This window comes from Cucumis sativus, chromosome 2, assembly GCF_000004075.3.
Source record: "Cucumis sativus cultivar 9930 chromosome 2, Cucumber_9930_V3, whole genome shotgun sequence".
Taxonomy (NCBI): domain Eukaryota; kingdom Viridiplantae; phylum Streptophyta; class Magnoliopsida; order Cucurbitales; family Cucurbitaceae; genus Cucumis; species Cucumis sativus.
The window spans coordinates 22,326,380-22,446,931 of NC_026656.2; the positions used below are offsets into that span (position 1 = coordinate 22,326,380).

The window sequence follows — 120,552 nt, forward strand, 5'->3', positions numbered from 1 at the left end:
GATGAAATATTAATTCACTTCTAAGTATAATTCTTAGTCAAACCTAATATGAAAGAAGACACACACACACATATATATATATATATAATACTAATTGAAATTTTCAACTCCCTTAATGAAATGACCAATCTCATTACAATAAAATTATTGTCATTTGTTTGAATTTTGACTATATATATATATATATATATATATATATATATACTTTTTCTTTGATTAATTAGCATGTGTGTGCAAAATATATATATTAAATCAAAGTAAGTATCTTAACTATTTTTCTAATCCAACCAAATATGAGAGCATGGATTTCAACCTCTAAATTTTGATCAATTCTTACATGCTATGTTCACATTGACAATTATTAGTTTGATCAATTATTGGAAATTTTTTTTATCACTACTTACAAATGTTTAGTAACTTAAAAATAAAGTCTTTAAAAAAGGAATCATTATATATTTTCTATTTTTGGTATGTTAACTACTTTGTAATTTCATGGAACCTAACAAGAAAATCAAGTTTACCTACCAAGAACTAACTAGGAAATTTAAGTTCGTTTGTTCAACTGATCCAATAAATTCTGTCACCCTCTTAAAAAAGAGAAAACGAGAGAAAATTTTCTCATTTTATTTAATATTTTAATTGACTTTAAACTTCTACCGTGAATATGTATAAATATGTGTCACTTTATGGGACAAGTTGTATTTGAGAAGAAAACCATCAAGGGGTGAATTATTGAAGAAAAAAAAGAAAGAGAAAGCAAGATGTTGAAGCAAATGTTGGATTATGCTTTCCAAGTTTCATCATGCACTTCCTTGCAGCCTAAAACCAAGCTTCATATTCAAAGGTATCGTTCATTTCTAACATCAACACTTCTCCTTGTTTTACACATTCTCATGTTTTGCATCTTTCGTCCAATCAATTTTAACTTTAAACTCCGTGTTATTATATACATATGACGCCGTAAAAGACATTGATAAACTTGAATTTAGTATATGATAGTGATTTTTCATTGTAGATTCAAATGGTAAGGCAAAAATTGTATTTAGTAACGCTTTTATTTTTAGTTAAAGAGGGTAAGATAATGATTTTGACTTAATTTAATTGTTGATTTAATGCAGTTTGAAAAGCATGGAGGATAACAAAACTGGTAAGATAAGATATAACAAACCTTCTTCCTTTAAATTTCTCTCTTCTCTTTGTATTTCTTTTTTCCTTTTTGAGTTTAATATAACTACAATAATGGAGCATTGATCAACAACTAAATTGATACTTTAATTCTTATTGATCACTAAATTATGTGTTGGGTTCAACGAGGGTTTTGAATATTTGTAGAAGATTATAATAAAATTGAAAAAAAAATTAACAAAAGAAAAATGAATACATTTTCTTTAATAATTAAGATTGAAATAATTATGGTTTTTGTTTGATAGATTTGAAAATTGTAAAAAAGGTGAGAAAGTGAAATTAGTGATTGATGTGGAATGCCTTGTTGACACGTGTAGATCAATCGACAAAAGTCATACGAAGCGCCAATATGGACAACTTGAGGACTGGGTATTTATTCCCTGAGGTAGTCACCATTCTTATATATCCTACACCACACCATATCTCCTTTTTTCTTTTTTCTTTTTTACTTTTCTAATTTATTGTTTATCCAATCTTCAATTCATAAATTTCAATCTTTTAAATCTTATTAATTAATTGCAAATATTTTTTTTCAACTACAATAAAAGCACTTTAAATATTTGAATATTGAATGTTAATAATGTTTATAGTAAATGTAAAGCGAATTAGCATTATAATGTTTTTCACTCTATTTTCTAAATTCTAAAATTAGCAAATTTAAAAATAGATAATTTTCTGATATCTAATTACTAGTTATATTTGTCATAGTTCGAATATGAAAAAAAATGTTAAGAGCTGTATTTTTCTATATCTTTTTGTTATTTGATGCAATTTTTCTATAAATAAAATAGATATTATTTGATTTAGTGAGAGTTTTGATAATTATGTTATTTTTTGAAACAGATATCTAGACGGGAATACGAACACTTTGAGAAGTATCCAAATGCAAAGATAATTAAACTTGGAATAGGTGATACTACCGAGCCTATACCAGAGTGTATTGCATCCGCCATGGCAAAAGTAAATTTTCTTTTATATTTTTGTAAAAATATAAAAATGACGAGAAAAAAAAGATTGGATTGGTCATAGAAATATATTTAGATTATATATATTCTATCTTCTTCATGAAATGACTAAAATTTCACAATCATTCTAAAGTAAGGCTTCAATAATTATGGAGTTGCTAAAAAATTAAACTTTTGTAAAAAGATTTGCTTAGAAAAATTAAATTGAATTGCATCCATGTTTAAATATGAATAACGTGCTTAATTAAATCCCATTAGTCAATAATGGGATGCCAACACCAATAATAATTATAATTCTTTTCATTTCTTCTTTAGGTAAATTACACATGAAAATATGAAATTGAACCCTTTACCCTATTAACTATTATTATTCCACTTTACACCAACGTCACACTTTGGTTGACTTATAAATTAAATATATCATTTCAAGTCTTTCCTTATACTATTCTTTTTCTTTTTCAATTATATTCTCCTCTTCTCAATTTGTTCTTCAAATATTTATACGCTTTTATGTTAAAAAAAACAATAAATTCAAGTGTTAGCCGTGTATAGTAAAATTATAGATCTTTTCATCCAACCCGGACTCAATTTCATCGAGTGCGGAGACCTGTGTTTTTGGTAAACAGTCGCGTTGAAGTTGATTTGCTTTTGCTGCTTTAGTTCTTCCAGTAGTAGAAAGATCGGGAATGAGATCCTTATTCCTAAGGCGAGCCTTCTGAGAATAGCTATTACTTTGAAGAATAGATTTTTGATCTTTTTAACAATATTTATTGGTAGACACTAATAAATTTCTATCAGTTTTTTCTTTTAAAGATATATGTATAGATTAAAATTTGAATTAGAGAAAATTTCTGAAAATATTTACAAATATTATCAGTTATGGATAGACCACGATAGATCAAGATCATACTACTATAAATCTATATATATTATAATACAAATAAACGTAAATAGTAGTCTATCTTGATCTATGACGTTTATCGTTCATAGATTGTTATAGTTTTTATATTTAATAAATATTTTGAATCATAGCAAGTTAATTGTTTTAGAAAATAGAAAAGATGAAAACGTTAATCATTTGAATGCAGCAAGCAATGGCATTATCAACTGTTGAAGGCTACAGTGGGTATGGAGACGAGCAGGGTGAAAAGGTAAATTCAATAACTTATTTTCAATGACAAACTGCAAAAATCACCACGTACGGTAGGGTAATGGTTAGAATTAGAATTATACCCTTAAATTTGTTAGTCTTCAAACTTTTAACGAAGGTTACCATTGTACTTCGTACTTCAAATAACCTAACCATAGTACTTGGGCTAAATCGATTAAGAAAAAGAAATTAAACCTCAAGAATAATACAAATGTATGACTCTATTAAGTAACTATTTGAAGGCTTAATTTTTTACAATTAAAATTTTTCCATTTTTTTGAGCGAAAATTGGATTTTGGTTAGGCACTTAGGAAGAGAATTGCGGAGAAGTTTTACAAAAACATGGACGTAAAGTGGGAAGAAGTGTTTGTCTCTGATGGAGCTCAATGTGACATCTCTCGTGTTCAGGTATTTATAACATACGTGGTAAAGGAAAAATTCAATAATTAGAGATAGAGTGTGTTATATAATACAAAATGATTGTGGCTTTATATGTTATAAAATATATGTATATTTATTTAGGTTTGGTAAATTGAAATGCAGATGCTTTTTGGATCACATGTAACGGTGGCTGTACAAAATCCCTCTTTTCCCGTAAGGCATTTCTACTACATATTATTGAGAAAACAAATGAACTTATTTGATTGTGGATATGATACTCAAATAAGGGAAGACTTTGGTTGGACTTGGACAGGCATACATAGACTCAACCGTGATTTTGGGACGAGCGGGGAACCTTCAAGGCCAAAACGGTAAGTATGAAAGAATAGTGTACATGGAGTGTACACCCCAAAATGGTTTCTTTCCAGATTTATCCAACACTCCAAGAACCGATATTATCTTCTTCTGCTCTCCCAATAATCCCACCGGAACGGCCGCCTCCGCTGCTCAACTACGTCGTCTCGTCGATTTCGCCACCGCCAATGGTTCCATCATCGTCTACGATTCCTCCTACGCCGCTTACATCTCCGACGGCAGTCCTACCTCCATCTTCCAAATTCCTGGAGCCAAACAGGCACTATTCTTTTTTTTCTTTTCTTTTCTTTTCTTTTCATTGCATTTTCCTCTCAAATTCACGCTGATTATCGTCGATTTTTGTCTCTTGCAGGTCGCAATTGAGATTTCGTCATTCTCCAAATTCGCTGGCTTCACCGGCGTCCGTCTCGGCTGGACGGTTGTTCCGAAGGAGCTGTCGTATTCGAATGGATTTCCGATCATAAAGGATTATGATCGCATTGTCTGTACGTGTTTTAATGGCGCCTCCAATATCGTTCAAGCTGGTGGTCTTGCTTGCCTTTCCACTGAAGGTTTCCAGGTGAGTAAAACTTAAAGATTCAAATCTCGTCGGAACTGTGGCTCGTCCGCCACTTGTGGGAAATTGATGAAAATAGGTCATTTGAATTTAAAATTTATACTCTTTCCATCCTTTTACCTCTGTTAAAAAAAATTTCCCTCATCTTTCAAACACACTGTTGAGTCAATAAAGTAATTTTGAATGAGTTCAGGCGGTGAGCAAAGTGTTGAATCACTACAAGGAGAACGCGAAGATTCTAAGAGAGGCGTTCCGTGGTTTGGGAATGGAGGTGTACGGAGGCCAAAACGCACCATATCTATGGGTCCATTTTCCAGGTTCAAGCTCTTGGGAGGTATTCGCTGAGATTCTAGAGAAGACCCATATCTTAACCATTCCGGGGAGAGGATTCGGACCCGGAGGTGAGTCGTACATCCGAGTGAGTTCCTTCGGCCATAGACAAACCATTCTTGAAGCTTCTAAGAGGCTCACCAGTAGTCTTCGCAAATTTAACTTCAATTAGGTGAGATATTAATTTCTCTCCATTTTCTCCACCCTTTATATTAAATAAGTGGGAAATGTTTTTGTCCTTTCAAACAAACTCCCACAATATATTAATATATCAACTTTGGGTTTGTATTATTTCTATCCTAAACTAATAATTAAAATTTTATTAATTTTTATGAGTGTATCAATTTAAATCTTGAAATTACATCATTATATTAATTTAAACTCACGATTATGTTTTCTTTAAATACGTTAATTATGAAATTTAGTAGTTAAAGTTTAATTATGGTTTAAATTGATAGAATTATTAGTTCAAGGTCTAAATTATTACAAACACATAGTTAAGAGATATAGATCAATATAATCACATAATTTAGAGATATGAATTGATATTTGTCCATGTATTTGTTCAAAAGAGTTTATTGTATACCATAATATGATTTGTATTTTGTGGCTTTGGAAATTGCAATAATGAAAGAAATAATTCCATACTAATTATTTGATTGATTTAGGACAATGTAAGAACAAGAAGTGGATGTTTGAAATTTAAAACAAAAATGTAAAATTGAAATATATTGTACAACACTTACTTCGTCGGTGAAACAATTTTAAACAATGAACAAAAAATAGAAGAACTTAAAAATGTACATGAACAACTCGAAAGGAAACTATGACTACTGCTTAAAAAGAAATATTTAATATTATCATCAATTATAATAAAGTTTAATATTATCATTAATTTATAATAGTTTTGAAAGGTTGTTATATATTTAATTATTATTCGTTAACCAATTATAATTATTTTAAAAAGTATTTTTAATAGGATATAATAAAATATGAACTCTATTATGAACCCAACCATGAGTTTTGCTTGGCCGTGAAGGCCACTCTGACGTGCCATTGGACGGTGACGTGTGGACGAACAGTCACTCAAATGGTTCCATTTACCAAATGGGTTATGTATAATATATGTCTTTGTCTAATATGTATGTATGCACTCTTCACTTTGTTCACCTTTTTCTCTATATTCACAAATTCATTCTTATTATATTCAAAACAAAAACTTTAGGACTCTATTAGGCTCATCCTTCATTTTTATATAAAACAGATTGGTTGTTTTTCTGGAACCCTAAAATGTCAATAAAACAAATAAAATCTTGCTGTGTAAAAAAAAATATGATCAAACTCAACCCAATTTGGTTTACACTTTTCAATTGATTATGAATGATTAAAAATATTTAACTTGAGTTCAATCGAAGTTAGTATGATTACACTCGATGTAAATTATAAAGACTATAAAACTATAAACCAAAATGTTATCCAAAGTTTAATAAATTATTTAAAAAAATGTATTTCTAATCATAAATTTTGGATCTGTCCAAGTCTATTAGATCGTGTTACAAATATTGATCTATCATTAATAAATTATAAGAGTCTACACGTAATAGAGTGATAAGTTTTGCTATATTTGCAATTTAATAATAATTGTTGCTATATATAACTATTATTTCTAATTGTTATTCATTATAATTACCTTTTCTATCATGTCCTTGGTTATTTTTCCTTCTTCTCCTTTCTCCGATATGACTGTAACATTTTTCCGTGGTCAACCTCAACAAAAACCATGTGTAGGTAGCTTCGTCGAGTCAACACAAGCAACTTTCGTCGAGAAGATCTTCTTATTACCTCTTCCATTCATTTTGTGTTGTCGAATAAAAACTAAAAGCTCGACAAACAAGAGAGATGAGAGTGATCTATGTGCGGTTTGTTTTATTAATCTCACCTTAATTTAACGTTAACAAAAGGTAAAAAAACACCATTTAAAAAAAAAGCATCACGAACCTCATTGTTTTTACAAACTTATACCATCTATACAACGAACGCCAACAAAAAATTTTCTTTTAAATAGAAATAATAATGCATTAGCAAGAAGACAAAGGCTCATACATCTCTTTATTGTCCTTGATAAGTCTATTTAGCTAACAAGGACATTTACGAGTGCACATACAACAAGAATAAGAAGATAAGCAAAATTGTAGATGCTTTTTACATAATATTATCTCCATAATTCTTGATATCAAGAACGACATATCAAGAACGACGGGAGACGGGAGAGAATACTAAATAAAAAATGGTAATAGAATAGAGTAAATGTTTGATATTCTTTCTCAAACCAACGGTCATGGGTCCAAGAAATAGGCGCCAAGGCGGCTCTTGTGGTTGTGCAATTTTGCTTGGTGAGCAAGTCAGAAGAAAAAGCAGAAGTCAAAATTGTCACTCCACACTTGGCCTTCAAGATTTCAACAAACTACGAACCTCCCTTTCACCCATCTCCCTCTTCCTCTTCCTTTCTCCCTAATTTTACTTCCCTTCCAAGCAATTTCCATCAGTAACCAATCTCCTCTCTCTCTATAAATTCCCCCCAATTTCCTCTCAACCATTTCAAAATTATTTCCAAAACCCTCCTCTCTCGTCTCCATACACGCTATGATGAATAACTACTCTCTTGCCGAAGCCTACGTAATGGGGAAAATGAATCGCGAGAAGCTGAAGAAGGAAGAAGAACGAGAAAATACTAAGAAGAAGAGTACTGATTCGAGCCCTAACTACGATGCGAAGGAACAACGGTCCAGCTGGCTGTTGAGGAAAATGAAGATTCATCCAAGTAATAAACCCAATTCTAATAACTATGTTAAATGAATATTGTTCGTTAAAGCCGAGATATATGTTGTTCATCCTCAAATCAATGCTTCATCGATCATCCATCGTTTTGTTCTTCCTTCACTTCTTCTGTACTCTTGTTTTATTTTGTTCGTTATGTAAAGTTTAATTAATAGACCTAATCCAATTCAAGATTTCCTATGTATATGTATAATGGATATGTGTGGATTCTTTGTTTATGTGTAAAGCTAAGGGCTCTCGATTAGTAGCATATTGATGAACTTTTGAATCAAATATTCGAGTTTAGTACATTCCCATTTACTATTTACAACACTAATTCCTTTTCTATTCTAAAATGTGTAAGGATTTCATTATTCATTTAAAAATCTCTTCGTTAGATTTTAATAGCGTTACAATACTATCTAAATTGTACAAAAAAAAATCAATTGGACGGTCCAATTGCAACAAGTTCATGAATTTTTATGTAACAATACAACATCAAATTGAATTTTTAAAGAAATCATTAAAAAACAATTTTTTCTTCTACAAATTGAATCAACTATTGAAATAACTCTAGATAAATAAAATCGATTAATGCGCTTAATATTTGTAGACGGTTCGTTTTTTTAGGAAAGCTATTACTTTTAAACTAAAACATTTCTAGGGTACACCAAAAAAATATGGGATAGCTGCAAATTTAGCAATTAAATTCAAATTAATTAAGTATATAACACAATTTTAAAATATTTGCAAATATAACAAAATTTATAAATTCTATCAATGATATAAGTCTATCACTGATAGGTCATGTTGCAAATATTGGTCTATCACTGATATACCATATGAAGTCTATTAGCGATACAAATCTATTAGTGATTTTTTAAAAATGTTGCTTTATCCTTAATTATTATTGCTAAAATAGTCCTCCATTGCAATTTCCCAAAAAATATCAATTAAACAAACACAAATAGTTTTTTCTTTTTCATTTTTTTTTATGCAATGACAAGTAATTCTCGATCCCTAACCTCTCTGCCTAATTGTTGGTGAAATAAATGAGAAAATTTAAGAACCTTACAAAAACTTTAATCTTGGCAAAATAAATTCTATCTATAGTTACACGATAAGATCACTCTATTGTTGTTCTTAAAATATCTCATTGATAGTATTATAAATATGTAATTATTAAAAAATGTGCGTTAACTTATAGGAATGATTTTCCATAAAGTCAATACAATATATCCTTTAATGGAACTATATATTAATTGGATTCCATATTAAATAGTTGCATTTCAGGACTATACCATATAATGGCATAAAAGGTTTATACTTACACACTAATAAAAGGAGAAGAGAAAAACAATCCCAACAAGTAAAAGCATGTTTTAAGAAACTCAATATTGACACACCAAATTACATTCCCAATATATTTCTTCTCTCTCTCTCTATGTGATTCATTTATTGGCAATCTAAACATATTTAAACCAATTTTAAAGTTTGACCGATACGTTATATGTTCGACGTTTGAATCTCTCGTTCATGTTGATTAAACCACAAATTATTTAGAAAATGAAAAAAATAATGATACTAAAATACATGAAAACTTATTATTATTATTATTTATAATCCTATCATATAAGATAATTAGAAAACCATTCAAATTAAGACGTCGAGAGTTATTCAAGATGAACTCCAAATTCTACATGAGAGTCTGAGCCTGAAGGGTACTGGAAAACACCCAAAGTCCAAATCCACTCGTAAAAGAGAAAATACCAATCGAGGTTGGACTTTAGCTTAAGTGCATAAAATAAATTACCATTAGTTTTTCGAAAGTTCTTTTCTTTTTTAATTAAAAAGGTTAAGAATACGGGTAATGAATCCAAAAGCTATCTATTTCTTTCGTTTTTGCTGTAACTAGAATGTATTGTCTCACTTTGTTGCACATGAAGTTTAAGAACTAAGAATACTCTTTAGTTATTTTTATTGATTCATGTTGACTGCTATTTGATTCGTGCATTTCTTATCTATATCTATTCTATACTATATGGGAGAAACCTTCATTTTTCCATTCACACTTTTAAAGGTTGGTTTTACTGTTATTCTAAGTAATTTTACATTAAATATAATACAAAAAACACAAATTTCTTTTTATATTATTTAGCCTCATACAAAAAATGGATTTAAAAAAGAGAAAATTTTAAAACTAGTACATTTTACAAAATATTTACAACCTATAGCAAATTCTATCACTAATAGTTATTGATATGCTACAATGATAGAATCCAAAATTTTGCTATAGTTTGTAAATTTTTTAATTTATTTTGCTATTTTAAAAAATATCCCTTTAAAAAAGTTAATAGAAAATATTTACTAAAAAGAGACCTTTTAAAAAATATTTAGGAAGTCTTCAATTTAAAAACTTTACTGTAGATTATAAATATTTTTTAAAATTTGTTATTTTTAAAAAAATTTCTACTAAAAACAACTTTTTTTTATCTACTTTAACTTTAAAAATATGAAAAAAGAACAATCTTATTTAATCTCTAACTAATATCTACTTCGCAATTTTGTTTTATAAAAATGAAATATGATATCGATCTAACATTTTTGTATGAATAGTCGAGTTAAATCTTTGTTTTCATTTGATATCTCCTTGCATTTTTTTGTTTAATTCTAGTTTTGTTAACTTATCCTCGTAAATTTTAAGATTCTTTTTTTTTTGTTAAAAGTAGAAAAATTGTTTTTACTAAACACAAAATTCATGTAAATATGTGAAATGTTGTATTTTTTTTTTTTTTGACAACTTTCCTAATTTTTATGATTTTTTTGCAGCTTAATTTAAAATCATGGCAACATATTTGTGTTCTGTAAGGAGTAGTACACAATTCCATTGTTTAAAGTATTCTATCTCTTACAATTTTTCTTCTATAATTTAACACGAAATGTGTTTTCTAAACTCTATGTGATTGAATAGTTTCCACCACTGCTAATAAGACGTGCAAAGGCAGGAGGAACAATTGCATTCCATCTTAGTTTCAGTTTGAAGTCCAATACTTTTCCAATAATTAGATACCTGTGCTTTTTATATCCGATTAGAGGTTGAAATCTGGATGCGTATTGTTACTATTTACCTTGAGAAGATTCAGAATTGTCAAGCACAATAGGTTGAGGAAAGTAGGCGCGAGACAAAGACCTGTCGCACCCATATAGCGGCGCCAAATCCCGACCCGATTCATAATCACAGACCCAAAATCAGTTCCCCTTCCACTTACCACTTTCCAGTTCCCACACCCGTGCGGTGCAACCCAAACTGTAGCGACTTCTCCTTAACACCACACCGCCCATCTTATCTGCCCAAGCCACCCACCCCCTGATTCCAAAATCCCCGCTTCTCCTTCCTGGGTTTTCATCTTCTTCTTCATACACTCTCCCACTTCCCCCCCTTTCCCTTCTATTGTCCTTTTTCTTTCTGTTTTCCCAAACCCTTTTACCTTTTCCCTGTAATTCCCATGGAGAAAGGCCTCCCATGGCCTAAATTTGCCCCCTTTTAGTTGCTTTCTCTCTAACCCACATTCCCTTTTCCAGGTATCTTCTGTTTCTTCTCCTACTTTGTCTATGTTGTTCAGCTCTGCAATTGTAGTTCTATGAGGGATGAAATTTATATCGTGATCATTTTTACTTTGTTGCTTTCGAGTGTTTTGCAGTTTTTCCTGTTCTTTTAGCTATCTGCTTTCGAGTGCTTTGTTTTATTTTTGTAGATTATTTGCATTATTTTCTGTTTTTGTTTTTGTTTTTATCTTTCCCTCTGATGAGTGAAGGGCAGTTTCCAAAAGCAGATCTTGACTTGCGGCTACATTATTAGTTTTTTGAGGTCTGAATTTTCTGTTTTGTGTAGGAGAGAAGAACGATTATTTATTCTTAGAAGCGGGTGGAATTAGTTTAACTGCAGTGGATTGAAGTATGGATTCTAAAATTTAGTCATTTATGGTCAGGAGCTTGCTTAACTTTTGAGGAAATATAAGTTGACTCTGAACTTCCATAAGATATTCGCCTAAAAGCCGAAGTTTAGATAGCGCACACAATTGCTCTTACCTTCCCCCAATATTCCTTTGCATTTCCTTTTGGAGTTGATGCTTTGTTTCTTTTTAGAAAAAGGTGGCACTGACACTATGCACGCAGGGATCTTGATATAAATAATCCAGAAATTTATCTTATGCTTACATCAACAATTCCATTTTTGATAACTGAAGTTGTAAGTTGCACCAAAATAGCTTCAATCTTTCCGTCCCCTCCCTTTTACATCTTCGCTTGGAGTACACCGTTCATTGTAGGAAAAATTGGCGCTAAGCATTACCGGATACTGTTACGAAGAGTCCATTAGTTTATCTTACTTACATTATGGACTTTATTTTTAACAACTAAAACTATAAGTTGTACCAAAAATGTCCGAGCTGTGTTTTTATAATTTGAAATACACCAAGTAGTTGCTTATCAGTCAATATCACATTTGGGGTGATGTTTTATGTTTTAGTAATATGTTGAGATCACAATCTACTTGATTAGGAACTGCTGCTACAAAATACTAAAGCTATGCAAACAGCATACATTATATATATATATTTATTTATTTATTTATAAGAACATGCTTACATTATATACTTCATTTGTTCCCATTTCATTGAACATTTTTATCCTTACACAGATTGGCCTGCATATTCTACCTTATTTGTGCAAAAAGATTGTCCAAATCAATGGGTGGTACATTCAATCCACAAATTTTGGTAGACAAGCTAGCCAGGCTTAACAACTCACAGGCGAGCATTGAGAGTATCCTCTGTGAAATTTATAACAAAAGTTATTGTTATTGATTTTTTATTATTCTCTTCTTTTGGCCTTTAATTCTCTTGTTTTGTTGACAGAATTATGTATTAAGTTCTTTGAGGTATTTTTCACCTATTGTTTCTTTGGTAGTGTTTTTGTGGTGAAGTTGGTGTAATAATGAGCTTGCTTAATGTTGTTGTGTGTAACCCTGTGAATTTGTAATGAATTACTTTCATCGTTACACATTTGGAAATTAATTAGGTTCCATTAGTGTATTAGTCAGGCTGTCTGTATTTAATTTTATGCTTTAGGAGAAGTTCTACTTCTCTTCATTATTGGTGTCTTTGTTTAACTGTCCTGTTGATGTTCCTTTTTGTTTGCTTTTACAAGATGGGGTTTGGATGTACGTTCTCAGTTTGCCCTTTAGGACTTATTGTGGTTTTCTCTCTCTCTCAGTTCCACCTTCATTTCAATGTCTCTCTATGTATATATATTATATAGTATAATGGTATAGTACTGTGGACCTGTGGTACTGCTGTATTGGTATCTAACAGTCCATTTCTGGTATGCTTCTATGACATTATAAATATATGAAATGAGAAGATGAGAATAAGGTTAATGGCACTAGCCACTAGGTGAGGCACTAAAAGTGCATTAGAGAGTGCCAAATGCCTTGGTGTGTGTCTTATTACTTTGTCTGTTTGGTATATTAGTTCCATCCTTAATGTGATTAAGCTTTATCCCACTGGTGCATATTTCACATGAACAAAGCCAAACAAGTTGTAGAAACATGGGACAAGCAGTTTCATTGTTCTCCACGTGAGCAGAGGTTGGCATATCTGTATCTTGCTAATGACATTTTGCAGAACAGTAGGAGAAAAGGCTCAGAGTTTGTTGGTGAATTTTGGAAAGTCCTACCTGATGCACTGCGTGATGTAATTGGAAATGGAGACGAATTTGGAAGAAATGCTGCCCTACGACTGGTAAATCTATGCTTACTACGCATCCTTACCCTTTGTTAACTTTTTATTCTGTGCATAAAATTTCTTGAACCTCCATCTTCTATGTTTCTGTCCTTACTTCTTTGGTGAAAATCTAATTGGATACTTGGCATTCAAGTCTCTTGTACTATGTGGAACCTCGAAGTTTGTTTAGAGTTGCCTTCTTATTTCTTACATATTGTTAACACTGTTTCTTAGATGCTTAGATTTTCATATTAAGGACATTCCATCTTTTACTCTCCCCAGACACCCTGGCTAAGATCTTGTGGTGCACCTTTTTTTTTTGGATTCGAATTCTTAAGGAAAGATGAATGTTATTCCCTGCGTTAAAAAAGAATAGATTATTTGTCTTTGTGGATTTAATCCCTTTAATACAACCAATTTCCAATTTATGGAAGTACATAAGATTGTTCAAGAACAAGAAAATATTATTATCAATAACAAAACCTTTCTACCCTCTCCTTGAGCTGAGCGAAAATATTATTATAAAAGGACTACAAAATAGTCTATCTCATGTCAATGCATTCGTCCCTTATTTATGACTGTTGGTCATTAACTATTTTATTTGGTCTATTAGATAAAATATTCTCTGTGATTTTCCTTTTATTTTAGCCATTGGCCCATTTCCAACATCATCACCTGATCTCTCCATCTCTCTGAAAATCTTATTCCTCTTGATCCAAATATCTCACCGAACAACAATGATGACAACAAACATTGAGGAGATCCTTCTTCATCAAGCTTCCAAGTAGGGCAACTTTTGTTACTCAACTTTATTAATAGTTTGGCCCTCTGGGTTGGAGGGAGAACATACAATTTTGGAGGCGAGGATAGAATTTTGCTCGCCTTTCTTGCGATCAGGTTTAAGCTTAGTAATTCCTTTCATAACTCAATTTCTGTACTTTGGCTAGCTGGAACCTTCTCGTGGCTGAGGCTTCCCCCACTTTTTTACACGTTTTCTTCGTTACTTGTAGCTAACTTATACTCAATTTTCTCGTCCATTTAATTTGTTGGCCATTAATTGTTCCTTCCAATAAAAGTAGAATACTAGATTTCAAGTTTCCCATACATGTATTATTGTCCTTTACTTATTAAACTCAAATGTGTAACATAGTACTAAACTAACTATTGAATATGATTCTTCAATCTGGGAATAAGTTAGTTGTAAATGAAGATCAAATCTTCACATTTTTTGAAATTTTCCCAAATTTCCATGTCATTCTTTTTGTATTTAATGGTTCTTGATACGTTGAAATGGAAGGTTTTGATTGTTTTGTCTGGACTCTGATATCATGTATTTTATTTACACACCTATTTTAAATTTATGCATAGATTGGCATTTGGGAAGAAAGAAAAGTTTTTGGATCTCGAGGACAGAGTCTTAAAGAAGAGATAATGGGAAAACATTTGGAAACTGGTAATCGTAATGGGAAGCCATTCAACAGTAAACTGGTAGGATATTATTGCTCTTTCATCATGTTCGAGTTATGTTCATTAATAGTCTGACCATTAAATCATCTATTCTCATTTTTTCTTTTTCAACAGAAACAATCTGCAAGTGTGTCATTGGATAAAATAGTTTCTGGTTATCAAGTTGTTTATGGAAAGGAGATTGATGAAGATGCAGTATTGAGCAAATGCAGGAATTCTATTAGCTATCTTGAGAAATTGGACAAAGAAATTGGCAATGATGTCAATTCAGGTATTTATACATTGTGATGGGCTTATAATTATTTTTTCTGCATGGTTAGTATTATCAGCTCTCTTTGTGTAAAATTTTAAAGATTGGGGAACAAGCATTCTGGAATTAGGGAACTAACTAACTCTTGCTGCTACGTTTTTTTTTGCTCCCTCCACCTCCACCTGACGACTTCAGACTCAAACCACAAAAAGGGGTTGTTCCTTTTTGTTTTAATAAAAATGATATTTTCTTGGTTTCTGAGAACTCAAACATGTGAAGGTCTTTATCTTCAGTTTCAGCACTTTGTTTGGCTGGTTGGGTTGAAAGAATTTATTTATTTATATATATTACTTTCGCTCTCTCATTTTCTTCCGTGTTTCCTGTTTAAAAGAAAAACTTATTTTCTGTTAGTTACTTACATAACTTGTTACATTGTCATGCAATTTAAAATTGAAAAATAAATCATTTTAGTTGTTTATTCACTTGTTTTCTTGGAATCACAAACACTCGTTTTGCCAGTGCCTGTGTTAGACACATGACATGCAAGGATATGGCCAGACACACTTCAAACACGTCTCATACATGTGAATTTTTTTTTGTATTTTATTTTTAACCTTTCAAATTTTTAACACATCAAGGGCATGGATCAGACATGTCTAGACATGTAGCGTACACACACACTAACTTAGGAAAGTTTATTGAGAATTTGAAAAGGACATCAAAGCAACCTTACTATTACTTCATACCCATTGACCAAACAATCACTTATCTTTTTTATAAATATCCTTATCCCTAAAATTTAACCTGACAAATAAATTAGAGCATAATGCATCCTTGGTCTCTAAGGTATGTTTATTTGATTCTTGAGTTTTAAAAAAGAATGCTTTAGTCCTTGCGATTTTAAAATTAGTTCTAAACGGTTCCTCAATTATTTTGATAGTTAGGCGGCTAACAAAAATGTGACTTGGTATGTTGAAGTGCCGGTTTGAATAGTTGACATTTTTTACTTATTTTATATTATTTTCTATGGGTTGCATTGATTTTTCTTCCATCTATCCGTTCTTCTTTCTCTCCTTGGTCTCCCCTCTTTCCCATTGTCTTCTTTATCCTTCTGCTCATGGTCTTTCCCATTTTGTCATTTTTATCGAACTTGTTGTCCTTCTTTACTCTACCTCAGTTTCAATCTCCTCCTCCTTTCAGATTAAAAAATGGACCATAATTTCGAAACAATTCGAATAATCCCACAACCACAGGTTGGCCTAGTGGTAAAAAAGAGACATAGTCTCAATAAGTTGCCAAGAGGATAAGGGTTCAATCTATGGTAATCACCTACCTAGGAATTAGTTTCCTACGAGTTTTCTTGACACCCAAATGTTGTAGGACCAAGAGTTTTTTCTATGAGATAGTCGAGATGTACGTAAGTTGACCCATGCGTAAGATAGCTTGGACACTCATAGATATAAAAAAATGAAAAAGAAATCCAAAAATTCCATTTCAAGAATCACTTAGAACTATGAGCTGCTTGTCCTTATAAAGCCCCCAAAATCCCACCCATTAAGCTAGACCAATCACCACTAACCAATCCCCTAATTCCTTTTTGCTCTTTATTTCCTTGGTTAGTTCGTTTGTTCTCTATGAAAAATTGTTGGGTGGGGTCTATTTTTGGTTCACATTCTCCCTCTCATCTGGGTTCTGTTGCCCTCTATCTAAATGGGAACCACTAGACATGATTGATCTTCTATCTATGGTTGGAGAGTCTCGTGGCGGCCCAAAGAGAGAGGATACTCGTGTTTGGAACCTAGTCCTTTGGAAGGGTTCTCCTACTTTGCTTAACTAATCCCCTTCCTTTGAGTGATTTCATATCTGCCAATTTGTGAAATGTGAAAATTTCGTAAAATGAGACAGTCTCAATAACTAACGAAGAGATCGTGGGTTTAATCCATGGTGGCAACTTACCTAAGGATTAATTTCCTATGAGTTTCCTCGATACCCAAATGTTGTAGGGTCAGACGAATTGTCTTATGAGATTAGTTGAAGTGCGCGTAAGTTGGTCCGGACACTTGCGGATATAAAAAAATAAAAAAATAAAAAGGTGAAAATTTCCCAAAAAGTTAGGTTTTTTGGTTATCCATGGAAGAACTAACACCTGTAAAGGGTTTTGAGAAGGTTTCCCAATTTGATTTGTTGCATCTTGTGTAGGGTAGCAAAAAAGAAAATTGGTCACATTCTTTAAGAGTGTGACTTTGCTTTTTTAGTGTAGAGATGATTTTTGGAGGAGTTGATGTTAGCTTGGCTAGACTGAGACTGTGGACATAGGGTTGTGGAGTTCTTGCTCCATTTAGAGGATAGTTTTTTTATTTTTTTTTGCAAACTGGGGAGCGTGTTATTGTTGGGGGGCTTTGGAGAGACAATAGGATTTTTAGATGATTTGATTGAATCTCATGGACCAAATAAAAAAACTCCAACCCCACCAAAAGTGTATCTTGCCCAAATTAGATGCTGGGATCCATGCTTCTTATTGTTACAAGCACATTTAATTTTTTATGTTAAATTTATGTGCGTTCTCAAACTTTATAGTATATACACCTTTATTGTTTTTTCTTCTACAAAACATATTCTAGTATGTCCATGCCCTACATTTCTAGAAATAGATGTGTTGCCGTGTTGTATTCATGCCTGGTCTTCACAACTTCTTTTGTTTTTGTTAAACATTAAGATCGTTTGCATTTTGTTGTTATTCTTCCTCTTTATCTACCCAGGGCAATACCGTGGATCTTCAATTGCAGATGATTTGAGGGGACATCATTCAATTTTGAGGGACTGCATCGAACAATTAACAACAATTGAAACATCAAGGGCTAGCCTTGTGTCTCATTTGAGAGAGGCTCTTCAAGAACAGGTATGCTAGCATTCCTCTAGGAAAAAAAAAGTAGTGACATGGTCAAAGTAAATCTGGATTTTTTTTAATAATAATAAAAAAAATTATTTGCAGGAATTCAAGTTGGAGCAAGTCCGAAATCAACTTCAGGTTTGCATTTCTACTTCACCTTGTCTTGGTGTACGGGGCCAATGATTCTTTATTTTTCTAATTACTTGGTTCAGATTGACCAAATATGAAAACTCCTTTGGTTTTGTGGGACTGGTTTAATTTTTAACCTGAAACTAACCTCCTAGCCTTAAGTTGAAATTCATGCCTAGTTATTATTCTTCATTTTAAAGTTCATACTTAACCAAACCTTGATTGTTTTGTTTTTCTTTCTGTTTCTTGTTTTAAATTTAAATTTTGTTTTGTTTTGTTATGTTTTTAACGCAACCAAACCTTAACAATGCAAGAAACCTAATCCTATGGATAGGCTTTCCAGATTAGTGTCGTTTGAACCATACTTATTATATGTGAGTTGATATAAAGCAAGTCAGGGTTCCTTGTATCTACCTTCCCAAGTTGATGAATATTATGTGGGGAACTATTCTGTAAGTTTTACGGAAAGCTTTATGCTTGAAAGATAAGGCAGAGTTTTCTCCTTTGTTTGAGAAAACAGTGCATTAAATCAAGTATTTACGGCTAGTTTTTGGTGCAAACACATCTCTCCTTTTACTGGTTATAGAGTTCCTTTGTTGTCAAGGGAAACCAAAAAACTCAAGGCTGACTGAAACTGCTGTTGGAATCAATTTTTGGTTTGGGTTTTTATAAAGAAAGACCGATCATACTTGGTTGGTTTTGGGTTTGGCAAGGCTGGAACGAACATACTTTAGACTTATTATTTATTTAATTAAAAAATATATATATAATTGAATAATGTTACGAGTTCAATTGGCTATATATGCTCTCTTGTAACTTCCAGGTCTTGAGTCTGACACCTTTGGATGCTTCTTTTTTTCATGTGAATTAAAACAAATGGAGTTGGTTTTCTGCGGCCAACCCAGTGCTAGCACCCATTCATATTTCAAGGGCCCGAGGCCGGGGCCCAACAATATGAAGATAACATGTTTGGGTTTAGTGGAAATAGGGAACTGCCGAGCCGAGTCAACTGAACCGCCACCTTACGGTTTGGGGCCATTCGGCTTAATTTTAATTTTGGCAGTTTGGCACTCTTTTTTGTTTCCATTTTGGGCGCTGGGATACTTCTTCATCCCCTCTTTGTATATTCATTTTCATATTTTCAATTTCTTCTAGAAAAAGAACTTCCCCTCTTTGAATATGTGTCAAGCTAATCTTCTTTAAAATAACTCTAATTTTTTTTTGTTCCATTTTTCAATCACGAGATTATCAGGAGTAAAGAACATATATTAAAAATTGTCTGTTTGTTTTTTTAATTGTTTATTTTGTATTTGAACACGATCTTTGAAGAAATAACGTCTAAAGTAGAAAGTAGAAACACAAATCTTGGACTTTCATTGTCAAATCCAGTTTCTTGAATAGTTTCTAAGTTTTTACAGAGCTGCGGATACCTTTTATTAAGCATATTTAGGAAGGAAAATCGCTAAGAAAGGTGTTTTTGCTTTTTAGTCTCGGTGCAATGCATGCACAAATAGAATCCCCAACATTGACAGAAAAGCTCTAAAAGAAAAACCCAAGCTAGTTCAACTCTCAAATGCTTGTGATATGTGCTTTTAGTTCCTGCACTACCATTTTGCTGCTAAACGTTGGTTTCTCCTGCTGGAAATTCTTTGAGGGAAATGGATTTTACTTTAAGTCTCCATGACTATCTATCTGGGATTTAATATCAAATATTGTGACTTCTCTTGGCAACCAAATTTTGTACGCGTGCAAGTTTACTGAACAAAAATTCACACATGGCTGTCTGGTGTTTTTATGGGTTGTTGGCTAAAGATAGAGTGAACGCTGAAGTTCTTTGGATAGGTTAGATCTTCTTTAGGAGTCCTTGGATTGAGGAATTTTAGGATTTTTAGGACATGGTTTAAACCTTTTAAATCCTTTCACAGACATGTACTATATACGGCCTCCATGATTATGTTAGATTGTAATGGTATTTTCTTGGCCACTGGATCTTGAGGTACGCGTGTTTTGAGGAGCAAAATCTTTTGACATGCTGAAGATATCACATATCAGCATGTTTTGATAGAAGTGGTTGGACTCTAGACTATGGAGTGAACCAATTGCAAATCTACCTTTTGTGCTGTTGAAAGCTTGAGAACTAGAGTGGAATGTACCCTAACATTCCTACAAGTTTTCCTAATCATGTTAAATATTTTGCTTCGTTATTGAAATAAAGAAAAGAGACTTTAACACATTTTGTCATCTAAATTCTACCAATGTTTTAAAAAACCAACTTTTTAGAAGTATTGTTTAAAAACCTGTTTTTGGAATATGGAATTTGGCTATAAGAATTCAACTATTTTACTTGGAAAATTTGAAAATCATATAAAGAACAAAAGACCAAATGGGATGTTGGGGGTTGGGTGGGGGGGGACAATATTTCTGTTACCAGCTGAAACGTAATTAATGGCTTTGTGAGACATGTTTGAAACAATACTTCTCTTCTGACATGTTTGTATATTGACAGGCTTCTCATTCCCAGTCGGAACAAACTCAGAATCTCTGCCGCCAGTTTTTAAATGGTGAAAATGTGCAACCTATGACTGAAGAGGGATCAAAAGATGCTCAGACCTCAGTAGCACCTCACAGCCTTGTATCAAGGGAGAGAGAACAATCAGCGCCAGTAATGTATGCAGCCTCAGTACCTTTCCCTTCAAAACCTGGGCCTAATGAGGAAGATCCCCGCAAGTCTGCTGCTGCTGCAGTGGCAGCAAAGCTCACAGCATCGACATCCTCGGTACAAATGCTCTCTTATGTCCTATCTTCGCTGGCATCAGAGGGCGTAATCGGAAATCCAAATAAAGATTTACCTGGCGATTATCCGTCTGAAAAGAGGCCGAAACTTGAAAATGACCAGTTGCCTTACCCGCTGCCTCCCAATCCTCAGCGACCACCAGTCTCTTCCTTCCCTCACCCAGAGTCTCTCCAACATAACTCTTCATCCACCAGTCAACAATACACTCCTTCTGACCCTCCACCTCCTCCGTCATCATCTCCCCCGCCGATGCCTCCGTTACCTCCCGTCGCACAGTTCCCTCTGCCCCAGTTCACACAGAATGCAGGGTCAGTAAGTAGCATACCGATACCTTACAGTTACAGTATGACACAATCACTGCCACCATTGGCAATGCCTGGCTATCCAAATGCAGGTGCCCCAGTGACCGGGATGTCTCCTTTTACAATACCAACAAATTCTTACCAGAATTTTCAGGCTCCAGATGGTAGTTTCTATAGTCAGTCTTCATCGATGCCAATGGCACCAATTTCTAGGCAATAGAGCTGTGTAATACTAGTGCTATTTGATCTGTTGTGCTAACAAATCTTTCAGGAAGTGGTGCATCCCATTAAGGTCCATCGAGGAAATCTTGCATCGAGGAAATCTTGCATCCTTGTAATTCTCCACCTTAAGTTCTGACGACTTAACTACATGGATTTTGCACATAGTAATAGTTTGTAGTCTATCTTCACTTTCCAATGTATTGCTTGGAGTTTCTGACTATATTTGGCCTAGTTGAATGGAGTAGTATGATAATGAATTGTGTTGACTTCATAGATTTTTGCACATAGTAAGAGTTTGTAATTTAACTTCATTTATTAATGTAATACTCGGAGGCTAGAACAGAATTTTATCTTGTTGACTAAAGTCTGATTGTTTATTTTGCTTTCTGTCTGGAATCTGGATTAGTTTTAGCTCACAGTTGGAGAGTTGAAGTTAAGAGATGTTATATTAGACTGAATAAATATCTTGTCAACATCTAAAAGAGAATAATCATTGCGTTTTGATGACTATGAAGTCCTAGGCACTTGAATTAGCTCTTAATCCTACAAGTTTTGAAGAGAATCCATGTAATATATCGATAGAAATTCACATTTCATTTGGAAGATGAGGGACAATGCAGATCGATATTGTTAGTTAGTCCAAAATCCACACTAGTCATGTAGTACAGCTCTGACTTATTAGGAAATTGTTTGTGAGTTCTTTCTAGAAGTGTGCTGCTTTAATAACTTGAAAACTTTATTGGGTTATTTTGGACAATTTTTTTGTTAGGATTGTAGCCATGATTATAAGCTTTTGAGATGAGATGATTAACAAGATTTGTGCTATTTCGAAATGCTTAGCTGCCTTGAGTCAAGTGGGTTACATGGTTTGATTTTAATCTTTTCTTAGGTTACATGACCTCAATCTCACTTGGTTGACCTTCATACATCAAATACGTGGTTTCTCTTGTACACTTGTTTGGGCTATTCGCCACCCAAATAGATGCTTTTTTGGCTCACTCAAAATCGTTTCTTTTCACTTTTCAAAGTGTAAAATAATTTTTAATACTTCAAGTTTTTTACTTCGTGATCAAGTATTTAGATACAAATGTAATATATGAGATTGATATCTTCAACTTTTCTTATGCATGTTTTGAAAAAGGAAATTATTTAATAAAATTGTCAAAATACAAGATTTAAAATACTTTTACAATTTTACTTTCACGGTACAATGATACAAAATTGTTAGTCACATTATCGTGTCTTAACTTTCTTTCCATTTCTAGATTTCGAAATTGCAAGCGTAAGACTTATCTAGAAGGGTTCGATGTTACATCATCATCTTCTTCCTTTCTGTTTTCATTCCTTATCCCTTTCTAACATTCTTTATCTTACATCTCGTTTTCTCATTCTCATATTTCAGTTTTTTTAATGAAGATTTCATCTCATTTTCAACCTCAATTCTATCGCCCAAGCAGTACAACTTTGAAAAATGGCAGCATGATGAATTCATTGAATGTGATAAACACAAACAAATATTAGTCCCATTGTTTCCTTTATCAACTACAACTATTATATATATATACACACACTGTATCATCTTTGTTTATTTGATTTGCATGATATGACTATTGAATAATATGAACTGTGTCCTTTAATTTAGACGTACAGTTGTTTTCTATTTTTTTTTTTCCTTATTGCCAACTATCCATCTAGAGATTAGAGATTGATCAACCATAATTAGTTTGGTCAATAACTATTTGTGTATTTTGAACTTAAACTTATTCTTATTTTTTTCTCTCTTAATTTCTTACTATAGTTTTTATATTTTTTTTAAAAAAGTAAAAGGTGTTGAAAATCTGAGTTAAAATCACAAAGAAAAAACAAGTTTTAAAGTACTTTTTTTCTCTTTTCAAATTTTCGTTTTTCTTAAAATGTTGGTAAATGTTAGATAATAAGGCAATAATATTGTAGCTGAAAACTGTGTTTATGAGTTTGATTTTCAAAAGCTAATAATACTAAATGGATCTAATTAATCTTTATTATACTTTCTAATATCTTTATAACAATGCTTTCAAACAATCACAACCACCCTCGTAAAATTTCAAAAGCTAAAAATGAAACCAAAATTAAATTTTGTATATCGAAATAAGATTTAAAGTCAAGATGACTATAACTCAACCGATATAGTACTTGTACTATCAACCTCAAAATCAGAGATTCGATTCTCCCATTGTATATCTTTGATTCCTTATTACAAAACAAATTCATTCAATTACATATTAAAATTCTTTTTCCTTTAGAAAAATGTTGAACTAGGTAGTGTGGAATGGAACAAATAATTTGGTTGTTTAAATAAGTAAATCAATCACCTTTACACTTTTCATTTCACACTTCAAATCTATTTATTTATATATACATCTAAAATGCAATTACTTCCTTAAGCAGGACTCTAATTTGTTTTTCAAAAATAAAATTTGAACTCTTCAAAACCCATTAGTATGATATATATATATAAATATATATTGAATCACAATTGGTCACCATCTCTTCTTTTCCAAAAGCAATCAACGCCTTTGTTTATTATATATTAGACTTAATTACTATAAACTTACCTCTCTACCCTTATGAAATTCCTATTTTAACCTTTCATTTTGCCTACAATTTATACTTTTCTATTTCTAATCTTAGTTTCTTCATGCCATATCTATCGATTGATGCTCGTAGACGACGACTATCAATGTCTATCAGTGTCTATCATTGATAAAATCTAAAATTTTATTATATCTATAGATATCTTTAGTAATTTGATGCTAATTTTTCATAAGAAAAGAAAAAGAAGCTCGTATTCATAACAAAAAGAGATTTCAATATTTAACAAGTTTAAGAAATTTGCTCTATACAATATTAAATTTTCATCAACATGTCATATTTTCATGTTTTCATAAATTTGATATCGGTATGACGTGTTAATCAATATTTTAATTAAAAAATTCACTGATTGAAATATAATACAAAATTATAAAATATACTAAAATTCAAATTTATTTGTTTGAATGACTTATTTTTAATAGAAAAACATATCAATTATGTAATTGATATTTCTATAAATGATTAAACATAAAACTTGATTTAATTGAAAGTTGTGGGGAAGTTGAATTTATAGCAAAGAGACGTTGCAACCAATTGTTCTAAAAGGTTAACAAATTGGGAATACAAAATTAGGGTTTTGGACATATTGGAAATTCCTAAGTATGTTCACATTTACATTTAATTTAGGACTTATTTACTTAATTCACCAATTTAATTTGAAATTAATAATTAATTAAGTTATATATATATATATATATATATATATATATATATATATAATTGAATAAAAAAAATGGTTACAATTATTTATTTGAATAGGTTGAATGAAAATGAAAGGCACCTTAATATATATCACATCACATGGCTGCATTTTCTTAATGGGTTTTGTGGGTGCATGAGACGACTTTGACTTTTCAACAAATCCTTTTCATATCTTTTATATTGCTTCTTTTTATTTTTCTTCTCATTTTAATATTGTCTCCGGGTGTACTTACTCGTAACAAAATTCTATCGATGAATTATCAAATGTAATAAACGTTCATCATAAATATAATTGGATGGTTTTGGTTTCTGTTTACTGAGAGTTAAAAGTCTACGAGATTGATCCTAATAACAAATTCATATTTTTAATAACGTAAAAGTAACGATAATATTGATGGTGAATTTAATGTAATTTTTAAACCTAATTAAATTAATAATTATATGCTCTAACTTTTCAATTTATCATTGATTTATATTTCTTTTCTCATGGACTTAATTAATTTTTTTTTTCAAAGTTTTTATTAAGTCTCAAACTTTAAATTTATTTTCACAAGTCTTTAACAAAATTTAAAATTTTAAGAAATTAATTAAGTACTTGAATTTAAATTTAATAATTTTAAGAAATTACTAGTTTTATTTGTATGGACGTTTTTAAGAGTAGCAGAATAAATTAAAATATTTACAAGCTATAACAATTTTTTGAATTTTATTTCGGATAGTTTTCTATCACTATAGCACATCAATGACTATAAGTGATATAATTTGCTATAGAGTGTAAATATTTTATAAAAGTTCCTTTACTTGTAACGTTCAAGAACTAATTTATAATTCAACTGTTATTTTATAAACAAAACGATAATACTTTTCAATTTAAAAGAGAAAATTTTCATTTTATAAAATTCAATAACTAATTTGATAGAATATTCAATAATTTTCTTCCCAATTAAAAAAGTTTAATAAAATAGTCAAGATTAGCGTGAAAAAGTCATTTGTCTATTTCCATACTAAATATCAAGTCTTCCATCCTGATCATACTAATTATCATGGAGCTAAACTCGATTTGATATTATTTCTCTATTTTTAGTCGTATTAAAATTTGATCATTTTTATTTTATAAAGTTTAGGCTTTTATTAGAATATAAAATTTTGTTATATTGTGTATATTTATTTTTTTATATTTAAAAAATTATGGAAAAGAAAATTTGAAAAAGGAAAAAAATATATTGGAAAATTTTTTCTCTTTCTTTCTTTTAACTTCATGCCATCAACGCATCATCTCCACATTCCATGCATATTTAGTCAACTAAAGACCCACCACAAGAAAATTTGTAATTTCCTTTTCTTGGGGAGGAAAAGTTTTAGTTCAATATGTATATTTATTAATTATCTATCTCAAAATAAATAAAGCTTAGTTTATACGAGTTTATCTCCAAAAATTGAATTCTTAACCTCACATATTGTTCGAAAGAAAAATTAAATTATATTCCAACACCAAACACATTTCATAATACTCGATTAAAATGTGATATAATATATTGATTAAACAGAAATATTTGTAAAAGAAACACAATTAACTAATATAATAGACCCTTAGGCTCGTGAATTGATTCAAGGAAAAAAGTGGAAATGAGCCAAGGCTCACTCCAAGCTGACCAAGAGGTCGAGCTAGCAAGTGCCCTCGAGAAACATTTAACCATGTTGAGTTGTTTGGTTCAATGAAATCGGAAAAATATCTTAAATGAAGTTTGAATTTTTTGAAGAAATTAAAGGTTTTTTATTACGGACTTTTGACTATTTTTTTTTTTTTTAAATATCAATCATTTCGATTATTTTATTTATTTCGTTTTAACAAAGTAATGATACAATCAAAATTAATATGAGCATAATTCCAAGTAATATAAATTAGAGATTTGAATACTAGATGGAAAGATATATAAAATATAACGATAAGAGTTTGGAGATTAAAATATACATTTGAGTTTAAGCATCTACAGAATGGATAGAAAAAATATAAGAATCATATGATTTTCTTTTTGTAGTCAAGATAATAAAAAATAGTTGATGCTTGGAGTTGTAAATGTACAAAATAACGTCATTTGAGAATATTAAGTTAGTGGTATATTTGAGAATAGTAATGTATCACTGCATAGATTACTATTTGTGTTTATCGAATTCTATCGTTGGTAGATAATAATTTTTTAAATAAGAAACAACCCTTATTTTAAATAAGAGATACGTACAAATTAAATAAAGAAGACTAGTTGGCAAATAAGAAAAAAAACGTGCAAAAAGTTATACTAAAAAAGATGTCATTTACACGAAAATCTATAAAAGCTCTAAACATCTAATACTGGGAAGAAACAAACATGGTGATCATCCATATGTCAATCTTCTGGTACAAAATAAACAACTCAAATTCAACCGTAAGAAAGAACGAAGTAAAGAAAGAAAATTTAATTAAAAACAACTCAAATGTTATACAAAATTTAAAAATGTCAATAAATTGAAAAAAAATATTTACATTGTATAGAATAATTTTGAAAAAGACAAAAGTGCATAGACCTACCATGAAAAATACAAAATATGCCTAAGTTAACACGTGATTAATCAATCACGTGAATGCATGTAATTCTTCTTCTAAATGATCATGATACTCGATCGTTTAGGAAATGATACACGATCGTGTAAGAAATAATATACGATTATGTAGGTACACGATAATGTATGAAATGATACACAATCGTGTCAATAGTATCAACACCGACCATATGTGCTCATGTAGTTATACTTTTAAACGATCGTGTAGAAAATGATACACAATCGTGTAAATGATGATATACAATGATTTTGAAACGATGAGAAACGATGATTTTGAAAAGTCCTATAGTAAATGATCATCTAGTTCATCCACAACACATTACAAAAAATAATACAAGATTGATGATTGATTGAAAATAAAGGTAATAATAGCACAAGTATAATGAATAAGAATAATAATAATTATAAAGCAATGATAATGATTTAGAAAAAATGCAAAAAGAAAAATGCAGAAGAAGAAGAGAAAGGAAGAAATCAAAGTTGTGTGAAATTTAGAAACAACGACAAGTAAACCTGGAATATTTTAAAAAATGCCGTTTTATGGACTTTTTAATTTTGTTGAACAGATAGTGAATATTTGGGTAGTTCAATATTTATAAAAATTAATCTTATTTTCAAAAAAATTTCAAAAAATTGATAAACTATTTACATTAAAATAAAAACTATAAAAACAAAATTCATTTGCAAATAAAGTTTATTGTATTTAGAAATATATACTTTTTTGGAAGTTAGTTTTTTTAAAATAATTTACCTTGAAAACATATTTAATTAATTAGAGTTTTAAGCACTTTGTTTCATTCTCATCCTCATCTCTTTTTATTCTTTCCCACTTGAAACGATGAGTCAAATTGGCAACGTCAACTTGAATTTCACTATTCAAGAAAAAGGATTATTATTCTCCAAATTTCAAAATCAATTTCCACAGAATCGCTGGTTTTGCGTCCGTGTTCATACTGGGAATCAAAAATCAAACGCCAATCCAATCCCGGTCATTCTTTTTCACTTCACACCATATGATTCAGATTCACGGACCACTTCTCATTTCCACTGCGTAAATCAAGGATATGGCTGCTGAATCTTCTTAAATATCCACAGCCGTGCCCAGATCCATAATCTCTCATTCATCTTCTCTCACTCTCAGATGGATCGAAACGGAAGAGATCAGAGGAATATGGGGGAGGAGGAGGAGGAGGACAAGCGCGACGAGTTGGATCCGAATCAGAAGAGCAAAAGAGCGAGAGAAGATAATCAGCAAGGACTTGTAATGGCGGAGGAATCGATGTCGGTTGAGAGGATTTTCGAAGCGCAAGAAGTGCCGTCGTGGCAGAATCAGTTGACGGTGAGAGCTTTTGTGGTGAGCTTTGGACTGAGCGTCTTGTTCACTTTCATCGTGATGAAGCTAAATTTGACGACCGGTATTATTCCTTCGCTCAATGTCTCTGCCGGACTTCTTGGCTTCTTCTTCGTGAAGTCGTGGACGAAACTTCTGGAGAAATCTGGTTGGCTGAAACAGCCTTTCACTCGCCAAGAGAACACCGTGATTCAGACTTGCGTTGTTGCTTCTTCCGGCATCGCCTTCAGCGGTACGTATCTTTGATTTTTTACTTTCGATTTTCTTTTTCACTGCTTCTTATTTAGGGTTTCGATTTCGTAAGATACAACAGAGATTGCTCTGCCTCTACTAATTCTCATTGCTCAAAACTTAAACACCTAATTAAATGTTTAATCAATTATTTTTTTCTTCATCATCGAAGATTAGAATCGATTTCTATGATCTTTTCAGAAAAAAAAAAAAAAGTAGAAACAAAACTATAGAAAGCCTATTTCAATATGATCATGCTGATACTTCTTAATTGAATTTCAGCCTTCTATAGTTCTATTCTCCATTTTTCTTAGATAGAGATAACGATATTATCTTCTTTTTCTTTTCTTTTTTGAAAAATGGATATTATCATAGTTATGTTTGGTAAGTTGTTGGTTTCAATTTAGTACTAATTTCATAGTTGATGATAATTTTCTTACGTAATATTACTTCTTATTTGGAAAGTTCCAAGAGTACTGTTGAATTTGGTGCGTTTAGTTTAATTTCATAAACATTTTCAAATATAGTATTAATCAATCAACATGATTATAAAATATAACAAAATTCAAAATCTTAAATGACTTATCGATCCAAAATTTTGTTTAAAAAATGTTTCAAACAATAATCAATCCAAACAAATTCTAAGTTAAAAAATAATTTAAAATAAAATAGTATTAGTCTATAACGGAAAGAAACTTATTAAACATTTATTAAAAAACTTATTGTAAATTAAAAAAACCTATTTACCAAAATATAACAGTTTAATTTAACTTTTTGATATATATTTTTTTTATAAATATTTGGATTAATTTTGCTATATTTAAAAATAATTTTATGATTTTTTATAAAAAAATATTTAATAAAAAATGATAAAATTGTTTTAAAAGTGTTTGGCGGAATAGTTGGGTAGTGGTACCCAATAATTCAATATTCAACTTCTTAAAAGATCATTAATTTTATGTTTTATGTTTTATTTTAAATTTCAACTTCTTCAACTTTACACCTTTCATCACTCTACTCTATGCTTATGCTCTCTTTAAGAATAATCTTAGAATTTCCTTTTAAATTTTGTACCGTGCAGATAAAACCATTGAATAAAATAGTAGCCATTTGATTTTGATTGTAATTAAAAAAACACCAAAACAGTTATAAATCCTGGATATTGACCACCATTTTAGTAGCACTCTACACAACTAACAAAAAGAAGTTAAAAATATAAACTTATTAAATCAAAAGAAAATGACATAATCTTTCGTGTCAATTTAGAAGTTTGTGATTTGATGACAAAGTGGGTCCAATTATTAATAATAAAAAGATTATCATAAATTAATTAGTTTTCAAAACAGTAAGCTTCTTCTTCTTCTTTTTTTAATCATAGAAAAGAAAGTTGAACAAACAAATTTTAAAATATTGTTTACAAAATTTAAAAAGAAGACAACAAAAATAGTACTTTTCTGATTTCCGTAACTTTCTTAAATATAACCTTATTTGAAGGTGTTGCATATTCATTACATAGGCCAGTGGAAGAATGGGTGGAGATATACCTTTTTTATAGGTTAGAAAAATGAAAATAAAAAATAAAATAAAAAATCATTTAAAAATATTTTAAAAAATGATTTTAATTATAAAAAATAATAACATCAGAAATTAATTTGGAAAAAAATTTGAAAGAAGAAATAAATGTCATAATAATAATAATAATGAGAAGAAGAAGAAATAACATAAAAAATTCATTTGGAGCACAGTTTTTAGAAGATAAAAATGAAAAAAAATGAGAAGAATAAATTTAATGTTTTTGTACTTTATTTATGATAAAGAGAAAAAAAGAACAAAAAGAACAATAAAGTTAAAAGTTATTTGCAAAGTTGAAAGTTCGAAAGCAAATAAAACAATATAGAAATTACTTTACGTTAAAGAAAAATTCTCTGAATAAACAAAGATGATGTTATTTTAGCCCCATTTTTATATTTTATATTTTATTCTCAAGGAATCTTTAATGCGGGGGATAGCCATGGTGAGTAAAAGCATTGACTATGAAGTCGCAAAAAAAGACTTTTAGAAAAATAAGTTTTTCATTTACCTTTTACTTTAAAAAGGAAAAAAATGTCAACTTGCCAAATAATAGGTACCTCCTCTTCAGGTCGAAACACATTTTCTTTTGACTACTTCACCTGTGACAAAACAACAAACCTCAAGGAGAAAAGTAATAAAAATGATAAAAATTGAATATTTAAACTATTTGAATTTAAGACCTTGAGAAGGATGAAATGTATGAATTTTTTTTTAGTAATGGTTGTTCTGTATTTGATATTATGAGTAATATAGATTTGTAATTGATGTACTTGGAACTCAAACAGGAGGTTTTGGGAGCTATCTATTTGGACTGAGTCAGCGTATTAGTCAGTTATCATCAGACGATATCAATGAATTCAAGAACCCTTCATTAGGATGGATAATTGGTTTTCTTTTCATCGTCAGCTTTCTCGGCCTCTTCTCGGTTGTTCCTTTACGGAAGGTATTTTCAAATTTAAAATAGAAGTTACATAATTTAGATAGAACCGACTTGCCGTGCTTTGATTTTTGAAATTTCTTATTGTTTGCTTTCAGATAATGATCATAGATTTCAAGTTGACTTACCCAAGTGGTACTGCCACAGCACATCTTATCAACAGTTTCCACACTCCTCGAGGAGCAAAATTAGCCAAGTGAGTCAGACTCTTTACACACTGCTAATATTTTGTTTTCTTTTGAGAACTTTTGACCCACTGGATGGAGTCCATAGGTAAAGTGTGTATGTAGACTTGTAAGATGAAGTTCATTGTTAATTCTTGAAAAGAATTTTAAGAGGAAAAAGATGAAATTACTCCATAAATGTGAGAAATAGAAATGGATTAGAAGATGAAATTTCTCTATATAAATGTAAAAAATATGAAAAGATGAAAAAAATGATGTGTGTAAACTTTAGTGGTGTTTAAACTTCTATAGTATTTACTAATGAAGTTGGGTTGGTTATACAACCTTAAGAAGTTGGGTTGGTTATACAACCTTAAGAAGTTGGTAGGTCATACAACAGATCTTTTTTTTTTTATTACATTTCATTTTAGGCAAGCCCTTCTAATATTTTTGAACCACTTAAATTAATGAATCTTTTCAGTCACACTTTATGAATGGTTTATAATTTTGGTGCATTTCCTACGTTACAGGAAGCAAGTGAGAACGCTTGGAAAGTTTTTCTCATTCAGCTTCTTGTGGGGTTTCTTCCAATGGTTCTTCACTGCCGGAGATGACTGTGGATTTGTCAGTTTCCCTACATTTGGCCTCGAAGCTTACAAAAACAAGTACTTTTTATGCCTTCTTTCTTATCAATTAAATACAGTTTTCCACAGCGTTAATTTATAAAGAAAACAAACACTCATTTCTTGCTGCAGGTTTTATTTTGATTTCTCAGCAACATATGTTGGGGTGGGAATGATTTGTCCATACATCATTAATATATCTGTGTTGCTTGGAGGAATTCTTTCATGGGGTTTAATGTGGCCTCTCATTGAGAAAAAAAGAGGAGATTGGTTCAGTGCTGAGCTTCCCCTCTCCAGCTTTCATGGCCTTCAAGGCTACAAGGTTGAAACAATGTCTCTAACCGGTTTAAATCTTCATTCTACAAGCTCTTAACATTCCAATATTTAATTACTTGCTCCTTTGCAATTCTGTTTGTGGCTTTAGGTGTTTATCTCCATTGCCTTAATTCTAGGCGATGGGATTTACAACTTTGTAAAGGTGCTGGCAACAACTCTCATTGGTCTACACCGTCAGCTGAAGAAGAGAGACGTTATACCAGTCTCAGACGGTTCCCCTTCTTCATTGTCCGATTTATCTTTTGACGACAAGCGGAGGACTCAACGCTTCCTCAAAGATCAGATTCCCTCGTGGTTTGCCGTCGGAGGTTATGTTGCGATTGCAGCTGTATCCATAGCCACATTGCCGCATATATTTTCGCAGCTGAAATGGTATTACATAATTGTCATCTACGTGATTGCACCAGTACTAGCTTTCTGCAATGCTTATGGTAGTGGGTTGACCGATTGGTCCCTTGCGTCTACCTATGGAAAGCTTGCCATCTTCACGATCGGGGCATGGGCTGGTGCTGCACATGGTGGTGTCATTGCAGGCCTAGCAGCTTGTGGAGTAATGATGAACATTGTCTCAACCGCATCTGATCTAATGCAGGATTTCAAGACTGGATACTTGACCTTATCTTCACCGAGGTCGATGTTCGTGAGCCAAGTGGTAGGCACTGCGATGGGATGCGTCATATCTCCCTGTGTATTTTGGCTGTTCTACAAGGCATTCGATGACCTTGGACAGCTTGGAAGTGCTTATCCAGCGCCTTACGCAACAGTCTACCGTAACATGGCACTTCTTGCTGTCGAGGGCTTCTCGAGTTTACCAAAGAATTGTCTCTCCTTATGTTATGGGTTCTTTGCAGCAGCCATTGTGATAAATTTGATAAGAGACTTATCAGGGAAGAAGGTAAGTCAGTATATTCCAATACCTATGGCAATGGCGATTCCGTTCTATATCGGCTCATATTTTGCCATTGACATGTGCCTTGGAAGTTTGATATTGTTTGTGTGGGAAAAGATCAACAAGGCCAAAGCTGACGCTTTTGCACCTGCCGTCGCTTCCGGTCTGATATGTGGAGATGGAATATGGACATTGCCCAGCTCCATCCTTGCTTTGTTTGGAGTTAAGCCTCCAATTTGCATGAAGTTTCTATCAAGGACTACAAATGTTAAGGTTGACAAATTCTTAACACCATGAAGCTTTGTTCACAGCCACAATAGAAGAAGGTAGTGTTCTAAATATATTTAATGTTTATAGCTTTATTATTGCATGAGTGCAAAAGGTACTCAAACACAGCTTCTTGATGTTTAGATAAATAGTTGTGATTCATCTGTATATCAACTCTCTCACATGTATTGTCAAAAATATTTATAAATAGTTGTTTTCTGGGAAAATGAACTTGATTTTGATCAATAATTAAAGGATTGTTGTTATTAAACTTATCCTAACTATATATCACCAAGGATTGATGAGTATGATTTGTCATATGATATTAGAGTGATAAAAGTTAAATGTACCATAACCAAATAACCAATTAATTCATGTGATACCAAAATTTTGGTAACAAAAATGACTGATGTCTAAGTCAAAATAGTATGACTTTTCACAATACTTATAGGATAAAGAAATGGTTTTTCCTAATTTCAAGCAAGTTAGATTAAAGTTTATCTTATCTCATTTTATTTTGATTTATCTTACAATGATTCTGCTTGATCTTTATCTTGATTTTGGGTTTTATTGGCCCACAGTATAAGTTATAAAACTAAATTTATCATAACCAATTAATTTAAGCTTTCAAGTTGATCGGTGATCATACAACGAAAAAGGAAAAAAAAATTCTTTGACAATGGTGGACTCTTATTCTCTATCTATAGCTCGTTGTTGGTCGTTTTGCTAAAAATGAAAACCTTGAAAATAAAATACGATAATAAGAAAACAAAGGGTTCAATCATGTATTGCTTAGGTTGCAATTCTTTCCATCTTTGCCTCGAACTAAAACATGGAGAATTCAATTCAAAAGCCTATTGGACTTTGTATAAAATGTATCATGAAGATAAAATCAACACTTGGGAAGAGGATCACAAGATGACCCTTGCAATCAGTAAATTCCACAAGCTACAAAAGCACAGAAACACCATTGACACAAAACAAAACACAATATGCTTACAATACTCCCAAATTTTGCTATAGTCTTATATTTTTGTATGAATATGTGTAGTATATATATGGGTAGGAACAATCTATATTATAAAGACTGTTCCTTTGATGGATGTCTTCTCTCAAATATGGGAACTTGAGATCCATTTTAGATGGTTGTAGTTTTTAGGTCTCTAGAACTTTAGCACCGTTGATTCGATTTAAGATTTTAAGCCCAATTAGATCTTTAGTCAAATTCATAGATTGTGATCCAAGTTTAACCAAGTTCAATTTGATAAGAGACTTATCAGGGAAGAAGGTAAGTCGGTATATTCCAATACCTATGGCAATGGCGATTCCGTTCTATATCCGCTCATATTTTGCCATTGACATGTGCCTTGGAAGCTTGATATTGTTCGTGTGGGAAAAGATCAACAAAGCCAAAGCATCAATGAGTGATTTGTCACGATGATATTAAAGGGATAAAGTTAAATGTATCACAGCCAATTTACTTGTGATAATAGAGTTGTGATGCCAAACTTTAACTTCACTTGAGTTAAGAGAAAACACATTTGAACTTCATGTAAAAGAAAACCTCCAAAACAAACAAAAATCACTCTAAATACCTACGTGAGGAAGAAAATTGTAGAATATAGAAAAAGTCAAAACAAAATTATTTTTCCTAATCCTATATTATTTTGTTATTTGATAATAATTGTTATATAGTTGTGAATGATATATGGTTGTTTGATTTTTTAATATTGGTTATTAATGATAATCTAATTATTGTTTGATTACTATTAATTACTATTTGATACTAATTGTTAGGCGATATCCATTGCTCTACAATTTTAAAAAACACACAAACAATTCACAAGAGCGACCAACTACAAGGATCTAAAAAAATTGGTTGTGATTGATTGATGAAATAGAAAGAAAGGAAGTTAGGAATTAGGGTTTTGTGAGGGAAGAGACGAAGAACCTCTCAAACTAAAGCCAAACAGAGATCATATATACCATGTTTTAGGATGCTTTAATTTCCCATCATATAATTAGGCTCTTTCTTATAAGGATAACAAGTCTAATCTTATTAAAAAGATTTTGATTTGGTAGCGTGTAGGAGTGAGCTTTTATTATGTGATTTTGAATTTCATAAAGCTATTGTCGAATTTGATTTACAACGTTACTATTGTTCTTCGATGTAACTATTTCAAGAAAAGTAAATGTCATATGTCAAGACAATCTTAAAGCATATAATAATCTCTTCTTCTTTTTCTCTAAAAGTCGGAGATTTGAACATATATAAGAAAGGAAAACAATACAAGAGCATATTATGAATACAAAACTAAACGAAAACTTATAATTAATAATTTTTTTTTTCTATACTTACTAAATGAGGAAGAGAAAAGATACTAATCTAAAATTAACAACAATTAGAAAAGTAAAAACAAACAATAGTATAGAGAAAGTAAAATTATGTAAGTAAAGTGTTATTTTGTGATATGATTTATGAGGATTGTTTGTGAGAATTTAGCTCTCAACTCGGCCAAGGGGTTTTGTTTAAACAAAAGAGAAACTCCTTTTAGACCGAATCAAAAAGAAAATGAATAGATAAAGTGAACATTTAGACCACAAGCGATGTTTCAATGTCACTATCCCCTTCAACTTTCACATATTCAGACTTGATCGGAAAATATCCTTGAAGGTGATCGGAAAGAGTCGATTCCTCGATGCGCTCACCCTTAAACAATCTGCAGACCAAATACAACACAGTACCACTCAACAAGAACATCATAAACGAATAAATCCAAACACTCCCCATAATTCCCACTCTCACCAACGCCGATTCAACAACAATCCCATAATGAACCACAAACACAACCACTCCGACAGGGAAGCAAATCAGAATCAGAAGAATCAAACCCATCATCATTTTCCCCTTAATCACTTCCTTACTTCTAGCAATCGCCTCAAATCCATACGAATCCGCTTCGAAAACAGAGACAACGCTCGAGATCTGCCAAATTAGGCCAAAATAGAACATCATCTCAATGCAAAGCAACAGAATCAGGAATTGAGTGAGGAATTCCATCGGTTCGTAGTTGAGAAGAAGAGGAATCATGATGGCGATCGGTGTAGTTGCGGAAAGAGCGATGAAATTGAAGGCTAAGAAATCGATGATTAAACAGAGGAATGTGACGAGAAGTTGAATTGAGATCTTGGGGGCGACGAGAATCAAGTGGTGGAAGGTAATCCGGCAGTCGGTGAAAGTGCAGGCGGCGGAGAAGACGGCGGCGGAAGTGGAGAGGAAGAAAAAGACGGCGGAGAAGAAGAAGAGAGTGAAATTGAAAGAGAAAGAATGGAAAGTCCATGGATTAGAAGAAGATTGAGAGAGGGTGAAGATTAGGAGAGAAAGAGGGAGAATGAAAGCGAGAGTGATTTGAGAGAAGATTACTCTTGCTGTGAAGATTAATCTGAAGGTTTCTATGAAAATTCCATAGATTCCGAGGAATTGAAGCTTTTTCTGATATAGAAACATAGTTGTTGATTTGATTTTGGTGTGGAGGAAGAAGAGGAATAGAAATGATATGGAGGAAAGTCGAGTGTATGAAGTTGAATTTGTAAAACTGTGAATTGATTTTATCAATTACCCAAAGTTTCACAAACCATCGCGTTACCTATTAGCCCTCACTTTCTCTATCACAACTAGAGATGTCCATTTAATCCGCCTTCCTCCCCACAAAAAATCCCTAAATACACGCCAACCAAGTGGAAAAATATTTCTCCACTAAAAATATCATTAATTATATATATCATACTTAAATAGTGATGTTTTTGTTATTATTTATAGATATTTTTATACATTAAATACGTGTTTTAGCATTTATATAATAATAATTTGGCTTTCATTCCTATCCTAAAATTTAATGAAGTCAAGTCAATACTCCTTTTTTTTCTATTCCTACTTGTTTTGTTTGAGTCAAATATGAAGTTCCACCACTTGTGGAAAGGAAAAAAGGGACATGCATTAACTTCGTATGTATCTGTATCACAAATTAAATATGATTATGAAATTCATTGACATTGATGGAGATAAATGATATGATATAGTAAATAATGGGTAAGGAGTGTGGTAGAAAGCAGGTGAGAGAGATAGGTAACTTGAAAAGTTGCATTCAAAAATATAGCAAAAGTTGGAAAATCTAATGCAGTGTTGTTATGGCATTGACATGCATATATAAGCAAGCAGTAAGAGTATATATATATATTTTTTCTTTTCCCGTTCTGGGACCCCTTTTGCATACAATTTGAATTAAGGACGCGGGAGGGGATGAGACCTAGCCTGATCGTCGCGGTCGTCGCAATGCATGTGGACCGCAAGTTAGTTGGTGATTATTGTTTAAATATAAATGTAACGACATACCACAGCTGCTAGCTAGCTGCAGGCATATAGGGATTATATATTGATGGCTGAGGAATCATCGTCGGTGGAGAAGAGTTACGAATCGGAAGAGTTGCTTCCATGGAGGAAGCAACTGACGGCGAGAGCGTTTGTGGTGAGCTTGTTTCTGAGCGCTTTGTTCACTTTCATCGTGATGAACATAAACTTGACCACCGGTCTTATTCCTCCGCTCAATGTCTCTGCCGCTCTTCTCGGCTACGTCTTCCTGAAGATATGGACCAAATTTCACCACAAATCTCTCCCCTTCACTCGCCAGGAGAACACTGTGATTCAAACTTGCGTTGTCGCTTCCGTCAGCGTGGCCTTCACCGGTACACTTTCTTCTCTCTCTTTTTCCAAATATATATACTTTCAAACATATACAAAAATGTATTATTAGTATCTAAGTTTTCTAGAAATTTAATTATTCTATCTTTGCCTCATAGTTTCTTACTAATTGTATACAAAACTCTGTTATATATTCTTCCAAATATACTTTCACTTCTTGTTTTTTGGTGACCTTAATCTACCACATATTTCAAATTTCATACTTAATACTTTTTGGTGATCTTACCTACTATATATTTCAAATTTAATCATATGACTCTCACATCCGTAATTAGGTGTGAGATGGTATGTAAGCATGATTAGAGAAAAATTATAGACCAATCCAAAAATTGTAGACTTAAATCAAAAAATTTGAGTCGGAGCAAGTTGGGTTGGCATATTGATTTTTTTTTCTTTTCCTCTCTCCATAATTTAGAAAAAAATTTATATTATTTTTCAACATGTAAGGGGTGATTGTCGGGTGCAATATGATATATATATATATGTTATACAACATTCAAATTTCAAGTTTATAATGTTGATCCAAGAGAAGGTTTGCTTTTAGATTTATATATATATAATCGGGTTGTACAGGGTCAACCCAACCACCTTACTTGCACAATCGACTCAATTTTTTTCCTCCAATTTTCTAACCCAATCTAAAATTTAACCTAATCCAACCTTTAGGTTGGATAATTCGAGTTAGTTGGATTATCGATCTTTTTCGACAGCAAGAAATATTGAGTTTGAGTCAAAGGTACTTATGTAATTTAATTCTCATCCCTACCCACCATACGAAATTAATGATATTTTTTCTTTTGGTATGGTTGGGAAATGAACACAGGAGGTTTTGGTTCCTATCTATTGGCAATGAGTCAGCGAATTAATGAACTATCAGAGGCTAAAGATAATGACTTCAAGAACCCTTCATTAGGATGGATAATTGGTTTTCTTTTCATTGTTAGCTTTCTTGGCCCCTTCTTGGTCTTGCTTTTTCGTAAGGTATACTCAATTTTACTTTACATTACTAAGCTTAGTTGAACTTGTTTCGTTTCATAATCGTTCGTTGGGTTTTTCTAAAATTTAGCTTATGATTGGTTGTCAGAGAATGATAATGGATTTCAAGTTGACGTACCCAAGTGGTACTGCCACAGCACATCTTATCAACAGTTTCCACACTTCTCGGGGAGCCAAGTTAGCCAAGTCAGACTCTTAACTCCCTACTCATTTTGCATTCCTTTGGTGTTCCTTTCTACTTTTTAATTAAATTTCATGTAATATTGAACTAATTCATCATTGATTGATAATTAAGAGATTGAAGTTTTCTCCAATCATATATTTGTTATAGTTAGTTTTGGTGCATTCCTTATGTTACAGGAAGCAAGTGAGAACGCTTGGAAAGTTTTTCTCATTCAGCTTCTTGTGGGGTTTCTTCCAATGGTTCTTCACTGCTGGAAAAGATTGTGGATTTAACAGTTTCCCTACATTTGGCCTCAAAGCTTACCAAAATGAGTACTTTTTTATCCCCCCCTTCCTATCAATGAATACAGTTGTTTGAAGTCGAGTTCCACAGCTTTAATTAATATTATACAATAAGTAAATGAAAACACTCATTTTCTTGCTGCAGATTTTATTTTGATTTCTCTGCAACATATGTGGGGGTAGGAATGATTTGTCCATACACCATTAACATTTCTTTGTTGCTTGGAGCAATTCTTTCATGGGGTTTAATGTGGCCTCTCATTGAGAAAAAAAAAGGAGATTGGTTTAGTGCTGAGCTTCACGCCTCCAGCTTTCATGGCTTACAAAGCTACAAGGTTAAAAAAAAAAGCTTAAATTGCTCATACGTACCATTCCAATATTTACTTTCTGCTTTGCAATTATGTTTGTGCCTGGCTGTACTACAGGTGTTTTTCTTCATTGCCTTGACTCTGGGAGATGGGATTTACAACTTTGTAAAGGTTTTGGCAACCACTATCTTACATTTGTTTAGTGAGCTGAAGAAAGATGTAAACGCTGTCTCAAATCCTTCCCTCCGTTCGACCTCTGGCGTATCTTTCGATGACAACCTGAGGACTCAACACTTCCTCAAAGAACTGCAGATTCCCTCGCGGTTTGCCATTGGAGGTTATGTTATACTTGCTGTCATATCTATAACCACTTTGCCACGGTTCCTTCCGTTGTTAAAGTTGTATTACATGCTTGGAGATACCTTGCCACACATCTTTCCGCAGCTGAAATGGTATTACATACTTGTCCTCTACGTTATTGCCCCAGTACTAGCTTTCTGCAATGCCTATGGTACTGGATTGACTGATTGGTCACTTGCATCCGCCTATGGAAAGCTTGCAATCTTCATAATCGGGGCATGGGCTGGTGCCACACACGGTGGTGCCGTTGCAGGCCTAGCGGCTTGTGGAGTAATGATAAACATTGTTGCAACCGCATCTGATCTAATGCAGGATTTCAAAACTGGATACATGACACTATCTTCGCCACGTTCAATGTTCGTGAGCCAAGTGGTAGGCACTGCAATGGGATGTGTCATATCTCCCTGTGTGTTTTGGTTGTTCTATAAGGCATTTGATGACATTGGACAGCCTGAAAGTGCTTATCCAGCGCCGTATGCAACGGTCTATCGTAACATGGCTCTTCTCGCAGTTGAGGGCGTCTCTAGTCTCCCAAAAAACTGTCTCTATCTATCCTATTTGTTCTTTGCAGCAGCCATTGTGTTAAATTTGATAAGAGATTTATTAGAGAAGAAGGTAAGTCAGTATATTCCAATACCCACGGCAATGGCAATTCCATTCTATATCGGCCCATATTTTGCCATTGACATGTGCCTTGGAAGCTTGATATTGTTTGTGTGGGAAAAGATCAACAAGGCCAAAGCCGACGCTTTCGCACCTGCCGTTGCGTCCGGTCTGATATGTGGAGATGGAATATGGACATTGCCCAGGTCCATCCTTGCTTTGGCTGGAGTTAAGCCTCCCATTTGCATGAAGTTTCTATCAAGGACGGCAAATGTTAAGGTTACTACCTTCTTAGCAACATGATGCTCTAGTTGACAAGCCAGGTAATATTTTAATTATATCCCAATGTTCGAAATATATTTTTAAATGTTTAAGTTTTTTTTTTATAGAAAAAAGTAACTTTTAAAATGTATTTCAAACAAATTTTATCATAATAGTTTTAATAAAAATAAGATTACGTGTACTATCAAACACCCAAAATATTTCAAATGAATTTGTGTTTAGTCAATATTCACAGATAAAATTAATCATGTATTAGGAACAATACAATACGTTGCTTGGAACTTACATTAGATGTGCTTGGATGCCTAGAATTGCTTTGACCATGATGCAATACAAACTCATATACTTATCCAAGACTTCATTTTGATAATAATTTCTTTTTTTGTTTTGTTTTTAAAAATTAAATCTATTTTCTCCTCTCCATCATTGTTTTAGAATGATTTGTGTTTTTCTTAAATACAAATGTAGAATTATTATCCAAATTAAAAAAAATAAAACAAAAGCAATTTTTTAAAATGCTATTTCTTTTAGTTTTCAAATCTTGACATTGTTTTTTAAACAAGATAACAAATGAAGTTGGAAATAGGGTCTATAAAATTAATTTTTTAAAAAATGGTTACCAAATAAGGGCCTTAGTCATAGGTACTTCAATGGTTGTCTAATCAAAATTTAAAGATAATTCCACGTTTGCAAGTGTAACCAATAATTAAATTTGGAAGGTTTATAGTTCAAAATAATAATAATAACAATGATAGTAATAATAATGAAAAGGGAATAAAGAATATGAGAGTACAATTTTGTACAAAATATATGTAAAATTGAAGGCTGGAAGTGAGGATGGTTAGAACAAAAAGAGGCTTTTCTCCAAACTCCGAAGTATAAAAGCTTGGGGATAGACGCAGCCACCCAACAAAGAACTCGAGCAATTTAAAGATTCAATACTCACATTTTAAACCTGAACCTGATCATGAAATTGAAGCTTAGATTTGAATGATCTTCTATGAATTTTGCAATTAACTTCTGAAACAGTAATTATATAGCCTTTGCTTCAAGAAAAAAGAAAAAAGAAAAAAGAAATAAATATATCTATTTTAAATATGTTATACAGTTTGTAGGACAAGAAGACCGAGATATTTTAATGCTTTTTTTTAAAAAAAAATCACAATTAAACGAGAGGAAATCTAAAGGTTGGAGATCTGCATGTACCTTAAGATAGAATGACAAGACCAAGATATATTGAAGCACATAAGAAGATAAATGATATCATTCCCCTGCAAAAGTGATCGTTCAAATTATTAAATGGATGAGTGGTGAGTGGAGAATTGATGCAAAATCATGAACATCTTGACATATCAACCTTCTATAATGAATAATGATCCTATTAAAACAAGAACTTTTGGATTATATTTCATTTCATTTTAATGCGGTAGTGCATGATTAGATTATTTGTGGCTATGTTATCCCAAAGATTGAGATGTTAATTACCAAATGACTCCCCAACCAATTCCATTACAAGGGCATGGACACAGTTCCGCAAACTTCTCAGCATCGCTCGAATTGACTCTTCGTGAAATCAAATCATCATATATATCTGCATGAGTTAGGAAGGATAAACCATATGAATTTCATATACTAACATTCTAGATTACTACTACTACTAGTATTAGGGACGACCCATTCTTAGCCACTTAAATGATTATTGACCTTATCTCACAAAAAAAAATGAAATCTAACTTTATGTTTACATCAAAACACACTCTGCTTTTCATGTATCACGTTAGGAATACTATGACTATCGTGGTCTTAATGTAATGGTCACTATCACGTTTTTCACATTTCTCCACTCCAATGCAATATTCATGGCAAAAACACAACAAAATGAGGAAAATAAAGATTGCAATAGACATGGTCATCGTGTTAGGGATATGATAGATATGGTCATTCCTAACACAACAGTGTACAAAAGTGGTAGTGCACTTAGACGTAAGTAGAATGTTAGATTTCATTTGTTTGTGATGGTTAGGTCATTAATCATTTAGGGAGTTGAGAATGAGACATCTATACAAAATTCTCATATATTGTAGAGAAGATTTATGATATTATACCGTAAACTGAAAACAAACTGTTCATGACACCTGCAAAACATCAACATAAAAGTAAGCAGCCCTTCTTTATCCAGTGAGGAAAATAATATCCATTAAAAGAAGACAGTTATTATTGCAGGCTATAATGTATACCAATGAAAAGAATGACATAACGAAGTATGCGAACTGTAGTCGTTTCTTGTAGAACCCAAACCACCGCAAGGAAAATAATGAATCCTGAGGTATTCAGTTAGTGAATGTCAATGTTAAGAGCAATAAAAGTAGTGTTCTATAAACTTCAGTTCCTAGGAAAAAGATCATGAGAACGCTTACCAACACAAAGTCCTCTAAGCGTCCACTGTGTAAAAAGTTTAACAGAGAGGTAAGAAATTGATAGTAATTAATAATGTATAATGAAATCATTTCTTGCTCATTTTTTTCCTTACATTTTTAGCAATGAAGAGGACAACAAGAAGAGCTAAACCCAAGCAACCCGCTGCAATTCTAGCGGTGAGAAGATTGGTTGATGCGAGAATCATAGCCATTCCCCAAAATGATGATCCAAGATCTAGGTTGAAGTGAACGAATGAATAATATAAATGGCAGTTCCACAAAAAGAGAGAAAAAGGTTGTAAATGTTTTTCCAAATTATGATTGTAAAGAAGCAGTTGTCTAAGAAAAACTAAAATAATCTTCTAAGTACGAACTTGAAACCTCATTCATCTTCTGGAAGATAGTAGGGGCGGGTGGCATGGTGAATAACTTGTACTGACTTTCGTTACTTTTAAAATTAATTTAGATTGTCAGCATATGTACGTTTTTCTCTATAATGCAGAATGGAGGAATGCATGCACACTCAATTTCAAAACATGATCGGCTGCAAATCTTACTGCTTATCAGCGAATATAAAAAGAAGTGGAATAGGAAAATTACATCCTGCAGGCAAAATCAACCAATATGCACCACCACGTGTTTGAGTTACTCCTCCCTCGTTTGCATGAACCTGGATTCCTTCCACCTGCAAATAAACTGGGTATATCAACTTCCTCTAGGTGCATTAATCACAAACCAAGGATATCTATAAAGAGATAGCATATTGACTTCAAACATACTTAACAAATGATCACTATTTAAGGGTTTCCTGAACTAAAAAGATACCCACACGAGGGTAATTGATGAAATTGATAACTGTATCATAGCAGTGAAGATGCCTTGTATTTAAGGAAACAAGTTGGCATGAATGAATGCTAAATGGAAATTTCTAAAAATTCGGGCAAGTTAACTTGAATAGGAGATGATGGAAAAGAATCTGGAAAATAGGATGATAGGAGACCCCCACCGGCACCTCGAAGAACCTTAAACCAATATTGGAATGGACGGATATCTCAGTGGTCCTTATAGCCAATTCATATTCTACATCTAGTGGCGGCAGAAGAATCTTACTGGAAAAAAACATCCGCTACCTATCTTTTTGAGCTTAAACTTCAGCCTCCCATATAATGAAACTAAATACAATTCATTAAACAAGTTGGGATCACAAACACAGTAGGCACTTGTAATGTAACAAAAGAGAGTACTATAAGTTCAAAAACTACTTTTAGCAGATTGATTGATAAAGCCAACTCTCATGGATATCTTGATTATGGATCTTTTATCATTAACATACCTAGTCTTACTACCAAAAAAAAAAAAAAAAGGAAGAAAGGTTCAAGATGCCTCTAGACATCTCAAATATTTCTTTCTCAATGTGGCTCCAACAGGGTTTGCAGAGCTCCTATTATGATTCTCTATTATTCTTATAATTGTTTGGTTCTACTCTGATAATTTTCATTTGAGATTAATGGTAAGAAATATAACCAATTGAATGTAGGACTGGGTTTTGAAATGGTCCATAAAGGTAGCCTTCTACCCTAATATCTGCATCCTTTGTTAGAAAGCTAAGAAAACAATTGCCACCTTTCAGAATGAAATTTTTATCAAGTTCAATTGACCCTACAACCTTCACAGCAGAACAAAGGATTGAATAGTTTATCAACCTCCCACATTGGCAAATCCTTCAACAAACAGCGTCATGCTATTTATTTGGGGGACAAACCTCAAGAGGATCCTTTGGTCAATTAGGAAATAAAGAAACTTCAGGGTGTGAAGAAACAAGAAAGTTCGGGAGATCATGGGGATTTCATAGACCTTTTACTTCTTAAATCCATGATTTTTCTAGAAAGAAGTTTCAAGGCAAGTTACCTCAGAACTTCAGAAATAAACTACATCAATAGCTAACTCAAAACACAATAAGAAATACGCAGAGAACATCATGTTTCCTTCACTATGCCCTTTGAGCATTATGGTAAAGGCGTAGCCAGCTAAAAAAAATATATAGTTAGAGTAGAAATATGATATCTCTTGTTATATAAGAAAATAAAACAATGCCAACGCAATATGTTCCATTTCAATCACCACAGCAAATAGAAGTGAAGATAAAATATATACCTCACCACAGGTAAGCTTACAAGCTATTGCATGACTTGCTTCGTGCAGGAAAACAGTAATGAGCTTAAAAGGAGTGATTATAAACGTCCTCCATAGCTGTCACATTCAGAGGGAGAAAATCAATATCCATCGAGCAAATAATGAAGGCAAGAAAAAAGCTTGCTCGGTTGGGATGCACAATAAGGATTCCACTTCAAGAATACTCAAGGAAACATCTGTACCTTTTTGTAAAAAAAATTAGAATCCAAAAGCTACTAGTAAGTTCCATCAAGTTCTCAAGCTCTCTAACTACGTCAGATATCTAATTTCATTTTCTAGGGGGGAAAATTTTGTTTGGGTGGTTGGAAACCATGTCATACAAGGACAATGATAAAACATGAAGGAAATTGAGTTCTTCAGAATTTGAATATCCCCACTCAGTTCAAGCCTAGTATTTCGATCTGTATCTGTCTGCGGTCAGCTAAGAAGGCTGAGAATACAGGCAGAAATATAATGTTAATTAACCTAAAATCTCTCTCTCTCTCTCTCTCTCTCTCTCTCCAATCTTAATTTGAATTCTTCAAATACTTAGGCACCTACATAACTCAAACACGGTGTTTAAGAGGATTAACAAGAAATACCCAAGTTCAAGTAGATTTTTGGTCAGAGAAGAACGCAACCTTAAATGGAGACTAGATAACAGGGAAGAACCACGACCTAAGTCGGATTAAACAGTTAACTTCTCAGCATCAAACACAAACTTAAAAATCAATCAAAATTCACAGAATCATACAAATCCACAACTGAAAACGAGCTTAAAAAAACAAATAAAATAAACGGAAATAGAAATACTGCAGCGAAGCTTACCGCGAGGATTACAAGAGTGAACACCCCAATGGTTACTAAGAAGAGAACCTGATCACGGTGACAGCAATTCCTAAGCTCCCAATTCGGCATTCTCCTTCAATCTAGGAGCCTTAAACAGAAAGTCGCCGGAGGTACAGAGGGAAAGAGACGATTCAAAAGTGTAGAAGGAAGGAAGGAAAGTTTTGGTTGAAATGTAAGAAAGGCAATAGGCGTTGAGAGAAGAAAAAAACTGATGAAAATGATGAATATTGGAGGAGAAGAAGAGTATGTGATTGGTCAAAAATGAGCATTGGAGAAGTCTTCTTTGTCTTTTTCTACTCTTTTATAATTCAAAGCAGTTTAACCACCAAGACAAGACGCGGCCAATTCAAATTCTCATTTTTTCAATTTGCGCATTACATTCAAATTGTCACAATTTTGATAGACCCTAAAGTTAATACTCTTCTCCTTTCAGCTTACAGTTTTCTTAGCTTCTTTTTAAAACAACTCTTTTTCAAAAATATATCAATTAGTGATTTTCTTGATCCCACACACGTACAACATATTTTGATTTCTTGATCTAAAGGTTTTCTCAACATCTTTGACCAAAATCTTTAAAAAGCAATCTTCAAATCGCTTTTAAATTTTTTGTTTGAAGTTCATCGAACTCTACCTATAAATAGGAGTTTTCACTCTCTTATGAAATTATCGAAGGACGCGTTCAAGAAGAAACTAAACAAATACTTTGATGATTAAACAAATACCTTGGGAAAACTTCAATTATCTTAAGCAAGAAAATCTAATATCTTCAAAATATTCAAATGTAGAAGTCAGGAAAACATGATATTTAGTAATAACAATACTATTACTGAATAGTACCAGTCTAGGGGGTGTCATCTAAACTAATGTAAAATATTTAGCATTCTTACAATATTATACTCATTTGAATCTTGATAAATAAATCTGTTTATTTGAGTACAAAAGCACTTCAGAAGTAGATGATATCCACCGAACTTGATTATTAATGTTATAGTGTTCAATTTTCTCGTGGCTTTCCTTAGCTAACAACCTAGTCTTTAACTAAAATAACGACTTAAAAGTAAAATAATTTATTTTACTTTTTTTTTATCAAAATTATATAGATCTTAAGTTTAAATAATTTCTCTATTTAACTTTTTTATATATATATAAAAAAAAAACTCTTTTTGATTACATTTAAAATATTAATTGATAGTGGGCTTATAAATCAAAACTAAAAGGTTAAACGTCAAGTTGTTTGAATGTGACCCATATTTCCATATTTCCTCTTCCTTTTATTTTCACAAAGTTCATTTGTTTGGATTATATGTTTATTTATTTGGAGAGAATAAGTGTATGATCCAATTATGAGTTATGTAATAGATTTCTATCACTGTTTATTAATATCACTGGTAAAAGTATATCGGTGTGTATCAATATTTATTATTAATAGAATCTGAATTTTTACTAATATTTTAGATATTTTGTCAAATTTACTAATTTTTATAATTGTCCTACTCGACAATACTTTAGGTTTGATAGATTTGGGCCTTTTCGTTTCAATTTCCTTTGGTGACTGTTAGGGTTCATCTTTTCGAGTCACATACACAACTTTGTTCTTAGATTTTGACAATTTTTTTTTTTTTTGTATTAACCTTTATATTTTAAGTATTTTTTATTGTAATAGACTTACTTAAAATGCAGAGAGAGCATTCACTTTTCGAATAAGTGCTAAAAATAAATTAATTTTAACATTTATAACAGGACTATATCTATTAAGAGATTAGAGAAATGTACATCTTTAACGATGACATTTATTTTATTAAATATAAAATTATAACATATTTAGAATGCATTATATTTTTTTTCAAAAAACCTATCATACTCGTATTTTATAGAGGAGTAGTTGCAAATATAGTAATTAGATTCAAAATAATTAACTATATAACAACGTTTTTAAAAAATTTGCAAACTTAGCAAAATCTGTCAAAAGCTATCACTAATAAACCATAAGAGTCTATCAGCAATAGAAAACTATCATTGATATATTTTACTATATTTGTAATTTTTTAAAATGTGGTTATATACTTACTTATTATTCTTAAAATTGTCAAACATTATAATTACCTTTTTATAAATCTATACAAAAATTTATTAGACATTTTTTGAAGTTTAGTTACCCCGTAAACATATATATATATAAAAGTTCATCGGCTAAAATTTATAATCTTTTGTTCACTTTGTTCCCCACACATAAAGCTTTTGGTTCCATTATTAGCCCTAGATTCGCCATTCATTTATCATAGTAATATAGATTTACTAAATTACATAATCGTGATTAGAACGTGAGTAAATGAACAACCAGAAGGTGAGAGATTGAACCTTCGATCTCTAAAAACGAAAACTATATCGATACTCGTGATACAAACTAATTAGATTCATTATTCAAAAGAGTATAAAAGTGATTAGACAAACTAAACAGTTGAGATAACTACTTATTTATCTAATACAAAAACAAATTAGACAAGTAGACACAAGTAGATTGGAGAGTGGCATATATTCATTGAATTTGTTGGAAACCTAAAAGGTGAAAAAAGGAATGATAGAAGAAGGGACGCATCCAAGTTGTTGTTTCAACTTGAAGCATCCTATACTATTATTTATTATCTATTTTCCCTATATGGGCCATCAATTTTGCCTTTAATTTTTAAACATAGGCTTTTTAAATTTATGTCTTTGGCCTTCATATCTTATCAACATGTGTTGTTCAATCTTTACCCTCAAACCCTCATGGCTTACTTCTAAACTGCCCCCACCTATCTAAATCTTACCTTTTCTTTCTCAATTATAATTAATTCTCTCTATCTTCCTTAATTATTTCAAATACACATCCAAATTAATAATATTAAAGTTAACGTGAAATGAAGAATTCAACGTCAATTTTAAGATTTACAGTATAAAGTATAGATTATGTCGTTTGAGTTATGATTAGTTATATATTTGCATTCCAAAGTAGAATAATTCATCCTAATTTAAATCTTCGATTAATAAAATTTTGACCCTTAAATTTTATATATAATGAATAATGAATAGATTTGAGATGAAAAGTATATAAAATTATTTACATGTTAATTATATGATTATTTTATTTAGTTATTTATGTGTTATTGATTTTCTTTGAAAGAAAACAAAACTTTTTTTTTTTTTGAGGAAGGAAAAATTGTATCCCCGATATCTAATACTATTAAGAACTTTGGTTGAATTATTATATTGTCGTCTAGAGCTTTACATAATTTGTACCATATCACATGATCATGATGTACTAATTCGAATATTTCAAGGGAATACAAAATGATGAATTAGTACCATGGTAAATTATTGTTTGTTTCTTTTCAAAAAGAAAAAAAAGTATGATGAAAAATAAGTTTGTTGTTATTATTAGTAATAGGTAGAAATTATCTATTTTTTCTTTCTAAAATTCACATCAACTCTAATATGAAAATGGTGGTAAATCACAAAAATGTTTAAAAATATTTATAAAATATAGTAAAATTAATAATCGAAGTTTATCTATGTTATCTAAAGTGGTCGCTAACTTATCGGTCCCGAACGAGGGAGAAAATGGAAAAAAAGAAAAAAAGGAATCACTACTTTTTGACATATTATTAGTAATAATGCCACAATAATTGTGGTTTAGAATTGAACTTTTTATTTTATTTTATTTTTGGTGTCAATGTCAAACAAAGAAAAGCTTAAGGATCAACAAAATAATATTAAATTGTTAAATTTTAGTTTAAGAAAAGCTTGAAATTTTTTTGTTTAAAAGTTATATGATATTTATTTATTTTAAAACCAAAATTTTTATCATAGTAATTTTTGTCAAATATTGTATTTTGATAATTTTTTAGAGACTATAGGATCGTTTACCTTTTAATTTCATTAATTACTTCTTCGCTATAGTAGTTTTTTACTTTTAATTTGATACTTTTTTTAATTTAAATATAATAATCGATATTTCAATTAATTTTGTAATTTGTTAAAATTGTAATTAGGGGTAATAATCAACATTAATTAAAACCTTCTTATGATCAACTAGTGCATGCAAATTTATAAAATTAGTGTAATTTGGTAACATTAATATTGATTTATAAAGTATAAGTAACACTTCTGAAGGTAAGTAAAATACATTTGATGAGAAAATAGTGAAACTAGAAAGGAGTTCATAATGATATATCAACTAACTTTGGTACAAATTGAGGGGTTTTTATGATTAAATGACATGATGGGTTGTGATAAGGACTTAAAAAAGATAGAGAAATAATTCGTTTAGAATGAAAAAAGAATATATTTGGTGTGAAATTAAAGGTGTTGTTTTTTAGGGACAAAAAGTGGTGAGATAAAAAGCCATTTGTGTGTGTGTGTGTTTCAAGGCCCCATTCTTGAATATAACCTCTCTTATTCCATTGCCATTCCCACTATCATATCAAGTAAATCAAAATAATTGATGCTAAACTTTATATTCTTTCTTTACAGATTAATTCCCATCAATTATTTCATTTTTCTCTTACATTTTGTTTGTTCGTTTTATCGTTAAAATTTAAGAAATAGACTATTAGAAAACGAACACTTAATTTTCTCGTGAATTTAATCAAAGGATGTAACAATTTCTAGGAATAATTAAAAACAATTAAATAAATATTGTTCGTTCTAAATTCAAATGTATATATATATAGGATATTCAAAATGTTAATCATATTGCTACAAGTTAATTAACCAACCAATCAAAGATAGGTCCCATAGCTACTTTTAGTAATAAAGGAGGTTGAAAGACTCAAAAAGAATATTAACTCATAAAGTTTATCACATGAATACAAAACAAGTAAGGGAGCCACTTGATTATGTTGTATCAATGTAATATTAATTTATGTTAGTTTGATTTACGATGTTTGACTACGTACACGTTTATTTTGTACTATAAATCAATGTTGTGTATACATTTCACACATGAGATCAATACTTAACTTGTATTTCTTCTTCTTTAGATTATATATTTTTTATTATAAGAAGTCAAAACATTTTAGTAGCATTCACACATATATTCCACCTAACCTATGCTTGGTGAGTAGAGACTTATGATTGACTATAAATATAATTGAATAGAGCATAATCCAACTCACTAGGTATAGATCTACAATATTGATACGAAATATTCCATCATATATTATCTTCCCAATATTTAATTTCAATATTAGTCAAATGCATATTTGCCAATTTCAGTCTAATTTGGTACATAAAATACAAATTATTATCTTCAAAAAAGTTTGGTTCGATCTTCTAGGAAAGTAGTAGTAGTAATAATCTACGTAAAATAAATAGGAAAATTGCAAAGATAAGATGGGAGATTTAAAGCAAAAGTTACAAATTCCTTGATTGTTAGCTATATTACATGATAAAAAGCTAATAGAATTTCAATCTATTTATTTATGCACTGTAGCGTATGAAACGGAAGAATAAAAAATTAGCCTTCAACTAGTATAATATTAATATCATCAACGAGGATGTAAGAATAACTCGACAACTAAGATGGTCCAATCCATATTATATGAGTTGGATTAAGTTAGTTTAAAATGTGAGTTGAAAATTTTGGTTGGGTTGAAAAATTCGGATTAACTTAACCCAACCCATATTTTAAGGATTGAATTATGTTGGGTCCGTAGATAAAATACAACCGTTAAAATATGGGTTAGATTTGAAATACAATTCAAATCAGTTAGTTGCAACCCACAACCGTATAAGCTAAACAGTTTACATTCCTACCATCGACTTTAATACAAAGCAAGTAGTTGTGTTTGTGCCGAATATATTTAATTTTATAATTGACTTGTTAATTCTTGAAATATTAAGTTAAGTTCATAATTAAATACATGTACTAAGTTAAAATTATACTTATTTTAGCAAAAATTAGGAGTTTTTTAACCCAAAAAAATTGCGATTGCCATTTAAAATAATATTGTAAATTGTTTTTGTTTAAATTTTCCCGTGAGAACAAATAATTGGTTTAAGAAATTCGTCCATGGCCGGTTCTTATTAAACTCTCTGAGAACCTCTTCACCCAACCATTGCTCGTTACCAAAATTTGGAATCTCTTATTTCGGCCGCTCAGTCTCTTCTCAATTCTCTCCTTCATCTTCTTCATCTTCTTCTTCTTCCTTTCATTTTACAATTAATTTCTGTTCTTCGTTTTTATGCTCATCATTACAATCTCCAATTCCTGCTCTTCATTTCCATTGCAATGGCCATCGAAACCGCCGTTTCTTCTGACATTCCCGTTCCCGCAATGAGCCCTAGAATTTCATTCTCTCACGATTTCTCCCACACCGAACCTATCCCCGTCGAACAACGCCCTAATTCCCGATCCAAATCCTCCGGTTTCGGTTCCAGCTTCGATTTCGATTTCTGCATTCCTGAATGTTCCGATCACGAATCCTCCTCCGCCGATGAAATTTTCTCTCAAGGAAAAATCCTTCCACTCGAAATCAAGAAGAAACCCGAAGACCAGCGACTCGAACACTCTTCTTTAAATCATCATTCTCCTCCATTGACGCGGACGAAATCGCTCGATCTCAATCCGGAGAAATGCTTGAAGAAAAATCCATCGTTGAAGGAAATCAAGGGTACGGGGAGTGATTCTGAAGAGAAACAAAATACTAATTCTAATTCCAAATCCTTTTGGCGTTTCAAAAGAAGCAGTAGTTGTGGGTCTGGTTATACTCGTAGCTTATGTCCTTTACCGCTTCTCTCACGAAGCAATTCCACTGGCTCTGCTTCCAATAATATGAAGCGATCGCCATTGTCCAAAGACGGTGTAAATCAAAAGCAAAGCTCTCATAGAAATGGGTTGAAAAATTCGCAGCAGTGTTCGTCTTCTTCATCAACGGGATTTCAGAAACCTCCATTGAACAAGGTACATGGTTCGTACGGAAATGGAATTAAAGTAAACCCTATTTTAAATGTTCATTCTGCGAATCTTTTTGGTTTAGGTTCAATATTCTCTTCTGCCATTGATAGAAGCAAGAAAAAGTGATTGGGTTGCTTTTATATATTATTTTTCATTCTCCTCTGAATAGTAATCCGATTGTTGCAAAAAGATTGTGGAATTAATGCAATCTGTAATTTCTTTTTCTTCTCTCTCTTTTCCCCTTTACGATCTTTGAATATGATTCTTACAACTCCAAATAAAAGCTAGCAGTTGCTTTTCCCATCCCCGTTAGATAACATCAAAAATTATCTCAACTAGAGATTTTTAAATTTTTAAATTTTTAAATTTTTTTAATAATCATGAGTGTCGGATTAGCCATCTTATCCCACAACTCTAACCTTACATATTCGGTTGTTAAGAAAATTTGGGGGAAATCAATTCTTACAAGGGTGACCATTTTATGATCATACAATTTGTAAATTATTTTATTCCGATAAAACAACCAGTAAATACGGTGTTAGATATAGTTATTATAGTTCTAGATAATCTTCATGATAGTGTTCATTAACAAATTCTAGTACCATATTAGATAATAGAAAATGTGAAGTTGGGTGTAGGAATTGAATTTGGATAGTGAGATGAAAGATGAAGATGAAGATGGATATAATGTATGGTAGGAGGTGAGAGAGTGATGGCATAATATAGAATGCACATGCAGTCCTTTTGGAGGAAAAAAGGACAGGTTTAGGCATTGCTCTTTTCATTTCTTTGTCCATTGCTCATCTTTTCTTTTCTTCTTCCTTTTTTTTCCTTCTGCTTTTGTTATTTTCTAACACTCAAAAACATAAAATCTTAGTTTTGGTTTTCATTTTTCTTCACAGAAACAGTGTACTATTTGTGTGTTTGGTTTTGCATGTCTCAAGTCTTTGTATTTTGGGTTTGAGGGAATCATGTTATTGGGATCTTTTCATTCAGGTAAAGATCGTAAGCCTTATCTTTATCAATTACGATAACTCTCAACGAACAACGAACAACAAATCTCTTTTCTCTCAACTTTTTATACTAATAGTTTGCTCTTTATGAAAAGTTGAATTTCTAGTCAAATTTTATAAATTATTCTTTGTTTTAATTTTCAAATATTAACTAAAAAGTAGGGAAAATGTATTTATAGATTTGATTTTTTTTATATATAAAAAAGAAATCAAAGGATTGCCAAATTGGGTTTTAATAATTCAGAATTGATCTTTGAAATAAAAATCCAACTACCATGTAACATGTCAAGTTCTAAAATAGATATAGTTTTATGCTAAATGATTAATAAAAATAATTTATTTTCTATCTTATCTCAATTATAATTCATATAGTTATCTAAGTCATAACTTTAATCATTTTACCCACCATATATTGTTAATTAAAAACAATATTAAGAAGTTGAATGAATTTACAAAACAAAATAGTCTGTATGGTTTCTTTTAATTTCTTACCATAATTTGCATTTTTTTTATTGAATTTTGTTGGCCAACTTGCAAAAAAAACAATTTTTCAAGGATAATTTTTTTTTCAATTCTCAAATATTGAATTTACATTTAGAAAAAAAAAGATGTAAAAAAAGTGTGTATAGTTTAAATTACTGAAAAAGAAAAAGAATGATGGAAGAAGCCAAAATAAAAATGGATGGATGGAAATAAAATCCAAACCAAGGTGGCGGGGAAGCAGCATTTCTTTCTTTCTTCTCTATGTTATCTAAACACTCATTATTCCTTCTTCTAAATAAAGTCTTTTTCGTAAAAATATAATTATAATGGACGGAATAACAATTACTGATAAATGTTCTCGTTATCAATCATAGACTTATATCATTGAATAATTTTATTATATTTACAATTTTATAACAAATCGACAAAATATTTATAAAACAATTTTGGAAACGAAAAAAGCCTACATGTCAACAATGTAAGACACAAACATTATTCCAGTCAACACACAATAAATCGACCACATGCACTCGGCTCGGTATTTGATCAGGTTGATTTTGATATACGATCTCAGATATATCTGAACTGCCTCGAGATGAAAGAATTTTTTTCTTCAATAACTGAAGCATACATTGTCTCGAGATATCAGAGACAGAAAGACGTCTTTAATTATTTGATCCTGAACTTAATTGCTCTCCTCATAATTAATAAATAATAATAAAATATATAAATCACAACTTTTCTTATAATTTTTGTAAATTAGTCAAAGTTCCAATAATAATAATATACACAGTGGGCTTTATATAGAAAAGCCCAACTCAAGTCTTACCAGGCCCAAGACTAAGCTGTAAATCAAGGCCCAAACTCCTACGGGAAACATCTTCATCTCCTACTCCTGCCTGGGAAAACGCGGGCCGTGACGTAGCGTAAAGCCCCGCAACAGGCGGTAGAGGAGCATCCACCACCATTGGGGGAGGCGGCGGCGCGAAGGACGACGACAGCCAGCTCTGCACGCGCAGAGATGTGGAAGTAATTACGTCGAAAATATTTGATTTGAGGCGTCTTCAAAAGCTGTCTCTCTTCTTTATGGGCGTTTTGATGACCACCCAAAGCTTGCGAATTCGAAAATTGTCTGCAGCAATATCGACACTCGAACTTTGGAGGAAAGGAATTTTCTGATTCCGGTGACTCCACCGTCAGCGGTGGCTCTTTAAAATTAGAAACCCTTTTATTCTCTTTTGAGATGCTGAAACCAAAAAGCTTAAGATGAGAGTTGGACACTGTAGAGAGAAAGAGAGACAGAGGAGGAGAAGAGTGATTAAATTAGAAACTAAGAAAAAGGAATTAAGAGGAAATTATTGACCAATTATCAATTAAATTGTTAGAAAATATTTATTAATTATATATTTATTAATTAATTTATTTATTTATTTATTTTGAGTCTATCATAAATAGAAGGTAGTTTTCTTATATATTTGTAAATAAATTAACTTATTGTTGTGCTATATTTAAAAATAATTGCATCTATTATTGTGAAACTTATAATTAAGTAAAATAAAATCTTAAATCTTTTATATATTAACTAATTTAAACTTCTCATCATTTATGTACGAATTATTAAATGGTTGACTCCTTCAAATATCAATTACACAGAATGGATCATCATTTAGATAAATGCATGATCAATTTTGTAAAGAGTCTGAATACGAAGTTTTCAAAACATAATATAATATAATGGAGGAGGTTAAGTAATTGATACAATCCTAATCCTCTAAAATTAGAGTATCAATTTGGTATAATTTTAAATTGATTTCGAAAGTGACAAATTATCAAACTTGATTGGCAAAAATGGAGAGTTTCTTAGAGAAGAGTTTGATGTTGTCAATCTTCTAACTTCTGTAAGGTCATTTATAGAATTAGAAATTTTAAAATTCTAATTCTACTCTATTTTATATAATATATTTTAGTTTATATGAAATTTTACTATATCTTACATATATTGACGATCTCGAGTGTGCTTCTAACTTCTACTAAGTTACTAGGGTAACTTAAGTGTGCTTCTAATTTTTACTGGGGTAACTTCTATGGATGCGTATCACTTATTTACTAATTTTGTATATATTTTATATATATTTTAATTTATTATGTTATATTTAAAAATGTCGATCTCAAACTCTTCCATTAGGAAGATATCACCGTTGCAAAATATGTCAATCAAACCTAAAATATCAAAATTTACAATGATAGGGTTTATCAAAAATATATCTTACTTTATTTTTAAAAGTATCCCTATATACTTAATTATTAAATTTTAATCTTATTATATATACATAAAAATTAAATCAACATAATTTCAAATTTTAAAACATAACTCTTCCAAATATATAAACAATAACTTAAAAACAATTTTCACCCACCTACAAAAGTTATTAATTTAAAAGTATTATAATACGATAAAAACTTGTGATGTCAACCATTAGGATTAGATGGTAATAATAAGTTTATAACTTTAATTAACATGAATACAAAAACAATTGGGTTTGGTTTTGTGCGTAATACAACCAATGGGAAATTTGTCGAAGGTTTCTTTGTTAGTTTAAACCCTAAAATCTAACACAAATCTTAACAACTCAATTTCATTTTATCATACTTTCATTCTTTTTCAATGGACCATCTGGAATCTGGATGTGCTAAAACTAAGATAGCGTTTATCCATAAGTAATCAAAGGTAATGGAATGGATCTCAGGTGCAATAGGTTAAAAAAATGGTTAAAGAATATTGCATCAAAGAAAAGAAAATGTGCTATTTTAGTTCATCTTTAACTACCAGTTACTCACTTTCTTTTGTCATTTATCTATCACGTTATGCCAAATAACCAATATTTGTCAATTAAACATGTCATGCCGATGATTTTGTTAACAGTTTTAAAAGCAAAAGCAACATAAAATCACACTCCCTAATCATTAAACTTGAAGGGTAAACTTATAATACGACCTTGTAAAAAATTGGTTCTCTAAGTAGTGTTAAATCATCTTGAAATGTAATAGTTTTATGCCAACACAGAAGGCAAAGACATCATACCTAGAGGCAATTCCCAAGAATTTGCAACAGCTTCTCTATCTTTAATCCATTCTTCACCGTGTAAGTTTCCACATAATTCAGGTCTGTAAGATCAATATGAGCAGATAATAAGTATAAAACTGAGTCAATTAGTGGCTATTCAACACACTATTCGATCCACCACCCATAATACAAACCTTTCGAGTCGTATCATTCAATTTCCAAATCCCAATCCCATGCTACAGCATTTGGCAGCTGCATTTCACCTATATATATATATTTATATATTATATATATATTTACATGTTTGCCTTCCTTTCCCATGGTTCCTTGGTGTCAAGCCTGACATATAAATAAGACCATTGACAAATTTATAGAAGATATATGAGACAACAGATGAGGTTATCTCTAATTTGTATTTTCCCATCCGAAATCTCCAATTTTTTGTTCTCTTTTAGTAAGAAAAAGTAACTAAAACTTCATCAACAGCCAGAGAGGACACAAACAGCCAGGCAGATAAAGAAAAAATCCCTCAAGTTAAGTAAATACAAAAGAGCTCATGGTGAAAAAACTCTTATGGTATAGTTCTCTTTTTTGGGAGGTGCCCTCTACCCTGGCTCTTCAGTTGTTCTTGTTCTTTTTTATCTCCTTTATCCGCAATAATTAAGTGTTATCGATTGGGTATTTCCCAGTCACAACACATAATTACCTGGCTTATTGGACAAATGAGTGGCTCAAAAATTACAATCCAAATAACGAATCTTATGTTGAAATTTTTACTTTGATCAGAGATAGGAATGGTCCATTATTGCTTACAGTCTTTATAAATATTTCCATGTTTACAATGTTTTCCAAAACTGGAAATACAGCATATTAAAAGATGACTGACCGACCCCTTGGAAACAAAATAAACTTGGAGCAGAATACTACTGGAATCCTTGAATACTACAACTAATACCACTCTTGATTCTTGACCAATAGGTTTAGTCCATTCTTGTAACTCTTTCGAGATCTACCTAAATAAATCCACCCACATTAAGATTAATTGTTATAAGTTGATAGTGTTTCACAGATATGCTCTTTGAAACTAGCCATGGCTCTGGTTTCCCATTGGTTTGGAGTGTCTTAAATACTACAGACAAGTGTGTGTATGTTATATAGAATGTACTATAATATCTCATACCCCCAATGTAATTTGTGTAGCTTTTTGGATGGAAGCGTAGTTTTCGTCTTGTCATGCTGAACAAGGGAGCTCTTTTCCCCAAAATCAACATCAGAATTGGAAAGTCTCGAGTGTTCAGCTTCATTAACTTCATTACTGGTATTCAGATGGTTGAGTTGAGATTTTCCAGTCGCATCTATTTTTCCAGTAAAAACTTCAAAATTAAACACAACCTTTTCACAAGAAACTACACCCCAATTCAAAGAACTGGAAAAACCTTTTGTATTCTTTCTTATCTTTGACCTTGATTTAATCTGAAGTCGTCTCCTTTGAAGCTCCTGTCATAAGTTGATGGTATAAAGAAAAATGATAACGATAGAGAGAAAGTATATTGAGGGACAAACATATAAAATTAACCAAACAATAAGTAATCAGAAAAATTGGCTAAGCTTATGCTGCAGGCAACCAAAGAAAGTAGCCATTCAACCAGTGCTAAGAAAGTAAAAGCTACCGTTTCTATTCAACAATAGACTTGGATTCCATTTGAAAACTCTTTTATTTTCTGTTTTTTGTTTTAGAAACTGGTGCCTATTTCCTCTAAATTTTCCACAGGTAAAAATGTCAAATTCTTAGCCAAATTTAGAAAACAAAAACCTCCTTTTTAATATCGGTCAGTGGTTCAGCCAGCTTAATTGCACCTTACCTACAACCTTTGGATGCGAAAGAAACTAGTAAGATATTAAATCTTTGTAGGTGATCACTGTGAAGAACCTTGTCTTTTATCAAGGTCTATGATGTTTAAACAAAAACAAAATTTTAAGAATATTTTTAAAACTTAACATGGTTTTTGAAAAGAGAGTAGATAACTAAACAAAAAGTTCTCAAGGTGGAAAGATTGTTTATGAGTTCAAGTTTCAAAAACCAAAAACTATAAACCACAAAGTTACCAATCAGGGTGTTAGCCACTACATTGATTTGATATAGAAACACCCTTCACAATCTCACAACCAAGAAGTTACTTGCTTTTCCTTGCCGTCTTGATGTTAGATAAGAAGCATTATTGAACTAAACCCTAAACCCTAAATCGAATGTAAATCAAGGAAAAAGAGTACCTGAAATTTTGAGAACTGCTCCTTAGTGACTCTATTAGGTTTGGAATTGGGTTGCAGAGATGAGGATGATGCGTTTTCCAAGCCTCTGGACTCATCTTCTTCACCATCCTCCATTTTCGCCACAGTTGAATCAACTCACCTTCTTCGGATTTCAAATTCAAATTAAATACTGTGGTTAAAGAAATTTAGTTTCCACTTCCAGAAGGATATTGATTAGGGTGTACAAAGTAGAAAAGGGCGAGTTTTCCGTAATTAAATCGGGAAAATTTCTTTATACATACGGCTGAGTGTGTGCGTGAAGAAGATTCCGACGCCACCTGCAGCTACCAACGAATGCCACACAGTACCGGCGGTGTTTTCAAGGGAGAGGGTTCAGAAATTTTGAGAAATAGCTTTGCTTTGAGAAATTTTGAGAAATATCATAAATCTTTTTGCTATTTTTTTTTGTAAAGGCTATTTTGCGGCATCTTCTTTTTATCTCAACTAATAAATTAAGAGAGAGAAAGAAAAAGGCTGAAGCTACGTGGCGAGCAATGGCGGCATCTGACCGGATGACAGAGAAGTGATCGGCAGCCGCATCTTCTCCTCCAAAATAGAAGGGAGCACAGTGACATTCCATTAACTGATTACTCCATCCTACTCTGTTATGGAAATACTACGCCATTGATACACCTCAACAAACTATGCTTCCCACAACTTCCTTCTCCTCATCTCTTCCAAGGAGTCTTATTCCCCCATCCTTTCGATCACACTCTCCTCTCTTACACCTCTCCACCCACAACCCCATTTCCGCCACTTCTACACCGTCACAATCCTCTGTTCTACCCGAGCCGCCTTCCATTTCCAATGCCGCCGTTAACCTCCGTACAGCGCCATGGATGAAGGCTCCTCTCCACCTTCAACCCCAACAACAAGAAGAAGAAGGCGTGGATCCCGCAAACCCCAAAAGAAGAAATGGGTCCGATGGAAGTGGGCGCGATAAGTGTTCTAGGGCTTTAGGTGATAGTGGAATTGATAAAACTGGGAAATACGCGATGCGACGAATTGCTAAAAGCATTGGAAAGCTTCGGAGGAATGGGGATTTGGGAGAAACCCGAATGAAATTGGAGGAGGTTGAATTTGGGGGTTTTGATTTGGAGGGTTTTGAGGAGTCTGGAACTCGCCGGAGAATGCCATGGGAGAAAGATGATGATGGGATTGTTTTGCGGAGGATGAAGAAGAAAACAGTGACTTCAGCGGAGTTGAATCTTGATAGAGTGTTGCTTGAAAGGTTGAAGGGCGAGGCTTCAAAAATGGAGAAATGGGTGAAGGTCAATAAAGTTGGAGTTACTCAAGATGTTGTGAATCAGATACAATTCATGTGGGAGAGAAATGAGCTTGCTATGCTGAAATTCGATGTGCCCTTGAGCCGCAACATGGACAGAGCACGAGAAATTGTTGAGGTAAGGTTGGTTTTGTTTAACTTTCTCTTTTGTATTTCAAGTATTTTGTTATTTGAAGTCCTTTATATTTTGTAATTCCTATTGCGAGTACGAATCCCTTTGCAATATACCATTGAGAAGTGTTTTGTTAAAAACAACACAAGTAAATAGATATGCTCTAATGTTGCTTACTTTATTTGGAAAATTACTGCTTTATGTTGCTCCTCATTTTTGGACTGTCAGATTGATAGTAATCATATTATGCGTAGGATGTCTTTTTATGGCTATGGTTTGTCTTTCTTAATCTTTTCTATTGTACAGATGAAAACCGGAGGTATGGTAGTCTGGAGTAAGAAGAATGCTCTTGTTGTTTACCGGGGTTGCAATTATCCACTGAATTTGAAACATAGTACGAAAAAGCAAGTACATATCTCGCCACAGAATCCAGTAAAGGTGGAAACGGACACTCATTTTTCGCTCAGCGGACATTATGAAAGTGGTTTAAATCGAAGTATAAATGACAATGATGGTGAATGGGAAGAAGCTTCTAGTTTTTTCTTGATCCGTCATGAAAATCTCCAACCATTGAGTGGATCACTCTATGAGAGGGAAACTGACAGGCTATTGGATGATTTGGGACCCCGCTTTATTGACTGGTGGATGCACAAACCTCTACCAGTTGATGCTGACATGCTTCCAGAGGTGGTTCCTGGATATATGCCTCCATTTAGGCGTTGTCCACCCTATACTAAACAAAATCTTACAGATGCTGGACTACAACATCTGAGGAAGCTTGCACATTCCTTACCTACTCATTTTGTCCTCGGTATAAATTTTGTTTTTTTCTTCGTTCAGTAAAACTTTTCTTGAGCTCTTCAGTTGAAATGTTAGTCAGAGATAGGGTGAAGTATAATCAGGGTAGAAGGTTTTGAATAGCTGTTTTTCTTTGCTTACATTTTATGGGAAGTCACGTCAAAACTGAAGCAATTTAACTGAAGGTCTCAAGCAAGCAACACAATAACATGAACACCTTAACCTGTTTGTTTCTTCTTTTTTTTTTCCTTAATTATTTGGTCTAGTACAATTTCTTCTAATCTAACAGTGTAGAAATGTCTTGATATAATTTTAAAAGGGCGGTTAATGATCAAATGAGCTGAAACAAATCTGATATTTACTCTCTATTCGCCTTCATAAACTATTCTGTAGGGTCCACGGTTTAAACTTCACCCCCAATCAACATGCATTTTCATTTGTGGATAAACAATATTTTGTGCTCTGCTTATGATGTTGTGTGTGCATGTTCTTAGCTAGCTACATACAGACTCTGCTATATTATGGCTGGATTAAATATTATCCACGTAGTTTATTTTGTATTTAATCTTCTTCTGCATGTACTTGTATGTTCCACTAATTTTTTAATTTCCAAATATTTGAAGGGAGAAACAGAAAACTTCAAGGGTTGGCTGCGTCCATCTTAAAGTTGTGGGAGAAAAGTATGATAGCTAAGATTGCTTTGAAGTGGGGGGTTCCAAATACAGACAATGAGCAGATGGCATTGGAACTTAAGGCAAGTTTTCTAGAAATAATATTTGTTATACAACTGTATAAGCTGTGAGACCTTGAACCTGGAATATTAAAGACATTGTCCTTAAATGAACGTCAATCTGGCTAAAGTGGCAAATTATTGTCTGTATCTTATGTCTTTGAACATCCAAATTGCGTGAAAGTTGCTAATGAGATTTTATTGTTAATCCCTTTTTTGATAGATAATAACATTTTCATGAAAGGCAAAGAAAATTTAAAGCAGGAAAAAGGAAGTAACCCCTCCCAATAAATGAGAGAGCTAAGCAAAACACTCTAATGCGAGCATCTCTAAAAGCTTACAGAAATTCTTTCTTTGGAGATCCACTCAACAAATTCAGTTGATGGTAGAGCACATATGTATCTGAAGTGTGGATGTTTTAACTTATTTTTTGTACGGACTGGAGACATCTGGTTATTGCCCTAAACTATGCTTATGGTGTTTGTGTCCTCTGCTACAATTTAGTGTGTTATGCACGCAAGCATAATTTGTTATTCCATTAAATAACTATTACTAGTTCAGAATCTCACAGGAGGAACATTGCTGTTGCGCAATAAATTTGTCATTATCCTTTATCGAGGCAACGACTTCCTACCTGTTGGAGTTGCTGATTCAATAATTCAAAGAGAAGTAGAGCTCCAAAGATGGCAACTTCACGAGGAAAATTCACGGCTGAAAGCCAGTGAATTTTTCTGTTTTGACACTGAGAACATGGAAGAGAGAGGGAAGGCTGGAACTCTATCAGATTTTAAGGATATCACAGTGGGGTATGAAGATTTGTCAACTGGAAGCACAGAATCAAGACTTCAAGCAGAAGCTGAAAAGGGAAAAATAATTAGGGGCCTAAGGATGCAAGAGCGAAGACTTAAAATTGTAAGGTTTACTTTTGTGTGCTAATATCTGAATCGACCATCCTTGTTAAGCTGTTATCACGCACCAGTGCACCACCTGCTGATGTTTTTATCTTATTGGTATTTTGCAGCTTAACTTTAAGGTAGAGAAGTCAACAAAGGAGTTGACGAAGTTGAATGCATCATGGAGGCGTGTTGAGCCAGATGCAGACCAGGAACTTATTACAAATGAGGAGAGAATATGTTTTAGGAAGATGGGTTTGAAGATGGATAGCTGCTTAACACTCGGTATTAGTTCAACTCCCATCCCTTCCATTTAAATTGGACTTTTGTTAGGATGCATTGTCTGGTACCCGAGCTCCTTTAGAATTCTATTGCAAACATAAATTTGCTCTAATTTATTTCGATGAAAACATAAGATTTCCTATTGTTTTGCACTCATGTACATAACTCGGATTAACCTTGGGAAATGAAAAAAATTCAATAGAAGGGTTAAATTGTGGAAAGCTATGTAATAAAAGGTAACCAGTATAGCATCACTTTTTTGCCCAGGTTTTATTCTTGAGTTTTGATTTTTTGGCGACTTCAGGTAGGCGGGGTGTATTTGATGGTGTCATTGAAGGCTTGCATCAACATTGGAAACATAGAGAGGTAGTAAAGGTGATTACCATGCAGAGAGCTTTTAATCAGGTTAATTACACCGCAAAATTGCTTGAAGCAGAAAGTGGTGGGATTTTAGTATCAGTGGACAAACTAAAAGAAGGCTATGCCATAATTATTTTCCGTGGAAAGAACTATAAACGACCTCTACATTCAGTGTCAAAGAATCTCTTGACTAAAAGAAAAGCATTAAGTAGGTCCTTGGAGATGCAAAGAATTGGAGTAAGTGAAGCCTTTTTGTTTTAAACTGCTGTTCTTTGTTCTGTTAATATAATGCTCAAGTTTTGTGTCAATCTGCCTGCTTCGATTCTGCTAATTTTCATGTTTTCATTCCAGTCACTGAAGTTCTTTGCTAATCAGAGACAGCAAAAAATTTATGAATTACAACACGAACTGGTGAGCATTCAGTCCTCTTTATATTCGAAATGTCTTAATGAGAGGTGTCACATATAAATCTTTTAACATTATTGCAATTTGTATTATATGATATTTCTCTTTGATAATAAAACTGTTCTCTTTTGCCCACGGACGTAGCTAACATTCTATCAATGAACCACATAACATGTGTCAATTTTTATTGTTTATGCTTTTTCGTTTTTTTTATTTGTCGATTTCTTAACACAGGAGAATGTGCGAGATAGTGAGGAGTAAATTAATCAGAACTAGAGTACAAAGCTTGTCGATAAAAGCACACTTCTTCACTTCTACATTTGAAATGTGGGCGAATTGGGTATGCTAAAGTGATTTAAATATCTAGTTGCGCCTCCTCGATCTACTGTTTTTTTTTTATTATTATTATACATTTGTTTACTTTTATTGGTACCTTAGGTCTTTGAAGAACGTATCAGATATCCATGTGAATAAAGTTTGTTAGGCAGAGGCCCCATATTCAATAATGGATGCTTTAAAACTGTGAAAATAACAAAGAAGCTAAGATGAAGAGGAAGAAATTCTTTAGATATTGTGGAGCATAAGTGGATATGTCTACTTCGATTCTGGAATAGATACTGTAAGTGAAAAAGAGAGAAAAAAAAAATTGTTTTCCATTTATAAATTGTATTAGAATTAATTATTTTGTATATTGATCAACTATGTTATTCTTTTATATCTAATGTAACATGTACATAAATCAGTGAACTCTAAATCCTATAAAAATGTTTCAACTGTTTGTTGGTTCTTGTTCTTTTTTCTTTTTACTTACATGGGAGTCTCCATATCATTTGTTATTAAAGCATATACTTTCTTTTTATGGAAAATGAAAATCCACCCCCTCCCCTCCCTGACTTGACTTTTTTTCTTTTTTCTTTTTCTTCTTTTTTTCTTGGGGATATTTTCTTGTTCATTTATTTTGATTTACTCTTCTATTTCTGAGTTTCAGAGATTTTCAGAGTTAACCCAAATTGTTTTAAATTGTGAGAATGGTATTGTCATCTTCAAACAATGGTGAAAATTATCCATAGGCCGTGGGCTTCTTCATTCATCTGACTAAGTTCAGTTCTTTTGCCTGCATTATGCTGTTGACACGTAAACTTAGTTTTGCATAATTGGTATTTGGGTCTAGCATTCCCAGGAAACGTTCTAGTATTAGAATATTCTAGAGACATCTCCTTAAGATATTTTAGAATAGGTAGAAGATTTCTTTAAAATTTGAGAGAAAAATTGTATTTCTAAAGAATATTTTAGAGGGTTATTTGTAATTGGTGGAACTAGAAATTCAAATCTAAGGAGAGGGATTTGAATTTAGGTTTAGAGGAGCTGAAAGCCAAATTTACCTTTGGAATTGTGTCTGTAACTTTACTACTAGACATAGTTGAGGGGCTCAAGTCCCCGCTAGGCCTAGTAAATCCATCATTGATCACTACATACGAGTTGACAAAATCTAACCTAAGTTTTTGGTATCTTAGAGTTTGTATCAAACCAAAAAACTAAAGCTAATCAATAATACAAATATAAGTAGTTTGTTCCTAAAGAAAAACTCACTTTCAAGCACTCTCTCCAATCTCTGTAAGTTTCTTTTCAACGAATTGGTATTAGAGCTTAAGATCCTTTTTTAAGAAAATAGACAAGTGATGACATGGTCCCATTCCATGTCTTATTGCACTACAAAAGCAACTTTGATAACTGTTGCATCAAGATAAAGACTTTCATTGGCTCACAGTATATGAAAGATAGTAGAGAAAGGAAATGTCGAGCCAAAAAATGATGGTAGTCTTTCTCAAACACTAAAGGACCATTTGAGAGACAAAAAATGAGAGGAGTCTTCTTATCTTTCTTTCTTGACTCTCTGATGCCCTTTCCAGAGTTTTCATAGAAAGCTTGGAAGGGTGAAATTGTCCATCTAGTTCAATGTCATCTTTAGAGTGAGTTTTCTATACAGATGGTTAGCTTAATAGCTAGTTGAAAAAAGTTTCTCTTTCATAGTCTGGTCCCAAATCTCAGAAAGTAAACTGGTACAATTGATGATTCTTTCTTTGATAGGACAAGTTCCTGTTCAGTAACCTTAAACTTGATGTAGTCACTGATTGGTTTTGTTACTAAGGATAAACCCATCAAGGTTAAAGACAAGATCAATCAAAGATCTTGGCAAACATGAATACAAAACCTTTCAACTTCCTTTAAAAACATAAATTTAAATATATGCACTTAACTTGAAGGACTTAGTCAGCTGTTTGAAAAGTTGTGACCATCTTGGAGGGGTCTGAAAGCGATCAAGCAGGAATGACGAGGTCGTCCAATCTGCCTTTTAGAGGTTCAATTTGGCTCGTTGGAGGTCATCAGTATATTTTATTAATGGGGTTAATTTCTGCCTCTCTAATGTTCATCATGAAGAGAACAAAATTGTTTATGTGTTTGTAGGATCTAAAAAAATGTTTTAATTTTCTAGATAGTATTCTCTCTGTCATTCTTGCTAAAGCGACTAGGCTGTAGTCATTTTCCTTTTTGCTTTAGTTGGCTTCAACAAAACTTGGAGAAGATTTCAAGAGCAGCTACTCTAGTAGCTAAGTGTGAAAAGTATCCTGGTTTACTTAAACAAAAGGTTTTGAAAGTTGTCCAAAGCTGAAAAAGCAAGTTTGTTTGTTTTCTATTCTTTTTTCTCTCTCTCTCTCTCTCACTAAAATGTGGGAGAAGGGATTTAAGGAACTCTCATTTCTTAGGCAATCTTGTCCTACACAACAAGTGATATTGTGGTGATTTATCTTCAACTGAGAGGTCATAGAGAGTGAAAATTTTATGATCAATTTATCAACACAGATACACTCAAACATTCATTTGTCTCTTTGCAGCTCTATGATCACAATGCTTATGCTATGATCACTATAAGAAAAAAGGAAGCTTCTCATAAGAAAGCCAATCGCATCGGGAGATATACATTTTCTTTTTGGTCTCATTGAGTAGTGGTAAAATAAAATGGAATAATTCAATTTTAACCTTGGAAATCTTGAAAGGAAGAAGATGCCAAGCAAAATGTAGGCATTCCCCAAAGCTTGTCCAAGAAAGGAAAAGGAAGATGCCTCTAATGTGACTGTATGACAACAAAGGAGAATACAACAGTAAAGACAACCTATGTTAATTGTTGCTTTGCACTATTCATCTTGAAGAAGCTCCAAGAATAATAGTGCAATAATATGTGAAAAATCATCAACCCCTCAAAAATGTTCATTTCATTAAATCTTTTATAACAATGTTTGACCATTTTTTCTAACCCCTCCCCCTTTTAGAAATGAGTAGAATGTCTATAAGTAAAATAAAGTTGATTATTTAATTTCAAATGAATAATGTTGAGAGTTCTCCAAGACAAGGTTCAAAGTTCACAGGTGGATCCAAGTCTCGAACTAAGATGAGACACAGGGAAATGCACTTCTCTAAATAAAAAAGTTAAGAGTCTTGAGGTTTGGATTGACTAGACGAACCTCTCTATATATATATGCTAATTGAGAAATAATTGAGCTTCAGTTCGATTTGGTACCTTACAACCTCGAGTGTTAGAAACAACTCTAACATCAAACATGTAATCACAAATGATTGTTAAAGGAAAAGCATGGTAAATAACTGAATTCGATTATAAAGTGAGATTAGACCAAAAAAGCGAGTCGAAGACCAAGCGTATAAGGGGCCAAAACAATCAGAAACACGTTTTAGATTTGATCGCAACCAAGGATAGATAATAGAAAGTTTATATATATAATGAGATTCCTATACATACACTTGGTTCCAAAATGAAAAAATGTTGGTGCAAATTCCATTCCATATAGTAAAAAAATGTGAGAATTAATTAAGAGGTGAGCTGGCAGTGTTACATTTTAGTGGTAAGAAAAGCATATAAATGGGGTGTGACCAAAACATTGTGAGAATTATATTATTCCACTTTGTGTGGGGGAAAGAATATTTCATCTGCTTCCTTCCAAAGTTTTCTCCATACAAATTGTTTTTCTTTCTATCTTTTTTTCTACCCAACTTGCCCTTTTGCCCACGTGGACCAATCATTTTTTAAAAATTTCCCTAATCTTATCTTCCCTTTTAAAAAATTACACTACACGAAAACATTCTTATCCATACGATAGTTTCATTTTTCACCTTCCATACCCATTTTGCGTCTATAATACTGTTTTCACGTTCACCTTTCTTACTTTCTTATTTACATTCTACCAATGGTTTAAAAACTAATCCATTTTTTAAAAAACTAAAAAAAAAATAACTTTTAAAATGTTGGTTTTGTTTTTAGATTTTGGTTAATTGTATTTAAGAAATATTAATTCAAATTATTGTAAAACTTAAAATAACTAAAAAAATAGGAAATGATTACCAAATAGGAAAGTTTTCATTTTATAGTAAAAAGCCTTGAGCAATTTTTATTGAAATGTTTAGCTAAAGTTAACCTTTTTACTTGTATAGACTTTAGATAACCTAAATTAAACAAAATTTCCTCAAGGTAACAATTAATTTTACCTTTTACTTTAAAATTTTGCATTCTACCTTCAATATTTATTTTTAAAGTATGAATAGAATTTTTTTTTTTTTTAAAAAAAAGATTTTAAATAGCATTATAAAAGTAAATAAGGACGTGTTAAAAAAAATGAAAGGCAAATTAAATCAATTATCAACCAAGTACTCAATCAATTTTTTTTTTTTTTTTTGATAATTAAAAGATTAAGAATTGATACTAAACAACTTTTTAAAAAGAAATTGAAAAGAGAATACTATTTATTTAATTGGTTGCGTAGTATTCAATCTCTAGTGATCCTAAACAAGTTTGCTAATTAATTAATTACATCACCCACTTGAACATATTCTTACCAACTTGGCTAATTTCAAAACTAATATTTTTTTTTAATGTTTAGTTACATAATTATCTTCAAAACAAGTTATATTAGTTTGATTGTATTTATTTTTTCTATAAAAGTGATTCTTTTGTTGTTCAATTCCTACAAAATCGTTAAGAAAGTTAATACAAACACACCCACAGTTAATGCCTTGAATTAGTTTCATTAATATTAATTTCTCTTTAGTTCAAGAAATTAGAGTACCATCCATTAATACACTTTTTTTCAATCAAGGAAGAATTATTTCCACTAATTGATGAGTTGTACCTATTTTTCTTTTTCAAAAAGAAGATTTTCCATTTAAAGAAAATTCCAATAACACAAAATAAAGAAAAGATGGTACATGTTAACTTTTAGATTCACTATTTTTATTTTCAATTAATTAAGAAGAATCCATAGCTTAATTTGTAAATGAAAAGATGGAATATGAAAAAGGTATAAGGGGGTGTCAAATGGGGTAGCATAATATATAGCATATTTTGGTAACAAAAGAAAGAAGAAGAAAAAAAAGGATAAAAGAGGACAAAAATTTGAGAACTTTAGGAAGAAAAGCATCTTTTAGTGGGATGCATATTCTTATTTTTAAATTACCTTAGGACTTCTCATATGTTAATGCTTTTGGTGGGGAATGAAATGCCTAATCAAAATAATTCATCAACAGGAGTTACAAATCAAATTATAAGATTCCAAAAGAGATAAAGATTAATTTCAATTATACAAAATTAAATTTTGAATTATGCTAAGTACTTCCAAACATGTTTTTAAGTCAAACATACAATTAACTTTGAATTCTTTTTAAATACTAGCTACTAGTCTTTTAAAACATTTTAAATTATACTCTCACACGGTATGCCGGCACACCTTCAAGATTTTGTTCATTAAGAGGCGATCTCACTCCATTCATTGTACCCTCTTCAACTCTAGGCTCTAGTATTACATGAATGATCCTAATAATATATATATTTCGACAATTTATATTCACCATTTGAGAAATAGACTCTTACAAAATAGTTAAAGTAAGCATAACTCAACCATAGTTCATAGTTTATACATATTATATGATGCGGAATTGACATTTGTCGTTTACTAGAGTAAAAAGAGTTGAACCAAAATATAGGAAGGAAAAGCAAAAAGCCAAAACTCCCTCATGTTGTCTCTTTCGTAAAGACCTCAAGGGACCCCCAGTGTCCTACCCATTTGCATTTCATCACCCTTCTACTCTCTCTTATGCTATAGTTTTTTAATACAACATTATGAGTATTTCTTACATCAAAATATATATAGATATAATTTATGTTCGGAAACAAAACATCTCTCTATTATCCCATAACTAAAAAGCTGCAAAACAGTATTATTTTTCTTTTGGTTTTTGAAGTGAATTTGAAAAATAATCAAATTCAAATAACTCTTCAAAAAATGGTTTCCAAAACCCACGTTTAATTATACAAAATGAATTTAATACCTAATTTTGTACTTTTAAATTGAGATAACCCAATTAATTCAAAGGGATTGATGAAAAGAAAAACTAGATGAAGTGGAATTATAAGGTTAATAATGACTTTGATCTGGTGCTCCACATTCTTCCACATCATGATTTACATTTTCCTAAAATCGTGCTACTCTAAAGTACACACACATAATGACCCATGTGACCTTTTTTTTTTTTTTTTTCTTTTCTTCTTCTTTTTAAACATTAAGTATTAAATTAATTTACATATACACACACCTCTCCTCCCCCATCACACTTCTAAACAAACACACGTGGAGACATTAATTAAATTCAAAATCTCTAAATTACCATTTAATTAACCGCTAAGTTACAATTTCTTTCTTCCCTCACTCCCAAAACAGATCTTTTTCATTAATTCATATTCACTAACGCTAACCGTTTTCTTTTGTTTTTAAAATCGATGAAAATATTCATTTTCCGTTAACGGATTGGTCACCTGTCAACGTCGCGTGGCCGTTACGTCCTTTCGCAACTACGGCGCACATTAGCAAAAATACGGCGCCAATTTTTAATTACTTTTTTTTTTTCAGTAATAATGATAATAACTCTTTTTTAAAAATTTTTTTAATTATAATTAACATTGGTAATTATTTTTGTATTTACATTGGTCACTTTTTTTCTTCTCCCCACCGCTAGACGACTCGTCGGAATTTATTAGGGAAAAAATGTTATGAAAATTTTAAAAAATAATAATAATGATAATTATTAAGGCAAAAATTATGGAATTTCTTCGTACAGATTTTACCGGAGAGGAGAATCTTCTACTCGGGGATGGCAACGAGCACTGGCCGCCAAGCTCGCCTGAGAAATCTGTACCGGAATGTCGCCGATACAGGTCTAAGAGAGCGGCGAGTGGTAGATGGAGAACTGATTCCAGCGGCGTTAGTGTTGGTCGATGTTAGGAATGCTTCCTGTTCTTCGATTCTTCTATCGGAGAGCCTATCCTCAAGCGGCGGCGGCGAGGAGACGAACAAATCCTTGAGTTTTCGTCTGGCTCGAACCTCCTTCTCGTTTTTCTCCGGAATCAAATTGTGGTTGTCGTCGTGGTCGTGGTCGTGGTCGTCGAGATCTTGAGAGTCGGCGGAGTTATCTTGGAAGGGAAATCGGCGGCGATCGGTGCGATTGAGGAGCATTCTTAGGGTTTTACGGCGGCGACGACGGAGATGGATGAGGGGACTAGCGTTGGGGCTTCGAGTAGGGCTACCAGCGACGGCACATTGAGAGGCTAAGAGCTTGAATTTATGCAAAGTAGCCATGGAGATTTGAGAGATTCGTTGGTGTGTATTTGTGTTGTGTGAAACAGAAAATTGGAATAAGAAATTGAGGAAACTGTATGAGAGAGAGAGAGAGAGAGAGAGAGAGAGAGATCTGAAGAATCTGAATAATGAATTAGGGATGAGAAGTGAGAAGAAGTGAGAAGTAAGAAGAAGTGTGTGATGTGAATTTTGGATCCTTTGAAGGGTTCTTCTTTACTCTTTGGAGTTGGAGAGAGAGAAGAGGAGAGCAGCAGCGAACAAAAATATTTATATTTATTTATTTGTTATCTTCTTTGGAGGTTTATACCGTAGGGTTAGCCATTGTTTACACGTGGCGGGTCCTAGGAACTTGGATTCACATCCTTCCAAATTTTATATTTACATTTCTACTCACAAAACCTCGTTCCCTTTGCCCTTTCAATATACGTCTAAACATATTCGACTCGAATATATCTTACATTTTCAATCCAATTCATATTTTTTAATATGTTCGATTGACATATCTTACATTTTCAATCCAATTCATATTTTTTAATATGTTCGATTGGTTTGTCGAGTTTGAAAAAAAAAATGAGACAGTTGGAAACGATAAACACTCGGAAGGAGAGGTGTGAGATGAGAAGTTGAGACAAGAGAGATATGAGGCGCGACGTGAAGTATGTTAATGAAGTAAGGTTGCGTGACCTAAATTTACTTTTACTAATTAGTAATAAATAAAATATAAATATATAAACACACACACATATATATATATAATTCGGGTTAGGTTGGGTTGAAGCAATATTTTCAACCCCAACCCAACTCAAAAAAAGACCAAAATTTTGAATTCAATCCAACTTAACTCTTATAACACGAGTTAGGTAGTTCGGGTTATTCAAATTGTCGGTTATTCTTTCACCTCTATCATCTAATAGTAAGATAATCAAAATTAATTGAATCGAAGGCGTTTGATTTATGTTCCATTTGAGAAAATCTAAACCAACAATATTACAAAAAAAAAAAAAATTGAAGGCTTAAACTGACCTAAATCACTGATCGACAATAGATTTATACTCCTTTAAGGTTGGAGTTGATTTACACATTTACTAAACTGATTATAGTATATTCGATGATACAGTTATTGTCAGAAAACTAATTCTGATCAATCGATGCATACCCCTATCCAGTAAAAAGAAAAAAAAAAGCTTTGATACATCGAAATAGATATACATGATATGAATATAGATAAAAGAATTAGTATACGTGTGAAACATTCTAAATGTAATCCACTTGAAAAATACAAACTATGAAGTTAAGAGTAGTGGTATAGTGAAACTTGTTTTTGTTGAATGGTTGAAATTATTCGAACGGGTTATGTATGTTTTTGTGACTTTATGAGACTCCGGGGTGAAAATGAATATAAGATAATTTGAAGGTTTGATGTTTCTTCTTCGTATTAGTTTTGGGCTACGGTAGTGGGCTTTTTGTATTTTTGGTTAGTCATAAGTTTTATTCGTATTTTAAAAGTATCCGTATTAATACGTATTCAATGTCACTTTTCTACCTCACATAAAATATTTATGCTTCATATAAAAAAGAATATATTATATATATATACTTCTAACAAAGTCGAGGATACTTAAGTCATCATTAATCAATTTCTTAAGTTCTATTTAAAATTATTATAATTGCAATTTTGAAACATGGAAAAAAGTTTGGGTAATATTGTAACTTTTGAGTGTCCGTGAATATTTTTTAAAAAATAAATAATAAACAAATGGAAGGTAATTATGCAAATTTACTTTTCACTCTTAAAAGTTAAAACATTTGTGTTTATTGTGTTGAGTAGCTATCTCAAATTTATTTCCAAATAAATTTATGGACTTAGGTTTGTCATAAGTTATTAAGTCTTTTTTATTTTAGTGTAAATTAAAATTTATGGACTTGTGTTATCCTAAGTTTTTATAAGTGCAAATTGAAATTTATGGGCTTATTAAATCTAAAATTTAAAGTTTTAAAAATGTTGGTAGACACAAAAATAATAAAAATAAAATAGCATATAAGACTTTTAAAACTTATGGACTTATTTTAAAATTTATAATTTTGTCCATATTTAAATATTTGTTTTAATCTTTCATATAATGTTTGTTATTTCATATAATGAAATTTTGATTTTTTTTTTTAATAAATAAGAGTAGGAAAAAAAATATGGACGAGAGTGGAATCGTAAAATCGTGAACCTAACACACAATTTATTCTAAATTCAAACGTTTCTCTAATTCTCAAACGTTTTCTTTAATCTTCCATCTAGCACCTTCACACCTCTTTCCTTTTAATTTATTCGGTTGACCACTATATCCAACGAGTTCTCCTATCACCTGTTGTCGTCCACTGCTCGGTCATGGATGCTACCTCTTTTTCACTCTATCACTTTTTTTAGAATTCTAATCTATTTTTGCCAAAAATTTAGTACTAAACTCTAAACTCTAAATTTGTTTTTTTAATTAACAACAACATTTTCAGATTTTTTTTTTTTTTTGTTACTATCCTATTTTGCCATTTTTTTAAAAAATTAATTACTATTAGAATTACCCTAAAATTTTATTTGAAAAGGTTTAATTAAGATAATTGAAGTTGTATTATTAATCTATTAAATAATAATTATGATGATTAAAGTAAAGAATTACGAGAAAATGTATTTTAACTAAAGGAAATTTACATAAAATATTATTCACATAGGACAAAATAAGAGTGACAAAATTGAAATGACATCAACCGTAGAAATTCATAATAATAATAATAATAATAATAATAGAATTGAATATTGAATATTTCAATAATTAATTTCTTTGGACTTTATATTTTAGAATTCCGCTTAATCTTTGAAAATTTAAAATTAGTTCAATCTTCCGTTAGTTAGTTAATGAAAAATGACATATAGTTTTAAAATTAATTTTAGGATATTTTAATGTTAATGTCACGATTATAATTTATAATCACTTTTATAAAATCATTTAAGGTAACAAAAGTTTCAATAAAAAAGACTCAAGATTTCATTGCAACGAACCAATCAAGAAATTGTAGTTTTACATTTATTTATTTTAGTAAAATAAAGAAAGAGTGGAAGCAATACATTTATGAGCTCTACCTTGTGATTTAGAGCTTTTAGTCCAATGTTCATACTCCAAAATGTAAAGAAAATAGAAAGATTGGATCAAACATATTAATTGAAAGAAAGAATTCAAATGCCATGGTCATGACTTTACGACTAGAAAGACTAGAAAGTATGATGGAGTAAATCATGGGCCAAAAACCAAGAAACACAATACACTATCCCAATCAATCAATAAATAAAGGTCGATAGAAATTTTCCATTTTTATTTCGTACTTTTCTTTAGAAAAAAAAAAAATCCACATTTACTAAACATGTCGTGTATTATATATTTAAATAGAAAATTTCTAACATTCCAAATACCTAAACTATTCCAAATTCAAAAACCACACCTAGAAGATAAGAAAATCCTAAACCCATAAAAAGGGATTGATTTAGGGAGTTTATTAGGGTTGTTTGACCCAACTTCAAGAAAGCTTCGTGGTTGAAAGTTTAGTTATAATAGTCGGTGTTTTTAATCAATACAACGTATAATTAACTTTAACATTGCTAATGTGAAATCATTCATTTGCTAAAGTACTTGAAAAGCATTTTTTCTTTTATTTCTAACTTTTGAGGTGTTGTTAGGCTTCCTTTTCTTTTACTATGTGTAATTGTTAGTTTCTAGTAAGAGAGTAGACATCCGAAAGAATGTTGAGGATGAAAAAGGAAAAGATGAAAAGTATGAAATGTGGAAGAAGTGGAGAGTGAAGTTTGATGTGTTGCAGAAAAGTGGAAAGAGTATGAAAATGAAGAAGGAATACCAAAAGTATGAAGTCAACTGCGCGTCTACCAACTTCCGCCTTCCATTTCTACATGACATTGCTTCAACTTTTGTTTCTAAATCATTCCTATATCATGTTTTCATCTCTCTTTTCCAAAAATCCATATCATCCTTAATCAAATCTCTTCAATGGAGATCAATCCCCTCTTTTCCCCTTTATTCCTCTTCATTACTCTCCTCCTCACCTCCCCTGCTTCCTCCTCCTCTGTATATGACCAATGGTTCTTCAACTGCCAATATCCGTTTAATTGCGGCAGTATTCTTCACAACAGATATCCTCTTCTCTGGAGATATAATGGAACAGAATTTTGTGGTGGTTATCCCGAGCCAATGAAGCTCAATTGCGATCGAAGCCCAGTGACCATAGAAATTGTGGGAGCAAATTACGAAATCCTGGGTTTTAGTATGAATGATCAAATTCTTATAATAGCTGAAATCGGATATTCATATCGATTTTGTTCGCTAGGAAATAATAGTTTGTCAACTTCAATCTATGCGATAATTCCTGTATCTTATGACTGCCCGAATCCCCAATCAGAAAGACCTACTTGCTCTCGAAATGAATTTAGGTACATGCCATTTAATCCTGACGTAAATTATTGTTGGTTAAGTTTGGTAGTGCCATGGTCGGTAGAAGAAGTTCGTGGTGATTTGCAAAAGGTAGCGCACGATATATCAGAGTTTAAAAAGCCAGGCCGGAAGGTAGATGGTCAAGTATGTAGCCATTGCAAAGAACGTGGTGGTCTTTATTTTTATGACTTGCAATTGGGTCAAACAAGGTGCTGCTGTCAATTTTCATCTATTGGGATTGCTTCCTGCTCTTCCTCATCTGTTACTCAATCGCCAAATTATGCAGATGAGCCAAAGACAGCGCTGCCCTCCGGTATGTACACAAACTTTGTCCTCAACTGTCCTTGTTTTCCCTTTAAAAGTTATGCAATATAACTTCTGTTCTGATAGGTTTCCTTCTGGGTAGTACTCATTGATTAGTTAGCTCGCACCATGTTTGTAATAGTTAGTGTCTCTTACCATTATAACCTATAATTTAACTATAGTCTTACTCTTTTCAAATCCCTCCTTGTTAAGCAGCACAGTGTTTTACTATTTCATATTCATCCTTGTTTTTCCTCTTTGTTACGGTGTTTCTATTTTCTATTCAAACTAAAATATTCGACACCTCAAACACAAATTATTAAAACTATGTAACACACAAATTATTAAAACTACTTAACACACAAATTATTAAAACTACGTAACACACAAATTACAATAATCAACAGTGTCCAAAAGCTGTCTATAGTTTTGAAAATGGTTCCAACAAGCCCCTAGATTCTCCTAGAAAAGAATGGGTTTTTTTTCTAATATCTAAATCCTTAGACAGTCAGACGTGATGGTTATTCTGTCTAGCTTTTCACAGAGGATCCCACGTTCTTAGCAACAATTTCTCTTGGTAATGATCACACTCAAGAACGATGAAAATCTCAACAGCATATGTATTTACAAGAAATCGACTACATACCTCAAAGTACGCCTGGAGACATCATATTTGTTGGAAGTTAACATATACAGACACTGATTAAGCTTCATTATAAGAATAAATGGCCATGTCTGCTCAGTTATGATGATGGTTCCTCCTAGCTTTCCATTGGTACTTTTTCCTAGTCACTTTTTCAGCCGAAAACATGAAAATCACAAAAAGCTGTCAACGATTATAATATATAAGAAACAAAAACTTATCCCGAGTTTTAAAAATAACATTTTAATCATAAACATTAAATTAAGTTTTATTCAGAAGATGAAGCCATCACAATCAGAGTATCAGTCACTGAACTTGATCAACAGAAGTTCTTTTAGGTTAATGGCCGGTCCTCATCTATCTATAGTAGGCATATATGTAGAAAAAAAAAACTGTATAGTGGAACCTCAGAATATTCACTTTAAACCTCGTTATTGACAAATAAAATGATTATAAAGTCTTAGGAAGTCAATAACCGTATTTACCCCTCAAATGGTGATTACAAAAACTGAAAGTTAATATTCAAAGTCTTAGTGTGTCTGGGTGGTATAGAATGTAGATGTGTGTACACATTCTTTTCAAATACTGAAGGATCTGTTTGAGTCTTCGATCACCATCCAAATGTTTAGGAGCTAGTAGTCAAATATCAGTTTATGTTTTCATAGTTGATCCACAATTCAAAAATATTTGTAGGGATGGCGAAAAAGTCAAATATAGTCAACAGCTATTGACATGTACCTCATCCCTCGACGTGGAAAGTTCAAAATTTCATATCCCAGTTATTGTACTTGAGAAAAAAACAAAGAAATTTGCCCCAATATTTAAGTAATATAAAGAAACAAACAATATTGTAATCAACTGCATTCGTATAGTAGTGTACACGTGTGTGTATATATATTTATTCAATAATTTTGTCACCTAATGTCTTTGATGGCTGGCCTGCATCTTCTACTCCCTGTCGAAATTATTCAGTAGAAAATCTCCTAGAATGTCTTATTTTCTCTGCCACGGCGGACTCCAACTTCTATCCTACAATACTAAAAAATCAATAGTTCAGTTGCCACATGGTTGGTATCCATTAACCCTATTCTGTAGCAATAATTGCACCACAGTCTACATACAAATACAGGGTTTAAGTAAGTGATCGATGAGGTTGGGCCACCATTTGAAGCGTTCACTTGGATGGGTTGAAGAGTTCAAAGTGAAATGGAATTTCTAGGTGTTGCATGGGGAAATTTTTTACATTTTAACTTGTATCTATAATCTTTCCACTTCAGAAGTCTGAGAGATTAAAGTAAAACGGACTTTACAATTTCATCAACTTGTTTAGATAATTTTTTTGATCTAGGACGACTATTAGGCAGGCAGACTTTTTTCTTCGTTTGAGCCCCCCTGCCTAGGTAGAGAAAGAGATAGATGTGCTGTGACAAATAGGATGTGGATTATTTGGACCCAGTTAGTTGAGCTAAACGTTGATTGACTGGCATTGGAAGAGTATCACTTACGGAAGCTTCTCTTTGACGAAACTTCACATCCCAGTTCGTTAAAGTCCTTCAATGAAATCATCATTCCTGATGAGAGACTAAACCATTTCATCCATTCTTCTCCATTTGATAGCTCTAAATTTACATACCCCTGTAAAAAAAAGATGCCTACCAGTCCCTCCAAAACCTTGCTTCTAGTTTTGACATTCATAGCAACAGTTCTAATCCAACCACTGATTATTTCATGTGATGATGATGATGATGATGAGGATAAATATTTGAACTGCTACTCATCATTGAACTGCTTCAGATATTCAAATCTCGGTTATCCTTTTTGGGGTCCGAATCGGCCTGATTACTGCGGCCATCCAAGTTTTAAGTTGACCTGCGAAGATGAAGCTGTAAAAATCGAAATCGAGTCCACCACCTATCGAGTTCTCGAGATTGACACCAACACACAGGCTTTGACGGTAGCTAGAATAGAGAACAATACTTGTCCACGGTACTTGAAAAACAGCACGTTTGACTCGAACATCTTCTACTACAGCTCAAACACTCAACCCCTAAAGCTACTGTATGACTGTTCATCCTTGCCGCCTAAGCTTCCTGGAAGGTTTAGTTGCAATATAAACAGTACATATTATGTTAACCTCATCGTAACACAGGATACCGATAGTGATACCTTAAACAACGTGAGATGCAACCATGGTGTTGATGTTGCAATCTCTCAATCAGAGATGCAAACTCTAAAGAGCAAGCCAAGTGCGGATAATCTAATAAAAGCTCTCGAAACTGGATTTGAGTTGCAATGGAGGATAGACAATAGCTTGTGTTACCAGTGTCAAAACTCGGGTGGCCAGTGTGGTTCGAAACCAAGTTTGGGTGAATTCGCTTGCTATTGTTTGGATGGAGCCTTTAAAACCACTTGTGGATCAACACCTTCAGGTATGTACCATCGAATTCCCACTCTAACCCACAATCCTTTTCAGTGTTTTTCTTTGGAAAACATAGATTCTTCTTCATATAGAATTGGTTCATTCAGAAGCTAAGTTGATTCAATCAAGGCTCAAGTTTTCTCTTTACCCTACTAGATGTTCAATTCATTTCTCCCAAAAGAGCTTCCGGGGTTTCCGCCTCCCAGTAATTCTCCTATGATCTTTGATTATTATTTTCCCTTGAACAAAATCCTGATTTTTGTCATGAATAAAGAACAAAACTGTCGGAACGCCGGTTTGAGATAACCATTTTAAGCTCCATTTGGTTTTAGTTTTTAAGGTTTAGAAACACTTTCTTCATTTTGTTATTTCCAAGAGTTGTTTTGAAAATTTAAGCCAACATTTTCTATAATTTGGCTATTATTTCAAATGCTTCATTGAAAAGATAAATACTAAAGTGACGTGAAAACAAGTATAGTTTCAAAAACCAAATGATTATCAAATAGGTATTACCTTTTTTTTGTATATTTGAAAAGTAAGCGTATATACACCACAACCCATCTATAAAAAAAAACCCATCTATCCTTATTTGGTTATCCAGTTTTGAGAAAACCAAAAAAATAAAAATAAAATTTATAAAAAAACTTGTTTTTGTTTTTAGAATTTTAATAAAAAATTACAGCAAACAAGCATAAACGAAAAAAATAAATTATCAAACAAACCTTGAATTCTTCTTTATTTTCAATATTTTGAAGGGCCATTTTTCCCACCAAACCTAAAGACGAAGTCAGTCGTAGATAGCCTAGAGCCAACCCTGAAGCTCCAGTAGAAGGAAGTAGGTGCGGACTTTGAATTCCACCAAACCACTGAACTCAAATCAGCAAATGCCATGTTGTTCTTTCCAGTCTCTACAATATAATATTCTTCAAACTTAATATTCGTAAAAGAAAGTAAATTGAAATTACATCACTTATGTTTCGAGTGTTTTACCTTGTCTCATCATCCTGATTTGCTAAACGACGTCGCGTCTGACTTAAAACCGAAACTTGGACACTGAGATCTTTCCCATTTTCGCTTGAGTCGCTCACCCCATGTTTCTCTTTGTGTTACTCGTCGGCTTCAGTTCGAGTCTGAACAGATTTAGATTTTTCATTTCTTATGCTTTTCTTTTCTTTTGTAGGAGAGAATTAGGTTTTATATGTTAGGTACAGGTTGAATTACCTGTTTAAGGACTAAATTTTCAACTTTGTGTGTGGGCCTTTCTGGCTATTGACTACAAAAGTTCTAAGATCCTTTTTCTTTTCTTAGAAAAATCTAAGGTTTAAAAGTATTCTTTATATTAGAATATTAGATTCATCCATTTTTAATTTTAATTCTTTGAGTTGTGTTTCCATGAAAATTTGAGATTTACGCGTTTATTTTTTTTTTATTTATTAAATTATCACTTCTGTTTGTATATTAGTTAATTTTAAATAATTAAAATAATCATAACTATTTAAGTTTCATAATTAATAAGATTAATAGAATTTATTTCATAATTATTTTTAATTAATAAATAGATGTATTGTAAAGGGTTAAAAGTGAGAATTTGGTAAAAAAATTAAGCTGAAAAAATGTTAAACTCAAAATTTTGGAAACTTATTCAAACAAAACTAAAATCTCAAAGAGACATTTTGAAATCTATTGATTAAATTGAAAAGAAATTCAATATTTGTTGACTAAAAACGTAATTTTTAAAAATCTAGGACTAAATTAAAAAAAAAAAAAAAAATGCTTAACAATTCTTCCCATCACAAACCCTTCTTTTATGAGAAAAAAAAAACAACTTACCAAAAATTCACTTATGGATGCATTATGCATAAGCTTGAATATATTGAATATTAATTACTTTGATAACAGTAAATAGGTTATTATTGGCTTTCTGAACACATCAAGAATAAATGTATAATGTCTCAACGTCATACTATGCTTAATTAATTAGAAGAGAGATAAATTCCTGTTTTCGTTTCCCAACTCTCTAACGTATTATCTTTCTTATGTGTTAATTCTTTCTAGATTTGAGTTCGAACTGATGTGTCCTTGATCTTGTAAAAATTTGCAGACGACTCAAAGAAGTCCAAGAAGGAAAAAGTGAAACCCCTTATCATTGGTAAGTTAAAAGGGAATATATTTATATATGTTTATATCTCATACTTTGATCCCTCAACCTGTAACCTTATAGTCTATAGACTTGCCGTAAAATAGTTACTTTAGACCTGATAAAGTTCATTGTTAGTTTTTCGAATAATATATTTAAAAGAAAATTAATATATAGATACATCTTTTATTCATTTATCTGTTAACTAAATGTCTACTGTGATAACATTAGGAGCCATATATATCGGAAACTTGAGATGCTAATAAAGCATAATTATTGTAGAGTTGGAAGAGCTATAAATGAAATTACTATGAAAGTTTAACGATTAAAAGGCAAGAAAAACATAGCTTTGCAGTTTTTTGTTTTAGGGAAAACATTATTGTTTATTTCTTTTATATGGTTAGGTGTTTCAATTGGAGGAGCATGTTTGGCTGCAACAATTATAGGATGCTGCATCTTTCTTTGTTTTCGGAAAAAGAAGAAGCAATATCCAATTGGATCTGTAAGCAAAGAAGCTGGGCCTTCTCCTCGTGTTTCTGATTCTACTTCAAACAAAGATTTGCCTCCTGCTCCTCTTTTGAATTCCTTTCAGAGTCAGAGCATTCCTTCTTATCCCTCTTCCAAATCTGATATCGAAACACCTACCACCACCAACCATGCCATTCGAGTATTCAATTATGCTGAACTTGAAACAGCTACCAATAAGTTTGACCGTTCTCGAGAGCTTGGCGATGGAGGATTTGGCACTGTTTACTATGGTATGAAACTTTTATCATCTTTGTTATGATATTGTTATTTGTTAAAGATATTGCAAGTGAGGTTACATTTCCCTTATAATATTGGGTAACATGTTAATTTTTAGTCATATCTTTGTTTAGAAAACTCGAACACCTAATGTGGTTTAATTTTGTCTCCTAGCTTACTTTTACTTTTAGGGGTATGCCTATTAAGTAGTTGAACTTTACAAATCTTCATGTACATCCGAACTTGAATTTCAAGTGGTGTGTATATAGTCTTTGACTCTTAAAAATGTTTTAATAAACTTTTTAACTTTCAATCATGAGTCTAGGTCTGATGTTGATGCCATATAACTTTAAACTAACGGATTAATAGTAGGTATAGGAGACTGATCAGTCACAAAACCAAATGTTCAAAACCTTTTAAAATAATAAAATAACTAAATAGACATCACTTGAAAGTATAAAAATTTGCGTAGTTTGAACATTTTGTTACATTGAGGAAAATTTCACATCGGAAAAAAAGTTCGAACAAACTCTACATGCATTTATGTTTCCCTATCTTCAAACATTTGATTGAATGTGCTTTGCGTGTAATCAGGGAAGCTTGTTGATGGGCGTGAAGTTGCTGTGAAGCGTCTATATGAACATAATTGCAAACGAGTGGAACAGTTCATGAATGAGGTGGACATCCTTGCTCATTTACAACACGATAACCTTGTGAAACTCTATGGCTGCACGTCCAGATATAGCCAAGGCCTTCTCCTTGTATATGAATACATTCCCAATGGAACCGTAGCCGACCATCTCCACGGATCACGGATGAAATTGGGTTTGCTTAGTTGGCCAATTCGGTTGCGGATCGCCATTGAAACAGCAAATGCACTCATGTACCTCCACCATTCAGAAATCATCCATCGCGATGTCAAAACCACTAACATTCTCCTTGACAACAACTTCACTGTCAAAGTGGCTGATTTTGGCCTCTCAAGGCTGTTCCCTACGGATGTAACTCATGTGTCCACTGCCCCACAAGGCACACCAGGCTATGTTGATCCCGAATACTATCAATGTTATCAACTAACAACTAAGAGCGATGTATATAGCTTTGGAGTTGTTTTGATTGAGCTTATATCTTCGCTAAGAGCAGTCGACACAGATAGGACGCGACATGATATCAACTTAAGCAATATGGCAATCAGTAAAATACGAAGCCAAGCATTGGATGAATTGGTCGATCCAAAGCTCGGTTTCAACGAGAATCATGAAGTTAGGAGTGCAACAACATCAGTTGCAGAGTTGGCTTTTCTCTGCCTTCAACAGGAAAGGGACTTGAGGCCTACAATGGACGAAGTGGTGGAGGTACTAAGAAAGATTGAGAATGAAAAATCCAATTCTGAGATGGCTAAAGTTATCGATATAGGAGTGGTTGGAGACGATATCGAGCTCATAAAGAAAGCACCACCCTCATTTTCGCCAAATTCGGTCATAGCTAACAACTGGGTTAGCAGCTCAACCACCACAGGTTCCTTGTGAATTGAGATCTATACTTCTTTTTGTATCTTCATAGGGTCTCATATTTTGATAGCATATTGTGTATGATTATTGAGTAGTTTGTTTATAGTAGAAACTGTAATTTGCCTTCTTTTATATATGCATTGCCTTCATTTTGGATTAAGATTTGATTGTGATGTAATTATGTTTGTCAACAAAACTACACATTTAATATTCCAACCTATTTAATCTCTAGACTCTAAACATGTCTATGAGTCTCTAAGCTTTAAAGAAAAGCTTCATTACAAGTCTCTAAGCTTTAAAGAAAATCTTCATTATGTTTTTCCATACTAATTATCTACTCACAAAAATTAGATAGAGAAGTGAATGTTTGAGGTCTTTATAAAGACATAATTGAATATCCATGCTGTGGATGAATTTGGATCTAAGGAAATAGGTCATAAGTTAGAAAAAGATAAAAAAGATAAATACAAGAAAAAAGTGGAATTATTTAGTTAGATTTTGTGTAAGAGTCTAGTACCTAAAAATTAAGTTAAGAAGTGAAAGTTTTGACTAAGGGTTAGAGTTGGCGTTTTGTATGATCTTCACGATTAGAATCAAGTATTTTGCGGAGAAGGATTTCGTGAGGAAAATAGGAAATTTAAGATTGTGAGCTAAGAGGTTGTTTTAACAAGACTACGAGGAGACTTTTGAAGAGGTTAATTAGACGATGAAAAGGTTGTGTTTAAAGTGGTTCGCAAGGTGAACTTTTAAATTGTAAGTGTAACCACACGATAAGGTTGCTTGCAAGAAAGGTTGAACTTTTAAATTGTAAGTGTAACCACACGATAAGGTTGCTTGCAAGAAAGGTTGGACAAGTAAGGTTTTTCGCATAACGGAGTTTGGCGAGAAGAAGTAAGGAAAGTTAGAGGAATTTTTTAAGTATGATTAATGGGTCACATGTGGAGTTCAAGCTAAGCATGATAAAGGATACATCTTAACTTTACACGTGCTTCATTAAGAAGTGGGAGTTTGCGATCTGAGAAGAGTTTAAACATGACTAAGTTGGTTTAAGAACTATATAAATAGAGGACCTCAATCATTTGTTTTGGTAATTTATTTTAAAGAGAAACTTAAAATTGTTGAAGTGCTACTAGTTTAACTACATGAGAAGAGGCTTGCGAGAAGAAAAAGGACTTCTTTAGTAAATTTTGTGAGTGTTTTCTTCTTAAATTTTTTGTAAATAATTATCTTTAAAGCTTTCATGTTAAAATCTTTATTATGATTTCTCTTCACTTATTTGGAAGATGATTTCAAATAAGAAAGTATTTCAAAAGAGTGTTCTTTCGGTATGATTTATAATGTTCAAAACTTGATTTGACAATAATAATTTTAATGCTATGAAATAGTTTTCAAATCATTAGTTGTTTCCTTGAGATATGTTAACTTTTATGTGCACATAAAGAGTCAAGGTCATCATGGGGCGTACGAGACTACATGATGATAAGAGAGTTATGTGACTTAGCGTAACAGAATGATTCAGGATCCTTGGCGAAGGGAATGTTTGTTAACTAATGTGTGTTTATTTGAGATAATTCATTTATGCGAAATGGTGTTTATGCCAAGTGATTTATTTATATGATTTGATATATTATCTTGATTTGTTAAATTAAAATGATTTCATAAAACTTTCCTAACTCTTTTAGACTTATTCTTTAAAATTTATCTTCCATGACTTACACGTTGAGGCAAAAAAAAAGAGAAGAATTTGAGTTTACCAGAGGTTTAGTTTTAAGCTTTGTGTTTATTTTCATACTTCCATTTACAATATTACAAATCATATGTTATTCCATAATTTTTAATTTCTCGATATTTTATACAAAATGATACAAAATGTTGTTGTGCTTTATATATAAATATATAAAAGTGACATTTTTAAAAATAGTAAAATAAATTAAAATATTTAAAAGTTATAACCAAATTTTGGATTCTATTACTATAGTATATCAAAGACTATCAACGATAAAATTTGCTATAAGTTGTAAATATTTTGTAAAATCTATCATTTTTAAAAATTTCCCAATATAAAAATGATTTAATATTATAAAACCACTTACAAAAAAATGATTAGTTTCAGATTTTGTTTGATTGATACATCATATCTACGATAATTGGAGTGGATAACATTTTTAAAAAAAAGTAGACAATAAAGTTGATAAACTTAATCTAAAATTTACATCATATATGCATTTCTCGTAAAGAAATTTTAATATAAAAATGTAGATAAAATTATTTACAAGTTATAACAAAATTTTATATATTGTTTTATAGTCTTTCTCAACGATAAAAATTGATACACGTCTATAATTAATATCCATCGAAGTAAATAAATAGAAGTTTATTTTTTTTTGGCTATTTTTTAAAAGTAGTTTTATATTTTTTGTATTTGTGAAAATTTTTCAATTCTTTATTTGGGAACAATTTTTTTTTTAAATATCAATGATAAATTATAATATTAATTTGTTGAAATTTTATATTTTATGTTTGAGAAGCCCTAATTACTAAAAAATTGGACACTCTCTCACACAAAATTTCGATATCTTCCCCTCTCCCTTTGTAGCGGCTAACACTTTCGTCTCCCTCCCTCCCAGCTTCTTCTTCCCCGGCGACGCCTGGCAGCAACTTCCGGCGAACTAGCCACTCGAAACCCTTGCTTCGACGACGACGACCATAATTTACCAGCTCACTCTTCCCTTCTCCCAACGTTGCCCTCTACTTGTCCTGCTTGAAATTCATCTCTAGTTTTCTTTTCCTTTGCCTTCTCCTCAAGATCTCCCTCTGCCCTCTCTTCTCTTTCTAAACAGGTAGACACTTCATTTCTCTCTAGATTTTTCATTCTTATTCCCGATTCAAAGTTTGTAAATCATGTTGTCATTTTAATAAAACCCTTCTGGTCTGTGTTGTTTTTCACAGTTGATTGAACAGATAAGGATTTGTTTTTGGCTTTTTTGAAAGGTGTATTAGGGTTTGTTTTTTTTTTTTTCCCATTTGGATCCATGACGGGTTTAGTGATTTTGTATTTTTTTCCCATTTCTTTCTTCTTAATTATCCCTTCCTCTGATTATCTCTTTCCGAGGAAATGATGAAAAATTAAAGTTCTGTTGATTATGATCTAGTTTTCTTATTAGTAGGTTTTAGTTTCTTCAGCAATGAAGCTTAGTAATTTTTATAAATGAGCTTCAGTTTTGATTTAATAAGAGAGATGTTAGATTAGGAACATGTCTTGCCTCTTTTGCTACTTCCTCTGCTACTATAGCTGCCACTGAATGTGACGTGAAATTACAGAGTATTGTTTACATATTTACAATTAACAGTCCCGTAAGTAGTTTCCTTGAATATTAGAGAATCAATTTACATATTTATACTTGTTTGTTTTGTTTGTGGTTATGGTTGAAATGGTTGAAGGGAAAATTAAAGGGAAAGCTTAAGGAAGCTGAAAGGCGGAGCCTAAGAAGCACATACACTTTAGTTTAGCCAGCTTGTCTTTGTCGTATACAGCACAAGTCAGATACTGGACATTTTAACACTTATAGTGCAACAGATGTGTTAGAAACTAGTTGTCGTACAAAGTCAAAGTAGGCACATTATTGTGGTAGATATTTGTTAGATTTTACATTTACCCTTTGGTGTAGTAATATTTTAAATGTAATTTTGATATTTGTTGCTTGGGTTTTCACCTAACTAATGATACATTGATTTTTTCTGTCTTTAGTATTAATATTAGTATTTGAACAGACATCGGGGTTAATATCATCCATTCTTTTGTGAACTATAATGGCATTGCTCTGAATCTTTAATTTTGCAGATAACAATAGGTTGCAGAAAGTTTATATCTTGCTAGTATGAGGCGGTGTTACCATTGAAATATTTTCTGTTTGTCTTCAAGTCTTATTTTATTGTGGAGAAAATGCTTGGCTCATTTGGACCAATCTTGACTCTTCCAGCTCCTTCTGAGGATTCAAAACCTACGGTTCAGGATGTGCAGGATGAAATTATTAATAACAATGAAGTGGATAAAGACAACACCAACTCTGCACCTACATCAGTTGCAACTCATACTAAAACTATTGGTATCATACATCCTCCTCCAGACATCAGAAGCATTGTTGATAAAACTTCACAATTTGTTGCAAAAAATGGACCAGAATTTGAGAAAAGGATTATTGCAAATAATGCTGGTAATGTCAAGTTCAATTTCTTGAACCCTTCAGATCCCTACCATGGTTACTATCAGCATAGGTTGTCTGAGTTTCGTGCCCAGAATCAATCATCTGCACAGCAGCCTTCACAAGGTGCAGATTCCGTTGCACCAGCATCAGCCCCATCTGGTCCAACTGCTGACAACAATGAAACAATAGCAGCAAAACCTGATGTTTCTGCTTTGTTCAAACCCGTGCGCAAAGTACTTGAGCCCCCAGAGGCTGAGCAGTACACTGTTCGTCTTCCTGAAGGGATTACAGGGGAAGAATTGGATATTATCAAGCTCACAGCCCAATTTGTTGCTCGAAATGGGAAATCATTCTTGACAGGATTGACGAGTAGAGAGATTAACAATCCTCAATTTCATTTTCTGAAACCTACGCATAGTATGTTCATGTTTTTTACCTCCCTAGCGGATGCATATTCTAAAGTGTTGATGCCCCCCAAGGGGTTGACTGAGAAGTTGAAGAAGAATGTTACTGACATGACAACAGTGCTTGAGAGATGTGTGCATAGACTTGAATGGGAACGTTCACAAGAGCAGGCAAGGCAAAAAGCCGAAGATGAGATTGAGCAGGAAAGGATACAAATGGCTATGATTGATTGGCATGATTTTGTTGTAGTTGAGGCAATAGACTTTGCAGATGACGAGGATGAAGATTTGCCTCCACCAATGACTCTTGAGGAGGTAATTAGAAGAAGCAAGATTTCTGTCGCTGAGGAAGAGATTGTTGAGCCTGGGAAGGAGATGGAAATGGATATGGATGAAGAAGAGATGCAACTTGTTGAAGAGGGTATGCGGGCTGCTAGGTTAGGAGAAAACGACAATGACAAGAATGATATGAAGGTAGATGAGGAGCCAGAGCCACCAATGAGGATCGTTAAGAACTGGAAGAGACCTGAAGAGAGAGTTCCTGCAGAAAGAGATCATACAAAATTTGTTGTTTCTCCAATCACAGGTGAACTAATTCCAATTAATGAGATGTCTGAACATATGAGGATTTCACTTATTGATCCGAAGTACAAAGAGCAAAAGGAAAGAATGTTTGCCAAGATACGGGAGACTACTCTTGCTCAGGATGATGAGATCTCACGAAATATAGTTGGACTGGCACGACTTCGTCCTGATATATTTGGTACCACTGAGGAGGAAGTATCAAATGCTGTCAAGGCAGAGATTGAAAAGAAGAAAGAAGATCAACCGAAGCAGGTCATATGGGATGGCCATACTGGAAGCATTGGCCGTACAGCAAATCAAGCTATGTCACAGAATCTTGAGGATCAGAATGATGCTACTAACAATGATGCAAGGAACCTCCCAGGCCCTGCAGCCTTGCCACCGAAACCTGGAGTGCCTTCAGTTCGTCCTCTCCCGCCTCCACCTGGACTAGCCCTGAATCTTCCTTCCCTACCTATGAATGCACACTATTCTACCCCAATTAGTGGTGGGCTTCCTATACCCCCACCACAACCGCCTGTCATCTCAATGATTCCTTCTGTTCAGCCACCACCTCCTGCAATGCCTGGACAACAATCATTTTTCATGAATCGGCCTCCTTCTATGCCTCCACAAATGTCTATGAATGCACCAAATATGAGTGTCCCACCCCCACCGGGATCTCAGTTTACTCACATGCAAGTTCCACGGCCTTTTGTTCCTCTCCCTGCCCCCCCACCTATGAATACTATGATACCTCCTCCACCTATGCCACAAGGAGTTCCTCCACCACCTATGCCCCAAGGATTGATGCCTCCCTTACCACCTGACGAAGCTCCTCCTCCGCTTCCAGATGAACCAGAACCAAAGAGACAGAAGCTTGATGATTCTTTGCTTATGCCGGAAGACCAGTTTTTGGCACAACATCCTGTATGCATTCTTTGTTCTTTGTGTACTTATTTCTTAGTATCTTAGTGCTGATTGCATAGATAATAACTTTTACTATTTTACTGAAGAGATTATTTTTGGTGGCAGGGACCTGTCCGTATCACTGTATCTGTTCCCAATCTTGATGATGGAAATCTCAAAGGTCAAGTCCTGGAGATTACTGTCCAGTCCCTCACTGAAACGGTTGGAAGTTTAAAAGAGAAGATTGCCGGTGAGATCCAGCTTCCAGCAAACAAACAGAAGTTGAGTGGAAAACCCGGCTTCCTCAAGGACAATATGTCGCTTGCTTATTACAACGTTGGAGCAGGTGAAGGACTTTCCCTCTCTTTAAGGGAACGTGGTGGTAGAAAGAGATGAACAAATCCTTGTTGCATACTAGTTGAGGTTTAAATTTAGACTTTCCTTGTAATGTTGAGGCATACTGTTATATGTTCAAATTGATGTCATATTCATCTGGATTCAACTTCCCTCACTCCTTCTCACAACGAGACTGTAAAATTGCTTTCTAACTGTATTCTTATTAGGAAATGAGATTATGAAATTTATGTCAGAATTTTGAGGATTTGATTGTGTCCATTTAGGTTGTTAATCACAGCCCTAAGAGTGGAGGTAAACTCAAACGTTAATTCACTCGTCTGTTAATTAGTGATGAATATTTGTTTGTTACTTATTCATTAGCCTTTAGTGTGTTGGTTTTACTTTTACCTGATGAGTTCTAATAATGTAGAACATAATTTTTGAGGTTTTTGGTATAAAGAATCTCATGCTATCATCCATTTACCAACAAAGTCAAAGCTCTGGCCTTCTGCTTATGTTTCCTTCAAATTTCGCCATGTTCTGCATTTCCTTTTGCTATTTTGTATTGCTTCAATTTCATTACCACCTCATTTCCCCTATTATTTAGAGAAGTTATGTGATCGATACAAGTTTGCCATTTTGTGCAATGATCCTAAATCTCCTGTTTCAAGACTTATATTGTACTCTTACTCTAGTGTTGCTTATCTTTATGTTACCCTTCCAGTTGATAGACAGAAAAAGAACAATTTTTTCATTTCCTCATAAATGGGTCGTTAAATAATTATTAGAGAGAGATGGGTTAATTTCCTTTTGTGATGGTTTTGAATGGACTCTGTTATTTTGATCACAAGAGAAAGGACAAATAATCTTGGCTTCTTTCATTTCTTTGTTCTTCTATCATTGATCCTTTTTTCTCTATTAAAAGGTTCTGTTTATTCTTATCAATACATATAAGTAAGCCATTTCTTTTCCTATTCTTAATTATTTCATCCAAACTTTCTTCTTGCGTCTTTATTGGTTCAGCAGCCATACTTTGACTTCTCATCTTTATTGGTTCCGCAGCCCCATGTTGAACTTTGGCTTGTGGTTTTACTACCATTTTTTCACTTTTCGTTATCGGAATACCAATAGTGACGTGAGGACTAAATGAGTGTAAGAAATGGGTCAGGAGGAAGAAACTAGGAGGAAGGAAGCAAATTGGGCTGATCGACTCTGTATGCTCGCCGACCTCGGCCATGGAGGTTAAGCGGCCCGATATGCCCATCTCTGCTTTGGAGGTTGAGAGCAATCTTTCCCCTCTATGGATGCACATTTCTTGTGAGTCATAATCTTAGCCTTCATGCTGGGGCCGAACTGGCAATATCTCTGAGTCAATTTGAAAGCAAAATTATTGTTGGTTATTTGGTCATTGGTTGCAATTTGGATCTAAAAGACCAATGACCAACCGTAACAACTCGTATTTTTCAATACAACTACTATAGCGAATATGCATAAAGGCTTAACTAAGGAAAAGGAACCACGCTAAACAACTCAACTTAAACCACAAGCCAAAATGCAGCATCGAAACATAAAGTACTTGACCAATATCTAAAGAAGAATTAGTTAATAATCAACAAAACTAGCAACTATGAACATCTACACTTGTCAAAGATTCAACAGAAACTTATACTACTAATTCATATATAAATTTATTGTTTTATGCCAGAACGTTAATCCTTCAATTAGTGTTAGAACTATTGCTTGCACTCTTATTTGAGAAGCATTTAAAAAACGAAGATAAGTACAAAAAATACTCGATAAACAACTTCCATAACAAGCTAGGTAGTACATTTTTAAAAACAAAACGTATTGAAACCTAGAAGATTGATTAATAAGCAAAAAAATTAATTTTGTTTTTCAGTTTTTTAGTCAAAGTCTATCAACAGTTTTAAATGCAAGTTTTCAGATCAACTAACAATTATAGATCCAAGAGATTCAACCAAATCTACCAACAACCTTGCTAAAGAGAGTTACTATAAGGAGAAAATGTAAAAATTTAACCCAAATAGTCGAAAATCATGTAAGTGGGAACATCAAAATGAGGAAAATTAAGGTGACAAAGAAGAAAGCTAGAGATTATAAAGACAACCCATCACCTTAACGCTAGAGGTCAAGGACGAGGCCCCCGATTCACTAATGATTAAAATGAGAATCTATCTTTTCTCATTGGGCCAATTTGAGGCCAAGCACAACTAAGATCAAGTCGAAGTCGAGGCAAACTCAGGCCAAGTCAGAGTCCAACTGATTGAGATCAATCATTCTATATTAGACGAAGATAAGGTGAACCATCCCTTAATCAAAGTTGACTAGAAGGGACAACGGGTAGAAGAATGTTGAAGTTCATCCTTCTCATATCCAAGAAAAATAGAGCAATATTGGGACCAAACACCTTGAGGGTGGAATAGAGAGCAAAGCTGCTTAAATTCCTTAAGAAATGTAGTTGTGTTTGCTTGGTCTCATACAGATACTTACCCTGAGTAGCTCTTTAGCGTGGTATTAATCAAGAGGACAAATGGAAAGTGAACAAATGCATATTAATTTTATTGATTGAAAAATGCTTGTCCTAAAGATAGTTTTTTCCTTTTAATGATCGATCAGTTTGCGAATGCCATAACATGATAAGAGGTGCTAAGTGTCATGGACGTCTCTTCAGACTATAATCAGATCAAGCATGCATGTAGGGAATGAGGAGAAAACTTATTTTATCATAAGTAGGTGATGATTGTGTTGGCACAAAGTCATGTCATTTGGCCTTAATTTTCTAATGAAATTTGATCATGTGCATGTTCTAAGATTAGATGGCTTAAGCTTATGCTAATACATCATGTTGCTTTACTCTTTGCATTTCCTTTATTGAGTTTGTGCTTATCCTTGCTTAGTTGAATTGACATTCGTTTTGTGAGGTTGATTCGAATAGGTATCTTTGAATCTCTTTCTGTCACAAAAAGTAAGTTGTTTTTCTTAATTTAGAATAATTTTCCTACTTTTAGCTTGCTTTGACTTTTTTCTGAATTATAACTTAAAATGCACATTTATCATCATGAGATTCATGACAAATGACGTGGGAGCCTTCTTGTTCAAATTTTGCAATCAAAATATAATATTTGGATTGAGATAGAAGTTTATCACTATGATATTATACTACTATATTGTTGATGGCAAAATTCAACTAAGTGAATTCAATAACTTAAATTTATATATTGGAAAAAATGTTACCTACCAAAAACAAAAAAACAAAATAATAATAATAACATATCAGGTGCTTGCCATAAACACTATGATGCTTAAGTCAGTATTTTGCTGTATGCATAGTTAATTAAAGTATTCTAGAATAGTGGGTCGATATGAATAGACCATTCACAAGGATTATTGGTCTAAGGCTTTGAGGCCAAACATGGCTCTTTGGTCATGAAAGTCCAATTGATCTTGGCCACTAAGGTCGAGGAGGGAAAAATCTAATTTTCACTTAACTTCCTTTTCCCCCTGTTTGTTAGAAACTCTCTCACATTTGTCCTTGTCGATCTTGGATTCGATAGTTTGTATAAAAGACGAATATCATGGTTGTCTAAAGTATATTAAACTTAAAATTATTAACTAAAAGTTTAAAACTTGATTTAGGTAGTATTTGTCCTTTAACATCATTCTCCAAACAATTTATAATTTAAGAAAACAATTAAAACAAAACTATCTTAAACACTAATAAAAGCCACGTGGATTACATTAGTTGATTGGCTCAAGTATGCATGCATGTGTTTGTTTAACATAAAATAGCTTCTTCCACCGTCCATGAGGATTACATAAAGAATATGAACAACACAACCAATAATAAACTAATCAAACAAACTAATTAGGTCATGACACCGTAACCCAAACTCGTTTTGACATGCTCATTAGTATTATCATGATATAGCTTATTATTTTACATAATTTATGTTCCTTTACATTTAGACTAATAGAAAGTAAAACATGATTTCCCCAACTTTACAATTCCAATTCCAATTCAATCAACATCATGATTTCCAACCCAACAAATAGGGGGAGAGAAAGGCAATACATAAATTTTCATCCTCAATACCAATTTGACCACTCACCCTTTTTAAGAGAGAAAAATAAATAAATAAATAAACAGATACACATATTTGTTGGGTGTTCCCGATGAGATTCATGTGTGGCTCCAACAACAAAAGATAGCAAAGAAAATGACACACAAAGGGACATTTGGATGGAAGGGCAAAATGAGTACATATCTTACTTTTTTTTTTTTTTCAGTGTCGCTGCCTTTGCTTTTATTTGACGATGTCATTCAACTTTCTCTCCAAAACATCTGAGCAAATTTGACCCATCATGTGATAGAAAGACAAGAGATCAGATAATTGGTCTATTGTCATCTTCCCCATCACATTCTTTGCTGTTCTTTCTCTTGCTTCATTTAGCTTCAATTTTTCTATGTAAGAACTGCCGTTTCTCACTGTTGCACCCATTTGCTTTAGTCTGTTCTCTTGTTGTACACTTAAAGCCGTGTTTGACTGAAAAAACAAGCAAATGTTTTTAATTATCAAATACAAGGTTGTGCATTTGAGTTTTGATTTGATTTGATTTATCAATAATGGTACCTCTAGAAATTCTGCTCCGATTTCGAGCTCGGGTTCTTTCTCTGGCTGTGCATCGCGGCCGGTTGTGTATAAGTTTTTGGCGAGGGAGAAGCTTCTGACTATGATCTTCCTTTTTTTCTCCATTTCATTGTCCAGCTTTAATGTCTTTTTGGGTGCTGATAATTTGCTGCTGTTTAACTTCTTTTGATATGCAACTACTGCCTTGACAAATTGCTGCACCAAAATCCCATTTGCAAACTTTCAGATCAATGCACCAAATCCCATTTCAATACAATTTAATACGATCACAGTCTATGGTTCTTGGTTTCAAAATGGAAAAACAAAATTTGTATTGATGGAAATAGTACCTGATAAGCGGCAGGGCATCCGGGATAATCAAATTCATCAGAATCAGGGTGTCTCATCCTCTCAGGATGAAATTGAAGTCCCATAATGAACTTACCTTCTTCAGGATTATAAGCATCTGGATCATAAAACCCTTCAATCAATCCATCAGGAGCAAAAGCCATTGGCACAAATCTTTGAGACAAAACCTTTACTCCTTGATGATGATAACTATTCACCATAATCTCCATATCTTCTTCATCTAAAGAATCTCCAAACCAATTATGCAATGGAGTGTTCTCTACCACCTTAACCCTATGTCTATGCCCATCGTAATTATCGTAATCAATATGAACAACTTTTTCCCCTCCCGGACTCTTCTTCCTAATTTCCCTCTCAATATCCTGATAAAGCGTACCCCCACACGCAACATTGAGTACCTGCGATCCTCTGCAAATCCCTAGATATGGAATGTTTCTCTCCAAGCAGAGTTTTGCCAATCGAAACTCGATTGTATCTTTCTCTTTATCAATGGCGGTATCGCTTGTATGTAAGCGCCTGATTTCCTCAAGCTCCTCTTGGGATAAACCGGATGTATCGGTTTCGTAAAGAGAGGGATCAATATCCTCGCCTTCGCAGAGGAGAACTCCATGGATCGGTTCGAAACTGTCTAAAAGCATATGAACACCGGAAACTCTTGGAACTATAACCGGTACTGCACCATAGCCAACGATGAGATCAAGATGATACTCCCCTGGTGAGAAAAAAAAAAAAAAAAGCAAAAAAAGAAAAAAAGAAAAATCAAGATGAAGAAATGGATACGATGGATTGATTGATGAATGCATGAAAATGAATGAAAAAAAGATACCAACGAAATCGACGAATTTGTTCTTGCGAACGCAACGGCGAGAGACAACGAGAACGCGAGGGAGAATAACGGAGAGATCAGAGGCGGCCATGAAAACGGAAAACTGAGTGAGTAATTTTGTGTGTTTATTACTAATAGTATTTATAATAATAGTAATAATAATAATAATAATAATAATAATAACAATAACAATAATAATAGTAAGGTTTTCGGTTGAGAGAAAATGGTGGTGAGGGAAAGTGGGTTTATATAGAGGAAGGTTTTGAAGGGTTTGAAGGCTTTTTTGGATTATAGTTTAGGAGAAGAGGAAGAAGAAGAGAAATTAGATTGGGATCCCCATTAAAGGATTAGGATTAGGAGGAATTAATTAGTTTAATTACAGATAGGAAAATATAATAATAATAATAAGAAGAAGAAATCTAAAAAGGGAAAAAAGAGATAGGTTTGGAAAGCTCCCCCCAGGGTTTGTGGTTTGGTTGGCACGCACGGCTGCCGCTGCCCTCCTTCCTCTTTTTCTATTTTAATACCTTTTTCTTTTCTTTCTTTTCTTTCTTTTCTACTTCCCCTCCTTTTCCTTTTCTTATTCTTATTATACATTTACATTTTCTACTCCATAAAATATGTTAATTGTTTTATCTTCGACATTAAGACCAAATAAGTTATTACACATCAAAATTGATTTTTAATAACTATTTAATTTCGAGAAGAAATAACTCCAATAATTTATGAAAGTGGTATCTAACACATTGTATTTTAATTAAATATGAAGATATTTGAAATACAAATCTATTATTTCGTTTTGGAGTCTTCTTTTTTGACTAATTGTGGGTATATAGTTATGAATTTGTTGAATCTTTGGAAAGAGAGAGATCCTTGGAGTAAATGGTGGGTGGTGCTAATTGTTTTTTACTATATTAATTTGAAAGATATATTAAATTAAAAGAATAGCTACCCATGTGAGTTTTTTTTTTTTTTTTTTCTCTAAAGAAAAGATTCATAATTAAATTTGAAATTTTCCACTACAAATATTTTGAAATTAATAAAAGAGAAAGTGAAGGCATAATAATGAGTTATTAAAAGGGAAGAAGTGAGGGAGGTGAAGAGTAAGGAAGGGAATAGGTGTATGTGTGGATGCATGCATGTGTGTTTCAAGTGTAAGCTAAGTATGTAATTTAGTTCTTACTTTTTCTCCACCGGCACCGTCTACTGAACTTAATTCTTATCTCTTCACTCATTTTTTAAACCAAAATTATGCTTCCTAATCCTCCTCTAAACCCTAATTCAACCAATTACTTTCTTATTTCTTATTTCAAAATTAATAAATATGTTAGTGTTAATAAGATCATTTAATATAGAATTTTTCTATGCTAACCACGTTTAAGTTTTACTTAACACGTGTGTGATTTATTATTATTTAAAAAAAAAGTCAAGGTGATGATTTGGAATAGGTACGAAACACCATCAAAGTCTTTTTTAAAGTCATTTACAAGTAGTTGGGATGATGATGACTATTGCAAAATACATAACACGTTGATATATATTTTAGATGGGCAATCGTATCTATAACTTATAAAATAATTTGCTTCCTTCCAAACGAGAGTTTGTTGAAGATTTGATTTCTAACTTAATTAGTGTAGACTTGGACTAATTAGAGATTTATTATTATTTTTATTTAAACTCTTCCTTATTAAATTCATTTCTTTTCATTTTAATTTGATTATTTCCTTATCAACACATTTATTTGTTCTTTTTTTCTTTATATATTTATTAATTAAGTATCTCAATCTCTAATTTTAAATTTTTTAATAAATTTTAATTTAATTATATTTTTATTAGCAAACTTTTTTTTTTTTTTTTATATATATTAAATATCTCATGTTTTCTTATTAAATTGACATACAATTTTAATTCGATTATTTCTTTATTAACATTTAGTTTTCAATTTCAATGCTTTCATCTTCAATTTTTTTTTTTGCATGAATATAATTTTTTTTTAAAGGAAGTCATGTGTCCCAAATACACCACTTTTCCTATTTAATTTTTTTCACCCATTTCTAAATTTTTTTTCATACTACTCTACTTTTGTCATTATTAAAAAAGTATACTCCTAATTTCTTTTTTTTTTATAAATTGTGAAAAATATATTAATACAGTACTATTCTTATAGGAAATTTATTATTATTATTATTTAATTTTAATAGAAATTTAGGATTTACCCCATTTTATAAATGAAACTAAACAATATTAATGTTTTATAGATAATTATTGGATCTTTAACTTTTAATTTTTAAAAATTAAGTTTATAATTAAACACATGGTAAATTACTTTGCTTTACTGTCTATTTTCTTTGTACCAATGTCATAAAAAATCAAGTTCATTTTTGGAGGAAAAAAACTAGTGTTTGTCAAATTAAGAATTATTTTAAAATATTACACAATGAATCAAAATATGTACGTGGATAGCAAAATATTACAATCTATTTGTTTTTAGCTATTATGACACAAATAATTATAGATAATAATCTATAATGATCTATCATGATACATTTCATAAATACATATAGTAGTCTATCGTAATACACAAATAGTAGCTTATCGTGGTCTATTATAAGTAAAATACATGCATGCATGTGATTATGGTATATGCAAAAAAGGGACAACGGGTACATATAATAAAATCAATTGGAAGATTAAAGAATATAATTAGTTCATTAGGTGGACTCTACTCATTACTAAAGTCCCTATCTCTAATCCAAATTTTGGTCAACCCATGCATTGTGTCTCATAATCTCTTCATCTCTATATTTATTCTATCTTATCCACCTAATTTTTATTTTTTTAAAACCCATTAACATGAAGTCTTTAATTTCTTTCTTTCTTCTCTTATAACATTAAAAAAAAGAAAAAAAAAGTCATATCTCTAAAAAGGAATTGCATTTCATCTCATCTCATTTACCAACCAAACAAACTTGAGTAAAATAACTCATCTTCGGTCTATCATGTTACCAACAAACATATTCTATCTTGATATCTAGCATGGTGAAATTTTATTTATTTTTGTGTATTTGAAATAGTCGTATATAAACGGTAAAAAAAGAATAGAAATTAAATAAGGGAGTTTGAAATATAAAATGAATTTATGGACATGCATGCGACTTAGTTGTAATTTTAGAATAAATAGATTGAATAATGTAATTATTAATATTATCCAAGAAAGGAAGATCTAAAATTATGAAATGCACAATAACGTTAGAAAAATAAATGTATGACATATAGTATTTGACTTCATTTTGTGGAATATCTCTATCCCCATTTGGAATATATTCTCATTATTCCTTTATCCATAATATATACATATATAGTATAGTCATCTTATCTCTACAATAAATAAACAAATATTATGTAATTGAATAGTTTCCTTTTTTGTGTATTAATGCCATATAGATCTAATGTAGAACAATTCGAAATGTTGAGTAATATAATGTTGCCCAATTATAGTAATGTTGAATACTTATATACATGTGTGTGCCTAATTAAGTAGTATTTTTAGTTAACTAATTCATTATCACATGCACAGGCACGTGAGCAACAAGTAAGCTGTATAATTAACTAAATTATTATCCATGCATACTTATATATTTACTTTTACAATAATGATAATGAATTGCAAATATAGTCAAGTTAACTCGTGATTATATAAATGTTTACAACATGGTCCATCATTATATATTTGTAATTTTTTTTAATGTTGCTATGTGTACCAATAATTTGAAATTTTAACTACTTATATCGATGAAGCCGACCAAATATGAATACATGTAATAAAAATGTAATAATCACTTTCATATGTTATTTATAACAAATATATAATTAATATCATACATTATTGTCTAATTTATAGAATATAGTTTGAATATTATTTGATGTCAATTCTGAATGCCTATGATTTTTTTTGTAGAGTACTTCTGGTCTCTGAGTTAATAAGAAGAGTTTCAAAATTAGAAAGAGATAAGACTTCTTAACCAAACAAGATAACAATAAATTGAATTTTTCCCACGTGAATGAAGGAATTTGATTCATATCTTCTAACATTATAATATACATCACAAAGTTTCTAATATTTTATCCAATTTCCATTGCATTGGAATTGATAGCTTAAAAAGGTTTATGTTCATATAATTACAACAAAGTTTGTCCTCTCCTCTACTCCTTCAAGAGTTGGCAATTTGCAAAGAGTGAGATTGCATCATCAATTAATTGTATGGAGAATTGGAGAAAACCATATAAGAGCTGCTGACAAAGAGTAATTGCTTGATTCAAGGTAACCCACCAGCATCTGCCATAATATCAGCCATATAATTAGTAAACAGTTCCAAACAAAGTTTGATTCTTATCATAAAATCATTTATAAGAATTCACATGACACCAAAAAATCCTATCACCAAATTAGTTGTAAAGTCATCTAGTCAGCTACACAGCTTCAGAATATTTAGAAATTGACCTACCACTTTTTTTCACTGTCACCACTTGGACGGACTAGACAAAAACTAAATCTCGAGGGTCAAAATGTAATTCACACTCGTAAAAGTTTATACTTAATTGACACCTATAATTTTTTTTTTATATATTTTTGTAAGCTAAACCATTTGAATAGTGCTTTTATGACGATTGACGACCTCTCGTCCTTTACAAACAGTATAAAATCTAGCTGATTTTCTGCTTACGTCAAAGCACATTTTATAACATATTACGGTAGGGATAACTATGTCTATTGTAACCCTAGCGTAGTGATCATCTGTATCATGATCTTCATTTTCCTCACATCGAATTAGGGATGACCATGCTTGTTGAGAAGTTAGAGCACATTTTTCTCTTCAAGTTGCTTGTTGAGAAGTAGTCACACAAAATTGTATTTCCTTTATAACAAGGTGTTAGCAGAGGAGAATGGTAGATGTTTATTTTAGGTAAACCAACCAGCATATCCATGGTTTGTTCATTTAAACCTCACAAATCATTCCTCATGGTTATATTAACATTTTGGTTAAATTATTAGTTGATTGTAATCCAGTTTAGAACTAAGTAAAATATAGAAGAAAATAAATGGGATCTTCAAGTAGGTAAGAGACAATTTAGAGATGCTTTTTGAGGTTTAATCAAATCATAAGGGTTAATACAAAACTTTAAAAGTCAAATGAATTAAATTGAAAAGAAATCCAAATCTTAAGGACTAAATTGATTTAAAACATACAAAACTATGCTTAAACTATGGAGACCCATTTGGTAATTTAATCTTATTTAGAAATGATATCAAACGAGAATACTAATATAAAGAAGAAAAGCATCATTTTTCAACAGAAATGTATTAATAAGGTATTAGGCATTAGGTATTAGGTTTATACAAGTTTCAAAAGGGGAAAGTACATTGTATGTCACTACTTGGCAAAAAAGCCCTTTCTTTCCAATATCTCAATCTACTTTTCCTCTTAAATGAATCACAACTAATTAAGGTGGCTGTGTGTTTTATGAAGAACCTCATGACAATTTATGTGGGAGAGTCTAATTTGGAAGAGGTTTTCCATTTGATCCAATTGGATAAAGTCCCTTTCTTGCTTGGGTTTAGGGGATATAAGAGGAATGCAGATGAAGCTCTTCTAAGCCAAGGAATATAGATAGAAGTAAATATGGTGCACAGCCTTTGGTTGGTTTACTAAGGTCTCGTTGGGTAACAATTTGGCCTTGTTTGATAACTATTTGATTTTTTAAAATTAAACATACGAATCTCACTTCCATTCATTTGTTTTATTTAATAATCATTTGTCGGCTATATTTGTTGGCTATATCATAAGAGTGTTTTTAAAACTAAACAAAAATTTGAAATAAACAAAAATAGTTTTTTAAAACTTGTTTTTGTTTTTAGAATTTAGCCAAGGTTTCAACTCTTGTTCTTAAAAATAATACATGCTATGAGATAAAATAGGCTTAATTTCTAAAAATTAAAAACAAAAAATGAAATGGTACAAATGGGGCTTTAGTTTTTTGTTTTTATTTTTTAAAATAAGTAATTCCTCTCAATTTCTTGTAATAGTTTGCATTTTTTTTAAGCAAAAGAGTCGAATTCTTAACCAAATTCTTAAAATAAAAACAAGTTTTAAAAACGGTATTTTTTAGTTTTCAAAATTTGGTTTGATCTTCTTTAAAAATTAGTAACAAGTAAATAACAAACTATTTAGAGGTGGAATTAGTGTTTCTAGGCTTAACTACGTAAGATCGAATAGTCACCAAAGGGGGTCTAAGAAGAAAGCAAACTTAGCTTTAAGATCGAATAGTCACCAAAGGGGTCTAAGAAGAAAGCAAACTTAGCTGAACAATCTACCATATTCAAGTGGATTTAAACAAGGCAGTGACTGCCAATAAGACTGAAATAGATGATATAGAAAGAAAACATTGCAACATATTATCTCACCAGGAAGAAGATTCCAATTCAAGAAGCCTCCTTGTCCTCTAGCATTATTGAACTTGTAAACAGCACCAGATGCTAGTTGAGGACAAAACAACATCACAAAATTGAGATTAGACTTAGGGAGCCATTGATGTAAACAAGAGAGTTCATTTCGGTTATCAAAGATTTTATAATGTTTACCTTCATAACCTCCAACAACAGGGTCTTCTGCTAATAAAAGTGGTGTATCAAGAACAATGTACCTGCAATTTGGTTAAGAAACTTCATTGAAACCATGAAATACTAAACGTTGCTACTCTTTGAAGTGACCTAAACAAAATAATGACGAAAAAAGTCATGAAAAAGTACTTGAAGCAACCAACTCCAGCAGCCAAATGGCCTGCAAACCCGGTTGCGAGTCTCGTCTCAGCCATGCTGTCAACCATAAGAATCAAGCCTGATTTTCTTGCAAGATTTATTATTTCAAGAGCTCCGAGGACTCCAAACTTGGGCAACTTAATGTTTATGGCATCCACAAGATTTTTGTCAATTATCTTCCAAACATCGGTTAAGCTCCGACAACTCTCATCCACAGCAACAGGTATCCCATACGTTCTAGCGACGTTACTGACTTCGTGAAGACCTTTCCAGTCATCTCTGTCTACAGGTTGCTCAAAAACAAGAGGCACTATCCCCACATCTGCCATTAGAATAGCCATTTAAGACAATTTTTACATACTGTTAGATCATTTTGTATCTTGGCAAATTATTACCCTTCAATTTCTCAAGAAATTTTATTGCTTCGTCAGGTGTGTATCCTTCATTTGCATCAAACATGAATGAGCAGCAGGGCTGAGCCGCATGAATGGCCTCAATAGCTGCAATTTCTGCAGCAAAGTTTTTCCCAACAACAAGCTTAAGAGTTTCAAATCCTTGATTGTAATACTTTGAAGCCAAGATTGAGGCCTCCTCTGGGGAAAGAATAGGGACCTGCAGAATAAAATTTTAGGAAGAAGAGTGAAATATGAAATTTCTAATTAAAGAATCAAGCAAAAACACTATGTTATAGCACAGAAGTTTATTGAACTCAACTGTTATTACGGTTGTTAATGTACTTGTCACGCCACCAAATAACCTCCAGAGTGGAACACTGATGCTATTCGCAACTGCATCAATCAATGCCATCTCTACCCCAGCCCTGATCTTTAAAATACATAAACCGTCAAAGAGTTGCTCTTAATACTATAGTAACCTGAGTCAATATTTAAAGCTAAGGGCAATTTATCACCAAACTAAAAGCAAAGTCTAGTACTGACTGTGTTAGCACTTGAAGTTGAAACATTGCAAGGAATCTTGATTTCCAGATGCTTTTGTCCGCATTGAAGACAAGATCAATATAACGTTTAAGGAGTCCTTGAAGCAAATGCACATGTAGTGATATCCAAGTGACAAACAATGGAATGATACTTTTCACTTCAAACTCAAGTGAGTATAACTTTGCTCTTGTTTCTATCAAAGATCACATTTTATTGAAGATATCCTTGCTTATGTCCTAGCATGTTTCGTATTTCTAAGGAAAATTGGATATTTTAGTTCCTGGGGCTGCTCCATGGTAACAATTTCACATTTTCAATTATTACCTATTGGTGAATGTTTAAATTGGTCAATGATAAAGCATACATGTCATCGTACATTTTAAGTTGTAGACGTTTATAAGATGAATCAAGTAATAGGAGGGGAAAAGCCAAAATATTCTGTATGAATTAGTGGACCTAATACTTCTTTTAAATTTCTACCAAATAACTTAGAATCATATCTTGAAAGTTTATTACCAAAAAAATTTAACATTGATGATTGGAAAGGGCATAATTGAAAATCGTTAATGCATGATAAAATGAAAAAACACTAAAAATTTGAAGAATAATGAAACACATAATTGGCCAATTTCTAACTAATATGAGCTACATTCATATTATCTCATTAACAAAAAGACTCATTGGTACAAAGAACCCATCAAAGTTCAAAGCATTGTCAAAAGGGTCAAATTTTGAACTACCATGGCCATGGGTTGGCCTACTAGTTGAAGATAAAATGTAACTATAGGACACTTGGGGTTGGGATCCAGATTTTAACTTCGCCACATACAGTTAGTTTGCTAGCATGTTCGTATCAGACACTTAGACATTTTGACACTTGTTGGTCACATATCAAACATTTGTTAGTGCAACATAAATGTGTTTGACATCTATAGAACATTTGTTAAGTAGACTAAAAAGACATTTATATGACATTAATAAAAAAAAATTGAGTGTGAAACATATCAAATTAAGCTTTTCTTTAGCAGAATTCATTTTACTTTGAATTTTCGTTTGGTATAAAAATGATATCTATTTTCTAAAATGTACATTTTAATTAACATTTACTTGTAGTTGCCTCCATGTAGTGTCGTACCTATGTCTTGTATAGGTATTTGTGATCTTGAACCAACCATGTTATAATCATAATCTTTAGAAGTGTTGTATAGTTAGTTTCAAGAGAAAGAAAATGAAATGTGTTAACTTAGCTCAAAAGTAAAATAGGATCTACAAATAAGTAAATGCAATTAATCAAAAGTAAAATAGGATCTACAAATAAGTAAATTAATCCACAAGGGAAAGGTTTTGAGTAAAACTTTGACTCACCGGAGCAAACTCCCGAGGGGAAAGAAGGGCAGTAACATCATCAAACACGGAAGTCAGAGTGGCGGGCGGAGTACGAAGGAGGAAGTTGCAAACCTCCTGAGCCTTAGCAAGAGCCATTTCAAGAGTAACGTCAGTAACAGAAGGAAGCACTTGAACTTCCCCCCAACCAACACAACCATTACTAAGTTCAACTCTAATAGCAACATTGTTTAGAGTTTCAAGCTTGGAGTTCCCAAAATGCAATGGGGAATTAAGCCCAATACTCAATGGCCTACCCTCAGCTCGCTGTACATTGACCCAAAAAGTATCGGCCACATTTTGGAAGCCAAAACTTAGCCTTTGGGAAGAAGGGGTGGGTGGATCTGCAATTAACTCGACATTGGTGGCATGGGTGGAAAGGATTCGGAGCTTGGAAGAAGTGGTTGTGGGAATGCGGAGGTGGAGAAGAAAGGAAGAAGAAGAAGAAGAAGAAGAAGAAAGAAGAAGAAGAAGAAAAAGGGAGAAGAGCGGGTGATGAGAGAAGTGAAGAAGCCATGGACTGTGAGAATGGCTAACGATTGGAGGGAGCAGATTTAGTGACATTTTTAGTATGGAATTTGCAAACCAACCAATGATGTGATGAGAGGATCCCACTGTCGCTTTCGCCTAACATTTGAAACGTGAATCTAAATCATAAACGATTCCTTCATATCTTTCTTCCTATTTCCTTGTCCGTTGCCACCACAAATTTCCCTACCAAACTCTTCTTTTTTTCCTCTTTTGCTTTTCTTCTTTTCTTCCAATCATTCCTTGTCCTCCCAACTTCACTATCAGTTTCACAATCATAATCCCAAATCCATACCCATAAACACACAACCAACACAAACCATACATTATATCTCTATCAACTTTTTAAATTGTTATACTCCTAAAACTCCTACTTTCTACTTTTCATAAACAGATCAATTTAGATTTTTAGCATTTGTTATAATATTCTTTGCCTAAAACTAACATTTTTAAAAATAAAAAAATAAATTAAAATATTTTCATGTGCTATGATAAAATTTTGAATTCTACCCATTATGAAAATCATAGAATTGATTATAAAACTTTGGTGTATATTGTAAATATTTTATTAAATTTATTATTTTATATTTTGTAAAATGATGTTTCTACAAGTTCAATTACTTTTTTATTTGGGAGGTAGTTGTAAGAAAAGGTTCAATTGATTGATTTGTAAAAACTTGGTAGTTTAATTGACAGAAGTTATAAGTTCTACCTAATATTTGTGGAGTAAAATTTTGAGAAGAGTGTGAATTGATATAAGTTAATCTCATTAACATTAGGTTAAAAAATAATTTTAAATGTCTATTTCAATTCAATTGCTATTACTTTAAAACTATTTATTATCTCATTTAAACAAATAATCTACTTAATTTCAAAACGTAAAGTAAATATGTTTTTCACGTATTTCACTTTAATTTCAAAACTTGAAGTAAAGATGTTTTCCACCTTAATTTCAAAGTTTTTCACTTACTCATTTTAGAATAACTTTGGGACGGTTTTAAAATCTGAAATTTAATCAAATTGCTAGAAATCTAAAGAGTATTGGAATATATGAAAAATCGAAACGAGGATTAAATCTTGAAGCGTACAAACTAAAGAAAAAAATGTTGAATTGAAAACTAACGAAACGAATCAATATGAGTTCAGTATAGCAAATTGAACTCAAAACACTCAATTTAAATATAGATTTAGAATTAAATAACATTACAAACACATTTCATTACAACCCACTAAACAAATATTTGAATTGCCAAATGACGATATTGATTCTCATTTTTATTATTTTGATGGATGAGAATTTTAAGATATCCTATTGGTATATTCCTTTTATAAAATCACCAGTAAACTAAAAAAATGTAAACACAAACAATCATGGATCATTTTTTCTTGAGAAAAGCTTGATGATGTTCAAAACAATTAAATTTGGAAGGAAAATAATTATTTATTTTTACCTTTAAAATACAAAAAGCTTGTTTTCTAATATGTAGAGAAATAGCAAATTAGTCCTAACAATAATGATTGTCCTACAAGTGGCAGTTGGACTAAACTCTCGATAACTATAAACGAGAGGATTTAATTTGCAACCAAGTCTAAATGGGCAAAATCAAGAACATACCCATGGCCATGTTACCAAGTCAATTTAATTACCAAATAGAAAAAAAATAGGAGCTATAATAGACATCAATTTAATTAAGTGTACAACAACGTTTTTAAAAAAATACAAATATAACAAAGTCTACAACTGATGATAGACTTTTGTGGTCTACCAACGATAAACTTCTATCATCAATAAATTATTGACAAATTTTGTTATAGTTGCAATTTTTTTAAATGTTGTTATATATGTTAATAATTTGAATCTAACAGTGATGTTTTCATCTATTACAAACGAAAAAAAATTAAAAAGAATAGAAGAAAGAAAGAAGAGGAGGGTTAAAATATTGAAACCTTATAAATAATTTGTCAGCATTAAGGTAAGAAAAGTGTAGCAAGTTGATATATGAAGGGAAAAGAGATGATTACAAGACAATAAAGAGAACCAAAATTATACAAAGAGTATTTTCGTTTTACAAATACGCAATGTAATGAAACATTAGCTCTTAGGATATTATAGTTCCTTCTCTTTTTCTTTCACTATTGGAAGTAAGATACAAAAGTGAGATAGGGTAAAAAAAAAAAATTATAATTTAATGAAAGAATGTAACCTTATTAGACATGGTATTCTCATTTTATGTTATAAAACAAAAGAAGAAGAAAAAAAACAGGATTTAGCTATAGACTATACTGAGAAAGGAAAAGAATAAGACATGCCTGAATGGATGCTCTTCCAAGAAGAAGTCTCCAATATCATAGAGTCTGAGACTCCTCCTGACTTTTTACTTTGCCACGGAGCATGTCGGTGAAACTTCCTCTCATGATTCGTCTGAACCTAGTGTCCTCAGCTGGCGGCGGCGGTGTAGGATTTGGTGGCTCAACTGGTTCGCTTGGAGTTGGCTCCAAACTTTCTTTCTTTCCCAATAGCCCACCACCATCAACACCAAAGAAATTGGTAACCGACGATGCAATTCCGAGATGTGCACCCATCACCTTACTGATGGTTTCAAATGTTCCTCCTGATCTCTCCTTCATTATGATTTCAAGAGCTTCCCTGTGTGCTGGATCTAGAGCATCTATATCCCTTAAAAGGTTTTGTATGGTAGGAAGGAACAACTCTCGTATGCTGGTTGGCGATAGGTCTATGACAAGCATCATATAACAATTGTATGTGATTATATTGTGAAAGTTTTCACTACTAAAGAAGGCATGTTTGAACACCCAATCTATAAAGATCACAAAATGAAACAAACCTGTAGCATCCAATGCACGGATCGCCTCACAAAATGCATCAGCTCTCTCATGGCGACGCATCAATGTACTTGACGTAGGTGGTGTGGCTGAGAGTTGAAAGATCTTGGATAAAAGATGTAACAAGTTAAAGAAACAAGTAGATTACATATTCTGAATATGTACGATAATGTCCAGAAAGTAATATGCCATCTTATTAGTCAACTAAAACAGTCCTACATGCTCATAGTAATTAGAACGACGGCCAAGGATATAATCTCTAAGTCTTTCTGTTGTATGAGGTACAGCCACCACCAATGCACGGATCACAGCTATAGTAGCCTCATGAGATCCGTCTTCGAGAAAAGCATCCATTTGAACCCTTATCTTCTCCACTATCTAAGAGAGTTAAAATAATTAAATCAGCCATACCTCTTAGTGTTCTAGAAGTCTAACATTATAGTGAAGTTTAGCTAAGCAAAGGTACATACAATGTCATTCTTAAAATGTTGTGCAACAGCTCCAAAAGCATCTATGCTTGCGTACTTCACATTCAAGTTCGGGTCTGATCCCAAAGTAATGAGAGCAGGCAAAATGTGAGTAGACGCAACTTTTGAATCAGTGTAAGGTACCTAGGAATAAATTATATTTGATATAGCTTTCAATATGAAGTGGAAATTAAACAGATGGTAATTCCAGAACAGTTAAGCTTACAATAACTTTTAGCATATGGGCGGCACTGATCTTCATGCTTATGTGAGTGCTGACAACCATCTCCCACAGAATATTAAAAATCATTCCATGGTGCCGTTCAAATGTGCTGCACAATGGAAAGAAACCTCAGAAAAGAACACTACAAAAAAAAAACTATCTACATGTATTTAGTTAGATACACACCAAAAGAACCGGACTGCATCTACAATTTCAGTGTATTGATTTACTGAATGACTCTCCTCCTTAGTCCCTTCAACTAATAGTTTCCTCAAAAAATGCACCAACTCTTCCTCTTTACTAGGAGCACCCAAAACACCAGCTAGAAGAAGCGGCAAAACACAAATTGTGGCAAGTCTTGCGCCCAAAATGGTTTTCGGTTTAAGACCTTCAATATATAAACCATCACCATAATAAGACGATACAAGAAATAATTTGCATAAATTATGCCAAATAAGCAATACTACGGGGGGAACTTTTTTGAATTTTAACAAGTCAATATCAACCTTAAAAAGCTTTAAAAGGGTGACATCAATGCCTCCTTAAAACAAAATTAGAACAAACCAATAAATCATAGGGAATTCAATCAACAAAATACCCAAAGTCCAATTATAAAAATGTCCTAATTGGAAATTCAAATTATGGAAAATATTAAATTCACCACCTATTTAATTTCAATTCAATTGGATAAAATTAAGGAAAATTATTTTAAATGCCGACTTCTGAAAATATTTATAAAATATAGCAAAATACCACGATCTATCTTGTGATAGACCACGAGAGACAATGAAAACCGCCCTAAAATTAAATATCGAGGGTTAAACTTAATTCAGTCAACAAAGTACCCAAGTAATATTTTTTGCCAGCAATAACATGATGTATTTGATTATTTACCTTTAATTCTTGAATGGATAGTTGAAGGGAAAAACGCCAAATCTGCACTTTCCCCAACTGCTACCAAGAATACAGGCAGCATTATGTGTGTCAAATAAGGATCGCCAAAACATTCAGATACGGCCAAAAGAAACTGCATACTCCCAAAACAAAAACAATGGAAAAGAAGATTAGAGAAAAAGGGTGACGCACCAAAAACAAAATTGAAGTTAAAGAATGGCATAGAGAATGATGAGGCACCTTGGTAATTCGATTTCTCAAGTTGTCTTCTTTCTGAGGTAAAAAACAGGCCAGCTGTATTAAATCAGGAAAGCAGTCTACATGAATCCATTCAAATGCTGGCCATTCAATGCAACCCCTAGACCAGTAGCACACAAGAGTCAAACTGATGTGAACCTCATTTGCAAAATTTTTAGTGGTAAATTGACAAAGGGTCATATTCCAGATGTGTAGAAAGTGATGAAAAAACTGTAACGAGAAAATAGAAGAACTTACCCTGCATACAATTCAAGCACAGAAGTAGAGATCATGGTTCCAGTTGCTTGCGTTACAGAAGAAAATGGACAAGTTTCTATTGCTTTTTGGTGCACAAATGGAAGCAACTCTGAGAGCATTTTTAGTAAGACATCAACATTCCATCGTTCACGCTCACCTAAAGCACGAAGATGAGACTCCACTGATCCTTCAACACCCGAAAGTGGTGGGCACCGCTTCAAGACAAAATTGAGCAGATAAATTAGTGACGACGGATAAAGTTCCCAACACAGACAGAGAAGATGGTGAGAAAAAAGCACACCTGAGCAGAGCTCAAAATATGAGACATTAATACTCTTAAGACGTGGTCTAATTTGTTTCCCCACTTTATAACTGCAGGAACTAGTTCCTTCATTGAAGTTTCCACAACCACACCAGCCGGATCACATATCAGCTGGAACATCATCTCCTCTACCTGTTGTGGCAAACAAAAATAAGTATTATATATCTGTAGAAAAAAAAACACTTATATCCTAATACTTTCTTTTTTTCCCTCTTATGAGTCATCCTATCTATGGCAAGGGGAAACAGCTCCACTCCCCAGACCTTGTGTTATCAACCCGTTCTAGAGCTTACATTGTAGCAAATTCTCTCAAGTCAGAATTCTTCTCCATGATTGCCTCGTAGCATATTTAGTGAGGCTGACCTTGTAATATTTGTCAGTGTTTGGAAAGAGAGGAAGCAGAATAGCAAGATTATGAACAGCAGCCTCGCGCACAACAGTTGCAGCATCTTCAATCAGTTGTTGCACAATAGATAGAATAAGTGAATCACGAATCTCTGGCCGAACAAATTCTGCTAGCTCTCCACATGATTGAGCAACAAGTAGTCTACGTTCCTCATACATGTGATTTATCTGATATCAAATAGAAAATCTAAATATTCCTTCAAAATGTACACAGAAGGTACGAATAATCTGTCAACAAAGTAGACTGCAAAACTCACTTGTTCCCAGCACTGAGGGAGTAACTCTGTTTCTGTTCTCATCTCTCCAACACTCTTAGCAAGGGTTACACATGCCTAAATAGTAGACAAAAGGTTCAGTGTGAATATAATAAAATAGCAACCTCCAAACACAGAGTTGAAGACATTAAAAAGGGAGAAAACACACAAAACAAAACAAAAAACAACACCCACATCCATGATGATACGTCTCTGCTGTTCATCTGGACGTTTGATTAAATTAAACAGTGTATGAGTTAAGGAATCTCTGGTGCCACTATCTGGATGACGTTCAATTGCACACATTATAAGGGGAAGAAGCTCCTGAAAGACAGAACAAACATTAAATCAGTATATGGAAATAAGACAGATCTTTTATATCTCATAGAGAGACTGAAAAGAACCTCACGATGATTGATCAAAACATAAGGAACTATCTTCGGCAACGCATCTGCAAGTATCTGAATGGTCCCCAAACCCTGTCGAACAATTATCATAGGTCATATATCTAAGTTTGAAAGATTGACATGGAGAGATAGAATAGATGAACGTGAAAGATTTTTGGACAGGCATTAGAAATGCAACTGGGCCCAAGTAGAAGAAAACATATGCACCTTAATCCTATGCTGGCATCATAAAACCCTGACTCAAATGTGAACTGGCTAAGGAACTGATCATTTACCTTTTCAAAAACAGCTTCATCACATGGGTAGTCTGCTTTCACAGGTAGCACGTTGTCTTCTGTAAGTTGCTGACCACTTGATTTAGAGATGCTTTCTTTATTTTCCATACAATTATCATTATTTGTTGAAACTACTGAAAGTTCATGTAAAACTTCCTCCGATTTGCTCATGCTGATACCAGAAGTTTGTGTACCCAGTGACCGAGAATCTCCATTATCTACAACCGCATTCCCAGCATCTGACACATGAGCCAAAATGTTTTTGTCTTCATGTATCTCAACAACTTTGTCTTCTGCCTTTTCAGACACTTCCTTGGTAACAATTGGTTCAACATGATCCGAAGCATTCACATATTTTGCTTTTAAGGTCTCAATTTCATTTTGCAGTAACTTTATTTCCTCCTTGTATGTTTCAGAAGACTGCAGTTGGCCAGGATCCACGTCATTAGTAACTGAGTACAAATTAGAATGAGAACCCTCAATGTGCATTTTTAGTGCAGTGATTTCAGCTCTACAGTCATTGAGCTCCTTTCTCTGGTGCTCCCAGGATTTCTTTAAATCTTGTACCTAAAGATAAGTGCATGTCATTCTATGAATTAGGAGAAAAAAATAGGCAGCACCTCCAAAGTGTATTGAGGAGAATATACCAGGCTTTCTTTGTCTTTAATTTCCTTCTGCATAGTTTCTAAAGACTTTGTTAATGCTCCCATCTGACCATCTGCCAAATCTTTGTTTCTTAGCAAGCTTTCCTTTTCATGATTTAATTTCTTGTTTGCTTCTAGCAAAGATTCATTCAGTCGAATCATTGCAATTTTTTCCTGTAAAGCAGATACATGGTAATGATACAAGCTGCAATTCAGAAAACAGTTCTTTCTTTTCATTTCTTTTCTTTTTTCCAACAAATGAAACAGACCTCACGAATACTAATTCAGGGGGAAGGAAACCCATCTGACATGAGAAGTACAAAAAACATATACATATAGAAAAAAGCTCCCGCTCCTGGTAGTCATATAAAAAGGATAAATATTAAAAAGTTCAAGGCAGTGGCCCTAACAAGAGGCACTTAAATATACCCGACTCTAGGTGTTGGCTTCAAGAAGGAGCAGCAACAAATTGATGTTCCTATTCAGTGCCAATATGTTCATGATCCCATTATCTTCTCCTCCAACAAGAGTGGTATTCTTGAAATTAGTTCTTTCTCTTTAATACTTCTCAACAAACAGGTTTTTTTATAGGATCCAACAAGCATTGGTTCAAATTCAAACTATCAATTTATCCAAGACTATTAAACAAGAACCATCGTTGTATACAAGGGGGAAATATGCATAGAGACTCTTGGTGGCAAATTGTCTAGGAGGCTTACCCAAGGGAAGGCACAAACAGTCGAGGAGGAGCTTTTGGGTATCTATTATAGATAGGATTAAACTGGCTGGGAAAGAATTTTCTACTGACAAGGGCCTTGAAGAATTTCATCTAGAAAAAGTGTGTGAAGACAAAGTGTGCCATCTTGTCAATTAGAAATGAACCTCTCTACCTCCCTCCCCTTGGAGGTATTGGTGTCAGAAATTTGAGAAGCCTAATTGGACCCCCTTGATAGAAAAGATCAGTAGGAGGGTTGAAGCACAGATAAAGTTCGAGTTTCCCAGAAGTTGTCCAGCTAGGCACATTGACTAGTAAACCAGCCCACTGCAAGTTGATAATCAGTACGCTTAAATGGAATTTTCCTCCCACAAAACTTATTTTCTGGGAAGAACCCTATGAATGTAAAATGATTTTCATGGTCCATTGAAAAAACTCTTCAACATTCCCATCTGACGAACTTTCAGTTTATATTTTAACCACAGCAATTTGAAACTGAAGAGGAGACTGTTTCTTCTCTCAAAATTTTGGATCTCCTGTTGTGTCCCCTAGAGATATCGCTGATTGGCTGCCAAAGATCCTTTATGGTTGGTAGGTAACAAACAATGCAACATGTTAAAGTTATGCGACTAAAGCTTGCTTATGGTCTTTTCTTAGAAATATGAAATAGATTTTAAGTCACTAACAAAAAGTTTTGATTCCTCTTTGTGATAGTATGTTATTCACTTCTTCTCATCAGAGAGCCATCCATCAGCATTTTTGCAATTTTACTAGCTTATTTATCAACCTAAATTGGGGTTGCTTTATATAGTAACCTTTTAGAAGAGTCAGGCCTGCTACCATTAGATTTCAAGATTTCTTTGGTTGGAATGAATACTCAAGTACAATGGAATATTGATATTTATTGGTAGCATCTAACTTGAGTCTTTAGCCATTGCTTTGATGGAGAAACGCGAAAAGTAGATTTTTAATATTTATAAGAACTGTCTTTAAATTAACTTGAGAGCAACTTGCAGACACTTGTAAAAGGAACTACCTCAGCAGCTTCTGTGGTGGAGGATAGGTATTGATAATAGTAGTGACGTAGGGCATCTGATACACATGCAGGTGAGTTAGGCCAAACATCAAGGTCTTGATCTGTAACCTGCACAGGAAAAGCTTAATCATTATACAAGCTAAAACACCTATGGATATCAATGTACAATCTGAAGCACATAATATGCGAGCGAACACAAGCCACTCAAGGCAGATTCTACTAATTTCCGTCTCGAGAAAAAAAATCAAAATAGGACTTTTTATTGATTACAAAAAAACAAAACAAAACAAGAGAAAATTGAGTATGAACGCTGAAAAAATAGCCATTTAAAGAATTCATTGTAAAAATGACAACAAAGTGATGAATTATATCTATGCACAGATACATATATTTTAAATCACCCATCAACCCAAGAGTTTAAGTTGATGGGTTCCAGTAAATTTAATTATAGTAAATTTAATTATATCAATACTTTGACACTCGTTTACTTGTGAGTTCGCAAATTTGTAGCGACACAAAAAGTGGAACTCAATCTTAATTGGGAATAATATGTATTACAAGGGTTCAAACACAAAACCTAGAGCTTTAATATCATATTAAATCTCATTCAACTCAAAAGCTTAAGTTGATGGACTAGAGTAAATTTAATTTTATCAATACTTTAATAGTGTGTGTATTGTGAAAAAAAAAAAAAAAAACAACATATTTGTGAATAGTTTAAATGAAACTATTAAAATAAATTTTTGTATTATCCTAATAGAAACACAAACATTGCTTGCTCTGTACTTAAACCAGTAATCTCTGACATTGAACAACTTGAATCAATAGAAGTCATGTTCTCAAATATCAAAACATATCTATTGAAGTTATTAAGATTATATTTTAACAGATGAGTTCCAAAGAAAGTTTCTTGGCACCCCTCTTTTAGAAAAATGATGGATACGACAACTAAAGAAAGTCTACAGATGATAGGACAACAAAACAAAGACTTCGTTATCTTGCATGGTGTATACCTCTTCATAAAATGTCATTGCAGTAAGTCGATAACCTGCTAGAAGCAGATATTCCTTCACAGCGCAATTAAGATCTTGACGTTCATTATCTTTTAGTGAACCCAAATCAGAGGAGGCATTCCCCTTTTCTTGATGAACCTCTTGCCGACCTCTAATGGTAGAGTCAGCCTTTGAATCTATTAAAATCAACGCAGAGAAATAACTTTGGGAATGGGATAATAGCCAATAAGAGTTTACCAAACAAATAATCAATACCATTATTCTTATCCACACGCTGCACACCGATAATTTAAATCATAAAGCAAGGATTTGAGGCGTCAACAAGAATACCAAACACCCCAGATGATAAAAAAGGCCATTGTCATTAACCAGAAAACCTAATTCCTTTTGACATTGCAATCGTAGAATGCAAATAAAGTGAGGTCATCAATGGTTGCTACCTAGAACTTTCTTCCCTTATTTCCAAACCCACTAATCTTTCAGGGAGCAGTTCTTCAAAATCAGAAATGCTGAAAAGATACTTACCACTCAACTCAACTGAATGGGCCTCATTCTTCTTCTGCAATTCAATCTTGAATTTTGAAATGTCTTCTTGAGCTAACCGCAGCTCATACTCACTGATAGCTAACTTTTCTTCTATTGCTTCTTTCTCCTCCAACAAACTTTGAGGGTCTGCAACTGCTCCAAATAGGAAAGAGAGAGCAAAGGGATATTACATCAGTATCGTGATTGATACACATTGAAAAAGCAGGTGAATAAAAATACAACGGTAGACAAGGTATCAACCCAAAAAGGAAGCCACAGGGATTGCAGAAAGATTCCTTAGTTGGGATTAATAAAAAATAGAGTAAAATTACCAATAATAATAATTAAAGTGAGCTCCAAAGTAGCTTTAGATTCAATGGTTTCTCAAATTTAAAACTCTTCTTTAAGGTGACCCTTAAATATTACAACATTTATTTCCAACTACACAACCCAAAACAAAAACTTATCTGCACAATCCGATGGGAGAAATGTTTTGATCTACGATGATTTCATTGGAATATGGGTTGAACTAAACTCTGAGCTGTCCAAGGTCATAATCGAATTACTATTTGTTTCATCTTATTCTCTGCCTCAGCCCCGTCTTGCTATTTTTTGCCAACTTCTAAGTTCTATCACATTATCCCACATCCATGGGTATTGAACTAGTTATCTCAACCCTAGTATCTATCCACTACCTTACTTAACAAAAGACAGTTGAAATCCCTGCACCAAACCTACAGCATAGTATATGATTCATTTCCTCCATTTATTAAAAAAAAAAAGGACACTATAATGTCAAGTCTAAGGGTAATATACAATCTCTAAAAACCTTGATATTAATGTCAAGTCTAAAGGTGATATACAATCTCTAAAAACCTTGATATTCGAGCCAAAAGCTGGAAGATCTCGGTGATAATTTGTATTCGGTTAAACAAATGATTAGAAAACAAAATTTTTACATCAATGCACACTATGGAATTGCCATTGAGCACAATAGAAACAATTGGAGCTCTAAACTTAAGATACTCGAAAAAAAAAATTGAAAGTAGTAGAAATGAATCAACTAGTACCCATATTCGCATAATTTGTGAATAGAAGAAACAGAACAGAAGTAAATAGAGAAAAGGAAGATCCGGAAATAAAGAGGACAAAGAAAGAAGGAAAGAACCTCGAAGAGAATTGAAGCGAGTGATTTGATCAGGAGGAAAGTGAGCAGGATCGGAGAAGAAGTCTTTGAGACGAATGGCCTGGGCATCACGGCCATCGTCAAGAAGCTCGTGGAGGAGCTCAAATGCTGTCAAAACATAGTTCTCCTCAAGCAAAAAGTTAACGACGCAATTGCACAAGGAAGACCTTTCGACGTCCATGGAAGTTGGGTAGGCAGAACAGAAATGGTTCACATACTACATCTCATGTTCAGCTGAAGGAGAAGCATTGTTGATGCTGAAACTTCATGTCCATTACGTCGGGGAATTGAATTGAAGGAGAGAGGAAAAAGAAGCAGTAGCGAACTCTGCTAGATCTCACCCTCTCCACTTTGCACTTTGATTTTTCAGCAAATCGGTGATTTTTGGATCTTCGTGTTTCCCCAAAGAAATTAGTTGTCAAGGACTTTTAATGTTTCTTTAATCTTAGCTCCAAAGTTTCAAAATATTTCATTTTGTTAGTCTAAACAAATAAGTTTGGTTTATATCTTTATATCTTTATGTTACTTTTAACAAATCCATCGGTGTAGTTTTAAATTATCGACAAGTTTTGATCAAATTATCAAATATTAGTTGAAGACAAGTTTTTGAGGAAGATTTTTTCTTTTTTATAATTTTGGACCAATAAATAAACTTAATAAATTAGATATACGAGATTTGTCTCATCCTAAACTGATACGTGGTCAAGTGAGTTCATTTGAGGTGTGGAAAGAGAGATCATATCATATGATCGAATCAACATGTTTCAGCTTCTATGACTGAAGCTAATATATTCTACGTATATTGTCTATTCTAGATAGCCTCAACCAACATGCATGATGTGTAATATAATAGATATTTATCTTGAACATCGAGTAAGTACTAAGCATATCGTTCCACCCAAAAGAATAAAAGAGATAAGATTCTAAATTTTTAAAAAAGGACAAGAAAGAATTGTAGTCTAATCCACCATAAATAAAGCACACCAAACTAACAAAAGGTTTAGTTCTTCTTCTTACCTTCTAACTTGCTCTAATCATTTGCTAAATAGTAACTTAAGCACAAGATGTTCTATGGCATACACCAAACTATTTTTTTCTTCTTTGTTTCACATGTAGTATTCCTTTCTCTAAATTATAAATTTTCTGTCGAAGACACTTGAAGATCAAGTAAGTCTTCTTGTTCGATTTTACATCAACAATTGGG

At 32.6% G+C, this 120,552-nt stretch overlaps 15 protein-coding genes and 1 long non-coding RNA gene across 28 annotated transcripts; 8 read left to right on the top strand and 8 right to left on the bottom strand.

The window, feature by feature from the left end:
* Positions 1–690: 690 nt before the first annotated feature.
* On the top strand, positions 691–5,286 carry LOC101216470 (probable LL-diaminopimelate aminotransferase, chloroplastic). The gene is made up of 10 exons (XM_011651615.2): positions 691–844; positions 1,119–1,147; positions 1,503–1,570; positions 2,029–2,145; positions 3,239–3,301; positions 3,604–3,708; positions 3,844–3,894; positions 3,995–4,315; positions 4,409–4,615; positions 4,806–5,286. Exons 1-10 carry the CDS (start codon positions 762–764, stop codon positions 5,112–5,114), a joined length of 1,353 nt encoding a protein of 450 aa, XP_011649917.1. The 5' UTR covers positions 691–761; the 3' UTR covers positions 5,115–5,286.
* Positions 5,287–10,807: 5,521 nt separating this feature from the next.
* Positions 10,808–21,973, top strand: LOC101215983 (UPF0400 protein C337.03). Of its 2 annotated transcripts, XM_031881520.1 has the most exons (9): positions 10,808–11,341; positions 11,652–11,714; positions 12,459–12,583; positions 13,313–13,560; positions 14,911–15,030; positions 15,124–15,280; positions 18,019–18,158; positions 18,252–18,287; positions 20,785–21,973. In XM_031881520.1, the coding sequence occupies exons 3-9, from the start codon at positions 12,508–12,510 to the stop codon at positions 21,592–21,594; spliced, it is 1,587 nt and encodes a 528-aa protein (XP_031737380.1). In that variant the 5' UTR covers positions 10,808–11,341; positions 11,652–11,714; positions 12,459–12,507; the 3' UTR covers positions 21,595–21,973. The 2 variants fall into 2 exon arrangements, with proteins under 2 accessions (XP_031737380.1, XP_004138638.1); XM_004138590.3 differs by lacking the exon at positions 11,652–11,714 and having other exon boundaries at positions 10,809–11,341.
* A 6,389-nt stretch (positions 21,974–28,362) lies between these two features.
* On the top strand, positions 28,363–34,172 carry LOC101216225 (probable metal-nicotianamine transporter YSL7). The gene is made up of 6 exons (XM_004138759.3): positions 28,363–29,110; positions 31,467–31,624; positions 31,717–31,814; positions 32,313–32,447; positions 32,538–32,727; positions 32,830–34,172. The coding sequence occupies exons 1-6, from the start codon at positions 28,669–28,671 to the stop codon at positions 33,925–33,927; spliced, it is 2,121 nt and encodes a 706-aa protein (XP_004138807.1). The 5' UTR covers positions 28,363–28,668; the 3' UTR covers positions 33,928–34,172.
* Positions 34,173–36,490: 2,318 nt separating this feature from the next.
* Positions 36,491–36,958, bottom strand: LOC105434763. Its single transcript, XM_011651906.1, has one exon. It carries the CDS (start codon positions 36,956–36,958, stop codon positions 36,491–36,493), a length of 468 nt encoding a protein of 155 aa, XP_011650208.1.
* Positions 36,959–38,012: 1,054 nt separating this feature from the next.
* Positions 38,013–41,747, top strand: LOC101216224 (probable metal-nicotianamine transporter YSL8). 2 transcript variants are annotated; one of them, XM_004138591.3, is made up of 6 exons: positions 38,014–38,640; positions 39,480–39,637; positions 39,741–39,838; positions 40,013–40,147; positions 40,263–40,452; positions 40,543–41,747. In XM_004138591.3, exons 1-6 carry the CDS (start codon positions 38,334–38,336, stop codon positions 41,689–41,691), a joined length of 2,037 nt encoding a protein of 678 aa, XP_004138639.1. In that variant the 5' UTR covers positions 38,014–38,333; the 3' UTR covers positions 41,692–41,747. The 2 variants fall into 2 exon arrangements, with proteins under 2 accessions (XP_031736985.1, XP_004138639.1); XM_031881125.1 differs by lacking the exon at positions 40,013–40,147 and having other exon boundaries at positions 38,013–38,640.
* A 562-nt stretch (positions 41,748–42,309) lies between these two features.
* LOC101216469 lies at positions 42,310–47,424 on the bottom strand. 2 transcript variants are annotated; one of them, XM_031881126.1, is made up of 10 exons: positions 47,088–47,424; positions 46,242–46,337; positions 44,688–44,772; positions 44,201–44,322; positions 44,088–44,112; positions 43,908–43,991; positions 43,776–43,805; positions 43,156–43,261; positions 42,877–42,941; positions 42,310–42,711 (listed from the first exon to the last, which is right to left on the bottom strand). In XM_031881126.1, exons 1-9 carry the CDS (start codon positions 47,175–47,177, stop codon positions 42,878–42,880), a joined length of 702 nt encoding a protein of 233 aa, XP_031736986.1. In that variant the 5' UTR covers positions 47,178–47,424; the 3' UTR covers positions 42,310–42,711; position 42,877. The 2 variants fall into 2 exon arrangements, with proteins under 2 accessions (XP_031736986.1, XP_004138640.1); XM_004138592.3 differs by having other exon boundaries at positions 42,310–42,631; positions 47,088–47,418.
* Positions 47,425–53,179: 5,755 nt separating this feature from the next.
* LOC101215741 lies at positions 53,180–54,272 on the top strand. The gene has a single exon (XM_004138589.3). The coding sequence runs from the start codon at positions 53,377–53,379 to the stop codon at positions 54,166–54,168; it is 792 nt and encodes a 263-aa protein (XP_004138637.1). The 5' UTR covers positions 53,180–53,376; the 3' UTR covers positions 54,169–54,272.
* Positions 54,273–56,134: 1,862 nt separating this feature from the next.
* On the bottom strand, positions 56,135–61,355 carry LOC101215509 (hypothetical protein). 5 transcript variants are annotated; one of them, XM_011651623.2, is made up of 6 exons: positions 61,155–61,355; positions 60,874–61,042; positions 60,065–60,099; positions 59,783–59,957; positions 58,797–58,941; positions 58,405–58,703 (listed from the first exon to the last, which is right to left on the bottom strand). In XM_011651623.2, exons 2-5 carry the CDS (start codon positions 60,978–60,980, stop codon positions 58,899–58,901), a joined length of 360 nt encoding a protein of 119 aa, XP_011649925.1. In that variant the 5' UTR covers positions 60,981–61,042; positions 61,155–61,355; the 3' UTR covers positions 58,405–58,703; positions 58,797–58,898. The 5 variants fall into 5 exon arrangements, with proteins under 5 accessions (XP_011649919.1, XP_011649922.1, XP_011649925.1 ...); XM_011651620.2 differs by adding an exon at positions 56,770–56,784 and having other exon boundaries at positions 58,621–58,703; positions 59,783–60,099; positions 60,874–61,355; XM_011651621.2 differs by having other exon boundaries at positions 59,783–60,099.
* Positions 61,356–61,394: 39 nt separating this feature from the next.
* On the top strand, positions 61,395–66,569 carry LOC101215268 (chloroplastic group IIA intron splicing facilitator CRS1, chloroplastic). The gene is made up of 9 exons (XM_011651624.2): positions 61,395–62,315; positions 62,616–63,120; positions 63,731–63,861; positions 64,399–64,749; positions 64,859–65,015; positions 65,317–65,609; positions 65,724–65,783; positions 66,012–66,117; positions 66,216–66,569. Exons 1-8 carry the CDS (start codon positions 61,557–61,559, stop codon positions 66,036–66,038), a joined length of 2,283 nt encoding a protein of 760 aa, XP_011649926.1. The 5' UTR covers positions 61,395–61,556; the 3' UTR covers positions 66,039–66,117; positions 66,216–66,569.
* A 5,682-nt stretch (positions 66,570–72,251) lies between these two features.
* LOC101215025 lies at positions 72,252–73,726 on the bottom strand. The gene has a single exon (XM_004138586.3). The coding sequence runs from the start codon at positions 73,472–73,474 to the stop codon at positions 72,980–72,982; it is 495 nt and encodes a 164-aa protein (XP_004138634.1). The 5' UTR covers positions 73,475–73,726; the 3' UTR covers positions 72,252–72,979.
* A 3,437-nt stretch (positions 73,727–77,163) lies between these two features.
* LOC101215984 (LEAF RUST 10 DISEASE-RESISTANCE LOCUS RECEPTOR-LIKE PROTEIN KINASE-like 1.4) lies at positions 77,164–85,987 on the top strand. Of its 2 annotated transcripts, none has more exons than XM_011651625.2 (4): positions 77,164–78,271; positions 83,425–83,472; positions 83,865–84,218; positions 84,799–85,987. In XM_011651625.2, the coding sequence occupies exons 1-4, from the start codon at positions 77,518–77,520 to the stop codon at positions 85,731–85,733; spliced, it is 2,091 nt and encodes a 696-aa protein (XP_011649927.1). In that variant the 5' UTR covers positions 77,164–77,517; the 3' UTR covers positions 85,734–85,987. The 2 variants fall into 2 exon arrangements, with proteins under 2 accessions (XP_011649927.1, XP_004138806.1); XM_004138758.3 differs by lacking the exon at positions 77,164–78,271 and adding an exon at positions 79,941–81,333 and having other exon boundaries at positions 84,799–85,955.
* Positions 78,603–82,565, bottom strand: LOC105434679. Of its 4 annotated transcripts, none has more exons than XR_968785.2 (4): positions 82,314–82,565; positions 82,046–82,231; positions 79,823–79,941; positions 78,603–79,053 (listed from the first exon to the last, which is right to left on the bottom strand). It is a non-coding gene; the product is annotated as an uncharacterized LOC105434679 (long non-coding RNA). The 4 variants fall into 4 exon arrangements; XR_004214508.1 differs by having other exon boundaries at positions 78,603–79,087; positions 79,823–79,933; positions 82,314–82,563; XR_968784.2 differs by having other exon boundaries at positions 79,823–79,933; positions 82,314–82,560.
* A 2,263-nt stretch (positions 85,988–88,250) lies between the features above and the next one.
* LOC101214788 (probable splicing factor 3A subunit 1) lies at positions 88,251–92,506 on the top strand. Its single transcript, XM_004138585.3, has 3 exons — positions 88,251–88,555; positions 89,557–91,818; positions 91,924–92,506. The coding sequence occupies exons 2-3, from the start codon at positions 89,659–89,661 to the stop codon at positions 92,191–92,193; spliced, it is 2,430 nt and encodes an 809-aa protein (XP_004138633.1). The 5' UTR covers positions 88,251–88,555; positions 89,557–89,658; the 3' UTR covers positions 92,194–92,506.
* A 3,529-nt stretch (positions 92,507–96,035) lies between these two features.
* LOC101215742 (putative glutamine amidotransferase GAT1_2.1) lies at positions 96,036–98,348 on the bottom strand. The gene is made up of 4 exons (XM_004138757.3): positions 97,978–98,348; positions 97,133–97,863; positions 96,786–96,998; positions 96,036–96,698 (listed from the first exon to the last, which is right to left on the bottom strand). The coding sequence occupies exons 1-4, from the start codon at positions 98,066–98,068 to the stop codon at positions 96,459–96,461; spliced, it is 1,275 nt and encodes a 424-aa protein (XP_004138805.2). The 5' UTR covers positions 98,069–98,348; the 3' UTR covers positions 96,036–96,458.
* Positions 98,349–101,992: 3,644 nt separating this feature from the next.
* LOC101214546 (L-Ala-D/L-amino acid epimerase) lies at positions 101,993–107,907 on the bottom strand. Of its 2 annotated transcripts, none has more exons than XM_004138584.3 (7): positions 107,098–107,907; positions 105,509–105,619; positions 105,190–105,406; positions 104,786–105,116; positions 104,618–104,679; positions 104,441–104,512; positions 101,993–102,313 (listed from the first exon to the last, which is right to left on the bottom strand). In XM_004138584.3, exons 1-7 carry the CDS (start codon positions 107,677–107,679, stop codon positions 102,294–102,296), a joined length of 1,395 nt encoding a protein of 464 aa, XP_004138632.3. In that variant the 5' UTR covers positions 107,680–107,907; the 3' UTR covers positions 101,993–102,293. The 2 variants fall into 2 exon arrangements, with proteins under 2 accessions (XP_004138632.3, XP_031737424.1); XM_031881564.1 differs by having other exon boundaries at positions 105,509–105,614; positions 107,098–107,510.
* Positions 107,908–109,601: 1,694 nt separating this feature from the next.
* LOC101215510 (RAB11-binding protein RELCH homolog) lies at positions 109,602–119,787 on the bottom strand. Its single transcript, XM_011651627.2, has 20 exons — positions 119,331–119,787; positions 118,163–118,315; positions 117,638–117,813; positions 116,625–116,732; positions 114,877–115,047; positions 114,230–114,796; positions 113,952–114,026; positions 113,743–113,871; positions 113,551–113,625; positions 113,252–113,461; positions 112,868–113,020; positions 112,567–112,781; positions 112,312–112,429; positions 112,072–112,204; positions 111,364–111,565; positions 111,181–111,286; positions 110,958–111,098; positions 110,742–110,865; positions 110,490–110,606; positions 109,602–110,378 (listed from the first exon to the last, which is right to left on the bottom strand). Exons 1-20 carry the CDS (start codon positions 119,527–119,529, stop codon positions 109,990–109,992), a joined length of 3,561 nt encoding a protein of 1,186 aa, XP_011649929.1. The 5' UTR covers positions 119,530–119,787; the 3' UTR covers positions 109,602–109,989.
* Between the last annotated feature and the right edge of the window lie 765 nt (positions 119,788–120,552).

What these genes read in the sequence shown, in the direction of transcription:
- LOC101216470 (XM_011651615.2), top strand. Translation starts at nt 762, where the DNA reads ATGTTGAAGCAAATGTTGGATTATGCTTTCCAAGTTTCATCATGCACT. An exon ending in GTGACATCTCTCGTGTTCAG is followed by an intron (nt 3,709 to 3,843) that starts GTATTTATAACA and finishes ATTGAAATGCAG; the next exon opens with ATGCTTTTTGGATCACATGT. An exon ending in TACAAAATCCCTCTTTTCCC is followed by an intron (nt 3,895 to 3,994) that starts GTAAGGCATTTC and finishes GGACTTGGACAG; the next exon opens with GCATACATAGACTCAACCGT.
- LOC101215983 (XM_031881520.1), top strand. Translation starts at nt 12,508, where the DNA reads ATGGGTGGTACATTCAATCCACAAATTTTGGTAGACAAGCTAGCCAGG. An exon ending in CTCACAGGCGAGCATTGAGA is followed by an intron (nt 12,584 to 13,312) that starts GTATCCTCTGTG and finishes AATGTGATTAAG; the next exon opens with CTTTATCCCACTGGTGCATA. An exon ending in AAGTCCGAAATCAACTTCAG is followed by an intron (nt 18,288 to 20,784) that starts GTTTGCATTTCT and finishes GTATATTGACAG; the next exon opens with GCTTCTCATTCCCAGTCGGA.
- LOC101216225 (XM_004138759.3), top strand. Translation starts at nt 28,669, where the DNA reads ATGGATCGAAACGGAAGAGATCAGAGGAATATGGGGGAGGAGGAGGAG. An exon ending in CGAGGAGCAAAATTAGCCAA is followed by an intron (nt 31,815 to 32,312) that starts GTGAGTCAGACT and finishes CCTACGTTACAG; the next exon opens with GAAGCAAGTGAGAACGCTTG. An exon ending in ATGGCCTTCAAGGCTACAAG is followed by an intron (nt 32,728 to 32,829) that starts GTTGAAACAATG and finishes TTGTGGCTTTAG; the next exon opens with GTGTTTATCTCCATTGCCTT.
- LOC105434763 (XM_011651906.1), bottom strand. Translation starts at nt 36,958, where the DNA reads ATGGAATTCCTCACTCAATTCCTGATTCTGTTGCTTTGCATTGAGATG.
- LOC101216224 (XM_004138591.3), top strand. Translation starts at nt 38,334, where the DNA reads ATGGCTGAGGAATCATCGTCGGTGGAGAAGAGTTACGAATCGGAAGAG. An exon ending in CGTCAGCGTGGCCTTCACCG is followed by an intron (nt 38,641 to 39,479) that starts GTACACTTTCTT and finishes AAATGAACACAG; the next exon opens with GAGGTTTTGGTTCCTATCTA. An exon ending in CTCAAAGCTTACCAAAATGA is followed by an intron (nt 40,148 to 40,262) that starts GTACTTTTTTAT and finishes TTCTTGCTGCAG; the next exon opens with ATTTTATTTTGATTTCTCTG.
- LOC101216469 (XM_031881126.1), bottom strand. Translation starts at nt 47,177, where the DNA reads ATGCCGAATTGGGAGCTTAGGAATTGCTGTCACCGTGATCAGGTTCTC. An exon ending in GTTGATTTTGCCTGCAGGAT is followed by an intron (nt 44,323 to 44,687) that starts GTAATTTTCCTA and finishes ACTTCAACCTAG; the next exon opens with ATCTTGGATCATCATTTTGG. An exon ending in TTATGTCATTCTTTTCATTG is followed by an intron (nt 43,806 to 43,907) that starts GTATACATTATA and finishes GATGTTTTGCAG; the next exon opens with GTGTCATGAACAGTTTGTTT.
- LOC101215741 (XM_004138589.3), top strand. Translation starts at nt 53,377, where the DNA reads ATGGCCATCGAAACCGCCGTTTCTTCTGACATTCCCGTTCCCGCAATG.
- LOC101215509 (XM_011651617.2), bottom strand. An exon ending in TTCTTGGGAATTGCCTCTAG is followed by an intron (nt 56,819 to 58,620) that starts GTATGATGTCTT and finishes TTCTCTCTACAG; the next exon opens with TGTCCAACTCTCATCTTAAG.
- LOC101215268 (XM_011651624.2), top strand. Translation starts at nt 61,557, where the DNA reads ATGCTTCCCACAACTTCCTTCTCCTCATCTCTTCCAAGGAGTCTTATT. An exon ending in GGATAGCTGCTTAACACTCG is followed by an intron (nt 65,016 to 65,316) that starts GTATTAGTTCAA and finishes TGGCGACTTCAG; the next exon opens with GTAGGCGGGGTGTATTTGAT. An exon ending in ATGAATTACAACACGAACTG is followed by an intron (nt 65,784 to 66,011) that starts GTGAGCATTCAG and finishes TTCTTAACACAG; the next exon opens with GAGAATGTGCGAGATAGTGA.
- LOC101215025 (XM_004138586.3), bottom strand. Translation starts at nt 73,474, where the DNA reads ATGGCTACTTTGCATAAATTCAAGCTCTTAGCCTCTCAATGTGCCGTC.
- LOC101215984 (XM_004138758.3), top strand. Translation starts at nt 80,553, where the DNA reads ATGCCTACCAGTCCCTCCAAAACCTTGCTTCTAGTTTTGACATTCATA. An exon ending in TTGTGGATCAACACCTTCAG is followed by an intron (nt 81,334 to 83,424) that starts GTATGTACCATC and finishes AAAAATTTGCAG; the next exon opens with ACGACTCAAAGAAGTCCAAG. An exon ending in AGTGAAACCCCTTATCATTG is followed by an intron (nt 83,473 to 83,864) that starts GTAAGTTAAAAG and finishes TTATATGGTTAG; the next exon opens with GTGTTTCAATTGGAGGAGCA.
- LOC101214788 (XM_004138585.3), top strand. Translation starts at nt 89,659, where the DNA reads ATGCTTGGCTCATTTGGACCAATCTTGACTCTTCCAGCTCCTTCTGAG. An exon ending in AGTTTTTGGCACAACATCCT is followed by an intron (nt 91,819 to 91,923) that starts GTATGCATTCTT and finishes TTTTGGTGGCAG; the next exon opens with GGACCTGTCCGTATCACTGT.
- LOC101215742 (XM_004138757.3), bottom strand. Translation starts at nt 98,068, where the DNA reads ATGGCCGCCTCTGATCTCTCCGTTATTCTCCCTCGCGTTCTCGTTGTC. An exon ending in CAAATTCGTCGATTTCGTTG is followed by an intron (nt 97,864 to 97,977) that starts GTATCTTTTTTT and finishes TTTTCTCACCAG; the next exon opens with GGGAGTATCATCTTGATCTC. An exon ending in TCGGAGCAGAATTTCTAGAG is followed by an intron (nt 96,699 to 96,785) that starts GTACCATTATTG and finishes TTGTTTTTTCAG; the next exon opens with TCAAACACGGCTTTAAGTGT.
- LOC101214546 (XM_004138584.3), bottom strand. Translation starts at nt 107,679, where the DNA reads ATGTCACTAAATCTGCTCCCTCCAATCGTTAGCCATTCTCACAGTCCA. An exon ending in ATTTCTTGAGAAATTGAAGG is followed by an intron (nt 105,117 to 105,189) that starts GTAATAATTTGC and finishes TTCTAATGGCAG; the next exon opens with ATGTGGGGATAGTGCCTCTT. An exon ending in GAATTGGAATCTTCTTCCTG is followed by an intron (nt 102,314 to 104,440) that starts GTGAGATAATAT and finishes ATATTATGGCAG; the next exon opens with ATGCTGGTGGGTTACCTTGA.
- LOC101215510 (XM_011651627.2), bottom strand. Translation starts at nt 119,529, where the DNA reads ATGGACGTCGAAAGGTCTTCCTTGTGCAATTGCGTCGTTAACTTTTTG. An exon ending in ACACTGACAAATATTACAAG is followed by an intron (nt 113,021 to 113,251) that starts GTCAGCCTCACT and finishes TTGCCACAACAG; the next exon opens with GTAGAGGAGATGATGTTCCA. An exon ending in TATCCATTCAAGAATTAAAG is followed by an intron (nt 111,566 to 112,071) that starts GTAAATAATCAA and finishes TATATATTGAAG; the next exon opens with GTCTTAAACCGAAAACCATT.